This window comes from Gymnodraco acuticeps, unplaced genomic scaffold (assembly GCF_902827175.1).
Source record: "Gymnodraco acuticeps unplaced genomic scaffold, fGymAcu1.1, whole genome shotgun sequence".
Classification (NCBI taxonomy): Eukaryota; Metazoa; Chordata; class Actinopteri; order Perciformes; family Bathydraconidae; genus Gymnodraco; species Gymnodraco acuticeps.
Window position 1 is genome coordinate 72,366 of NW_022990711.1, and position 133,083 is coordinate 205,448.

The 133,083-nt window shown below is 40.7% G+C and overlaps 2 protein-coding genes and 1 pseudogene across 5 annotated transcripts; all 3 read left to right on the forward strand.

Annotated features, from left to right (window-relative positions):
• Positions 1–39,001: 39,001 nt before the first annotated feature.
• LOC117556317 lies at positions 39,002–54,618 on the forward strand (annotated as a pseudogene).
• Positions 54,619–55,052: 434 nt separating this feature from the next.
• On the forward strand, positions 55,053–115,518 carry brip1 (BRCA1 interacting protein C-terminal helicase 1). Of its 4 annotated transcripts, none has more exons than XM_034231627.1 (20): positions 55,053–55,335; positions 55,536–55,664; positions 57,895–58,006; positions 58,190–58,411; positions 59,469–59,614; positions 60,575–60,724; positions 71,504–71,776; positions 74,489–74,710; positions 74,842–75,041; positions 75,123–75,255; positions 75,484–75,644; positions 75,738–75,915; positions 78,345–78,485; positions 79,040–79,201; positions 100,839–100,998; positions 101,172–101,293; positions 111,702–111,814; positions 111,907–111,989; positions 112,129–112,446; positions 114,157–115,518. In XM_034231627.1, the coding sequence occupies exons 2-20, from the start codon at positions 55,572–55,574 to the stop codon at positions 114,873–114,875; spliced, it is 3,708 nt and encodes a 1,235-aa protein (XP_034087518.1). In that variant the 5' UTR covers positions 55,053–55,335; positions 55,536–55,571; the 3' UTR covers positions 114,876–115,518. The 4 variants fall into 4 exon arrangements, with proteins under 4 accessions (XP_034087518.1, XP_034087520.1, XP_034087521.1 ...); XM_034231629.1 differs by having other exon boundaries at positions 55,559–55,664; XM_034231630.1 differs by having other exon boundaries at positions 55,054–55,335; positions 60,575–60,712.
• Positions 115,519–117,790: 2,272 nt separating this feature from the next.
• On the forward strand, positions 117,791–120,654 carry LOC117556316. The gene is made up of 4 exons (XM_034231626.1): positions 117,791–117,797; positions 118,240–118,683; positions 118,995–119,062; positions 120,535–120,654. Exons 1-4 carry the CDS (start codon positions 117,791–117,793, stop codon positions 120,622–120,624), a joined length of 609 nt encoding a protein of 202 aa, XP_034087517.1. The 3' UTR covers positions 120,625–120,654.
• The last annotated feature ends 12,429 nt before the right edge of the window (positions 120,655–133,083 follow it).

A 133,083-nucleotide genomic window follows, 5' to 3' on the forward strand; every position in this document is an offset into this window, starting at 1 on the left:
AAAACCTGACATGATTGTAACGCGATTATTTTTGAAAAACATAAATCTCTGAGCCGCAGCGACACGGAGTGATTCAGAGCGGGTCCTTCTGCTGTTGGTTCTGGACTGGTGGTGTTGTGTTGGTGGATAAAGCAGACTGCTCCGTGTTTGGTGTTGCTATGCCGCTGTCACGTCTGTTCCCTGATCTCTATGTCACCAACCGATTTGATATTAAAGTGACAGAAAAAAAAAACGTTATAGTAAAGCCGCGGCCGGAAAATCAGGAAGCAACGTTACTACGCTATAACCGATTATCTTCCGTCACTGCATCGAGACCGAATCGTCCACGTCCGCATCGCAATGCATCGTAGAAACGATTATTTTCAACACCCCTAGCGTCCAGGCAGCTCCGGTTCGAGCATATGCCTTGAGTTGCACATAGCTCCAACGTTTACTGTCCTGGCTTCACGGCCGCACACCATTTACGTCACAGCCAGGCATGAGTTAGGGAGCGCTGGATTTGTGAAGAACTCTTCCTAAACCACTAATACCACAGTACTGGCAAAACGGGAGCCTAGTGAAAAACAAGCGCCCCTCATCCCAATCCACCCACACCGCAGTATTTTTTTCCTTTTTTTTACCCCAAAAATATATTGTATATTATCGGGACTATTAATACTGGTATCGGGTTTATCGGGATAACGTCCTAATTCCTAATATCGGACCGATAATTATCGGCCCGATAATTATCGTGCATCCCTAGTTACGTTACTAACGAGCTAGCAAGCCAGCCAGGGACAAGGGAGGCTGGCAATCAATTATATTTTGAATAGAAATTATTCGGGGTGAGCCCGCCCTGGTAAATCAAATGCCCGCCCAGAGACGTATGTCTGCCGCAGGGTCTGAGCTGTGGCCTGTGCCCGATACTGGCAGAACGACATCTGAGATTGCTACGGACTCAAAGAAGACTTATTTCTTAAAGGGCCGCCCATAAGGGGGTGTGGCACATAAGAAAGAGAGATTAATGATAAATTAAGGTTTGGCTTCATCTGCTGGACATATTGTATATTATTTCAGTCAGAACTACACTGAACAAAAATATAAATGCAACACTTTTGTTTTTGCTCCCCTTTTTCATGAGATGAACTCAAAGATCTAAAACATTTTCTATATACACAAAATAACCATTTCTCTCAAATATTGTTCACAAATCAGAAAAAATCTGTGATAGTGAGCACTTCTCCTTTGCCGAGATAATCCATCCCACCTCACAGGTGTGGCATATCAAGATGCTGATTAGACAGCATGATTATTGCACAGGTGTGCCTTAGGCTGGCCACAATAAAAGGCCACCCTGAAACGTGCAGTTTTGCTTTATTGGGGGGGTCCGAAAACCAGTCAGTATCTGGTGTGACCACCATTTGCCTCACGCAGTGCAACACATCTCCTTCGCATAGAGTTGATCAGGTTGTTGATTGTGGCCTGTGGAATGTTGGTCCACTCCTCTTCAATGGCTGTGCGAAGTTGCTGGATATTGGCAGGAACTGGAACATGCTGTCGTATACGCCGATCCAGAGCATCCCAAACATGCTCAATGGGTGACATGTCCGGTGAGTATGCTGGCCATGCAAGAACTGGGATGTTTTCAGCCTCCAGGAATTGTGTACAGATCCTTGCAACATGGGGCCGTGCATTATCATGCTGCAACATGAGGTGATGGTCGTGGATGAATGGCACAACAATGGGCCTAAGGATCTCGTCACAGTATCTCTGTGCATTCACAATGCCATCAATAAAATGCACCTGTGTTCGTCGTCCATAACATATGCCTGCCCATACCATAACCCCACCACATGATAACCCCACCACCACCATGGGCCACTCGATTCACAACATTGACATCAGAAAACCGCTCACCAGTGACGTGCGGTGAGGTTCATGGCTGGTGAGGCACTGACTCTTTCAGAGTCAGATTTACAAATATTATATTCTGATCTTAATAGAAATATTCTGTTATTTTCAAAAGCTTTTTTGGTCTGATGTTTCGATTCATTTTAAACAGACCGTTCAACAAAAGGATACCCACAATCTAAATATTGGATTGTTCTTTCTTAGTAAGATCCAATTTTCATTACCAATGTGGTCTTACCTAACGCCCACATAAAATCAATTTCAAGGACCGCCTACTTCCATCTACGTAACATTGCAAAAATCAGGCATATCTTGCCTCAAAACGATGCAGAGAAACTAGTCCATGCATTTGTTACTTCAAGGCTGGATTATTGTAACTCTTTATTATCAGGGTGTACCAAGAAGTCAGTCAAGTCGCTTCAGCTGATTCAAAATGCTGCAGCTCGTGTACTAACCAGAGTTAGGAAAAGGGACCACATTACTCCTGTTCTGGCTGCCTTACACTGGCTCCCTATAGAACACAGGATAGAATTTAAAATTCTTCTTCTCGCCTACAAAGCCCTTAATGGGCAGGCGCCATCTTACCTTAAAGAACTCATTATACCCTACTGTCCTACTAGGGCATTGCGTTCCAAGAATGCAGGGTTGTTGGTTGTTCCTAGAGTCTCTAAAAGTACAATGGGAGCCAGAGTCTTTTCTTATCAAGCTCCACATTTGTGGAATCAGCTTCCAGTTTGTGTTCGGGCGGCAGACACCCTATCCGTTTTTAAGAGTGCGCTTAAGACCTTCCTTTTTGATAAAGCTTATAGTTAGGGCTGATTAGATTCAGCCCCTAGTTTTGCTGATATAGGCTTAGTTTGTCGGGGGACATCTTACTTCTTCCTTCTCTCTGTCTATACCTGTGTACTCTCATGTTCCGATTAACCCAGCTTCCCCAAATGTCTTTCTTTTGGTGTCTGTATACGCCGGGATCCGGAGTCATGGATGATCCTGCGCTCCTCTGTCCTGGATCTTGAGTCGTGGCTGTGGTCCTGGATCATAGGTCCTAGATGGATATCCTCGTGGATTCATCTTCCTATTATACACACATGCATTTCCAAACATTTGGACTACCTATGTTGCAAATGTATTATCTTTTCAATTTACACACGGCATCTATTGCACGTCTGTCCGTCCTGGGAGAGGGATCCCTCCTCTGTTGCTCTCCCTGAGGTTTCTCCCATTTTTCCCTTTAAACTGTGGGTTTTCTTCGGAAGTTTTTCCTTGTACGATGTGAGGGTCTAAGGACAGAGGGTGTCGTATTGTCATACTGATATTTTGTACAAACTGTAAAGTCCACTGAGACAAATGTAACATTTGTGATATTGGGCTATATAAATAAAAATAAACATTGATTGATTACCTTGACTTGAAGATGAAGTCCATGCTATCCTTCTGGACAACAATCTCTATTACTTTTTTGGAAAAGTCCTCCTTATCTTCCTCTAGTTTCAAAAGTCTAGTTTGTTGTTTGCGTCTACGGTCTACCGTCTCTGCGTAGAATAACAGTAGCAACAAGGACCTGTGGGCTCACGTGCGCCCCCTTCAGTGCGGCAGAGGTTATGGCTGCTTCCCCTGGTGCTTTTTTCATTGCCGTTGTACGGCGAGCCTAAATATCATATATAGGCTACGTGAAATAAGTTATTTAGAGACTATGGATGGCGAGGATAAATGTAATAAAGGGATCTACAAACATTACATTGGTGACCTACAGTGAGATGGTAACAGGCATGCGCTTAGTGCCCGCTTTCCAGACAGTTTCTGTGAGGTGACGCATTTTGAGGTGAGGCAGAGCTCATCTGTGCCTCACTTTACCACACAGTAACTGGCTTGAGCGCAAAATAAGTGCCCGCGCTAAATTAGTGCCCGCGCTCCAGCAAGTTACTGTGGGCTTACGTGAGGCAGAGCTCGTCCCTACCTCACTTCTCATCGCTACCCGTAGTTGTAGCGGAGCTCGGCAAATTTGATGATTTTGACTATAAAAAGCGATTGGAATCATACATAAATCACATTTGTGACCTGCTCCATCGAAATCAGTCACATTGACCCGAAGACACATTTTGAGTTGTATACACTGTTGGAAAGAGGATATTCCTAGCTTTCTAATGATATCAGGATTGTTGTTCTACTCCAAATATTAAGCGAAATATGTCACATTATATGATGACTGTCACAGAGTCATCATTTTGAGAAAAAGGCCTTCAAAGTTTTCTCTTCTCTGGAATCATCGATCTGATTGATTATTAGTGGAGCAAATGATCAAAATACTACGGAGGGAAGATATTTTCGTTTGATGGGGAAGCTCGCGAGTGTGTGTGTATACCATAAGTGTATACGTGTGTGTGTGTGTGTGTGTGTGTGTTTGTTTGTGTAATTTTGCATTTGTTAAGTTACTCCGTTCTCCGCTTGTAATTATGCCGTTATAAGCTTCAAAGTTGTATTTATCATCTGAATTTGCCGAAACAAGTTTAATATTCTGAAAGCCAAGACTTTGTTTGATTGAAATCAGATGAAAACAAACTGTAACGGACCCTGCCGTGTTATCTATGATTACTATACTCTTACATTCATAATTTCAGCCGGAGGGAGGGGGGGCGGCGCTGCGGAAGAGCAGATTGCGAGTGAGAGGTGCCTGTCTTCGTCCCTTTACAAGATTCAAAAATGTATTTATTGTGGGATTTTGGAAATAAAAGTTTCATATTCTGAAAGCCAAGACTTTGTTTGTTTGAAATCAAACAAAACACCCAAACCCCGAAAAAATTGTTTTTTTACGTAAATCCACGTTTATTTTGAAATGAGCCGTTGCGACTTCCGACTGATTTCGATAGAGCGGGTCACATTTACAACACAGATCAGTGGAGACATTTTATTATTATTACTATTTAGTTTTTCTTTAGTTGTTTTTCTGTTACATTGTAGTATGGCCAGTCTATCATGAAAGTACTCTGTTTTATTAGATTTCGTCAAGCATCTGACTCTTAATGGCAGTTTGTGATTTGGAGGATATTTCAGTGAAACAAGGCTGTTTTGAACATTTGACAGATTTATGCTTAATTCTCTCAAAAAGTTACCGAAAGATACACTTTTCTTTTTAAAAGCTGACCACTACCATGAAAGTACTCTGTTTTATTAGATTTCGTAAAGCATCTGACTCTTAATGGCAGTTTGTGATTTTGAGGCTATTTCAGTGAAACAAGGCTGTTTTGAACATTTGACAAATGTATGCTTAATTCTCTCAAAAATATACTGAAAGATACACTTTTGTGTTTAAAAGCTGACCACTACCATGAAAGTACTTTGTGTCAGTAGAGTTCGTGACTCTTAATGGCAGTTTGTGATTTTGAGGCTATTTCAGTGAAACAAGGCTGTTTTGAACATTTGACAGATTTATGCTTAATTCTCTCAGAAAGTTACCGAAAGATACACTTTTGTGTTTAAAAGCTGCCCACTACCATGAAAGTACTTTGTGTCAGTAGATCTCGTCAAGCATCTGACTCTTAATGGCAGTTTGTGATTTTGAGGCTATTTCAGTGAAACAAAGGCTGTTTTGAACATTTGACAGATTTATGCTTAATTCTCTCAAAAAGTTACCGAAAGATACACTTTTCTTTTTCAAAGCTGACCACTACCATGAAAGTACTCTGTTTTAGTAGATTTAATTAGGATTCTGACTCTTAATGGCAGTTTGCGATTTTGAGGCTATTTCAGTGAAACAAGGCTGTTTTGAACATTTGACAGATTTATGCTCAATTCTCTCAGAAAGTTACTGAAAGATACACTTTTGTGTTTAAAAGCTGACCACTACCATTAAGTACTTTGTTTTAGTAGATTTCGTCAAGCATCTGACTCTTAATGGTCCTCTCTAAATTTGATTCAGGGTTTGTTTTAAATGATTTGTGCTTTGTGTATACAGACACACAGAAAACACTGAAAACACAAAAACCATACTAGTGTTTTCTGTGTTTCTGCGTTTCTGTGTTTCTGTGGGTGTATAATACGCACGCTTCAATACACATTTATCCTACATCTTCCCTGTTATCCTCCCCCTTGTTATAATGAAGACAACAGTGCATGTGAAGGACTGTAATACACATGTATCAGACACGCTCCCCTTGCTATAATGAAGACAACAGTTTTTAAATGTAAAAAAACCCACTTTATTATTTTTTTTAAATGTCCTATTTACATTTTTATTTTTTCACACACAAAATCAATAGTTATACTGATTGTACCATCCCCAGGACCGTCTCCAGCTTAGAATTCCCCATATTACTGGAAATATCATGATGGAGTTTTTTCACTTCAGTCAAAATATTCATGTGTATGCTGCTTTCTACACAAAGATGCATTACATCTACAAACAGAGCATACAATGAGAGCACATGATACACTTTTGATGTTTGTTTCATTTCTGCGGTAATGTTACAGAATGTTTTGGAAAATTAAGATTCCAGGACCACTTTAAATGTTTCGTTTACTATCGTTTCCCAATGACCCGGAATAGTACTGCCAGAACGAACGATATCCAAAATGTCTTCCAGTTTACAAACTTCAGCCATTCTTTTTACACAGGGGTCACTACTCGTTCTGTTTTCAATCGTCCTCATCACCACACTTATTAAAAGGGTATTGACTACATTATGATCAATATATACAGAGCATTTTGCATAGTAGTTTCCCATTTTTATTTTACTTTAAAGAAAAAAAGTCAATGTATCGAACAAGTCCCTGGCTTCAGTCAACTGCTGGTTATTAGTCTTCTTCTTCTCCATCCAACTCGGCATGGATCTTTTCAAGTCTCTCCTTGAGGCGTCTGCAATTTTTGAGATTGTGAAGAAAAGCCTCAGAAGCGCCTTGGATCCTCCAATCATCCGTGAAAATGTTTTATCATTAAGAGTCTGGTCGATCTCAGTAATGAAGTCGGTGAGCCAGAGTCTTTTCATTAACGCGTTGTAATTGTTTCTGAAGAAAAAATCGGGCATGTCATTCAGACAATCGTGTTGCCTCTGGCTGGGGTGACAGACTCGGCACCCTTTGCAGATTTCTTCTCTGTACCGATGTATCACCCTCTCCACAATATCAACCAACACCGATTTCACTGTGTCCATAAACAGAGACGTCTTGGCCCAAGGAGCAAAATCAGCAGCAGTAGTATTGCAAGATTCGGGTGTCCAAAATGGTGGTGATGATGGTAGTTCAGGAGTCTGTTCCTGGCTGCAACTCGCGGGGGGAGTCTTGGTTTTTCTCAGATCCATGTCTAGTTTACAACGGTCGTCTTAGTGGGGTCCTTCGTTTTAGATGATTTGCTGAGTGGAGGGTGGGACTTATTGCGTTGAATGGGGGGAGTCATTTATAGAATTGAGAGTTTTAAAAAAAGTTCTTTAAGCGTTGTAGCTTTTTCATCTATAATTTCCAACCAAGCAGCAATAGGTCAAATTTAAGAATAAGTAATAGTTTGTCAAGATTTTACGGAAAAAGTCAAAAAGTAGTATGTCAGAAATATGGAAAAGTCATTGTGTACAAATAGTATGTTGAAAATCAAAAGAAAGAAAACTCAATTCATTACAAATTAATGAATATTTTACCCAGTTCTAAAGTTTTGCACCCCTTAAAGAAAACCCCATTCCTTACCAAGTACTTCATATTATACCCTTTGTTAAGTGTGGCGTACATCAAGGTGTATCTTAAAGTATCTTGGTAGCAGAAAAATAACTAAAATATGTAAGGTTATCAGAAAAGAAAAAACCTTGTTTAACTGAACAAGTGTTTTTAAAAAATAAAATAAAACCCTGCCATTAAAAGAAAACAAATTCCTTACAAAGTGCTTCATATTCTACCAGTTGTTAAGTGTTGCATACGCCAAAGTGTGTCTAAAAGTATCTTCGTAACACAAGAAAAGAGAAAAAAGCATTGATGTTAACAAAAACTGGATTGTTCCACTGAAATAATAAATAAATAATTTCAAAAAGTGCGTTTAAAAGAAAATGTATTCAGATAAAGTATTTTGTTAGAATATTAAGTCCAAGATGGTTACATTTTACCCCCTCAACCATTTGTATTACATTTTTGTTTTCCTAATAAAGACAGAGTCACCTGAATGAATTTTGTCTCCATACCTTTTTATTTTTATTTTTTTACATTTTGTAACAATCTTTAAACATTTGTAGAGAACAAACACTGTGGTTAAAATGAGTGTCTTTATGACGTCTCTCATACCGTTGGTATTTTTCACAAAATTCATTTTTAAACACATAATCTTGATACAGAGATAACACATTTTCGTAAGACCTTTTACATAGGTAGAAAACACAATGCTTTTCTTTGAGGGGTCCTTAGTTTTAAATGATCTGGTGAGGAGGGTGTGACTTGTTATGTTGAGTGGGAGGCGGAGTCCTCTGTAAAAGTGAGAGTCTTTTTCACCAGTATAATGTCCATCGATGTCTGACTCTGTTTAAAAAGTTCTTTAAGCTTTGTAGCTTTTCCATCAATCATTTTCAGCCAAGCAGTCAGAGGCACCCGCAAGGATGTCTGAAAACCCCTGCATGTAGAGTTGAAATACTCCAAAACAAAATCATCAGAGGGGTCCTTCCCCAGCGTCACCAAACGGCTTGCGCGGTAATACCATCGCCTCGATGGCCCGTTTTTAGTTTCCCAGAAGGTGCTTGTCAGGACTCTTCTCACTTCTGGCGGCGGGGGGATATCTCCTTCTTCTTCCTCCACATTGAGGGGCCGCGGTGAAAACTCTTCTTTGATCTCGCTTTTCTGCGTTCCTTTGCTTTTCTTTGCAAATATCTTGTACACCGCTGGTTCCACTATGGTTTCTTGATGCACTACTTCTTCCGATACAGTGGTTGCGTGGAGATCTCTGGAAGACACCAGAGTTAACACAGCCCAATCTGTTGAGGTCAGTGTGGCTATAACACTACGGGGTCCATACGTTTCTCCATTCTTCAGATTGTAGAAATGCAGTTCATTCGCTATATAGTTGAACTGTTGAATACATAACCCCAAACATCGCCATTTTTCAGAGTCCATTCTTCATGAAGTTCTTCGGCTGGAGGCGTCTGAACCCGGCACAGATACTGCATTCGTTTCTTGATTGGCGCTCCGGACGGATGGTGGTAAGTTGTCACAGGCGTCTCGCTGATTAAACCCCTATCGATGCGTCTCTTGGCCATTTTTCTTTTTTGAAAGATGACTTGGTAAGTGGAAATGACTGGCTTTTTATTTAGTTTGAGCGTATTTCTTTTTTCACCTAATTCCACCCCCCACTATCTGCTGGCCTCATATCGTGTGACAGGAAGGGGTATAACTAAAGAGAATATCCTTAGGTATCACTATTAAAAAACCTAAATAAGATCTTTTTAAATGAATATGAATACCCTCTTTGCAAACAGATACTTCCTTGTAGTTAACAGTTTCACAAAAACTTAAAAAGAAACATGAGGAGCCCTCTGTAAAAAGTGAGAGTCTTTTGCAGTCAAACCTTTTTTTTGTTGTTGCATACAACAAATTATAATATTACACCCATACAACCTCACATAACTTCATATTGGGTTTCCTTATAGTTGTGTGAAGTAATTATAAAAAAGACAAAGATCATGGGGGCAATAGGATATTTTATTATTTCCCTCTTTATGTATTTGAAAAGTACACAACCGGGGGAAAATCTGCCACTTCCTCACAGAGCCCCTCCTCCAGCACACATGAACGCGCTCACATGACCAAAAGAGGGCACGAGATAAGTTTGTGCACAGATCTTCGGCTGTAGGCGTCTGAACCCCGCGCAGATGCTGCATTCGTTTCTTGACTGGCGCTCCGGACGGATGGCGGTAAGTTGTCACAGGCGTCTCGCTGATTAAACCCATATCGAGGCGTCTCTTGGCCATTTTTCTTTTTTGAAAAGTGACTTGGTAAGTGGAAATGACTGTCTTTTTATTTAGTTTGAGCGTATTTCTATTTTCACCTAATTCCACCCCCCACTATCTGCTGGCCTCATAGCCAAAGGAAGGGGTGGAGCAAGGGGGAGAGGCCTGGGCTGTGAGGGGGCAGGGGCTATACAGTCTCACGCATAACTTCAAAGAGACACCTAGATTAACATCAGAGGCTTATAACACACCGGTGTGAAATCACACCTGCCTGTTATAACACCTCACATCAAAGGGCAAACATCAAAGGCTAATTAGATTATACAACTCTGAGGGGACAGGGGCCAGATAGTATCACTCATAACTTCAAAGAGACTGCCTTACTCAACACCTAAATTAACATCAGAGACTTATATCACACCTACCTGTTATAACACCTCACATCAAAGGATTAGACTACAAAGGGGTGTGAGGGGGCAGGGGCCCAGACAACATAATTTCAAAGAGACTGCCTTAATCAACACATCAAAGGATTAGACAACAAAGGCACTACACAGGGGGGCTTTTCACACCTACCTGTTATAACACCTCACCCCTCACATCAAAGGATCTCGAACAAAGGGAGGCGGGACTTAGGTCATTAACATAATTGTACCCACTCACATCAAAGGATCTCGAACAATGGGAGGTGGGACTTAGCTCATTTGCATAATTCGGGGCGTGTCACCTGTCACTTTTCATGCATACTAATGTGATTGAAAGGGGATTGGTAATACTACTAAAGTGAAAGAGGAGCTCAAAAAAATGGAGGACATTGGGGTCATCTCCAGAGTTGAAAAGCCGACCGACTGGTGTTCGGGCATGGTTCCGGTGCCTACAAAGACTGGCTCAGTGCGCATCTGCGTCGACCTCACCCGCCTCAACGAAGCAGTTCGCAGAGAGAAATACATATCGCCTTCAGTTGAACAGACAATTGGATCTCTGGCAGGAGCCCAGATCTTCAGCAAGTTAGATGCCAACAGAGGATTTTGGCAGATTCCATTAACTCCCTTTGGGCACTTTTACTTTAACAGACTGCCCTTCGGCATAGCGTCAGCCCCAGAACATTTTCAGCGGCGCATGTCAATGATTATCGACGGGCTGCAGGGGGTTGTATGTCATATGGATGATGTCCTCATCTGGGGGAGAGATCAACAGCAGCACGACATCAGACTACACACTGTCCTCAACAAGCTCCAAGACGCCGGGGTCACACTAAACATGGAGAAGTGTGAGCTAAGCAAATGTGACAGTCTGTTCTGTTTTCTTAAGAAAGGAAGATGTGGTGTTAGCTGTTATGCTTTTATTGTGATAGAGCTAACAGGATGGAGAGACCGGATGTGGACACGACTGGTCATGCTACTACGAAATGACATGGAGAATACAAGCCTGAATAAAGTAACCTAAACCGTCTGTATTACTTTACGCTTACCACGACAACGACGACGAACCGGAGTCAGGTCGAGACCCCAATGAGGACGACGAGCATGCAGATGAGCTTCCCTGAGACGGTTTCTGACAGTTTGTGCAGAAATTCTTTGGTTATGCAAACCGATTGTTGCAGCAGCTGTCCGAGTGGCTGGTCTCAGACGATCTTGGAGGTGAACATGCTGGATGTGGAGGTCCTGGGCTGGTGTGGTTACACGTGGTCTGCGGTTGTGAGGCCGGTTGGATGTACTGCCAAAAGACGGCTTATGGTAGAGAAATGAACATTCAATTCACGGGCAACAGCTCTGGTGGACATTCCTGCTGTCAGCATGCCAATTGCACGCTCCCTCAAAACTTGCGACATCTGTGGCATTGTGCTGTGTGATAAAACTGAACATTTTAGAGTGGCCTTTTATTGTGGCCAGCCTAAGGCACACCTGTGCAATAATCATGCTGTCTAATCAGCATCAATTTGCATGTCTGGATTATGGACAGGGCATTTAGATAATACGAATGATACCTCATTCACACCAACGCAACTCCGGTTCAAGCTCCGTGCTAGAGCTTTTCAGGTTCAGAACCGGCTCTTCGGTTTAGCTCCAGCTCTTTTCACACCGCCCAGAGTCCGACTGGTGCTGCGTCATTGCGTCATCGTTTGCGTCATGACGTAACCGTTCGCGTGCCTGCTTCATAAAGCCAAACCGATAATATTAATAATTATAATAAACAAAATAAAATAAAATACATTGTAGCTAAAAGCAACTACAGAGATCATTCAACAGAGTCAGTGGCTACCATAGCCAGTAGCTTCATAGCTCAGGAAGTTAATGCACTCCCGACTGTCAACACTAGCGAACCAGCAGCTGTTCTAAAGTCAGTGTCTGAGACAGAGGTTGCGGAAGTAATTACCAATCTGAAATCCTCAAGGGGATATCTACAGTATGGACACATTCATGCTGAAAGACATTAACTCCTCAATTGTTAAGCCACTAACGCATATCATTAATATTGCAATCAATCAAGGGAGTTTTCCCAATCAATGGAAGCCTGCTGTTGTGGTCCCGTTATTCAAAGGTGGGGACCCTCTCATGACATCCAACTATAGGCCCATCCAGGGCCGCCCCTGGCCAACTTGGGGCCCCAAGCGACATTGTGAGATGAGCCCCCCCCCCCCCCCCCCCCAACCGACAGGAGTGAAAAATGTTTTTTGGGAAACAAAGTAGGCTACTTTGCAAATATAATTCCTGTTTATTATTATTATTATCAACAGTTACTTTTTTATACAGTGAGGTAAATGGTAAATGTGCATGTATGTCGTTCAGTATGCGTTTAAAGTTGAATACGTCTGCATTTCCTGCCCAATACTAGCCTCAAACAGATTAAAATATAATGAATGCAAATAAACTACTTCTACTAATAATAATAATAATCATAATCAATTCAGTAATATAAATACTATATTATTTTATTATAATATAGTTGTAATATAGTCGAGACAAAACATGCTTGTGACATGCTCAAAAACTGATACTTCTTAAATCTGTATTCAAATGTAGTTCCCTCTGTCAGCAATGTATCAACAACTACACAAACATTTCTATCAGTATTTCTCTGTGTTGTTGTTGACATGATGATGACTGTTAGGAGTTAAGGGGAGAGGCTGAGCGTCACCATGAAATGTGCAAATTGACATAAAAATGAATAAAAGGGGGAAAAATGCTCCACGTAAGCCAACTAGACAGACAGTGTATCACTCTTCCTCCTGTACATCAGCAGATAAAAGGCATAACATACTTGAATGAATGTTAAATAAAGAATGCTGGAAATAACTGCATCTCCATTAGCCTGTATGCTCTGCAGAGACTGTCTTCTTCATGTCGTGAATTGCGGCTGATGTTTTAATATGGCAATTGGCAATTTGACTTATACAACATTCGCAAGTTGTACATTTGACTCATACAATAACCCACCTTCGAGTGATGCTCTTGTTTCTTCATGTTTTGTTTTTTTCCCTCTTGCTTGTGCCGGACTGAAACTGTCTTTTCGCCGACATCTCTTCACCTGCACTAGTGGCCGTATCAAAGCCGTGATTGGTCAGATGTCGATTCATTGCAACGGTGTCGGGTTACAAACGTGCTCCCCTTGTCACCTCTCACTGTCGCGGGGGGTGCGCGGAGAACTGAGCGGAGAACTGCGCACAGCAGCTGAGGCCCTCTGGGCGGGGCCCCCTGCGCAAGGCGAGGCCCCATGCAGCCTGCGTGATTGGCCTGTAGCGAGGGGCGGCCCTGGGCCCATCAGTATCTTACCCATAGTATCCAAGGTATTTGAGAAATAGATTGCCAAACAAATCATCAATCATCTCAACAACAGCTCCTTTCCACTGCATCCAATGCAATTTGGATTCAGGGCTAATCACTCAACAGAAACAGCGACATGCTTCTTCGTGGAGAAAGTTAAGGCATCAATGGACAGGGGTGGGGTTGTGGGGGCCATGTTCCTTGACTTACAGAAAGCTTTTGACACTGTTAATCACAACATCTTATTGCAAAAAATACTCAATTTAAAATTTTCTATAGAATTCACCAACCTCTTTAATTTGTATATTTGATCCCGCTCCCAATGTGTTCAAATTGAGAACCATAAGTCTAGTGCACTATGTTTGTCAACTGGAGTACCGCAGGGCTCTATATTGGGCCCAATCCTGTTTACTATGTACATAAATGATCTACCTTCTGTGTGTGGAGATTGTGATGTATTAATGTATGCTGATGATACAGTTGTTTTTACTCATGGCAAAACCGCAGAAGAGGCTGCTACCAAGGTCACTGATGTGTTGGAGAATATTACATCCTGGCTTAACAATAATTGTTTTCAACCAAATATCTCAAAGACAGTGTGTATGTTCTTCTCCAAGGGCCAAAGCATTATAACAAAACAAGATGTTTTCTTTTCTGGAAGGAGACTTCAGATTGTCTCGGAGTACAAGTACTTAGGAGTACATATTGACGCAAACCTCAATTTCAAAACCCATATCAAAAAGGTCTGCAATAAAGTAAAGTTCAATCTGTCAAATTACAGATACATTAGAAACTTCCTATCATCTGCAGCAGCTAAGCTATACCTTCACTCAATGGTCCTCTCCCACATCAACTACTGTCTGATAAGCTGGTCTAATGCACACTCTACAGCTCTAAAACCACTGGAATCACTGTATAAACAAGCACTCAAAACACTAGACAAAAAGCCATTCCGGTATCATCATTGTCACATTGTTAAAAAGTATAATCTGTTCAGCTGGGAAAATCTCATAGTTTACAAAACATCTATAGTTTATACACTGAACAAAAATATAAATGCAACACTTTTGTTTTTGCTCCCATTTTTCATGAGATGAACTCAAAGATCTAAAACATTTTCTATATACACAAAATAACCATTTCTCTCAAATATTGTTCACAAATCTGAAAAAATCTGTGATAGTGAGCAATTCTCCTTTGCCGAGATAATCCATCCCACCTCACAGGTGTGGCATATCAAGATGCTGATTAGACAGCATGATTATTGCACAGGTGTGCCTTAGGCTGGCCACAATAAAAGGCCACTCTAAAATGTTCAGTTTTATCACACAGCACAATGCCACAGATGTCGCAAGTTTTGAGGGAGCGTGCAATTGGCATGCTGACAGCAGGAATGTCCACCAGAGCTGTTACCCGTGAATTGAATATTCATTTCTCTACCATTAGCCGTCTCCAAAGGTGTTTCAGAGAATTTGGCAGTACATCCAACCGGCCTCACAACCGCAGACCACGTGTAACCACACCAGCCCAGGACCTCCACATCCAGCATGTTCACCTCCAAGATCGTCTGAGACCAGCCACTCGGACAGCTGCTGCAACAATCGGTTTGCATAACCAAAGAATTTCTGCACAAACTGTCAGAAACCGTCTCAGGGAAGCTCATCTGCATGCTCGTCGTCCTCATCGGGGTCTCGACCTGACTCCGGTTCGTCGTTGTAATCGACTTGAGTGGGCAAATGCTCACATTCGATGGCGTCTGGCACGTTGGAGAGGTGTTCTCTTCACGGATGAATCCCGGTTTTCACTGTTCCATGGTGGGGTTATGGTATGGGCAGGCGTATGTAATGTACGACGAACACAGGTGCATTTTATTGATAGCATTGTGAATGCACAGAGATACCGTGACGAGATCCTGAGGCCCATTGTTGTGCCATTCATCCACGACCATCACCTCATGTTGCAGCATGATAATGCACGGCCCCATGTTGCAAGGATCTGTACACAATTCATGGAGGCTGAAAACATCCCAGTTCTTGCATGGCCAGCATACTCACCGGACATGTCACCCATTGAGCATGTTTGGGATGCTCTGGATCGGCGTATACGATAGCGTGTTCCAGTTCCTGCCAATATCCAGCAACTTGGCACAGCCATTGAAGAGGAGTGGACCAACATTCCACAGGCCACAATCAACAACCTGATCAACTCTAAGCGAAGGAGATGTGTTGCACTGCGTGAGGCAAATGGTGGTCACACCAGATACTGACTGGTTTTCGGTACCCCCCCAGACCCCCCCAATAAAGCAAAACTGCACGTTTCAGAGTGGCCTTTTATTGTGGCCAGCCTAAGGCACACCTGTGCAATAATCATGCTGTCTAATCAGCATCTTGATATGCCACACCTGTGAGGTGGGATGGATTATCTCGGCAAAGGAGAAGTGCTCACTATCACAGATTTTTTCAGATTTGTGAACAATATTTGAGAGAAATGGTTATTTTGTGTATATAGAAAATGTTTTAGATCTTTGAGTTCATCTCATGAAAAATGGGAGCAAAAACAAAAGTGTTGCATTTATATTTTTGTTCAGTGTAAGTTCACTCGTGGGTTGGCTCCTCCTCCTCTGGCTGGCTTCATCAGCCTAAAGTCCACCTCAACCAGGGTTACTAGAGGTGCGGCTAGGGGACCATCCCATTTAGGAAAAGCGCATTCAGCCAGGCTGTCTTTTCATTCCACGCATCCCATCAATGGAATTCAATACCACAACCAATAAGAGAATCCTCATCCTACTACACATTCAAGCACAGTATTAAAAAGTGGCTCATTGAAAACCAACAGTGTCAGCACTGATGTGTGGGTGTAGGTGTGTGTATGAGTGTGTATTGTAAATGTTTTATTTATTTATTGATTTATTATCATGACTTGCTCTTATCTGTATTCAGTGATGTCATCTATTGTAAATATGTACAATGGTATAACAATGTTGTGGTATTTTTATTATTGCTTTTAGGATGTCTATCACCATCTGGCAAAGGGACTATCGATGAAAACCTTAAATAGCCTTTTGGCTAATTCGAGTACTTTTACATGTTTTTAATATGTTGATTAATGTACACTGTCCCTTGTTTTAAATAAATCAATTCAATTAAATTCAACAAATAAAATATTCAGCTTTTCCAGCTAAATTCAGCAACAAATGTACACAGTTTACAGCATTCACACGCATTTTCAGCAGGAAATGCATTTTCTAGTATTTATTTTGCGATGCAGATATACCAACATAACCAATCAACATAAACTCCCTACATTCAAAAGGAGTGTTTGGTGTAATCCAATACAAGAAAAAGACGTGTCCCATTGACCAGCAATATATAGACATGCATGTCATGTCCTCCTTCATGGTGTATATTTATTGACAGCAAAGTGAGACTTAAATTAACTTATTAATTGACTAAATTAAAACATTTTAAAACCAAGATTATTCACAAAAAATAATAGTTAAGTAAATATAATCTAATGCATTTAAATATATTCAAACAATAATAATATGAATAAAGTAAAAGTTGTCTTTGCTGGCTACCCTTTACTGTCAGTGATCTTGCCAAACAGAAATGAAATGAATAAAAAAAGCTATGACAATTTTATAGATGTTCATATTTAAATGTAAACATAATTAATATTTCGATGTGCATGACTGATGAGGGCATCCAATAAAACACAATTAATAAACCAATTAGGTTATAATAATTTGTAACATTATATCTATATATATATTACATAAGAGAGATGTTATCAGTGTATTAGCATTAAAACATTATCCAATCAGTGTTATCTGAAAATATATGGATCCTATTTTAAACTCTTAAGTATAGAGTTGAAATATAAATCAGGTATTACCTGTGTGTCTGATTAAATGATGAAGAAACTGCAACAATGTAATATAAACTTAAATAATAATTTTATAAATTGAATTCCCTGATATCTATAAAAATCTCACTTATCATTTAATGTTGCTCTATATCATTAGGAGACATTCATTTTGTTGTTAAGATGGCATTTAACAACCAAGACAGATAGTATGATTAGAAAAAGACAGAGTGGAAAGGGTTGGATTTATTTAACCTCAGTGTGCTAGAATTTCTATAGGTAATGCGTCCCGAGACCTGGACTGTCCCTCTGCCTGTCAGACGGCTAAGACCCCGATCCACCTGAGCAAACAAAGACCTAACCCAAGCAGGAGACTCCTCCTTCTCCATCGAACAGACAGAGAACCAGAGCTGAACCAACAACAACAACAAGACTGCATCCAGAACAATCTCCACCTGTGGCAGCCAGAACCAAAGCTCCATAAAGCAGCAGAGAGACTGTAAAGGAGGAGATGAAATGCAAAGCAGTACAAGAACAGTGGCATGATGGGGGCTGCATATGTAACTGGACAGATGGCTGCCTTAAAGAGTTACAGCGAATGGATTCAAGAGCTGATGGACAAAGGTGGAGGAGTCAGAATCAGAGGAGTTGGTCGAGCAGAATGTGAGGAGGCCGGGGTCATGGCTCGAGATAAACCAGAGGAGACGGGAAGGGAATCAATCGGAATGAGTGAGTTTGCACATAAACGCACATAAAAAGAACCAAATTTAAAGAAATTGAATTGACTTGATAAATAAGTAAAGATAAAAAGATTTATTACCCATTAATTAATCAATTGGTAAATTAAAAATAGCAGTAAAGAGGAAACTATTAAAGTAAAATGAGGAAATAATCCTAAAACACACTGAGGGTACTGTGGGATAAAGGGAGAGACATGATGGAAATATTCACTACACTTTAAGCAGTGGGTGTTTTGGACTTAGAACCACAGAGTAGAACATATTCTTCAATCTTTCCATCATGTTTACAAATGATTCTTTTAGAGTTTTTATTCATGTGTGAATTTGGTAGTGTTTTAAGTTGTTACAGTATCGATCTACAGTTTAAAGGGAGAGTTTTAGTAACCACTCTATAAAATCAGACAAAATATTTATTTATATAGGTCATGTTGAAGGGAAAGCTAGTTCTAAACAAAATATAGTAGAAGAATTACTGGGAAATAAAGAACTTTTTATGGGGAAATAACTGTTTGTAGTCCAAAATGTAGAGTTTAAAATAAAACAAATAAGAAAAACAGCACATTTAACTTTGAAAAAGCAATATCATTGGAAAACATGTGGGGCCTTGGATCACCCATTGTAAAGGTGCATATTATTGACAACTAATTAGATTATATTAGATTACTTTATTGTCATTACAAAAATGCAAGCACAGTGTAACGAAATTAAGGAGGGTCTAACCAGAGTGAAAAACAGTCAGTTATATACACAATTATCAGAAGTATGTACAAAATAAATGATACAAAAATAAAGGTAAATAGATGGGAAATGTATAAATAAGAATAAATACACAGATAATAATAAATACAGTGAATACAGAATTGCGCTTCAGCACAGCACACGACAACAACTAGGCAGTATGGGACAGCGTGGGGTTCATTGTAAGCAGTCTGACTGCTGAAGGGAAGAAGCTGTGCTTAGTCCTGTTTGTTCTACCCGGGAGGGTAAGGAGAATGGGTCACTCAACCCACCCTCCAGCTTCACAGGGAGTGCACGGCACCAGATTATGAGTTTAAAAGAGAAGCGTCACCAACTTCCAATGGACATACATTTAATTAGTAATGACCTGAAATTTAGAGAAGTTATTTATAAAAATATACCTGCCATAGTGAAAACTCCTATATTCAACTACAACCATTGATGAAATTACTTCTGTTTTTAAATCCTTGATTAAGGAAGGAGTGTTCGAACACACATGGTTCCACGCACTGCCAGGGAGGTTAACATTGTTCTTTAAGTGGACCAGAATTGAAGATAAATGAATATAATGAGTTATGAAATACATGGCAGAGCTTCACAGATCCTAATAATGTTTTGACTCAAGAAAATAATTATGTGCACAAGTTTCTGAAATAGATCTATTAGACATTTTAATATAGATTAGGTGTTATAAACTGCAGTAGTAGTACTATAAGGAAGTTACATTTTTGGCTAACAAATTTCAGGAAATGTGGGAAACAGCTGTCCCAATGAAAAGTTAGATATCTTGAAAGTTATAGTAATCGTGAATTAATAAATGATGGCGCTCCATGACAGATTTTTGTAGACAAAGGATACTGGCCTACATCTATGCTGAAATATCAAAGTCTCTGCAGAGCACGACACATGGCCAAAAAGACTGAGACCAAATGACCTTTGACCCTGACTGACAGTGTTACTTGAGAAAAGCACTGTCAATGACTGACTCTGGGGTGTACCTGACCGAACTTGACTTTACAACCAGACAGTGTGAGTGTGAATGTATGTCTGCATGTGATCAGTGTAACTGCATGATTCTAAAACAATAACTAACCAAGCATGTTTTTGGACTAACACATTATTCTGGGGCTCCAAGGGAAACGAGAGGTTTCCTAAAATTCCACAAAATTGGAAAACCGCACTTGTGACCCGTTTCTAATCTACTTGATGCTATTTTACTCCCACAGGCAGTGGTGGTTTGCAAAATGTGAAGCTCAAACTAAAATGTGAAGATTTAGTTTATTTTAGGACTGAACGATGGAGAGAAACACTTCTTTTCACTGGAGTGTTTACTGTGGAAAATAATGGATGTAAATTTGTGAATAATGTTTGGTATGTTCTTATAATCACTGATCACCTGAAGGTTTTCTTCCCCATTACAGGATTGTGTTACACATTGTTACGACTGGAGCACACAAAAACTGATAGGACCCAAATGCACGACTCCAGACAAAAGATGATTCAAAAAAGGTTTTTACTGTGGTGATAAGCAAGGTAATCCATTCTCAAGGTTCAAAAACGATCTGGCACTGAGCACAGGGAACACACAGAATATATACACAAACAAGGGACTCTACAGATGCAAACAATAAGGGCGGGGCAGGTAATCAGGTCTGTGAGCATAGTGACAAGGTAGGAGTCGAACTACCTGAAAATGAGAAAGGAAATGGCAAAGTAAAACAGGAAATGGCAGACAACAAACAGGGTAGCAGACACGGACTTAAACTAAACAGAGAAATAATATTAACAGATCTGCCGAGACACAACACACATGAGTTCAAGTGTAAAAAGGGGGAGTGTGTGTGTATAATGTATTATGTCAACATGGCTGTAAAATTCACAATCTACATTTTTCATTTAGGGATTGAAAGAAACCTGCCGCCCCAACTCGGATGTTCAATCTGACCGTTGATTGACAGTTTTAGAATGAACCTGCTCCATGTCCATAAGATACTATTTGATGAATGTTGACATGTTTCTAAATATTGATTGAATTATAACAGGTAACGCAGATGCAGAATCAGTGGCCAAGGGGCTACTGTGAGAGATGTGATTCTAGAATGGGAATACCAAAGAAGCTGACCTGTGATAATGAAACCATTTTGTATTACATTACATTGCATTTAGCTGACGCTTTTATCCAAAGCGACTTACAATAAGTGCGTTCGACCAACAAAATACAAACTTGAAGAAAACAGAATCATATAAGTACATCAGGTTTCATAGAGCAAAAACATTTCAAGTGCTACTCAACTGGCTTTAGATAAGCCAGTCCTTTATTAGTATATAAGTGCTTTGTTAATAGTTCTATCGCTCGAAGTGGAGTCGAAAGAGATGAGTTTTCAGTCTGCGCCGGAAGGTGTGTAAGCTTTCTGCTGTCCTGATGTCAATGGGGAGCTCATTCCACCATTTTAGAGCCAGGATAGCAAACCCACGTGTTTTTACTGATGGGAACTTGGGTCCCCCTCGCAGCGAGGGTGCAGCGAGCTGTTTGGCTGATGCAGAGCGGAGTGCATGTGCTGGGGTGTACGGTTTAACCATGTCCTGGATGTAGGAAGGGTCAGATCCATTCGCAGCATGGTACGCAAGTGTCTTGAAGTGGATTCTAGCAGTTACCGGAAGCCAGTGAAGGGAGCGGAGGAGCGGCATGGTGTGGGAGAATTTAGGAAGGTTGAAGACCAGACGAGCAGCTGCATTCTGGATGAGCTGCAGAGGTCGGATGGCACATGCAGGTAGACCAGCCAGGAGGGAGTTGCAGTAGTCTAGGCGTGAGGTGACGAGAACCTGGACCAGAACCTGCGTCGCTTTCTGGGTCAGCTGGGGACGTATCCTCCTGATGTTGTAAAGCGTGTATCTGCAGCAGCGGGTTGTAGCAGCTATGTTTGCAGTGAAGGACAGTTTGTTATCTAGGGTCACACCCAGATTCCTTGCAGTCTGAGTCGGGGAAACAACAGAGGTGCCGATGTTGATTGTTAGGTCAAGAGTGGGACAATCTTTTCCCGGAAGAAAAAGCAGTTCAGTCTAACTGAATGTTGTAATGTGGATATGTTAACAGATATTAGAGTAAGTGGGGTTTGAAATGTAGAAAGAACATCCATCCATCCATCTTCTCCCGCTTATCCGTGGTCGGGTCACGGGGGTAGCAGTTCCAGCAGAGAGCCCCAAACTTTCTTTTCCCTGACCACATCAACCAGCTCTGACTGGGGGATCCCAAAGCGCTCCCAAGGCGCTCCCAGGCCAGCGAAGAGATATAATCCCTCTACCTGGTCCTAGGTCTACCCCTTGGTCTCTTCCCAGCTGGACGTGCCTGGAACACCTCCCTAGGGAGGCGCCCAGGTGGCATCCTAACTAGGTGCCCGAACCACCTCAACTGGCTCCTTTCGACGCGAAGGAGGAGCGGTTCCACTCTGAGTCCCTCCCGGATGACTGAACTTCTCACCTTATCCCTAAGGGAGACACCAGCCACCTTGTGGAGAAAACCCATCTCGGCCGCTTGTATCCGCAATCTCGTTCTTTCGGTCATGACTAGGGTTGGGAACCAAAATTCGGTTCCAGATGAGAACCAATAAGAAAATGCCGGGTACCGGGTACCCATACAAAATACACAATTTTGGTTCTGCTTAACGGTTCCTAAGCGCGGTAGACCCTGTATTCCAGCGGGTCCGTCTGCACCGTGGCGCTGTACTATAGTGTTTTTTTGTAAGGGAATGTACATGGATACATTTGAATGGTGTGACAATGTCCTATTTGATTGGATTAAAATGTACATATTCTTCCTGTTATGTTTGCCTGCTTTATTTTACCTAATGCAATATATGAGCCTCTGTCGCTGCATGCAGGGCCGTATCCAGGATTTCCTAAATACCGAGGTCCAAACATGTTAGGGGGGTTCGGGGGATACCCCCCGAGATTTTTGGGATTTTCATGATCTAGTTAGGTGCTTTTTCAGTCCTGTGGGGGGTCACAAATTGGATAATATATTGATTTCAAATCATGTCAGTGGGCTGACAATATCAGCATAAATTATTTTTGAAAGTGTAATACATAAGAATCAGTTGATTGTTACGATCTGGACATGCAGAAGAGGCTAAAATGATCACAACACATTGTCAACATTCACTTTCCATGTCTCTCTCCTTTCCATAAACTGCACCCTCTCTTCCATCTTCTTTAGTCTCTCTGTCCTCTACCCTTTCTCTTTGTTCAACCTCTCCCTCGTTTTTAACTTTTTGCTCCTCCTCACTTGTCGCTCCTGCCAGTGAATTAAAAGCAATTCAGCCATTTAGTTCATTTCACTTGTTTGTTTGCATTTTTTTTAAATTTAAATCTGTTTTGTTTGATTCTCAAAAGAGAGCAAAGATGTAAGCAAACAGTGTTTTATACAATTATATGTTATTATGACATAACTGCAATAGATGTATGTTGTTTTAAAATTATGCCTATTGTTATAGATAAACAGATAGATAAATAGATGGGGTTATTAAGCCTACATTATTTTGTGTTCCTCCCTGACTTCCATCACTTTCTCTCTCTCTCTTTCTCTCTGCCTGTCCTGTCTCTTCCTTACCAAAGCTGAGCTTCAACTGACGTAGTCTTTTCATTATATCTGAGTCAGTGTAAAAAGAAAACAATACAATGTTATATCTTCAATGTTTTACTCAAATTGAAATTAAAGAAAAGCATTACAAGGTGTGTTTAAAGGTAATCCTTCTGACATTGGATGAATGTAATTAACTTTAGCTCTCTAGCTAGTTTATTCACGCAATTTAAACCAAAGTATAGCCTATAGCTGCAATATAAGTTAGTGTGCATGTTGTCGGACGTCCACTGACTAACGTAGAGCGTTCACACTGGATCTGCTGGTCATATGATGTCCTGATGAACAGAAACACAAGCAGCCGGCTGGACTCAGATCTCTAGATACTTCATCACTCCTTCGCTGATCCGGTTCAAGTCCGGGCTGCGGTGGTTTGTTGATACATGTCGTCTTCTTCTGTTTGCTTTAACAGAGGCTACGTAGTTATGCGGCGCCCCCGTCGTCAGTAAATGGAAGTACTACAAAGAACCCCGTTTAGTGCAATTATTTCACACGTTTTGTTATAGACACAGCTCGGAAAAAATTACCGAGGTCCGGACCTCGGTGACCTCAATGGTGGATACGGCCATGGCTGCCTGTAGCTAATGAAATTGTTTTATCATCTGCTCAATTTGCAAAAATAACAAAATATACACAGCTAGATCGCGTTCTTTTTAGATGCGACTTTAGAGTAGAGGGGAATTATTGAAATGGGATGTACAGTGTTCCGCGGCATCCGCCGCTGCGAAAATGTGGGGCAGGGCTGTAAAGTGGGGGGGCCAATGGCCCCTTGGCCCCCCTGCTTCCGGCGCCCCTGCCCCTGGTTTGTCCCCTACTCTAACTGCCACATGAGAACAACTCAAAATCAATTTAAACATATTTAAAAACAGGGACATTTCCGGGGACAGATTGACCCGGGCATTTGGTATGATCACCATAGCCATATTATGAGGCCAGAGGGCTGTCCTTTGCTTTCAGTTGTCAGATTGTAAACAAAGTCACGTGACTGGGGGCAGATGACAGCACTGACAAGGGGTGTTTCTTAATGTCAAGGAAGGATGCTCCAGAGCCACTATTTCAAGGATGCTACGTCATCGAGTCTCGCCGAAGGACTGTTCCAATGTCCAGGCTCCTTGGAATTCTACCGAGCCCGGCGTCCTTCATAGCGAGACATTTCGAGGCTGCACATGTGTATCCACCGCGGTCTTAAAATCCCCACAATGCTTTGCGCACGGACCAATTTCCAAATATTTGGCGGAAATCGCGCTCCATTTAAGGCGGGGCCTCGCATATGATGCACACCTGCACACCTGCACACCTGGTAGCCTGTTCCACCATTCTTCGTTTTCTGAGGCTAGGAAGGATTCTTGCATCGCTTCTGAAGGAAGTGACTCGGAAGACATGTCCTACCAAGGAAACGTCCTCGACATTGAGAAACACCCAGGGTGTGTTTTATCGCAGCGAGACGCTACAATACTAATTGTAGGCTTATCATGTTGATTCGGCCAGAACAGGAAAAAAAAAACCTCTTGCTCTCTCCAGAGGGGCAGGTTAGCCAAAAAGGACAAAAGGGCTGTTGCCCTTGCCTGGGCAACATTAGCCCGTACCTGTGCACGTCCCTGAGAGTTAGTGTTTTTGTGTATACATCTGCTGCTTCAGTATGTCAGTGATATCATGAATGAACCCTGTTTAACAGTGCTTTCTTTGCAAACATGGCCCTTTTTTATTATTATTCTTGATGCTTACCAGGGGCTGCATGTAGTGTTATACTGTATATGCTGTAGAGGCAATCTCTTTTTGAAGTCCTTGATACATCAACACTTTATGTTTTTTTCCTTTCTCTTCGTCATTTAGAGTTGATCCACTATAGGTATTCTGCATTGTTCTTATAGTAGCCTCCACCAGCACTTACACTTGTTTGGTCCATATGTTAAGTGATAGTGGTCAAGGAGCAACCTCTTTTTATCTCTCAAAATTGAATTGAAAACAAAGAGGTTTCCGTTTAACAACAAATGGCTTACAAGTCCATAAGCTCTTAGTCTTAAGGGATAAAATGAAACAAAATGTATTTTAAATGACACATTATAGATAAGAAAAATAGTTATGCTTATGAGAGGTTAACTCAGTTGAAAGCACGTCTGGTGTGTTTGTTATACATACTATCCAGGTTAATAACAAATATGCCTGGAGCTATAATTGTGTTAATAGCTGTGAGATTACAATCCTTTAGAACTGAATAGACCCAGTGGGGCCAACCTCTAGAGGGCAACAACTGCATCGGCCCTGCCACGTCCACGTGCTAGAAGAAGAGAGATTGTGACAACGCGTATGAGCCATGGAGGCAAATGGAGGTATGAGCCAAGGGGCCCTTCTCACTTCTCTTATTTTTAATTTCCTCGTTCCTCGGTCTCGGTCTCGGTCTCACTGGAAGTTGATTTGTCTGCGCCATCTTGAGTAGCGTCCCAATGGCCTTATTTTTGCCGGAGGAACGAGGAGTATGGGCTCAGAACAGTCTCATAATACACACATGCGCACAGAAGGATTCACACTTGTATTTCATGATCTGCAAAAGGATTCACACTTGTATTTCCGGATCCACACTTGTGTTTTTCAATGCACACACAAATGTATTCCGTTTCATATACATGTAAATAAAATCCAAATACAGAAAAAAGTTTTACATGTGTATTTTTGATCCTCACATATTTGTTTTCCGTTTAAAACCTCTGAACCTGCAAACATGGCCGTATCTACCATTGAGGTCACCGAGGTCCGGACCTCGGTAATATTTTCCGAGCTGTGTATAACAAAACTTGTGAAATAATTGCACTAAACGGGGTTCTTTGTAGTACTTCCATTTGCTGACCATGGGGGCGCTGCATAACTACGTAGCCTCGATTAAAGCAAACAGAAGAAGACGACATGTATCAACAAACCTCCGCAGCCCGGACTTGTATCAGAGCAGCGGAGGAGTGATGAAGTATCTAGAGATCTGAGTCCAGCGGGCTGCTTGTGTTTCTGCTCATCAGGACATCATAGGACCAGCAGATCCTTTGAGTAAAACATTGAAGATATAACATTGTATTATTTTCTTTTTACACTGACTCATATATAAGGAAAAGACTACGTCAGTCGAAGCTCAGCTTTGGTAAGGAAGAGACAGGACAGGCAGAGAGAAAGAGAGAAAGTGATGGAAGTCAGAGAGGAACTGGAGTCACACAAAATAATGTAGGCTTAATAAGCCCATCTATTTATCTATCTATCTATCTATCTATGTATCTATAACAATAGTCTTCATTTACAATAGGCATAATTTTAAAACATACATCTATTGCAGTCAGGGGCGTTGCCTGGACCTGGAAACATTCGGGGCTTAGCCCACAGTGGCGGCGCTACAGTCGAATTTTCTACTGCAAGACTCCCCACACGCACATACACAATTGCACCATCTGGTGTCACAAACGTGTGTCTGCATTAGCTTTGTTACGGCAATGGACTGTGGGAGATTCTCATAGCACGTGAGGATCTCTTGAGGGTAAGGTGCCTGTATTATCTCGGGGGACAAAATGTATGTTTTTATTTTATAAGGACAATAACGTACTGTTGTGTTTGTTTAGTTTAATGTTAATTGTTTAATGCTCACAGTCACAGCAACATGTTTTTGTGTGATTGGTTTTATATGATTTATCAACGTGATCATCAATAGCTAATCTGAGCACCAGAACCCAGCTCACGTGTCCTTTTATGCTGTCCATTGAAATGCAGGAAAGTAATCACCAGCTCTGAGTGATCTGTTGCCGAGGAGACACTACACCGGAGTTACATAAGCAGAGATAAAGTGCTATTTTGAGGGAACTCACCTCCTCTGGAGTCCAGGGGGAAGAATTTTTTTAAATGTTGAAGTTAAAAGCATCAATCTTGTGCACTTTGAGAGCAACATTAAGAGATATGGATACATCTCTCGACACCCATATGTCAAAAAAAATCAAAGAATCAGAATCAGAAACGGGTTTATTATTTAAAAACACTTCATTTTCCAATTAAATCATAGACTATGTCAAATGATTAGAAGTTGTTAGTAATCAGATTAAACAGAAAAAAGGGATGGAAGGAGGAAATAATAATCCCTCATCACTTGCTGTTTGCGGTTGAAATGATCTCTTTTGCTGGCCAAACATGCTGGATGGAAAGCCGTGATGTCTCACTTGCCTTGGCCCTGTATCTGCAGTCCCTAAATCAGTCATGTTACTCATTGACTCTTGTCTGTTCTGGTGTTCCTGTTCATTGTCGTCTCCATTGTCGTTCTTATCTGTTGTATCTCCTTCTTGTGTGTCCCTTTCTCCTGTTCTCCTTTCTTCATCCTCTACTCTGTTTGGCTCATCTGTGATGACTGTGTATAGGTAAACACAAACAAGTATGTAAGTCAATCAGTTTCCAGCTCTGTCAAATAAATGAATTTCAAGATACACAAATTTGTCTTCATTAAAATGAGTGTCACCACACTGTCACACAATGTAATACTAACCAATTGAAAATAGTTAAATGTACATCTCTTGTAGATATCACTGTTAGAGTAGTTATCTGCCAATAGGACATAATCATTCCTATACAAATGCAGTTTGAGTAATTCACTTAATATATTCACTTCATACTTTAATATATTCATTTCCACTTGATACTCTAATATAGTCATCTTTCTGCATTCAACACTAAGGAAAGCTGTACAATTTGACATGATAATGAGGAAAAAAGGCCTCCAACAATGCAGATCATTTTGTGATCATATCCATTTTAAGATGGGGGTCAAGGCTTAATATTTGGGAGCATAGTGTCCCTTGCCCCCTTTCAGGAGCCCCACTTGATTAGCTTTGATCTGAAAGCTTGTTAGCTGGCTGTCCATCTCATAATGTACACATAGAAACTAGCTGTCAATAGGAATATCAATCAGAAGAATTATAATTTCATGCAAAAATCTGTCACAAAAAGAGGTTGCACATTTAAATTCAGGTGTTGTTATGGCAACGTCAGTGGCCAAACAGCCACATTTACTGCTGCAAATACGTTCAAACATGCTGTTGACACGTAAAGCAGTGGCAACTATGCCACCATTTCAGCTGACTTTTTCTCAGAATTACTGTCACATAACATCCATATATATTTCAGTGCTAGGTTGATGCTTAGCTAAGCTAACTATTAAACACTTTAACTGACAGGACTCCGGATCAACTGTGTAATGTAAGGTAGCTTCTAGCTTCATGTCGAACACTGACAGTAAGTCAACATTTCCCAGAGAGCTTTCTTTGAAATCACCAGGTAACGCTAAAAAACACAACATTTAGATTTGATGACAAAGTGTTTATTTAATATATCTGGCTAGCTATAGCTACTTGCTAACGGTTTAGCTTACCCCCGCGATTCAAAGTAACGTCAACGTAGCTATAATTTATGCTTTGCTTACATGTTGACATAACTTGTAAGTTTACTGACATTTACATACCTTGTTCACCTGGCTCAGGTGGTGGCTCTGGGGTTGTTGTGTGAGCCACCACTTGAGAATTGCTGTCTTTTTTATTTAAAAAATGTCTAATGTCCATCTTCAGAAACTCCGCGTCCGGGCCTGACAGTTTAAAGTTTAAACACTGTCACTGCCTCTGTTGCATTCACTGAACACGGGAAATTACAATTCTGCCATCCTCTAGGTAAAGTACGGTTAATGTATTATATTATTGAGGGAGAATTTGTCCGGGGCTAAAGAAAAAACATCCGGGGCTAAAGCCCCGGATGCCTACCCCAGGCGACGCCCATGGAAATGAGTCTTGGATCAGGGAGAGATTTCGTTTTATTCTTATCTAAACACGGGGCTGATAGCTCATATATGAGATTTCAATATGAGATTTCAAAGGACTTTTATTTTGAAACTCCTTACATTTTACATTTACTCGTGGTAGTTATACGTAGTTTGTTTTAAATAATTATTGATCACATTATATAGTACATATTTCTTAATTTAATATGTTTGGTTTGTTTTTATAGGTGCTTTTGTTATTGACTGAGTAAGCGCTGGGATTTTACCGTAATGCTTCTAATATTCGCGCACCCCAATATCACGTGCGGGCTGGCTTGACTGTGTTTTCCCAAGTGGAGGCTGGCTTGACCGCAGTGTCTTTTTACACACACGGAATTTTGAGACATATTTTCCGCCGGTCTCGGCTAAAATCTACTCGTGTCACTCGGTTATTTTCGGAAACCACGTGATGGCCCGCTGATGGCGACATTTCCGCATGATTTCAAAGTAAGAGCATGATGGTTTGTTTAATGCTCTGTTTTTGTATTATAATGAACAGCGGAACGTTGGATGTATTCTCCATCACCATAACCCTGACCTAAATACGGTGCTTTTCTACAGATTACTTTATTACTGCACTGGTAAGGTAAAAATTAGGCCGATTAATAAGATGTGAAGTGCTTTGTACTTCGACCCGCTTGACTGAATACTCAACAAACAATGAAGAAAGAGTTTTATCTGGGCTGTTTCACTGCCAGCTGCTCCCCCGGGACCCGAAAGTGGCGTAGGCTATAGCCTGCACTTCAACATCAACGAAAGTGCTCGATATATGCTATATTGAACCAATAACACAAACTAACTGTATCACTATAACATGATGATGATGATGATGATGGTGATGAAGAATGCATCTAACGTTCCACTGTTCATTATAATACAAAAACAGAGCATTAAACAAACCATCATGCTTACTTTGAAATCATGCAGAAATGTCGTCAACAGCGGGTCATCACGTGGTTTCCGAAAAATAACCGAGTGACACGAGTAGATTTTAGCCGAGACCGGCGGAAAATATGTCTCAAAATTCCGTGTGTGTAAAAAGACGATCCGCGAACAGAGATTTGAGATCCGTGAACAGAGATTTGAGACCCGCAAGCGCATTTTTGGTCCACAAATACAAAATGGATTTACAAATGCCTGATCGAAAGGTGTAAATGTTAAAGAGATATTCACAGATCTTTTTTTTATTTGTGAACATATTTAGCGTATTTGCAGATCCGTTTTACACTTGCAAATGTATTTGTGAGTTTGCACATCTTTTAAATGCATTTGTGGATGTTGTTTTACATTTACAAATCACATATTTACACACAAATTATTTTTATGTTCACACAAATAATTATGAGACATATCTATGCCCATAATTATGCAACCCAGTAGACATTCGCTGCCAAGTTCCTACCTTGTAAGTTGTCTGTATGGCCGTACCAATAAGTTAGCGCAGCATGCTTGGTCTTGAAATGTTCGTAAGAATCCATAGATGTAGAATATCTACATTGTTCATCTTGATGTGTTTTTAAATTCTTACAAACCAACTGAATTGATCTGCTTAAAGAAATAACAACATTTGATACATGTAGACTCTGATTTGAATGTATTCCATTTTGTGTTCTTCCGCAGACACCATACCATTCTTACTGAGGGAGAAGAACCTGTGCCCCGACAGTCCGCCGATTCACCTTTTTATCAGTGCCCATTCTGCTCTTATAAGACTGCAAAAAGGCATTTGGTGATTAACCACATAACAAATCATGCAACGGTGAAACATAAAGGTAAAAGCCAATGTTAAGGCATAACTTGAACAACAAACAAAATGCATGTGAACAGACAACATACATATGTATATATAGGTTGGTACTTTATTTATCCCAAAGGAAAGTGATGCACAAGCAAGGTAGAAAGATAGATATTTAAAATACTAGTAAAGGGTAAAAGTAAACAAGTAGAAAACTGAGGTATTACCTTTATACTGGTGTACAGCAGAAATAGCCTTAAATATGCACTGTAAATATACTGCATCTATAAGCATATAAGCACTACATTACATGTTAGATTACATGTTACTTGTTAGACGCTTTTATCCAAAGCGACTTACATACTCAATACTGTGGACAATCCCCACAGGAGCACTTTGGGGTGAAGTGTCTTGCCCAGGGACACAACGACATGCTGACTGCAGTGGGGTTTGAACCTGTGACCCCCTGATCCCAACACCAAGGCTCTATCCACTGCGCCATATGCCTCCCTACAATACATACATGTATTGCTACCAAAAAGAGCTGCAAACTATTGTTAACTGTCAGCCACTGTCAGTTGCAGCACACAAAGGTTAAAGGTAGCATATCATAATGTTAAAATGTGCAACAAAAAAGAGGAGTAAAAGTAGCTATTTTTTTCGTTTTAGTTTTTGAAAGTAGCTCTCATCCTAAAAAAGGTTGGAGACTGTTATAGAACGATACATTTGACAATTTTAAGCTTGACAAATTAAGCTTAAGAGGAACAGGTGGGGCTTGAAAAGGCCCACCTGTTCAAAGTGGGGAATGACAGAAAAAGTTTGAGAACCACTGCTGTAGGAGAAGCACCCCTTTATAAGTAGTGCTATGGCGGCATCTCAGTGGTGCTCTGCAAAGAATATGGGAGATAAAGTCATCCTGCCACAAATTCTTTCCATGGCCCCACTGGACAGAGAAGCAGCTCTCCATAACCTTGGTGAAGCCAGCAACCTGCAGGACGAAGACAGCTGGGTAGACAGGATGGACCCATTTATGTTCAGGTTCAAATTTGAGTCGGACTATTTAATGTTTTTTGAGCAGTGCATTGACAAAGAAAACCTTAAGGTTCATGCCTGTTTTGAAGAGCGCGGTTGAATGTTTGCATCAGCAAAGCCTTTCACTGTTGTATAGATTTTTTTTTGTATACTTGGTTTGGTTTTTATATTTACTGTATTTGCTTTTTTCGGTTCTGTTATCTTAATGATTGTTCTGTTATATGATAAATGTTGTAAATAATAAATGCTTTTTCTATCATTCTATGAAATGCAGTGCAATGTATCATTAGAAATATATGGACTAGATATGAGTATGCACAGAACTAACTAAATGAATAATCAATTAAAACAAATATTAAATAATATACTTAAATACACTAATATATCAATTAAAACAAATATTAAATAATGAACTTAAATACACTAATAGAAAATATGACTTTTTATACCACATATTTAAATACATTCATGCATTTAATTAGTATGAAGTTTTTTAAATTATATTTAGTCGAGTGCAGATTTGTATTTGTACTTGTGTTTGTGTCATTAGGATATCCATACACCCCGCCCATCGGACGTCCAGCCCCGCCCACATCCGACCCCGCCCCATTCCGCGTTCCGCAGCCAGGGCCTATAGGATCGTGGAGCCTCTCATTCGTTCACCGGAAGTTAGCGCCAAGGCTAGCAGAGCGGTAGAGTTGCAGCATAATAACCGTTCGTGACGGACTTTTAAAGGTAAGAAGAAGTTTAAAGATTTATATTGCGGATATTATCAGTACATCTGATTCAAATTAACATGTGTATTAAAGGATGTCAGTGGATTATCCCTAAATCAGTAGATTTAGGGAACGTTTACAGATAACAGATCAAGCTAGGATACCGAAGCAAGTTAGCAACAGACGTTGAACAACCTTTTAATTGTAAATTCCGTTCTCTTAATGTCATTTGGTCCAACGTTGTTGAATTAGAGAAGAGGGGCTTCTAAACGGGATTGTATGCGGGGGTGGAGGGAGTTAAATATTAGATAAATATAACTTTGGTGCGTGTAAGAGTGAGTGTTTTTAGCAGAGCCATATTGTGTCCTTGTGATTATGTTGATTATTACCTGCCTGTATAATGTTGCAGCTCAGCTGATTTTGGATTGATGGCAAAGGGAGAGGGACTTAAGTGAGAGTGAACACACAAGGTAAGTTTAATACTACTGTTTTATATAAGTAAGCATACTAAACATGTATTATATCACTGTATTATATAAGTAATCTTGTTAGTAACCTACTGTATGGCAGGTGGAGGGGCAGTGATGTTACAGGTGGAGGAGCAAGACTGCAAACTCACAAGACAGATAAATCAAAGTTTGTTCTCCAGAGAACAAACTTCAATTTTTTATTTCATATTTTCTAAAGATGTGGAAATGGCAAAAAAAAAACACGTGAGAGCTGTAACCAAGACAACTGTAACAACATGAGTAGAGAGCCACCAAGGTTTTTCAAGTCCCTCTCTTACTCCATTTTGCCAACCCAAACTTCCAGGTACATGACAGGACACCTTGCTGGTTTTTGTTGTTTGCTCTCCTCTGGCTGGGTGCTGGCAGGTGGAGGGCAGTGATGTTGGCAGGTGGAGGGCAGTGATGTTGGCAGGTGGAGGGGCAGTGATGTTACGGGTGGAGGGGCAGTGATGTTACGGGTGGTGGGGCAGTGATGTTAGCTGGGTGCTGGCAGGTGGAAGAGCAATGTTTAGTCCAAATATTTCCATTGCAACGGCTAATGGAAATGATTGCAGCTGTGGATCTGTTTGGGGGTTGCTGGATGTGGTAGCTTGGCTGCTGTTGTTCCTTTTCACCTTTTTGGATTGGCTCTTGCTTCCAAAATGGCCATCTTTTAATTTTATTTTTTTTCTGTCATTTCTGATTTGTTTTGCCTCAATTCTCAGCCTCAGCCGTATAAATCTTTTTACGAGTTTTTGTTGTACTCCACAGCATGACTGAAGCCTGCTGGAGAGGGCCTGAGCTTCTTTCTCCAAGACACCCACTGCGTTGGGGAGCTGCATGAGGGAGGAACCAGTCTTGGTCCTAAATAGTTCCTCAATTTGGTGAATGAAGTCAAAAGCTTCTTGGGAGGGACGACAAAGAGCACCTGCCTTGAAGTCTTTCAAGTCCACTAACAAGCTGTTGTCACCAGAAGGACTCTCATCATGGTGCTCTGTTGCAATTTTGCATTTTTCACAGATGCTGGCAAACTTGATGATTTTGTGGACGATGTAGCCTGCAAGATGGAAGAGAATACATTTCTCAGTTTTTGTGAGGTCAGGTGCTGCTGCTCTGTTCACCGCCATCAGCTGTTCCACTCTGACTGATGGAGTGATTTTTGGCTCCCCTGTGTCCAGGAAGTCTGCCAAAAAGCTACTGTGGTCTTCCTGGTAGCTCCCAGAGCTGATGGTGGTGAGGAACTGCCCCACAGATATGATTCTCAGTGCATGATGGAATTCCACTGGAGTTGGGACAGGATTTTTAGACCTCACACAGCTGAATGTATTTTCAAGGCAGTCTTGTGTGAACCTTGATGTTAACACAAACCTGTGTCCTTGTGTAAGCATCTCCTCTTGTATGGCCAAAATTGATGTTGTTGCCATTATCACCCCTGTTTGAACAGGCTTCCAACCTCCCTTTTGACATATCTTTATCCCACGAAACAGATGGACGATGTTCTGGAGGAAGGTGATGGCCTTTTGGTACTCCTCCATCTTGAGCCTGCTCAGGGCTGTAATTGGATGGCGAGATGACATCAGATCAAACCAACGATCAACCTGCTCCAGGAACCACGCTGTCATCAGGTAGGACAGAGGGCGGTTTTCTTGCTGCACCATGTATTTCAGCCCAGCACTTGTAGCCTTACTGAACACATTTAGAGCAAGACCAACCTTCATCTTATCAAAGTGACTTGGCTCGATGGCTGCAGCTGAAAGATGGGGAGCTATTTTTAAGGCCAGCCCTTCCTGAAAGGTCAATAAGTCCTTAATGGGGACCACAGAAACCTCGTTAGAGGGGAGGTTCTCTCTGTTAACAACATCCTCAGGAATTATGAAGACCTGCCCACGGACAAGGGCACTTTTTAAATTTTTTACCAGATGTGGGACATCGGGCATGAAATAGAGCTGCCTGTCTGGTTTTGCTGGATGTGGCACCGATGTTTTATTTTGGTCCACCCCAAAGGATTTCCACATGGCTCGGTTAGGGCTACCCATGTCGGTGGTGACATCAAGCACATGTAGCCCTATGGATGCTGCCCTCTGTATTATCTCAATAATGATTGGCCTGTACTCTGCTCCATTGGTAGAATTGCCAGTGTAATGATATGCCACTACTTGCTTCCACCGTGTTGTGTTTCCAGCCAACATAAACACACAAGCATGTGTTGCCACCCCTGTGTGACCTGGTAAAGTCACATCACCGTACAGTTTGCCTGTAATCATGTCTAACTCCACACTTGGTGTGATTGCCATTTCATCCAAGGTCAACACACACTCCCTTTCAAGGTCTGTCAATTTATCTGCCTTCAATTTTAGGAAATCAAAGACCTCTGTCAACACACCAGGCTCAAACTTAACACATTGCATCCTTCTTTGCAGTGTCCTTATTCCTGGAAGGGGAATCTTCAATTCCTGCAGAGTTTTGTAACCCGTTGGTCCGCTCGCAAAGCGAATTTTTAAAGCCTTCTTAATTGTCTCATTGCTCCATTTCATCCCCTTTGTGGTGAGTCTGCCTAATGCCTTCAGTTGGTCTTTTGAAAACGTTTTCTTATATTTCTTGTCCCTAATTTTCATTGTTTTCTTGAGAGCTGCATTTCCTTCCTGATTTTTCTTAGTGCAGCCTTTGCTTTTTTGGTGATTCCTTCTTGGCTCTTTAATTTTCTCTTTAATTGTTGTAATAGATCTGTTTGAATGGCTGCTGGTTCCCTCGTATGCTGACTGGCTGCTGGTTCCCTCGTATGCTGACTGGCTGCTGGCTGAGTGGGTGGTGTCCGCCCTCCCTGTCTCTCCTCACTAGCCATGTCCTCTCTTTCTTCACCCTCACTTTCCTTTCTCTCAGTCTCCTCATCCCTTCTTCCCTCAATCTTTGAGACTAATGTAAGTAGAAGACATGGCACTGTAAATGTTTGAACATTTAAAATATTATACCACTTAAAAATAAGAAATATTACTTTTGTTACTAAGAGTTCATACTTATTATACCTGTGTCACCTTTCACACTATCGCTGTGATCATGAGCTATGGGCTTTGTAGATACAGGTCCCGGGGTGAATCGTGGTGCAGGGGCCCTTCTCTTTTTGACCACAGGGCGATGCACGAAGATGGTGGGTATAGCCTCTGCTCTCAGCCTAGTCTTGCCCTTTTTTGTCTTGACAAACTGGTCTGCATCAAAATGTGCCTGCGGAGTGACTTGAGGTTATTTCACACACAGAACAACTCAGTTTTGTCTGCCCACATACATATTCCATAGTGGTTGAATACACAGTATTAGGAAACACTTTATACTTACTGGACATGTTATACTCATTACGTACTGTATATACAATATGACCAAGAATGTGAGACCACTTTATAGAAATTCATATCACATCTGTTACTGATGCCATTTGTCATACTTTGTTAAACTCACAAATAATAAAGTTCCATAACTTCAGTTGGGAACAAAGACCACACCTTATCTCCCCAAGGCAATTTCCCATCCAATAGGTGTGCTATATAGGTGTGTATAACCCTTTCTCCTGTCTGTTTATCCCTCTTTCAGCACAAGAACCAGAGGGGGATTCAATGGAGCCTGAATACCTGCACTGAGACCCTCACCCTGCACCCTGAGTCTCAACTCTCAGTGTTTTTCAAGCCTTTCCCTGTTTTTTGTATTAAACAAAACATTAAGCTTTCCCAATGGTGTGGTTTTCGTTTTGTGAAAAAGTGCAAATGCAGTGTTTGTATATAAATCACATATTTTATTGCTGTTGGTCGTGAAATTGCTCCTGCTTCCTCCGCTCTGTGTCAGTGGGGAAGCCGTACATTCGTACTCCTTTCTCTGAGCGATTGGAGCATCCCCAGGCAGCACAGCAAACCATGGTGGCGACTGGGAGGCAGCACAGCAAACCAGGACAACACGGAGGAAAAGGCACAGACAAACTGCATGATATGCTATTCAATGTTTATTGAATTCCATGTATTTGCAATGGATGTTCCTAAAACAACACATTTAACATCATCATCATCATGCTGCTGCTGCTAGTCCTTTGATAGTCACCTGTCGGTGTCCTGTCCTTTCTGAAAGCCATAAAGATGACATTAGTCATTTAGATAACTTGTGTCCTCAATTACCATGGGATTACTGAAACTACCATGAGTTTAAGAAAATGGTAGACATTAATCTAATCTGAGTTTTAAAGCATTACTTTAGATCCCCTCCCTCTAAATATATCAATAAACATTAGAAAGTGATGCTCCTGACTACCATACAAGTTTAAGAAGATAATATTGGTTTTAAAGAATTCAAAGCTATAAATAAACAGCAATAGGCTCTTTAACCAAGGCACTGTTAGCCTAACATGTAAACTAGTTGTTCACACTAATCCTAATATTATCACTTAATATTAGCAAATTCTATTTGATTTTTTAAAACATATTGATGTAAATACATACACATATCGATTTGTTGTATACATATTGCAAATCAAAACCTTTATTCACTAATAATTACCAAAAATCGTAGTTCTATCTCCTGTTATCAATGCATTCACATTGCCCGCCATGAACTTCCGGGGAACGATCCTCGTCTACATGAACCACGTGACGATAACCGTTTTTGGACTTCCGTTGTCGTAACTCTTCTATTATATGGCTCTGCACCAGACCATCCTCCGATTAAATCCTCAGACACTCGCGCCGCCCCCTTACTGTGTATCGCTCACTGATTGGACGATGCAGCGCATGCACTGATCTGATGCTTCTTGACATGAGAGCAGTTTCCCAGCTGAGTGAAGAAAATACATGAACCTCACGGGAGTCACTTCTCAGTCTATACCATGTTTTGTTTAAATTAATGTATCATTTAGTTACAAATATGTGATATATCTGAACAACAAAGTGGTAAAAAATCTTTTTATTCATTTTTTGGAAACATTTTCATGATCGCTTTTTTCGTTTTACATTTTCATTTATTGTCATTTCCATTCAGTCAGTCATACAAATGTTTGTGTCAGTAAATGTGTAGGCTACTAACAGAGGCGGGGGTGTGTGTGGAAATAACGGGGACAGAGCTGCTGTCAGACGATCAGCTGTGCAGCGTCATCACAAACGGACGTCGCTTCACGTGACGCTCCGGAGGAAAGGACGTCCCATTGCTCTTAAAACTCATTTCCCTGCTTCTCGTGGTTTCCTTGCGCCTCTCCATGCTTCCCTGGTGGGAGGGACTAGTCACAGGGAAACGACGCAAGTGAGGGAAACAAGGATTCCATTTAACCGAAGTGAGAAGGGCCCAGGGACGGGACAGAGCTGGCTGCTGTCAGACGATCAGCTGTGCAGCGTCATCACAAACGGACGTCGCTTCACGTGACGCTCCGGAGGAAAGGACGTCCCATTGCTCTTAAAACTCATTTCCCTGCTTCTCGTGGTTTCCTTGCGCCTCTCCATGCTTCCCTGGTGGGAGGGACTAGTCACAGGGAAACGACGCAAGTGAGGGAAACAAGGATTCCATTTAACCGAAGTGAGAAGGGCCCAGGGACGGGACAGAGCTGGCTGCTGTCAGACGATCAGCTGTGCAGCGTCATCACAAACGGACGTCGCTTCACGTGACGCTCCGGAGGAAAGGACGTCCCATTGCTCTTAAAACTAATTTCCCTGCTTCTCGTGGTTTCCTTGCATCTCTCCATACTTCCCTGGTGGGAGGGACTAGTCGCAGGGAAACGACGCAAGTGAGGGACGCAAGGAATCCATTTAACCGAAGTGAGAAGGGCCCTATGAGCATGCCTACTACTCTCGGATATAAACAAAGGCAGGACGCATAGCTGCAATAAACTACACTCTCTTAGTATTTTACATGTAAACAGTACCGGGAAATTGGAAACCGACTTATCTAAAGATGGAAAACGGGTTATTGATGCGAGTGAGTGTTTTTACCGACCAAGGAGGCAGGAAATACATGGAAGATGTGACCGAGGTCATAGTAGAGCCCAAGCCGGGAGAAGACGAACAGAGCCCGGGAGAGGCAGAAGACATCAATGGGGGAGACTTTATGGTCAGTTCTCCGGCTAAGGACACGCATCAGCACCGGACTGATGAACCAGACACCCCCCCCATCGGTTTCAGATGCAACGTGTGAAACTGTGCATACGACAGACCAATGTGTGTTATTGGAAACATCTTTACCAGGAGGTCAAAGCCCGCCGCGGGCTGAGCAGAGCCCCTCTGGTCCGTCCCGCCGCTCCGTGGCATTCTTCGCGGTGTTCGATGGGCATGGAGGCCGCGAGGCAGCGCAGTTTGCACGGGACTATCTTTGGGAGTCCCTGAAGAGACAGCGGGGCTTCTGGTCCGACTGTGACCAGGAGGTCTGCTCTGCATTACGCAAAGGATTCGTAGCTTGTCACCATGCTATGTGGAAAAAACTACGTAAGTGTAATAACACTGTACTGTGTAGTCAAATAACGTTATCAACTTTCAATACCGTCCATTGTTATGTTCCTCTCCCTCTGTTTGAGTAGCATGCACATCACAAACCTCACAACAGGACTGTGGCCTAACGTTAGCACATCAGAAAGTTTTATGGCTACTTCTTCGTTGAGCTTGCCCCTACGAAAGCCGAACAAGGAGACTCAATGGGCTCAGTCAAGTCTTTGATTGTCTTTAAAAAATAAATAAAATAGGCTGACCTAGACCAATTGCAACTACGTTTAGCCTTAGTTTATTTTGCTTTTTAAATAAATATTATTAATTGGTTTAACAGTTGAGCCAGCGCTGTATACGGCACTGAGTTGAGCAACCAAAAGCACAACAGCTAACAAAGTTAGCATTGGCCACCGGGTTCAGAGACAAAACCTGCCCCATGTACGAATCTTTATACAGTCTATGGTACGAATTCAGAAGTCTGTTCACAAGTTAGTAAAGTAGTCAAGCAATATTCTATTGTTTTTTAGGATTGAAAAACGTGTGCTGTTATAGCTATATTTTGTTACGGTTAAATGTTTCATTATTACCTATTACATAACTTATTGAATCGTAAATTAGCCAGTGTGTGCTATAACATAGAGACACAGGCTGTCTCCCTGGATATGCCTGGGCATGTCAGCTGTTCAACAGCTGGTCAAATAAGGTGTGCTTGTCAGTAACACTGATTACATCGGAAATACTTGCTCCACGACATACTTCAATGTTGTCATCAGGCCAATTAATCAAACACTCAATGATAGAGATTAGCAGTAGATAAATACAAAAAATGCTGTGCTGTTATTTGTGGTGCAGTGTAACCCAGGGAAATAAGAAGTGAGCCGTTTATTTGCAGTAAAGGTCACAATTAACAACAATGTTCTACATTTAATCTTCCCAGCTGAATGGCCAAAGACGCTCACAGGCCTTCCCAGCACATCGGGCACCACAGCCAGCGTCGTGGTCATCCGAGGGAACCGCATGTATGTGGCCCATGTTGGGGATTCAGCAGTGGTTTTAGGGGTCCAGGATGACCCCTCAGTCCCATTCATCAGAGCTGTGGAAGTCACACAAGACCACAAACCTGAACTACCAAGAGAGAGGGAGCGTATTGAAGGTCTGGGAGGAAGGTAAGACTTAACCCACAACACATCCTGTCTCTTCATTATTTTAAAACTAGCGCAGTGCCTGCTCTGTATGTACTTGCATTGCTGCTTTTTGGGTTTGGGTTTTTGGGTTTCAAAACAAGTCTATTTGTGCTGCACAAACTTATGTTAGAAGCACTACAGTCAAATCGTTATGCGTGCAAAAGCTCCTATAGTCATTTTAGAGCTCCAATAAAGGCAAAGCCCTGTTACATGTGTAATGATAAAGTCACATATAACAGCACTTATGCTGTTATGGATGGTCATGCAACATGTCCAACACACACACACACACACACACACACACACACACACACACATACATACATACATACATACATACATACATACATACATACATACATACCAGGGTTTCCGCTAGGATTTTTTCTCGCCGGTCAAATGTCCGGGCAGAATTAATTTTATCGGACAAATTTGAAACTTACCGATCATATTTCAATAATAATAATAAGAGTTGTGTAGCAGAGTTTCCGTTAGCAGGTAATTACCGGACTATGAGCGGATATGCTGATGTTTAAAACTCAGTTAATGGGGCTCGTTTTTATATTGCTTCAGTTTATAATCGTTACAGATCGAAAAATTCAGATTCATTTTCCAATAAATGATTCCACAAACAACAAACAACATAATTATTACATTCAAACAAACTACTTGTAGTAGATGAAGTACATTATTCAAAAGTTTACATTAACTTTGAATAATAACACGGGAGAAACGGATGCTCTCTTTTCCCCCTCTCCCTCCCTCTCTCTCCTGACAGCCCGTCAGTTTCTCCTGCAACTCGCTAAACAGAGGGCGGGGCTTCAGGTGATCATGCAGAGCTGCTTGTCTCTGTCTGACTCAGCAGCTGATCTGATCTCTCTCGCGTGTCCGGTTATACTTCACTCGCGTTTATGTCCATATCGATCAGATCCAGCTCTCCTGATCGGCCTTTATAGAGAGCACCGATCAAACTATTAAGAGTGAATATCGGCCGATAATGACCGGCGGCCGATCTATCGGAGCCTCCCTAATTATTACCAGACATTTTGACCGGCAGGTTTTGAATTTACCGGTTTTTAATAAATGTTACCAGCTAAAAACCGGTAATTACCGGCTAACGGAAACCCTGATACATACATACATACATACATACATACATACATACATACACACACACACACACACACACACACCACACACACACACACACACACACACACACACACACACACACACACCCACACACACATTTTTCTACAATGTGTGATGACACTCAGGATTTTGATGTGTATCTATTTGAAACCTTATGGCTGAGAGCTGACCAGACCTAAATATGGACTGTGGACTGCTACTGGGAGAGGTCCCATTTCACCTCCTGCCCTGCCGTGGTGCCCTTGAGCAAGGCACCGGACACCCCCCCTCACTCCCATTGCTCCCCGGGTGCTGTACAATAGCTGCCCACTGCTCCTAGTACTAGACTCCTGGTACTAGGATGGGTTTAAAGCAGAGGACACATTTCACTCTGTGAGGTGTGTGGTGCAGTGGGTTGTGAGTTGGTATTCGGATTAGGAGGTCACAGGTTCAAACCCCACTGCAGTCAGCATGTCGTTGTGTCCCTGGGCAAGACACTTCACCCCAAATTGGGGATTGCCCACAGTATTGAGTATGTAAGTCGCTTTGGATAAAAGCGTCTAACAAGTGACATGTAATGTAATGTAATGCTGTGTGCTCTGCGTGTGTGACCATTAAAGAGGGTTTTATCCCTCCAATTCTTCTTCTTCTAACCAAAGTCCTGATACACACAAATACACACGCACACAAACGTCTGTTGTAATGGTATATATATATATATATAGTGTCTCTTATGTAGTGTACTTCTTGCATTCGTAAACTTATTTTCAAGCATGTAATTGCACAGAACACAAAACAATAACATTCTTAAAATCTTGTTGCTAATTGGCTGTAAAGTTAATACACAACATAGCATATGGTTGAAATTCTGAGTAAATGTAACTATATTTCTTTGACCAGACACACGCTTGTCTAGTAACAGTTTGTTTATTCTCACAACCCCCACCAACCCTGTCCAATCCACAACAAAGAGGCGAAAGAAAGCTTATTTTTTGCACAATAGCAGATAAAATCATGTTATCTGTCTCAAGAAATAAGGTCCTTTATACTGTCTGTGACATGTCTACTGATAAGATGTTTTTGTATGATAGGTCCCTGGATGGCTTTATAACAAAAATGTTTTGCTTACATTTAATGCAAAATATCAGGGCTATCAGGGTTGAGCTTTTCTTTTCTTTGACTTGCTCGGTAGGTAGGAAGGACATATTTATATACATTATAATTCATTATATTTATCTCTGTGTGCCTTATTTGATGTTAGCTTAGTCTAATCCATGTAATTGCAGCTTTGCAATAATGTCTAAAGATGCTTTCTGAAATGTTTGAATACCTCAAATGTGGCAGCTTACCTCTTCTTCTCCTCCCTCCTCCATCTGCTTTCAGTGTTATCAAGAAATCTGGAGTGAACCGGGTTGTCTGGAAAAGGCCGAGGCTGAGCCACAACGGCCCAGTGCGTAGGAGCACCGTCATCGACAATATCCCATTCTTGGCAGTAGCCCGTGCTTTAGGTAGGAAAATAACAAGCCCCTATTTCGGTGGCCTGAATGAATGCATTTTTTGGGTCATGTTATAGAAAAGTTACAAACTATCAGCACTATAAGTCGTGTTTATAATAATGAGCTAGAGAGCTAGAGGTTTTGAACCCCCAATGGACAATAACAGTTGATCTTTAATGTATTTAAAAGGAAGAATTCAATGAGGAAATTGGGGACTGATAACTTGTGCCAGAGAAAAAAAATGCTATTTTATTAATGATTTCTCATTTATTTGCATTCTTACAAAATGTTTTAAAGCTTTCCATCATACAGTTGTTGAAATGCTCTACAATTTGACACCGACACTTGCTCTTTTCAATAAGACGTTTATAGAGGATGTATAGATAAGCAAGCCAGTCCCCATGGACTGAGGGTTAGGTCCAGTGGTGCTTTCAGCTAAGTTTCCTTTTCTGTAACAGGTGATCTGTGGAGCTATGACTTCTACAGCGGGGAATTTGTGGTTTCACCAGAGCCGGACACTAGTGTGATGATCCTTGACCCCAAAAAACACCGCTACATCATCCTGGGCAGCGACGGTCTGTGGAACATGGTGCCACCTCAAGACGCCATCTCCATGTGTCAGAACAACGAGGCAACGGTGAGTGGAGAGCTACAATAGCAAGGTTCAAGGTTCTTTATTTAGTCATACGAACACAGCTACAATGTAGTTATGCCGATGAAAATCTTAGGTCACAGGCTTCTCCAACATTGCAACACAAAACACATATAAACAGCAAAATATAGTGCAAGTAAATAGTAAATACAAAAAGAAATAAAAAAAAAGAAAGTGAAATAAGAGTCTGTATGCAAGTTATTGGAATATGATATATTAGGTAAATAGATAAATAATTTCTAAGTAGCAGCCAGATGAATATTATGGATGTTGTTTCAATAGTTCAGGTGTTTAGCAGTCTTATTGTCTGTGGTATGAAACTGTCCCTGAATCTGATGGTTTTAGTCCGGATGCTGCGGTACCGTCTGCCAGACGGCAGCAGACAGAACAGTTTGTGGCTGGCGTGATTGGGGTCTTTTATAATCCTGAGGGATTTCTTCCTGAGCCGCTGGGAGTAAAGGTCCTCCATGGATGGCAGCTCCGTCCTGGTGATGTTCTGTGCAGTTTTCACCACCCTTTGTAAAGCCTTACGATTGAGGGCGGTGCAGCTGCCGTACCAGGCCGTGATGCAGCCAGTCAGGATGCTCTCTATGGTGCACCTGTAGAAGTTGCAGAGTATCCTGGAGTCCATGTTGAACCTCCTCAGCCTGCGGAGGAAGAAGAGCCGCTGTCGAGCTTTTTTGGTGATGGTGGTGGTGTGAAGAGTCCATGTCAGGTCCTCAGTGATGTGGACACCGAGGAACCTGAAGCTGCTGACTCTCTCCACCGTAGTCCCATTGATGGCGATGTGTCCCTCTCTCTGCTGCTTCCTGTAATCCACAATCAGCTTCTTGGTTTTGCTGACGTTGAGATGGAGGTTGTTATCTTGGCACCAAGATGTCAGGTCTTCGACCTCCTCTCTGTACGCCGTCTCGTCGCCGTCGGTGATCTGGCCGATGACGGTTGTGTCGTCAGCAAACATCACAATGGTGTTGGAGCTGTGTATGACCACGCAGTCGTGAGTGAACAGGGAGTAGAGGAGAGGGCTGAGCACGCAGCCTTGAGGGGCTCCGGTGTTGAGGATCAGGATGGAGGATGTATGGAGTATTGAAGGCTGAGCTGTAATCAATGAACAACATTCTCACATATGTGTTCCTCTGGTCCAGGTGTGAGAGGGCAGTGTGGATGGTGAGGGCTATGGCGTCGTCTGTGGACCTGTTTAGGCAAACTGCAGGGGGTCCAGAGAGTCAGGGAGGGAGGAGGTGATGAAGGTTTTGACTAACCGCTCAAAGCACTTCATCATGATGGAGGTGAGTGCCACTGGGCGGTAGTCATTGAGGCTGGTGATTATTGTTTTTTTGGGGACAGGAACGATGGTGGAGTGTTTGAAGCATGTGGGGACTACAGACTGCAGCAGGGACCTGTTGAAGATGTCTGTGAACACCACTGCCAGCTGAACTGCACACACCCTGAGAACACGGATGCCATGGGATGCCATCAGGTCCAGGAGCCTTGTGTGGGTTGACCCTTTTAAAGGATTTACACACATCTGCCTTGTTTAAAACAAAAGGGCAGGGCTCCTGATCCTTCTCTGCACCCCCCGTCTGGCTGCTCTCGAAGCGAGCAAAAAAACTGTTCAGCTCATCTGGGAGAGATGCGCATGCAGACACTCCCGCTGCACCCCCCGCTGCTCCTCTATAGTTTGTTATTGTTCTTAGTCCCGCCCACATGTTCCGGGTGTTACAGCCTTTTCAAGTCAGATTCCACCTTCTCTTTGTGCTGTCTTTTTGCACTCAAATCAAATCAAGTTTTATTTATATAGCACATTTTTAAACGATTTTTGGTCGAGCCAAAGTGCTGTACATGTAATAATAATAAATACCCTACAGTAAAGACACTTTACAGCAAATACAACAGCACAGTTTGTGCAGAATATCAGTATGAGAAAACGACACCCTCTGTCCTTAGACCCTCACATCGTACAAGGAAAAACTTCCGGAGAAAAACCCACAGTTTAAGGGGAACATGGGAGAAACCTCAGGGAGAGCAACAGAGGAGGGATCCCTCTCCCAGGACAGTCAGACGTGCAATAGATGCCGTGTGTAAATCGAAGAGATAATACATTGTACAGCGTAGGTAGACCGAATGTTTGGAAATGCATGTGTCTATAATAAGAAGATGAATCCACGAAGATGTCAAAAACAATCCTGTGGAAGCCATCAGGGAAGCAGCATGACGAGACCCAGGCAGGACCGCAGAGACAGGCCCAGCCACGACCCGAAGTCCACGACTTAATCCAGAACTCAGGATAGAGGATCCAGGGCACAGGACCACAGCAAGAGGATCAGCCTCGACTCCGGATCCCGGCGTAGATATAGACACAAAACAAGAACATTTGTTTAATTGAACTATTCATATCTTAGACTGCACTGTAACTTTTATCCATGTATTTTTTCTTTTAATGTTTCTTTTATTAGCTTTTCTTTTTAATGACTGATTTTAAATGCCATTTTCTTAATGTCTTTCATTTTTTGTAAAGCACTTTGAATGGCCTTGTATTGAAAAGTGCTATATAAATAAACTTGCCTTGCCTTGCTGGGTTAATCGGAATATGAGAATACACAGACACAGACAGACGGAAGAACAAGCACTCCCTCAGGATAGGTTGAGGGAAAAGGGTAGCAAGTAAGAGAGTAAGAAACATAGGTGGAGAGGCACACGCAGGGAGCAAGGTCCCCGCTGGAGCCTTAGTTGGAATTGATGAGAGGTAAGGAGGTAAGCTGTGAATACGGTCATAACACTCCCCGGCTGGAATAAGCCACTATGCAAACCTGTCACCCTCTAATAAAACCTTGAGAGGTCAGAGAGGGAAAAGGTTTTGGATAAAGAGAAAATAGAAAAAATTGATTACAGGAGTAGAGAGTATGAGAAGTAGAGAGAGAAAAGATTTAGAAGAATGAGTAGTAGTAATAACCTTAGTTTTAAATATAAGTTCCAAGTTTTTAGGATTTAAGTGAAAGCGCAAGAACCAAAATGTAGGTGAAGAGGCACAGTGTGTCTACGTCAATGCACTCTTATTAGATTATTTTATCAACTATACGTTTTGTCAAAAAGGAAGGTCGTAAGCGTACTCTTAAAACGGATAGGCTGTCGGCCGCCCGAACACAAACTGGAAGCTGATTCCACAAAAGTGGAGCTTGATAAGAAAAGTCTAGAAGGCCAGAGAGAAGAAGTGAGTCTTTAGTGTTGATTTAAAAAACCCTAAGGTCTGGGCCGACCTCACATAAGGCGCGTTCACACCGCAGTACTTTTCCCACTTTAGTTCCGATATAGTTCCGAAATGTTGCGTTCACACCAAAAAGAGCCGGAACAAAAATTAGTTCATGAGAACCTTTTCACCCCCTTTTCCGTCCCTGCTAGAGAGCAGGGACTTTGGTGGGAGAAAAAGGTTCCTATGTCTGATTGGCTGGGCGGATTGCAAACCACGCCCCGTAAAACTCCCAAAAAGTTTTGTGAAGCCGCCATTTTATTATCCTCGCATTAGCATTATTAGCATTAGCATTAGCCCAGCGCAGAAACGCAGAGAGACTAACTTATGGCAACACAAAATAAAACATGGGAGCGGTGGAGATGAGGAGGTGTCGGCGTTCTGGCGATTTACTCGGAAGCCTTCCCCAAATCCGGGGACTTTTTGGCGGCAGTATACGCTGTGAAGTGGTTTGCGGCCTGCCAGTAAACCCAAAGCAGAAGAAGAAGAAGTGACGTCAGCGGCTTCATTTGCCTAATCCACCCCCAGGGACTTATTCCGGTGTGAACGCGATCTGTACTTAGTTCATGAGAACTAAAGAGTTCTCATGAACCTTTGTGGGAAAAGTACTGCGGTGTGAATGCGCCTATGGAGGGGCCGAGTGTTCCAGAGCCTAGGGCCCGCTGCTGCGAATGCTCGGTGCCCTCAGGTTTTGAGCCTGGTCTTGGGCACTATCAACAGCAACTGATCAGCCGACCTTAAGGCCGACCAGTGCAATGAGGCCAGAATTGGGGTGATGTGGTCACGCTTTTTATGGCCAGTGAGAAGACGTGCTGCTGCGTTCTGAACTAGCTGCAGGCGTCTAATTGAGGCCTGGTCCATACCCACATACAGAGCGTTGCAGTAATCCAGTCTCGAGGTAACAAAGGCATTAATAACCCTATGGTCCACCGTGTCAAAGGCAGCTGTCAGGTCTAACAGCACCAGGACAGCTGGGCTACCGGAGTTGGCGGCTAGGAGCAGATCATTAAAAACTCTTAAAAGGGCTGTTTCAGTGCTGTGCATAGGTTTGAAGCCAGGCTGAAACTTTTCGTGGATCCCATGCGTGGTTAAGAATGACTGTAGCTGGACATAGACTACTCGCTCCAGGGCTTTAGATAAAAAAGGTAGCTGGGAGATGGGCCTAAAATTTGCGAGAATGGAGGGGTCGAGATTTTTCTTAAGTAGTGGCTGCACCACGGCATGTTTGAAGGCAGCTGGGACACATCCTGAGCTAATAGAGGTGTTTACAAGCAATAAAACACTTGCTCCAACTGATTCGAAAACATCTCTGAGAAGGCGAGAGGGAATGCTGTCTGAGGTGCAGTTTGTCAGCCGCAGGTGCTTGACTACATCCGAGAGAGAAGAGAGGGATACAGGCTCAAAATGCTGATAGCTCTCCGGAGTTCATACCTAGCTTTCCTGAACTCCTCCAAATCTCCAGCTCTGTGCGCGATAGTGCGCACTTTCAGTTTGCCACGCACCTTGCCGTTTATCCAGGGCTTTTGATTCGGGAATGCTCGTACAAAAACCTTCGGTACCACGTCATCGATGCATTTCCCAATGTAGCAGATGACCGTGTGTGTGTTGATGTTGTTGTCCTCAAACACACTCCACTCCGTAGATGCAAAGCAATCCTGCAGTGCTGAATCTGACTCCTCACTCCATCGCTGTAGTGTCCTTGTTACCGGTCTGTCCCTTTTAAGTTTCTGCTTGTAAGCAGGCAGCAGCAGCAGTGAGATGTGGTCTGATTTGCTGAAGGGAGGGCGAGGGAGAGCTTTATATCCATGTTGAGAAGGGGAATAAACACGGTCCAGTATGTTTCCCCGCGCGTCGGGCAGCTGAAGTGTTGGTAGTACTTCGGCAGGACCTTCTTCATGTTAGCGGTGTTGAAATCCACAACGAACGCCGCCCCTGGCCGTGAAGTCTCGGTCTTGTCGATAAACCCAAACAGCTGATCGAGTGCTGTGTTGTTGTCGACTAGCGGCGGAATATACTGCTGTAATCACAACAGATGTAAATTCTCTCGGCAGGTGAAAAGCCCGGCATGTGATCATGAGGTGCTCTAAATGAGCGGAACAGTCCGAAAGAAATAATCCTCACATCTGAGCACCAGTTATTATTAATCATGACGCACACACCACCTCCTTTACTTTTCCCAGTGTTAACTGTCCGGTCCTGGTGAAAAATAGGACTTGTTTGTGTAAAGATTAGGATGCTCTTAATCTGATATAATTTTGCAACATCATTGATGGATGGCTTCCTAGACTAACTTCCTAAAATGTTGTAGCCAATGGAAAGAGAACATAATCAGAAGGCCATTTAATGATGTTTGAGTAATGTTTATCTCATAGAAGACTGTATGTGTAACAACATCTTCCATGCGGCAGGCACCGTGTGGTGTATCCAGTGCCCGGCAGCTGGTCAGCCATGCTCTGCTGCGATGGCGTCAACGCATGCTGCGTGCTGACAACACCAGCGCAATCGTGATCACCCTGCAGGACCCCGGGAGCTCCCAAGACACGCTGCACCATGAGGAGGTGCTGCTTGACCTGGCCAAGGTATCCCAGTGTCCTCCCACCTCCATGTCCCGCGCTGGCACTCCTCTCCTTCAAGTAAGCAGGGTTTTACATTTTTGTGATAAATAAATTATCCCGAATTAAAACATTGATGACAAAGAACCCGAAACGTTTTCATAGCACAGTGTGTGATATTGAGACATTATAGAGTGGAACAAGGATCATTTTTATTTTTTGAGCAAAACGTAAACATATTTTAAGCTTGTTTAAACCACAGGCCTTATATATTTTGGCATCAAACCAACCAAGGGAACTGGAATCAATGATTATTCACGGTTTTAGGACTCATTCTTGCACCACTTTATTGGCAAGATAAATCACTGAAACGCTGTCAAAATGTAATTACGAGTTTTAAACACATTATCATGAGTAAGTGTACAAAGGGTCTCGGGTAATAATACACCTCAGTCAGCTCATGTCACTGCAATTTTTTTGTCGGGGATTAATCAAAAGTAAGAAGGTGAATTATCCACATTTATGAGCTATGTAGGTAATCATTACTGTTATTTTTACCCTGCAGCGACCTCTAGAGGAAGACACTCCCTCTGCCATGTGTGAGCTCCTCCCTACTTTGGAGCGACAGGACGGACTCTCAGGAAGCAACAGCCTGTATCTCATGAATGTGTCGGGCCCAAGCACCCTCAATCCACTCTGTCCAAAAAGTAGTTCTGAGGTTCCCAGTCCCACTGACAGGACAGTTGGCGGCAGGACCCTCAACAGAAAAAGATTTCTTCAACGATCATCATCATCAAGCCCGTCGGCTAAGAAGGCCCGGCGCAGGACTGCCAAAAGGCTGCCTTTGGTGCAGCACAATGCAGAGAAAAAACAGAAAGAGTCCAGTAATAGCCGCGTTCACACCGCAGTACTTTTTCCCACTTTAGTTCCGATATAGTTCCGAAATGTCGCGTTCACACCAAAAAGACCTTATTCCAGTGTGAACACGATCTGTGTTCATTAGTGCTGGGGGGAAACGATTATTTTGAAAACGATTAATCGGGCGATTATTTGATCGATTAGTCGACTAATCTAACGATTATTTTTCTGTTGTTCAATTCATAAAAAACGTAATGTAAAACAAATTTTTTTCACGATACTGTGTCTCAGGGGATCTTAATATTTAAGAACCTATTAATGTGTTATACCAGATTAACGGAAATAATCTCAGCTAATTGACGATACAAACCATGTTTACCAAAACAAAACACAAGTCTCTAAATGACCCCTGAGCGAAAAATGCTAACGGACATTGGCACAGAACTCAAGATAAAAGTACCCTTATTACTTATCGTAGCTGCACATACAATATATCCGATTAAAGCTGAGACTCCACAGATTATGTAGGTATATAGTATCATCACTGAGTGATCCGGACTCGCGACAGGGGAAGCAAATACAGTCATCACAACACGTACCTTCACAGAGTTTCTAGGGAGATCGTCTCACCACCGTAGCTGTCAATCTGATCAAAAGACGTGTTCAATGGCATTCAAATGAGAAAAAACGCGGCTGAATCGGTTAATCCATAGGTTTTTAACGTCTATGTATAAAAAAATGATTGAATTTATAATCCATAATTCCATTTTTATGTAAAAATCGGAGAGCAAATGCTAGCTGCTAATGGTAGCCACCACAGCTAGCTGCTGCTTCTGCTAGGCTATGCAGCAGTCTCAGTGAGATATAAATGTCTTTGCGTTTTGGACTAACTTTAAAATATTCCCATGCTTTTGAAGACCTAGGGCGAGATGTTTTCGTTTGGGGGCTTCGTGCGCAATCCTGTGAGGAGGAGGTGGTAGCCGTTTCAGTCTCCATTGTGTTTGAAGTGCGATTGCAAACTGCTTGTTGCTTTGGGTGACCCACGTGTGTGTAGCGACGCGTCGACGCGGAAATATGTCGTCGACAATATTTTGAAGTCGACGCGTCGCGTCGACGCGTCGCTACAGCACTAGTGTTCATGAGAACTAAAGACTTCTCATGAACTAAGTTCTCATGAACCTTTGTGGGAAAAGTACTGCGGTGTGAATGCGCCTCATAGCCGCGTTCACACCGAGTAGTTTTCACCCGTACTTTTCGCGTTTAGTTCCGTTAGTACCCATGATGTCGCGTTCACACCAAAAAAAAAACTAAGTGCCGGGAACTTTTCACCCCATTTTTAGCGCCTGTTGAGAGCTGGTACTTTCCTGGGGAAAAAAAGTAGCACAGTTCTGATTGACTGGGCGATTGAAAACCACGCCCCGTAAAACTCTGAAATGTTTTGTAGAGCCGCCATTTTGTTATCCTTGCATTAGCATTATTAGCATTAGCATTCGCCCGGCGCACAAATGCAGAGAGACTAACTTATGGCAACACAAAAGAAAACATGGGAGCGGAGGAGATGAGGAGGTGTCGGCGTTCTGGCGATTTACTCGGAAGGTTTCAGTAGAAGCTGCTGGGAGTCCCAGCAGCTTCTACTGAAGCCAGTCCCCAACTCCGGGGACTTCGGGTGGCAGTATACATCGTGAAGTGGTTTGCGGCCTGCCAGTAAACCCAAAGCAGAAGAAGACGAAGTGACGTCAGCGGCTCATTTGCGTAATCTTCCCTCAGGGAACTTATTCCGGTGTGAACGCGATCGGCTCTTAGTTCCATAGGGAAACTAAGTGCTGGGAACTAAGTACGGCAAAGTACTTGGTGTGAACGCGGCTATTGTCTCACCAATTCTCCAGCAGCATAACCAGACCACAGCGTGTGTGTGCTAAAACACACCGCAGAATTACACATAAACCTGCTGCCTCTCACTGATAACCTTGTCTCAGTGGCATTTCTGTTTCTAATGTTTCTCAAAGTGCAAACCAAGCCTTGCTATAGAGGTTGTGGTAAGACTTGTTCAGCCCTAGTACAATACCTATTTAAAAGCTTAATGTGAGCGCATTTTCACACGACATTTGGTGTATTTTTATAAAAAAACTCCTTCCTGGAAGAGAAGAAAAAAAGTATGAAGAATAATGATGCTGGTGTGAATATATTGCATGTTATAGTTGAGTGTTGCCTAAGTCAAGCTTTTCATTTAAAGCAAATATATATTTTTTATACGTTCTTTTATCATTGGATGATAAGAGCTAAACCTCATCTTCCAACTCCTTGACACTGTCCAAATGCCATTGTGTGCACACCCTGTGTTAAAACATAATTATGTATGTTACTTCTCATTATTTTATGTAATCACTGGAGATGAATCTTGAATATAAACGGAAGGTGCTTCTACAGTCACAAACCAGTAAGCTACTACATTCTGTATATTGATCTATACATATATGTAATAGGTGTTAGTCGCATTTTTTCTTCTTTGAGTGTATGTATTTGACTCATCTTGCCTTGTGAGGTTTTAAAAAAACTGAAGGTTGTTTTAGGTTATTGATTGCACAATGCATCTTAATGGATCGATCCACACTTAATCATAATAATGAATTTGTTATGAATTATTGCAATTAGTTTTTTTTAATGTCATCACATCCCCTGAGCCAGCTCCAACCGTTCATACATCAAATAGAGATTTTCTATGTTTCCAATAATGCCTATACAGAAGTTGGTGTTTCTGGTTAATTGCTTTCTCATCCTGGTGTCTCCATAACAAATATTTCCTTTGCTACTGAGGGACCAACACAACCAGATGTTTACAATCATAATTCATTATTCATTTGTGCTGCCAGAATTCTATTGACGCAGCAATATGGATGGATGTATGCCCCAATAGTAAGAAATGTTCAATTTTAAGCGTATTTGTCCCTACAGATCACTTTGTCACATGATGTTTTGAAAGAGGCTGACTGAGGTTTCTTTAGCATTCAAGCCATTGTCCCTCTCCCATGTAGCAGCTTCAGTTGTATGGTTACTGACGTATGCACAAGGCTCATTTTTGAGTAAATACACAATGCATGGACTTTCTAATAGAATATTCTTGCACTATTATTGTGACTTGATTTCCTTGAGAAGAGTGTTTTTTTTTCTATCTCTAAAATGGATGGAATAGGAATGGACAAGGATCTAATATTATAACACAGCAAATGTAGTATATTTGATGTAAAATAATCGAACATTCTTGACTTGTTAGAAAGGAATTCTCATTAATGTGAGTTTGCAGACACCGGCAGTGCCCTTGTTTGATTCTAATGGTTTTCTTAAAGAATAAAAAGACTCAGATGAGACATTTTCACTGTGAGAGAAAAATTACTATTACAGAAATAAGACTTACATGATAATGTTTTTTGATTTAGCTTCGTGCAATTTCTTCCAGGAATTTGTAGCACTATGGATTGGTTGAAACATGTTGCATAAAGAATGATGACGTTTCCTCTGCATACAGTCTGTTACTTCTCATCCTTGTATGAATTTTCTATGTTTTTTTTAGATTTCTAATGAATCTAAGTTTACTGATTTACCATGTAGAATAATGACATCCCTAATTTAGATGGTTGTGCTTACAGCCTTAAGTGCATCATGTGTACAGTGTAAATGTGAAAAACACTATGGAAATTAACCTATTTAAATAAAAAACAAGTGAAGTGTGTCCTTCTTGTCAGATTGGAACCCATACCGCTTCAGTAAGGACTCGGAATTCTATATTTTTTTCATACTATATAGACAATGCTAAACATGAATGAAACTATCAATTTATGATAAAGTCTGTGCTAAAAACACTGGACTTGTCCTTTAAGTGCCCGGACCACACGCGGAAGTTTACTGACGAAACTTCCGTTGTGCTCAAACGTCAAGTGACCAGCAAGCCTTCAAACTAAGGCCTTCAAACTAAAAGCATAACAAACACCCCTTATCACAAGTAGATAACATTAACAACATTTTGAAAACATTCTCAATGGAGAATATCTATTACAAAGTTTTATAAGACAGAAAATACAAAAAAGTGCTTCTACTTCCAACACACTTATTCGTGTTTTTTTAATACATACTTTATTTTGAAAGTATCTGTAGGAAGACATCCTGGTTATTGGCTAACTTCCTTTCAACTGAAATGTGATTTCTCAGAGCGGGAAGAATCATGGGGAGGGTTGAGTGGACCTAAACAGGTTGTTTTAGCCAGAATGATTTCTCATACAGTCATGGCATTGTTGACAGCACTAGTTAAGGGTTTAACAATGTTCTATGTATACCAGTAACGCTAATAAATCAAAGTAACGGTGCAAAACTTAGCATTAGCCCTGGCATGGCAGTCAGTAATAGCCATAGACTGCATTAAGCTAACAATTGACTGTTTCTCAAATTTCAGGTAGGTGACAACTTACACAGACAGGAACAAGTGAAAATAAAACTTCAAATTATTAACTTTGAGTTGTTTAAGTGTGTTTGCTGTGCTTCACTGTAACGTAACTTAGCTGGTGAGTTGCTGTAACAGGAGCCCTGTTGTCACAGTTCACACGTGTATGTGTTATATTCAGCTGATATTCTATTTATCAGACATGTTTTTAGTTTCAGATATTCCTGTGACGCAGGAACAGAGAGACCATGGCTCCACCCTCGGTGCAGTATACCATTGGAGGAGTGAAGATCACCTTCCCCTGCAAGGCGTACCCATCCCAGCTGGCTATGATGAATTCAGTGAGTAACACCATCATCATCTAGTGGTGTAAAGTAACTAGGTACATTTACTCAAGTACACTACTTCAGTACAATATTAAGATACTAGTACTTTACTTGAGTATTTTTTGCCATTACAATTCAGAGATCAATAGTGTACTTTGACTCCACTTCAATAATTTGTACCATTAGTTACTTTGCAGATTGGAATTAATGATGTGAAATATAATCAACACTTAAATAAGACATTAGTTACACATGGGCCCTTTCTCATTTCACTAATTCCCCTCCTCGACTCCTATCCTTGTGTCTTAGTCCCGCCCACAGGAGATGCGAGCGGAGGAGTCGAGGAGGAGAACCGAGGAGCAGGCGGTTAGAGAAATGAGAACTCCTCTCCTCTGAGCGGTCATTTTAAAGAGACGTCCATTAATGATGACAGGAGGCACAGCAGCCCTCTGTCTGATGGACAGATGTGTTCATGACCACTTATATATTTACTTTGATTCATTCACAGTGCGGTATAATGAGACAATAACAGACTACAGATGCGGACACACACACACACACACACACACACACATATATATATATATATATACATACAATTTCAGAATCCAGAAACTTGTTTGATTCTGAAATTGTATGTGTGTGTATATATACACACACATACAATTTCAGAATCAAACAAGTATGAGAGCACTCTCATAATAACGTAACACAATCAGAGACTGGATATATCCCCCCCCCTCTCTCTGGTCGCTACAATGAGGAAAATAAATTACTGGCCAAAAGGTTTATTTACAAGTATTAATAGTAAGCAGAGGACACCAAACCAACTGAGACCTGTCTGTCCGCCGCATCTACGCACACACTACCACACACACCTACACACTGTACCACACACACCTACAGCTCCTAAAGCATAATCAGGATACAGCCGTTGTGTATTTTATTATGTGAAGCACTAAATGGTCTTAGAAAAATATCGACTCTTTGTTTGTAGATATCTACTAAACTACAGCAAACAACATTTACAGAGAGTAATGTAGGCCTGTTATACTGAGTGATATATATTATGCATACTGCCCTGCGTTCTGCATAGACCTCACAGCTGTTCTCACTGTAAACATTGCATCACGATGAGAGCAGTTAATAAAATAATATCCAGGGGATGCATGCAGAGCTGTCATTGGCTGAGATAAGTCTGGCCGTGCGTCACGACTCTTTGAAACATCTCTGTTGCCGGAAATTTATCCACGGAGGAGCCGTGGAGGACCCATCAGTGTATCCTCGGTTAGAGCTCCTCCAGAGAGCCTCCTCGATGCTCGGTCCTCGAAGTGCATTTAGAGAAATCAGATGTCCTTCAACATGGCGCGCTGAAATTCATTTCCAGGTCACTACCGGAGGACCGAGGAGTCGAGGAGGGGAAATTAGTGAAATGAGAAAGGGCCCTGGTATAAATCCACAAGCTACCCTGCACTATACAAAGCCATTCAAACTATCTGCACCTTTACCAGCTTTGACAAACACATTAATGCATCAATAATAATCAAAACATATAATAAATATTATTTGAAAATTGGCCAAGCTGCATAATCAGTACTTTTACTTTAGGTATATTTAGAAGCTAATGCTTTTGTACCTTTTACTTGAGTTACATTTGCACAGCAGAACTTTTACTTGTAACAGAGTATTCCTAGACTGTGGTATTTCTAAATCATTTAAGTACAAGATATGAGTACTTCTCCCACCTCTGCCATCACCCCTAATATCATCTAATCAGTTAACTGGACCTGCATAGCAAGTGGTGCTGTTATAAATTATATTTATTTGGTGGTCACGCAAGGAATAATATTGTTGTATCTGCTTTGGTCACGTTTCAGTCATCTTGTACAGTGTATTTGAGAAAATATCCATAAGTTGTCATTCTAACTTTAATCAAACCATTTTTAACCTGCACAGTTGCAGGGAAACATTCGACTCCCCACAGAAAACCCCCAGGTTCCATATTAGATCTAAAATAATGCATCATTTTGTAACGGCACAGGTTGATGCAACAAGTCTAGTTCATTCTAGCAATAGGTAACTATGTGTATGTGATTCTTGGTACATACAGACTGTTATGTGGTGTTATATTTATAATATGCTTTTACAAAATACCAACATCCTCAGAATGAAATAATTAAAATCCTACAATAGTTGGTGTGTGTGGATTTAGAATTTAGCAGTTTTGTCCCTAACTTTTCTGCAGATCATACGAGGGCTGAATAATGGGCAGCACTGCTTGCTGGAAAGTCCGACAGGAAGTGGAAAGAGTTTGGCTTTGCTGTGCTCCACCCTTGGCTGGCAGCAGGCTCAGTATGGTAAGTTTCATTTATCCAAGATGAAACAATGGAAACCAATTGTATAGGCAAGTAGTCCTACTTGTGACCTAAAACAAAATGAAAAAAACGTTGGTACACAGAAGTTTAAGGCCTACTCCATATACAGACTGATAGTCCATTTTACTAATATTAATATCTGCTTGTTTCATTGTGTGATGACAGCTAAATCTCAAGAAGAGGGCAGCCTGGCGAAAGACAAGAGCCAGCCAGAGAAAAACTGTGGAGACTGTAAGAAGTCAGATATTCCCAGTCCCTGTCGGTGTGTGTGCCACAGCAACGCCTGCAGGAGCACAGCTGTAACGCCACCTAAAGCTGATGTGGTGGACCTCACCTTGTCACCCTGCAAAGACAAGGTAGAGCTGCAGACTCCAGCACCTGAACATGGTTAGTATTTGTATTTATTGTTGCATCATTCTGAAACATGCATAACTCTTCTTATTGACTTTTACAGTCTCCCCAGAGGACAATGGTAATGCTACCGGAGATATATGTGGTTTTGCTGGATTCACACAAGGTTTACTGGAAAAAGAAATGTAGTTGGTTCTCAAAAAATCTGTTACTTTGTGTTCCATCTTTTTAGATGAGTTTGATAAATTTTTAGAGATTTCTTAATGCAAAAAAAAAAAAGTCCTGTTCACACAGCTGCGATCAGGGATGTGACATCAGTCCAGTCACAATGTTAGCAAGCATATCAATGGTTTTCATCTGTTTTGGTGTCAAATCCTCTTGCAGTGGATTGAGATAGCCTTCTGTGCACTGTCAGCTTTAGTCAACTATTTTCACTCAAAAAATTAGGAACATTTAGAACACTTCTGTATGAACAACACTTTTTTCAAATGGCAACAGGTCAAAATAGGTTATAAAACTGACAATCATCTCTTTGATAGGAAATATGCATAATGTATAGAAATAAAACTTTGTTAAAATATTATTGATTTAAAATATAATGTATACATTTATGTAGTGGGCATTTTTTTAGGTGATCCACAGAAGTACTTTTTCATCTTGTGCCTCAAGGATGATATTCCTGCTGGTTGTTCAATCTTAACATCAAATTAGGAATTTAAAGGAAGTGTTAATGCGCACCTAATACAGAATCAATGATGTTAGGCCTCTAAGCAGCCATTCATTTCATTCCTTAAAATAGTATCCAGAATTGCTGGTTTCTTACTTTTGTTGTTGCAGAAAACGAGTTGAAAAACGATTAAAATCATTAGAGATTCATGAAATACCAGACAAATTGATGCACCACTTCTGTAAATCACTATTCTAATAGAACTATTGCCTGTTCAGAGTTGTATTCTGTCTTTAGAGCTAGACATACACATTGTCCTACCGGACCCTTTTTACACTGAAAGGACTTAACCAAAGGTTAGTCTGCTCTAAGACAAATCTATATATTAACTACAAATATGTATCTATTTAATTTGCTGTGTTTCAGTTCCATTGCCAGAGGAGTCGCAGCCCAGTAAAAAGTCTCTAGCCTCTCGACTGTCTGAGAAGTTCCAGTCTTTCCTCGGCTCGGACCAGCAGAAGGACGACGACTTCCAGCCAGACAGGAAACGCCTTCGCACTGCCGAACACACGGTAATTGTAGATGCAGCTTGTGAATTATAGCTTTGTATATACTGCTGTACATATTGTATGTACATTTATACTGAAATGACTGCTGAAAAGGTTAAAGATGAATATATTTTGGCTTATAAAATAATATCGATATCTGCAGTGGCTTCAATAAATTGTAATGTTGTAAGTACCATCAATTAGAGTGTGATTGTACTGAGTGTGCTCTCATGTAAAAATGAATCAATATGCAATGCTCAAAAACCGCCTGACAATCAAATACAACATGGGTGGAAATGAAAGAACAGAAGAAAATAAGACCTGGTGCCAATTTCTTTGCAATGTTTCTTATGACAACACATAGTTTATTGCAAAACAGATACTTTTTTCTACACGGAGGTTAAAGATACAAGATCTGTTTTTTCTAAAACATCTTAACCCTTAACCTTTAAGAGAGATCCTAAGGTGAAGACATGTTGGGATGTTAACTATCGGCATGGAAAAAGACTGCATAATTAGGCTTTCAAACTGTTTTCGGCTACTTTTAAAGTATGACTCAATTTATTCAACAGAGACTTTCATTAAATCAAATAGTTTACAAAATGACACAATGCCTTGATGGAGATTACACTTAATGTATACATTTAACACGGTTTAATGCCTTGATTCATTGAATTATTCTTTAGGATTAATGTTTTTTTAAATGAATAATATAATGATTCTTATTGGAAAAACATTTAAAAGGCAATTCAAATATAATATAATATGCAAAATACGGTCTAGGTTCATATTCCTGAGAGAAATCTAGAACGAAAATGACAAACATCCGTCTGCTGTGTTGTTTCAGCCAAGATTAAGTGTACTGATAATAAACAAGCTGTGTAATGTGTGAAGTATTTTTTTGTCAAAAGTATCTATTATTGGTTTAGATGAATTATTTAGATTATTGTGCAGCTCAATGGAGTTTCTGTGTTTGATCGTCAGAGCCGTAAAAAGCAGCGTCTGGAGCAGGGAGTGGTGTTCATAGATGACGACGAGCTGGAGCATGGAGACGAGCATTCAGGCCCTCCCAGCTGGACTGTGAAGCCAAGCAGCCAATCAGCTGCTCTGTCCTCATGCTGCGTGAGTACGCATGTAAGATATGCAACACTAAGCTGTCTGTGGCTCTTTCCTGCTGTAAGGCTGCACATTTCCCCTCTGTGGGACTAATAAAGGTATTCTGATTCTGATACACTCCACACATGGAGGCAATATACCAATAATATGACTTTACTGATACATGGGGAAATATATTGTCCATGCATTTGGATAGGTGTATTTTTAAGGACAGATGTTGATAAGAAACAGTAGAAAAAAGTACAATTAACAATGGAATTAGATCAACTGAGCTGTTTAATTTAAGGGTGCTGGTATCGTGCATGCCGGTTCACTATAACACATGACTCCCAACGACACCCTTACAGAGCCATTTCAAATTGTAATTATCATAATTGTATTTATTTAATGATATGTTTTATCAGTGCAGTTTTAATGATTACCTGTTTGGTGTAGAGCTGATAATTGCTACACTGGGTATTTTTCGAGAGTGAGTGCTCTACTTAGACAATCTGATCGACAACATAGTACAATTATTAGGGATGCTCCGATCGATCGGCGGCCGATCGATATTGGCCGATACTCACTCTCTGCCGATCGATCGGTGCTCTCTAAAAATGACGATCGTGAGAGCCGATCGCATGACGTAAGATACATGACACTTTTCTCTGCGCGGCAAAACAATCTCTCCAAAATGGCTTCACCGGTCTGGCAGTATTTGAAGGTGTCCGAAAATGACAATAAAATAGCGGTATGCAACGTGTGTGAAGCAGAAATCCTGCAGCTCGGCAGACCGGTGAGCGGAGCAACACACACTAATGGCGCATTTCCACTACAGCGCGGAGCTCGGTTTAAGCCCGGCCCGTTTTTGGTTGCGTTTCCACTTGGCGTAGTACCGGCTAGCGGGTACTATTTCAGTTTTTCTGGCCCCATAAAATCGAGGTTCTTTCCGGGCCAACAACCAGGCTGAGTCGTGCTGAGTATGCTAAACTAGAGAGAGAATCGCTGGCAAGGGGGCTACAACTACAACAAGATGAACATATTTGACCGTGATTTAATTGTAATACACGTTTCGAAATTATGTCGAAGTAACAACATACTGATACCGGTTAGTACCATGAATTAATGCTTTGACAAGTCTGCAGACAGACGGCAGGCGAAAAACCTTTTTAAAATCTGTGTTTTCTGAATGGAGATCGGCTAAGCTAAGGCAGAATATGCTCCGACCGTCCACACTCACAACAATGGCCTACAGACATGCTTGTGCTGAGACATCAGTGAAACAATGTCAGGATCCAAACTGGAGAGTTGTAGTCTCATATCACAGTCCACATTGATCCTGTTACGCTGCTTTGTTTTCAGACCAACAAGTGCAGAAAAATCAGCTTCACAGTTGTAGGTGGTTGGAAACGGCATCAACTGTTTCAGAGCAGCGTCAGCCAGCTCTGGGTGCTCAGGCTGGACGTGGACCCAAAAGTCTGTCAAGCTTTTCTCTCCGAAAGTCGTCCTCAGTGGCCCATCAGATGCGATGTCCACAAGGCTGTCAACCTGTCTCGGTGGGAGCTTGGAACTGACGTGTTCAATGTGTGTTTTGTCCCCAAATGGATTCCTGATCCACTCAAAGCCTGCATCTAGTTCTGGGAAATATCTTCCAAGGCCAAACATCTGCAAGGCCTTGCAGATGTTCCTTGAAGGCTGCAACTGTGCCACCGTCCAGCTCTTCATCTGCAGCGAGGAGAAAATCCGCCAGCGTCGGAAAACAGTCAAACTCCTGGCGATCCAGACGGACACACCACAATTCCATCTTGAGGCGTGCAGCTTTAATTTTGTCCTGCACATTGAAAACAGTAACAGCTTTCCCCTGCAGCGCTAAGTTCAGAGCATTGAGAACGCTAAAGACATCGGCCAGGTATGCCAATTGTGAGAGCCACTGGAAATCATGCAATCTGTCATACAGTTCATCAGTATGATGCAAGAATAACATCACCTCATCGTGCAGTTCAAATAGACTAAATTCTCACCTATCGAAAGAGGTTTTCCTGCTTTTGCAATTAGAAGGGATACCCTGTATGATGCTTCTGTAGCCTTCGCATTGTCCCCCGGTACAAAAAACTGTGAGGGCGCTTTCGTCATGTGTTTCTTAAATTCATCAAGTTTTCTCTCAAAAACTCCCAAAGGTTTCCCAATGTAATCCTTGCGTTTACTTTCAAAATGTCGCTTGAACTTGGCAGGTTTCATAACCTCGTTCGCCAACGACTCGTAGCACAAAACACATTGTGGATTGGGATCCTCTTCATCTCCAGTCCAAAAAAAGCCAAATTTGATGTAGTCGCTGTGATATTTTCTCTTCACTTTAGCGCTGGACTTTCTGCATTCAAGCCGAGTTTCACAGCTTTCAGCCGGGTGGTTGTTAGACAGCGAACCACTCTCCTGGGACTCAGTAACGCACACAAAAGCACTTGTTGCTGCTGAATCACCTGCATCAGGACGATGCACCTTGACTGTCGCATCAGATTTTTCATTTAATTTTCTTTTAACTGACCCTGTCTTTAGCCATCGATCCATCTTGTCAGTTGACCGGTCTTTTGTTTATTTTTTTTTAGTTGACCGCTCAAATTGACGGCGCAGATCATTTATGACAGGGGTGCCCACACTTTTTTGGCTGGTGAGCTACTTTTGAAATGACCAGCTCACCGAGGTCTACCAACCAAAAATAAAATCCCAAATTGCAAGGGTTGCTGAATAACACGTTTTATTTATACATGGGATAATAGGGCTGCAACAAACGACTCATTTGATAATCGATTAATCTATCGATTAATGAAACGACTAATCGACTATTCGGACTATTACTGTATGCCTTGCACAATTTCTCAAGCGCTCTTATTTAGCCATCAACTTTTAGATTTAGCTTGAGGTTGTTTTAGGCATGTGGAAACTAACAATGAAGACAATAAAGATGAATACTTGATTCAAAAATACAATTAACTTAACAAATTGTGAACAAAATTAACAACATTTTTATTCAAAAGAAACAACAATGTTTTAACAAATCGTATTAAATAATCTGATGACAGAACTGTAAACAGAATAGCTGAAACTTTAACAAAATAAAGAGTAATTCAGTTACCTCTCATCATTAACCCATGTTTGTATAATTGAGTTAACTCTGTGTGTTGCTGCTAGCATACATAACACCTGACGTGGAAACGTTAATCGTGGATGGGGCTACAGCGCTATTAGAAAGACAGTCCAACCCGGTGCATTCCTCCGTCTGGATGTGGTGCACTTTTTGTCCACCTCAAGACGGGTAACATGTAACCACACCTTGGAGCGCTTCTCTCCGCCATCCCCGCCGTATGTTGCTGCTTGTAGCAGCCGCGTGTGTGTAAACTGCCCCGCCCCCTCGCACACAGACGGGGGAGAGAGATCTCGCCTGGATCGGAAAGATCAAAAAACACCGACCATAGATGCATTTTTTTGTCTTTTTGCATGTTAGAAACGAGTTGGCGACACTAAGACTGCGAGATAATATTTGTGTAGCAATAATACATGACCTTTCTCAACTCGCTACTCGGAGGGAAGTCACCGTCATATGCCTTGTGAACACTCCGATAATGCCTCTCCACGTTACCTTTCTTTGGCAGAGCGACGCTTGCTTTACAAATAAGCAAATAACCTTTGAATGTGACATCACAAACAAATATTCTTCCTCCCATTCTGGGTGGAAGTGGTTTGTCTTTAGCTTCTTGCTCGGTCCGCACTCATTTTGTTGTTCGTCTCTTGTTTGTCTCTTTAACTTAATTTGAGTTTTCCCGGCACTTGACTGATTTTGTATCGCTTTGCATTCTGGGTCAACAGACTGGAATGCGATAGGTCGCTTTTTCTGTCAATCAAGTAAACTCCTGAATTAAGTGGCAGGGAGGCCAAGGGAGGCGGGATCAAAACCTGTTTTGTCTATTTTAACGGAGCTGGATTTTTTTTTTTATGAATGACTCGTGATCTACCAGCATTGCCCCCGACGTACTGGGCACCTCTGATTTATGACATAAGACGTAAAACAAACGTACGTACGTACCTACGTACATACGCTACATCTATGATACACTCTATACTAGTAATTTTTTAACACTTTAAACTATAATATATATAAATTTCAAATGTGGCATTTTACTAATATACTCGCGGACCACTCTTTGAGAAAGACTGCTTTAAATGGAAGATCCCCATAGGCCCCGCCCACTCGATCGGATTGGCGATTGGTATCGGCCGATACTGATTCCGGCGATCGGCCCCAAAATTGGCGATCGGAGCATTCCTAACAATTATCTTGCTTTTGTTGTCATACTTTATTAATAGAAAGTGCATATTTTTAATTTAACTTCTGTAGAACTGTCACCAAACCCAAATGTACCCAAGGATAAATAAAATATACTGATTCTGAGTGAATAACAGTAGCTGAATCTGAAGTTGCATGAGCAGCAGTCCTACATTTTGACATATCTTCTTCAACCTCTTCATCAGATATCAACAGAGAAACTGAAATGTAAAACAAAGGTCTGTTGCACGCTATCAGTGTCATAAACAGCCCACAAAAGCACACTGGAGTAGATTATGGCTCGGTTTTGGACCACATACTTTTCAGTTTCACTGTCGGCTATTGGGTGAAAATGACCGTACACTTACACCACTGGATGGAGACATACTCCACTAAATTGACCAAGGCTGTGTTAAAACTACATGTATATAGACATGACATATAACATTTGTAGGCTTCAATAGGTCGCATTTGAACATTACAGATCATCCATGTTTTTACAAACGGGTATGTTTGTTTTAGTAAATCTAGTATCTAAATGCAATTATCCAAGGTGATAAGAGACAGTATACTATTAGTGTTGTGTGTGTGTGTGTCATAATCACTTGAATATCATGAAATTAAATGATCTGCAAATCATACATTTGTTTACCACAAAATAGTAAAAGTATGAAACTCAAATAATATTTAAATTCATATGCACCATGGACTTTTACCCACAATTTACATGAACTTATATCAATCTCTTCCAGACTTAAAGGTTGTAGCCTTTGGTTCAAATAATAACCTCTGCTCGTTGGGGATACTAGTCATGGAGCTTTAAAATAATCAAACCTTTAGAATTTCTGCAATAAATACAGATAGTGTTACATCTACAACATTGGGTTGAAACCACATTAAAATCTGCGTAGGATAATTGTCGATACATGATCTGATTGCCAATCAGGCTTTTGTGCAACCATTAACATAGTGATATATTAGACTTCTGACAAAATGTCCTCTTCATCAGCTTGACATCATTTCGTTTTTGCCTACCCTACAGTCGAGACAGTTTGTCTGTCTGTCAATCTACCCGTCACCTACTTTGGCTCAAAGATGAACTGATACAATTGTTTTGGGTCCGAGGTCAGGATCAGTATGACCTCAAGTCAGTCCCATTCTTGTGCATCTAATATCTCAGGTGAAAACGGGTCATTAGTATTTTGTAATGATGATGACACTTCTTGACTCTATCCTACCATCAGTTTAGAACAAAAAGATAATCAGTTTACTATCATGTATGACAATGAAAAGCTGGTAATGTTCGGCAGAAACAACTGAAAGATTATGAATGATCAGAACAGTTGCTGTTTTTCTTCTGTGGATTTTCAATCACTTATGTGTAAGACAATTTGTTTCAACTCTAGAGGTTTCACAGCTCGGTTTACTGGACTGCATTAGTTTTAATCAGCCTGAGCTTATAAAAGGAAAACTGAGAGCATTTTTAAGCCAAATAGCTGCAATCAGCTGCAATCCATGTTCCTGAGTTCTCTGCACATCCTAAATGCCAGCATGTGAGCCCTAAATTAGCCATGCTCAGCTATAGAAAGCTGTTCAGAAAGGATTCTGAAGCTGCGTTTTAACTTGCCACAGGTGTGTAGCTTGGATTTAGAGGTGGTTGGAGGTGGAAAAAGAGGAGGAGGGAAAGTGAAGTCAAAAAAGCGCGTCTGTCTCTGGTTTCCCTGAAGCTACATGACCCTGGCTCTTTTGTCCCGCGAGCGCTGACTGACGTCCTGAATGGGGCCCTTTGAAGCAAGCTCCAGTTTTAATTAAGAGGGTTTGCCTCGCCTGGACCACTGATCTGTGAAAGCCACGGGGATAAATATTGAATGGGGTTCACCCGCTGGTTACTGTGCCCGAGGGATAAACAGGTGCTTTGGAGGGCAGGTATTTGCCAGGGCCCCCTACCTGCACGGTGTGGTCATATTGGAAGGAGAGGGTGTTTGGTGTCATGTCTTCCAAGGTATTGACTATATGAATTCCAAGCCCTCGAAAGCTGTGGAATGAGGAGCAAATTGGCGTCCAGTGAGAGGCGCCAGTGATACCTAAGTGATCCGCTGCCTGCGGCCCCTCAGTGCCCTCTATCTGGCCCTCTGGAGTGTGAGATTTCCATCTCTCAGGTGTTGGCAGGGAGCCACGCAACAGAAGCCTACCTGTGAATATTCTGAAGTGTTCAGTGACACCACTGACCTCTGTTCTGTCAATTCAAGTAAGCTTTAGCCGGTGCATACACTTGCACCTGGTAGTGTAGGTATACCATGGAAACTCAGTAAACCTGTAATAAGTAAGCTGAGAACACCTGATGAAACGTTGTAAACCACATGAAAGGTAGTAAACCTATCCTTTACAATGTACCTTTACATGTTGCGTTAAAAAGGAAGCCTCATTTTATATGTAACTTGAAAGACAAAGTGAGGATATTTTCATTGCAAGTGGCACCAAAGGAGCAACTCCAGTGGAATTGCTAAGCAGCGTGTCGTTGTTGCGTGCGGAGCTGGCGTCCCGTTTGCCCTTTTTGCCAGTTATCTGCATTCCTTTCTAGCGGGTGTCTGCTCTGGGCTGTGGGGCCAGGCTTGAAACCTTGTTGTCCTGGCATCTCGGGAGGCAGGCGCGTAAAAGGATACTCTTGTGTCAGCTGTTTCCTGCTGCAGCTTTTGACAAGGGCCTCTATTCATCACCAAGCCCTTCTACACCACACCAACCCACCCCTTCCTCCCCCCACCTGCCAATGAATAAGTAATTATTGGCCATCTTGGTGCAGGATATTTGGATGGCTCTATTTAATGTGGCAGCAGAAGGTAAGGTGATCGGGCTCAGGGCCCAGGCTACGGAGCGTAACTGTTCCAGAGGAGAAAGGTAACTTGAACTGGTGTTGGGGCCCTGCAGCACCTCTGTTTATTTTTCACATGGACTCAGGGCTCGTTATCCCTCTTAAGTCTGAGAGACAGCTCTCTAAGGGCTCTCTTTGGCCTGCTCTCCATCACACATTGTAATATTTGATGGGCAAACATGCTTGAAAAATCTGAGAGGCCGGGTAACTCAAGCTACTCATCTGTCATCAGAAGTGCTGCTTTCTAAACCCCATCATAGGTTGCCATACGTGACAACACATACCATTCATTCTTGCGTGAAATCATTCAGTCAAGTTGTTGGAGATGTAGGAATAAACTTCTTTGCCAGCTTGTTCAATATTCAGAAAAATATGGTAATCTCTGAAAAATCTCTTTCCAGATAATCTGACCGGCATAAAAAATAAACAGTGGCTTCTTTCGTCCCTTCCTCTCTGTTTTACAGCCTGTCAAGTGCATTAGCTTGACCCTGTAAAGATGGAGTAGGTTCTCTGTATAGATGTAGGGACAACCATTTCTGAAATTGCCTCGTTGGCCTGTTTAAGAAGGTCAAAGTATATTTTATCAACAGGCCAACACATCAACGTCGTGATTGTCTCGAGTGTCCCAGCACTTCTTTATCCGTTGATGATTGTACTTCTGTCCTAGGCCATACATACTCAAACAATAACGACAAAAAGAACAGTTCATCACAAATGTTGTAAAGTTCATTTGAGCCATTGTCCGCCATCTTTATCTGCCACCGTCGCCCCAGAAATTGAAAGTGTCAAAATATCAGATTTCATCTTAGTTCAGCAACCGTTTTTTTACATTCTTTTTTTTTTATCAAACGACAATGATGTCCTTTACCACTTCTGCATATGGTATGATTTTAGAGGGACAGACAAAAGACAGAATTTTCTTCTGTGAAGTCATTTCAATCAGTAGACTGTCACTGCTAAAAAAGTGGGTAAGGTTGTAGATATCCTCTTTCGTCGTACATGCATTTGAAATGTATCAAATAGAAATATATGCTATTATTGATTCCTACTCTTGTTTGTCCTTTTCATAATAAATGGACATTCATTGATATGAAACAATGACAGAGGTTGAGCTCTACTAAATATGTGGCTTTTTTATTTATCTTTTTATAAATCATCTTTTATATAAGTGCCACATTGCTACATACATACAAAGATACACTACTGTTCATGTTAATGGTAGCATTTATAATGTTTATATTGATAATGAGGTATTTTACCAAAGAATCTCAAAATGGTTTCCAATACTGGTTTTGAGACGCCTGTGATTTGATGCTGTCTGTGAGCCACTGAATGTCCAAAGTTTACACCACTTAAAAGAGCTCAAAACACAAGTAGGATCGGTTTCATAAGCGTCACTGGCTACACTTCACCTGTGAGGGATGGGGTGGGCATCCGCAACATCACTGGACGGCCAATTATGAAGCAGCTAGATTTTCTCAGCCGCCACAATGGTGGCCGATCCTCTTTCATACTCAAAAGGTCATCTGGTGCAGAGTGACAGGACACCTAATGTATGGATGCAGATTCTTTATGCTTCTCAATGTCTTTTTCAATAGAGTATACAAGACAGTCTGTCAAAGCCCTTTCAGGCTGCAGATAATGGTGATGAGTCACTGATGAGCTTTTTGTTTCACAATACAGTGAAGAGCTAAATGTAGATAAGCAATTACAATAGTAAGAAAATACCAATTTAGAAGAACATTTTGAGATCTTAAAGTGAGATTTGAGATTTAAGTAATTTATTAATTCATGTATTATTATTTATTGCCTAAATAAACAAGTAACACTGTTGGTTGGACCTCAGAAATAGGAGGCCAGCTAACCTTATCAATAATTAAACAATGCACCATGTATGTGTTGTTGCCACCATAATGTGGATCAGTAGGGTGGTTGCTATTGGATGCATGCCCATTTATTTATTGGCACAATACGGCAGGTCTTGAGTGCACAAACTGTGTGAAACCTCGAAATGTATCTGGTATGTTTCGATCATGCATAAAGGTTGGGTCAAGTGGAATATCATTTGTATTGGAATGTAGGGAGGTGTGTGGTGCAGTGGGTTGTGCGTTGGTGTTGGGATCAGGGGGTCACAGGTTCAAACCCCACTGCAGTCAGCATGTCGTTGTGTCCCTGAGACACTTCACCCCAAATTGCTCCTGTGGGGATTGCCCACAGTATTGAGTATGTAAGTCGCTTTGGATAAAAGCGTCTAACAAGTGATATGTAATGTAATGTGAATTGATCTTATCACTCGTCCCAACCCTGCAACCTATACCAATCACTGTGAAGCAGGACAAGCAGGTGCCATGTGTGTGTTTTAGTGGGATCTTTCAAAAATAAAGAGACATTTTAGGGTAACGTTTTTTGTTTTAAAACTACATTGCATGTTTAAACATATTTAGTGACATTACCAAAATGAACCCAGCGCACCTGATTGATCCTTGGTAAATCAAGCCACATTATCCGTGACTTAATTATGATAAAGAAAAAAAGCAGGGAGTAAGCAACGGCCCCTTCAACACATATGTGACCCGCTCTATCGAAATCAGTCGGAAGTCGCAACGGCTCATTTCAAAATAAACGTGGATTTGCGTAAAAAAAATAGTTTTTCGGGGTTCGGGTGTTTTGTTTGATTTTAAACAAACAAAGTCTTGGCTTTCAGAATATGACACTTTTATTTCCAAAATCACACGATAAATACATTTTTGAAGCGTGTAAAGGGAAGATGACAGCTCTCACTCGCCACTCTGCTGTCCCTCGGCACAGCTCCTCCTCCCTCCGCTGAAATTATGAATGTAAGGCGTATAGTAATCATAAATAACACGGCAGGGCCCGTTACAGTTTGTTTTGATCTGATTTCAATTAAACAAAGTCTTGGCTTTCAGAATATTAAACTTGTTTCGGCAAATTCAGATGATAAATACAGCTTTGAAGCTTCGGCAGCGGAGAACGGAGTAACTTGACGTCACAGCAGGCATAACAACAGCCGGTGTTTCTCCTGAGAGTTTTCCCCGGGACACAAGCACACACACACACACACTCGCGAGCTTCCCCCAGACCAGTAATCCAAACGAAAATATCTTCCCTCCGTAGTATTTTGATCATTTGCTCCGCTAATAATCAATCAGATCGATCCAGAGAAGAGGAAACTTTAAAGGCCTTTTTCTCAAAATGATGACAGTCATTATATAATGTGACATATTTTGCTTAATATTTTGCTTACAACAAAATCCTGATATCATTAGAAAGCTAGGAATCTCCTCTTTCCAACAGTGTATACAACTCAAAATGTGTCTTTGGGTCGATGCGACTGATTTCGATAGAGCAGGTCACATATGATTTATCACCTTATCTGCCCTCAGATGGTTGCAGGGGTTTAATGAATTAAAGGTGTTGATTAGTATATGATAAAAAATAAAGAATTTGGAAGGGAAAGAGTTTGCCTAATAAGAAATTAACATTTCATCAGCAAAATTGACAGTCCCTGGTATTGTTCGAACAAGCTCATGGATTAAGATTAATTAGTGAGATGTTTAAAACTAGCTGCGTACTACCTCTCACTATTTGCTCCTCTTTTTTCTCTTTCCAGTCCCCTGAACCCTGCATCCTGTGCCCGTGTGCGTCAACCAAAGAAGCTGTGAAGGACAAAGCCAAAGATGGCAAAAAGAAGGTTCCTAAGATCTTCTTTGGGACTCGCACTCATAAGCAGATAACTCAGATCGCCCATGAGCTGAAGCGCACGGTTTACTCCGGCGTGCCCATGACCATCTTATCCAGCAGAAATCAGACATGTGTCCATCCAGAAGTGGCGCCTCACTCCAACCGGAATGAACGCTGCAGGGATCTACTGAAGGCTAAAGATGTGAGCATAAACACTTGCATACACACAAACATTCACATGACCGTATCTCTATTACATCGTTTTTTATCTGTTAAATGTGCCCCTTACTACTTAGCTAATATCAAACCTCATGTTTATTTGATATGCTTATGTGAAAAGAGAAACATCTCAAATGCTGGTATCGGCCCCCCCAAAAAAGTTCAGGCCATAGTTTTGTCATGTGACATTTATCCCATAACGGTCACAACCTGTATGCCTTTCATAGTAAGGCCATTTCAACCCCCCGTTTTTTTTTGCACCCTTTTGCCTCACAAAAAACCTGTTCTTGACCTGAATTGGACTCTATTGAACTACAATTAACCTGCATTCAGCTGGTTATGACACACACTTTCTACAAGGAATGAAACATTAATCCACTGGTGAACATTACAAAAACTCAACATTGTATTCCAACTCTTTGATCCCAGCTGATTTCTCAAAAAATGACTGAACACCTGTAACATAAACCCACAGGTTACTACCACTACCAGAAAAAACTCCTTCAACAATGTAGCCTCTGAGCAGCAATTATGCTGCTACAATATTCACAATTGTCCCAACCATTTTTTTTTTTAAACACAAAAATGTCAGGAAGCATTGATTGAGCTTTTTTAGAGACATGAGACAGTTGTTGTCCCCTTACTGACCTCTAGTTGAGGCTCCTACTGCAGTAAGGACAATTATGCTGTCATTGGAGGTGTTTGCCTCCTATGGCAATTGTCTCACTTTGTCATATGAAATAGCTGGCCCGAGTCATAACCCCTAACTGGAGTGGGTGTCACTGATGCTCTGTGTCTTCATAACCTCAGTCTGGTCAGCATCGGGTTACCTTTGTATAGACACACAGTGATTCAAACACAGAAAACCACATCGTTCAGATAACGGCGACTTCAGTCAAAACACCTGCACTCTGTTTTAACTGTAACCTGTCCCCACTTTTCTAAATGTGGCTGCCTGGCTGTTAATCTCCCCAACTCCGCTTTCACTGAGCTGACAGGTTTCAGCCTCAGCAAAGTATCCAGGCTAAGCATACCATTGTGAGAGCATTTAATCCAGAGATAATTATTGTGTCTGGAGGTTAACGGGTCCACGGATGTACAGTATTTGTGTTGACATTGTCACCTCGAGCTGTTAAATCATAAAAGAACAGGGTGGGACATATGAAGCGGACACCTCACTGTTGACAGTGTAATTGGGGCTTGGTACATGAGAAGCCTCTTCTTCACACTAATTCTACTTCACTATATGAGTGTCAGGGCATGTAATGCACTACAATGGTTGAAACACCTGATCACAGCTAGTTAGGCCTTGGCTTGTCAGTTCTTCTATGCAAAAACTCAAATGGAAGACTTTTCACACATCAAGGGGATGAAAGATTGTTCTCCCTGCAGTGACAGCAGCAGCATATAAAACTCTGTGGCCATTGTGCCTTAACAGGTTCATTTGAACAATGCAATTTACTCAACTTTACTTTACTCAAGAGCGTTTTAGTTTTGTTCTGTTGGCTGAACCTGTGGCGCTCCTCTGCAACACTGGAGACTCATTTACCCGTTTTACTTCAACCAAAGTTGATTATAAGTTGGCACGACTATATGTAGGGTTGCATTCCCCATTCCTGAAAAACACTTGCTTCGTGGGAAGGAGCTCCTGTAACAAGTTCCTCCTTCTGCATCAGCAATACTGCTGGAGGAGGGGGACAGTATTTGGTTAATGCGACCTCTGTTCTTACGATCTGAATACGTTAATGGTAAGATCAAGTCAGAAATATGACTTGCATCACAGCAGCTCCATTTGCAACATATTTCTTTTTAAAAAATCGTGAGTAGGTTCTTATGACCTACTCACCAAATTCTAAGAAGTCTGCTGTTGCTCGACCGACAGTTGGCACAAAATGATAACTTCAGCTGATGTAAAGAAGTGCATAGCATATAACATAAATATACATACATCTATACAAAGATTATAAAAAAAGAAAATATATAAAAAATGTTCCAAATGAAGCTTTAAGGACAAAAAAAATAATCCCATTATTGGCACGTTTTATTTATTTTTAAGCAAAAGTATTAACATTTTGGAAAACCCAGAGGTCAGACAGTCATCCTTATTGTGATGTGATGATACATCTTCTTGACAATTTACTATTCACTTTGATGCAGTGTTTCCGCCAGACCAGGGCTGAGGGCATCCACCCCGAGAGCGGGGGGCTCATCGCGTCCAAATCGCGCACGTTCCGTGTTGTCCTGTAGCAGGCACCTTCGATGTCGGGGAAACAATCTTCAATACTCCGAAAAATAATCCCACCAGACTCCTTTGCCCCTTCAACAGAGGGATGTCCTTGTCCTTTTTCCTTTTCGTCATTTCAAGCGATGAAAACTCTCGATCTTCTCTCGAATTATTAATAGTTTTGGACGCCCTCGGCTCGAGTTCAGGGCTGAATAAGGGAGTCAAATGACGGCAAGACGCCCCCCTGGCGGAAAAGTGCCTGGAGGTGGCATTCAGTGTCACTTCTTGAGTAGACTCTAACTTTAGTTCCAGGAACTCATTCCTAAAGCCGAGATCCATGGATTTGTGGACCAGTGACAATACCTTTGTTGCGTAATGTTATGTTAAAGTAAAAAAATAAATAGTATGTAGTATGTGTCCCGTCAAACTACATGTTTTCTGACCCATGGCATGCTGCAATGTAAATTACAGGGTAAATCATGCCGCTACTACCACGGTGTCCAAAGGATGCGGGATCAGTGCTCACTGCAGCGGGTCCACGGACTCTCTGAAGCCTGGGACATTGAGGACATAGTGGCACTGGGTAAACGCCTTCGCTCATGCCCCTACTACGCTGCACGAGAACTCATGCAGGAGGCCTCCATTGTCTTCTGTCCATATAACTACCTGCTGGACCCAATGATCAGAGAGAGTGTAAGTAGAGTGTGGAAGACAGGGTGATAATTATGTAGGACCATTGGGGGGAAAAAGGTGCAAAGTAAGGGAACAACAGGAAGTTTACTTCTTTCTTCTTCCTCTCTTGCTTTGAATCTTAATTTTTCCAGATGGAGATTGACCTGACTGGTCAGATTGTGATTCTGGACGAGGCCCACAACATCGAGGACTGTGCAAGGGAGAGTTCCAGCTTTAATCTCGACCACAGCAGTCTGCTGGCATGTAGGGACGAGCTTGACGGCATGGTCAACATCAACATCAGACGATCCCAGCACGAGCCACTCAGGAACTTCTGTTATAGCTTGATCAAGTTAGAATCTTCATTTTGCTTATGTCTGCTTTTATATTTTGACAAGACATTTGCTGAATATGTCTTTTGTCCATGCTGTAGCTGGATCCAGGAGAGCCAAGGCTTGATGTCTGAACGAGGATATGAGACTTCCAGTAAAGTCTGGAATGGGAAGGATGTACTGAGCATCTTTCACAACCTTGGCATCACTGCTGACACCTTCGGCCTTCTGAAGGTGCACCAAAATATCTTTGCTTTATCTGTTGTTGGGATGTCATGAGGACCAAAACTGAACAACTGAAAATCTCGTTTTATGACATCCATAATCTCTTCATGTTTCTCCACAACCTTACATTGCTATTATTCGATTCAGTTCAAATGCTCACACTAAGCCTCAAGCACTGTCAAACACTCCAGAATATCTAAAACCAAATATCTCTTCCACTGTCTTTCCTTGTGACAGAAAAACCTGGCAGCAGTTTTAGAGAAGGAGGAGCGTGTTGGTGTGGTCAATGGAAAAGAGGATATGGTTCAGCTCCCAACAATCAGCTCAGCATCCTCCATTGTCCTCAAAAACCTCTTCATGGTGCTGGGCTTCATGTTCTCTTCTGAGGACAACTGCAGGTCAGAAGCAAACCAAAGAAATCCAAAATCATGCCTCACATTAACAGTTGTACAGGGTATAGAATGACCACTCAGTTTTCTTTGTGTCTGTAGCTTTGCTGAAGACTACCGGGTAGCTCTGCAGAAGAGCTATGCTTGGACGAACCAGGTCCCACCTGATGTCCCTGATGCCCATGGCTTTTTTGTTCGGCCTCGCCAAAGACAACGCCTGAGTGCCAGAGTCAAGGCAGAAGTCCTAACACTCAGCTTCTGGTGCCTCAACCCTGCTGTGGTGAGAGCTTTGAAATTGCACACTGATTTATTACTGAAATAGGTTGTGTAGTAATGAGACATTTTTCTACGCCGACACCAAAGTTAGCATTGCAAGGGCTCTTGACTAAAAGCCAATCGAAATGTGAACAAATGAACACCTCTTTTATAATAGTTGAAGCCCAAATGGATTTGTAAGAACTAGGGCTGTCAAGTTAACGCGTTAATGGAAAAAAAAATTACCGCCACTAATTATTTTAGTTTCAGAGCGCATCGAGTTTAAAATACCATCTACAAGCTGATGCTGACAGCCCCGCTCCTGCTGCCAGCTTGCAGCAGACCACACTTCCTCGCTCACCGGCAGGCACTGACTGGCCATCTGGAGGACCAGGAGGGTGTGTGTATGTGTGGCCCGAGAGAGAGAGAGAGAGAGACCTTACGTGTATTGTTGTTGTTAGCATCTGGTGCTAGCTAGCTGTGCTAACGGATATAAGGAGCTGTTTAAATGAAAACAGAGGAGCGACATTTCGCCACAACTGCGCCGAGCACTTGACTTTATGCAGGAAGCCAGACAGTGGGACATTGTAGAAAAGTCAGCACACTCAGCACGGATAGTGCGCGCAACATGATTGCAGCGTCCAGGCAGCTCCCGTTCGAGCATATGCCTTGAGTTGCACATAGCTCCAACGATCCATCACACACACACACACACACACACACACACACACACACACACACACACACACACACACACACACACACACACACACACACACACATACACACACTAGTGCTGGGGGGAAATGATTATTTTGAAAACGATTAATCGGGCGATTATTTGATCGATTAGTCGACTAATCTAACGATTATTTTTCTGTTGTTCAATTTTCGTAATGTAAAAAAAACGTAATGTAAAAATAATTTTTTTCACGATACTGTGTCTCAGGGGATCTTAATATTTAAGAACCTATTAATGTGTTATACCAGATTAACGGAAATAATCTCAGGTAACTGACGATACAAACCATGTTTACCAAAACAAAACACAAGTCTCACAAGAAGCATCTAAATGACCCCTGAGCGAAAAATGCTAACGGACATTGGCACAAAACTCAAGATAAAAGTACCCTTATTACTTATCGTAGCTGCACATACAATATATCCGATTAAAGCTGAGACTCCATAGATTATGTAGGTATATAGTATCATCACTGAGTGATCCGGACTCGCGACAGGGGAAGCAAATACAGTCATCACAACACGTACCTTTACAGAGCTTCTAGGGAGATCGTCTCACCACCGTAGCTGTCAATCTGATCAAAAGATGTGTTCAATGGCATTAAAATGAGAAAAAACGCGGCTGAATCGGTGAATCCATAGGTTTTTAACGTCTATGTATAAAAAAATGATTGAATTTATAATCCATAATTCCATTTTTATGTAAAAATCGGAGAGCAAATGCTAGCTGCTAATGGTAGCCACCACCGTTTTGGACTAACTTTAAAAATATTCCCATGCTTTTGAAGACCTAGGGCGAGATGTTTTCGTTTTGGGGCTTCGTGCGCAATCCTGTGAGGAGGAGGTGGTAGCCGTTTCAGTCTCCATTGTGTTTGAAGTGCGATTGCGAACTGCTTGTTGCTTTGGGTGACCCACGTGTGTGTAGCGACGCGGAAATATGTCGTTGACGATATTTTGAAGTCGACGCGTCGCTACAGCATTAACACACACACACACACACACACACACACACACACACACACACACACACACACACACACACACACACACACACACACACACACACACACACACACACACACACACCATTTGTATTGTATTATTGTATGAGAGAGGTTCCAGGTTGAATTGAGGCAAATATTTGTAATGTTCAGAGGTTGTTGTGTTTAATATTCATGAGAATATTTGTCATTGTTCAAATGATAATAAACATTAGCATAAAGCATATTTGTCCACTCATATGTTGATAAGAGTATTAAAAACTTGAAAAATATTCCTCTAAGGTACATTTAGAACAGATGAAAAATGTGCGATTAACTATGGACAATCATGCGATTAATCGCGATTAAATATTTTAATCGACTGACCGCCCTAGTAAGAACTAAAGCTATGCTAATGTACAAACTACATAACAGTCGCATGACTTAACGTCAATACCGCTAAGCTAAAGGCTTTCAGACAAGACAATGGAGCCCCAAAGTCCTAAAATGAAACTCTTTCACGGGTTTAGGAATCATTCCTGCACCACCCTGTCAAACCTGCAAAATGCTAGTTAAATATGTAATTAAAACAAATGTTAAAGCCTTTATATTTTCTAGCTCTTCAATTCCTACCTATCCTCTATTATTGTATGTTTTGATATGTTTATGGCATACTTGTCAGCAGAACCACCTCTTGGAGATTTACAGTATTGTCTCTATCTGCGTCTCCCAGGCTTTCTCTGACTTGAGAAAGTCTGTGCACAGCATTGTGCTGACATCAGGAACCCTGTCACCAATGGGCTCGTTCTCCTCTGAACTTGGAGTGAAGTTCACCATCCAGCTGGAGGCCAACCATGTTATCAACAAGTCCCAGGTCAGTAGGTTTACCGATGACACTGAGCCACTTGCCACCTTGCAGTGGATATGTTTTGTGACTGTTCCAAAACAAAATGTAGCTGCTTGATTCATGGATGTCTAGCTTAATCATATAACTCTCTGATATCATAAACCTCCATCCTCATAAGTCATTGATATCCCTAAGCATCCCTAAAGCTCCATCTCAGAAAACGCTGTATGATTATCTCCACTTGTCTCAGTAATCTTGATATCCAGGTCTTAAAGGGGTCCTATGCTTTTTTGGATTTTCCCTTTCCTGTATTGTTATATAGGTTTCTGTGCATGTTGATAGTCTGGAAATCCCAATGTTTCTGGCAAACAGACACTTTTACAATTGATGCTGCACATCTGTCACAGTGCCAGTTTTGTCCAGCAGATGTCACAGTTTAACCATTGTATTGCAATATGTTAATGTACTGTATCTAATTCCTGGAGATATTGTTGTTTTGTCCCTTAATAATCCCTGGATGTATGTATTATGTGAATTATATTGGTGATATGACATTTACACTGCTAAAACTCTCTATTCAGGTTTGGGTGGGCACTATTGGTTCAGGACCCCAAGGCAGAAAGCTCCTCGCCACCTTCCAACACACTGAAACGTACGCCTTCCAGGACGAGGTGGGGGCGCTGCTGCTCAATGTGTGCCAGGTCGTGGCCAAGGGTGTACTCTGCTTTCTGCCATCTTACAAGGTAAATATGTAAATACACCACTAAGACATACTCTACTAAAACAGGAAACATATGCTATATAGGCACTCAGTACAGATCGCGTTCACACCGGAATAAGTACCTGAGGGAGGATTAGGCAAATGAAGCCGCTGACGTCACTTCTTCTTCTGCTTTGGGTTTACTGGCAGGCCGCAAACAACTTCACGGCGTATACTGCCACCCGAAGTCCCCCAGCCAATCAGAAATAGGAACCTTATTCTCCCACGAAGGTACCTGCTCTCTAGCAGGGACGGAAAAGGGGGTAAAAAGGTTCTCATGAACTAATTTTAGTTCCGGATTTTTTTGGTGTGAACGCAACATTTCGGAACTATATCGGAACTAAAGTGGGAAAAGTACTGCGGTGTGAACGCGCCTTATGAAATAACTGGTCCGATAGGAATCAATGTGTCACATGGGCCACTTTTATGCCCCGGCCACACGAGGACGAAAACGGTCATTTGCGTTACTGTTTAGTGTCATATAGACCGTTCGGCCACACGAGGACGACCGAATACGGCACTAAAGGACTGCGGAAACGATAACGGGTCCCAAGGTGGATAGAACGGCATACGCAACGCTCTGGGGGGTCAAACCGCTCCGTGTGTACGCCCTATACGATCATTTTCTGATAATGATGAGGCAATAGCCCCGCCTCTCCCCACCTCTGCTGCTCACCCCCGCGTCAAAGTAAACTGCACACTGAATTTAGATTATTTATCTTTCTCTCGATATGGACATAAACGCGAGTGAAGTCTAATCTGACAGGACGGAGACACCTCTCAAACTACCTAAACTAGTTATAAATATATTTATTTTTACTGTCGGCCGGGTCACTCATTACTGGATCAGCTGCTGCATGAGACAGACACTGACGCTGTCCAAAGAGAGGGAGGAAAAAGAGAGGCTCCGTGTATTTTTATTATTATATTATATAGAGTCGTATTTCATTTGTTTTAAAGCTCAATAAATAACAAAGAAGACCTTTGACCGGCACTTTTATAATTTTGTCGGTAGATTTAAACTTTAATTCACGTTGACTGGCGAAAAACTCTGCCCGGTTCCCTCGGCCCCCACCGCGGGGAATAAACAGAAGGGCAACCATGACAACCATGCTTCTTCACTGCTTTTGTGGAGGAAGTTACAGCGCCACGTACAGGCTCCTGCATATGTACTGCAGCTTCTCCAGCGGTTGGAGCTAAACGGAGCTGTCTCGTGTGGGCAGACACTATCCGGATAACTATTGCGTGTGGACGGAAGCTTGTTTGCGTTTGAGTTAATCCTATGCGTTTAGCCGTTTTCGTCCTCGTGTGGCTGGGGCATTAGATAGTGTTAATACATCTCACCACTACATGTTCTGGCATTGCATTGGTTAGCTATTTTTGGTGTGCAGCACATGTATAGAAAGTGTAAATATTATTATAAAATATTTTGTAATTCGCAGTTCCAAGCTGTTTGAGAACCTGTGTGAAACAATTGTTTTATTAGGAGTTAATAAAACAAACAATCCAACAAAAGGGATTTGTATAAAACACTTCAATTAAAAAATAAATGATTGTGCCAGGTTATTTAGACTAGCTTATGATTCTGTCTCTATCTAACAACCTCATCATATTCCTTTTGGTTTGGTTTTTCGTCTTTGTTTTGCAGAAATAGAGACAAAGTGTTTCTCACATAGCGAAAGCGCATATTCATTAATATGAATGAGGTGTAAATGTGTCGGACCTTGGTATCGTGGTGTTCCACATTAAAAGCAAACATTTAAAAAGCAAGAAAGATACATTTAGGATATACTGTGTAGATAAATGAGATGAAAAATGTGTAATAAAGCCATTATAACGCATCAATACAGAATGCAATACAAAACAGTACTAAGTACCCTAAAAATCAGCATTCTTAGCAATGTGTTTGCTATTGTACGGCATTGCATTCATATGACAGAAGATACTTTAAGCATTTTTTTCTGATCAGAGTACACAAGCATTTTTCAGAATATGGTTTCATGCTAAGTTAGTGATTAGGTTTGTTTTAGAAATGTGCTTTGTTGTATAACGATCCATAAATGAACATTATTAAAGGTTGTAAAAAAGGAGCAAATAAATAACTTTTAAAACTATTTCAAAAATAATAATGAAAAAATAAGAGAAATGTTTAAAAAATAAGCAAAAAAATGAATACGATAAGAGACGGACACATTTCTCTAAAAGCCAAACATATGTGTGGTACATCAGAATGTATGGTGGTTGAGCTTTACAGTTATTAAATAGACTGTGATGAATAGACAAATATACAGAAGTGTGCAAGATTTACAGTATTGAAAATTAGAAATGGATCACAGGATGATTGTGATCTTTAAAGATGATTGGTGATTTCATAATTTATACAAAATATCTACTGCTGCCATTTTCTTGATTGAGGTGTCACTGCCCCTCATGCTACCTACATCCTTATACTGTGGTTGTGTATGTTTGCAGTTAAAACCTACATTTCCACATCCTACCACTGGGAGGAGCTAAAGACCATAACTTTGAGTCATGTCCTGTGTTTTTGTTGTTTGAAGGTATTTCTATTAACTCGGCTTACACAACATTAACCCTTGTTAAAAAGCCTAAACTAGATTCCGATAGATCGCACTGCTCAGAAGCAGCTGTTGTTGGTGTCCTATGGTACAATAGATCACCATTACTAATCAATGGAGGTACTTGTCAAGTACTTGTTCAATGCTGTCATCCTCTTGGAAGTGTATCCTCTTACAGTTAATGAGGGTGCTTCTTAGAGCGCACTCATAGACACTTTGTCCCCCTTTGTTTGTTATGCGTTTTTCTTCATGAATAATGAATATCCACTGTGGCTCAGTTGTCACATTAGCTTACTCAGGGACAAGTGGATTTCATTTTTCATTGTGTTTGTCCACATTGCACATGTGACCGGTAACTTTGATCAATTAGCAATGTCTGTCAAGGAGCATACATACTGCTGAAAATATTTTACAATTGAGTGAAAAGTCATTACGAAAATACTTTTTGTGCCAGAAGGCGCCTTTATTTGAGATGCAGTGTTGAAAGAGGAAGACATTGCCTAAAATGTTCGGCCGGCTCTGGAGTCTAACCCACTTACTTGGCAACTGACAGTGCATATGGGCCGCCGGCTCTATCCACTGAACTATCTGGCGGCCTAATAACCCATTTTTTAACCCATTGTCAGCAAATGGATTATGCATCGGATTATAAAACTATATTTAAACTAAAAATGCCTCTCCTCTCCCAATTTGCATTTGAATCAAGGTTAGAGGTTCCTTTTTAAACAAGCCTTAAAAGTTTTGTATAGCCAAGCATTTAATCACCACCATTATAACATATTGTCCAGATACAAGTCTTTACGTTTTGAAAATCTTAGGTTTTTGAAAGTCGTGTATAATGTGATATAGAATATGTAAAGTTGTGGAAATTAGCCAATAGCTAAATCTGGTTTAAATCATCTCTTCTGTCTTTGAGATAAATGTTTATGCATGGTCCTTGTTCAATAAAGACATCATAAAAATGGTTGCTTTCTCCAGTAATTCACAGAAAAATAAAGAAAGAGTATAGAAATCTGAAAAATCTAATATTTTGAATGAGCCACACATTTTGTTGTGCTTTCCAATATATGAATATGGTTAATATACATTTAACATCTTACTATTTCTAAATGGATTGGTTAAGTAACATTTTTGTCAGCAGTGTACAGAAGTCCCCTTTTCCTAACGCTCTGTCAATGCCTCATTACTTTATTTTTAAGGATTTTGAACTTCTGAAGTGAACTTCTCTCTTGCTGTTACAACTGGAAGTACTGTCATAGAGACCAGGCATCAATAACAAACTGTTTTGCTGTGATGAATGAATCTCATGTAAACAGGACACATTTTCCATAAAACTGGACCTTTAGTCGTGTTTTGCCCTTGGCACGTATAGTTTTTGCCTTTGGCATATTTGTGGGGTTTGTGTTCAACTTGTATTTCCACGCGTCACATTCAGTGATCATTGGTTTGATTCCATTTCGCTCTATTCCTCTGGCCTTGTTTCCCTGCTATCCAGTTGCATTTCTGATGAATCCAAACAGTGAGGGAAAGCTAAGACTCGAGTTGTTTTCTCATTTTACCTTCCTTTTTGTCAGCCTGTGCTGCGAGCCGAGGAGCGACTATGAGCTGCGGGATGTTTTTTTATTATTGATAGCCATGTAGGAGTCTCCTATCTCTCTCTCTCTCTATGCTGATGCATAAATATTTAATCTGCAGTCAGCTCTTAAAGATGAGGAGATATGAAGGGCTGGGGTATTAATTGGAGCCCGTGGAGGCCTTGTTGGTGCCGCTGAGTCCCGTCTTCCCTCTGGTGTGTGTGTGTGTGTGTGTGTGTGTGTGTGTGTGTGTGTGTGTGTGTGTGTGTGTGTGTGTGTGTGTGTGTTTGTGTGAGCAACACAGAGTACAGGTCATCTTCAGACATCTCTGTTCAGTTTGTCGTCTAAGTGATGACTATCAGTAGTAGTGTAGCGGACCGCAGTTGATCTGTGATCCATGCAGATCTCCCCCACGGTTTAATTACACAGCAAGGCTCAACGCTAACTTTTAAAAGTGGTTGCCAGGCTGGCAACCAGGCATCAGCTTTTGGTTTCCAAAACTGAAAATACGGTTGCCATTTTTAGTCACCTTATATTTTAAATAATTAAGATACTATAGTTATACATCAACTTAATAATGAACATGTGACACAAAAGAATGTTCAAATGCTTTACAATAAGTAATTAAAATAATTATTTGAAACCTAAGTGGTAGTAAACTTGTCCACCCTCAATTGCTGGTATACAAAATACCAGTAGTGCAGCTGTTGTCCTGTTCTTCACAGATCCCTCACAAATGAATTGAGCAAGTCACTAGTTTCTTGGTCATCCATTGTCTCCCTTTCAAATGTGGGTTTTCTTGACCTTTGTGCTGACCCCCACCATAGATCCATTGGCCCTTCAGCATTGAAGTCTTGATTGTGGTTCTGTCATTGGCCAGACTAATACATTTCTAATGTTAAATGAATGAAAACCATTCACAGTTAAGAATTAGATAATAATTATTAATGCTGTAAATTACCTTTAATATGTCTAACTATATTTAAAATGTGTTACCTTTTTATAGAAGTGATTATATTTGTAAGCCAATATTTTCCTATGGTAAAGTTTCGTTTAGCACTTTTATTTGGGTAGTAATAAGATCGGGACTCTTATTTTGAAGGAACTTTTACCGGAAGTGAATGCACAACGGAGCAGAATGTACATATATATTTCGCCTCCCAAGACTTTACACATTTCCTCTTTGCTTTTCATTCGGGTTCATCTTGCGCTTTATCAGTTGAATCACTTTGAACATCCGTTTGAGATGTTGAAGGGTTGGCCGAACTTTTTACCCCACAGTCAAACAACTTAATTTGCTTCGCCATTTTTTGTAAATCAAACACGGCGCACCGCCCACGCGAGTAAACGTGCATCGCTTTCTGGCTCCGTAATCACATCAATGCACGTGTAACTTAAGTATCAGGTTCCGACAATAATTAAATATCACTCTTAATACAACAAATATTTATCTATTTTGGGGTGCACATTTAGCTGTTTGCTGTCCTTATTTCTTTATGTTAAAAACTGGTTGCCACTGATGGCAACCAAAGGCCAAGAAGTGGTTGACATTTTTTCGGAATGGTTGCCAATGGCAACCTGGCAACCGTTACTGTCGAGCCCTGCACAGCTATCATCATTGTGTGAAGTAAAGTTCTGCTGCCGATCGAAGGCGCAGGTACATTATAGTCCAAATGATTCTGAATAAAGTATTTTGGTGCTGCATAGATATCCCGGGCTACAAATCGTATTCTACATACTTAATAAAATATCTTTGTTTGTTACAGATCCTTTTAAAAATCACAACATGATCATTTTAAATGATAATGAGAATAATGAATCATCGATCCCTCCAACAATGTGAATCATATTGCAATAGCAATATTCATCAAGGTTATCACAATTCATTATTTTTTCCTAATTTTGCAGCCCTGAAATGAAAGTTTAAAGGTGAAAACATGTATGTGTATGTACAAGATGGGGAATAACGACCGGTTTAACTAGCTCATACTAGCTTAAAATACACAACTAAAACAATTAAGGAAACGATTAAAAAAATGTCTAAGCACATTTAAAAAAATAAATATGCCAAAATGTGTTTCCCAACCTTTGAGTTGTATATTTTTATGCAAATAACCACTATAGATGTAATAATATGAAGGTAAAATAATAACATCAAGAATTTTTTCAAAGATTTTCTTTTGTCGGCCGTCAGTTTCTTTATTTCAAATACAGTTAAAAGAGAGAGATAGAGGAGAGGACATGCGTAACAGGTCGAATTGAAAACCCTTACATACCCGTACATTGGCCACCAACTCTTCAGCTGATCTTTCCAGTGGGCCTATGTTAAGCATTTCTCATTGGTTTAACCTGACTTTGATGCTTGGGAAATTATTTTTAGTATCAGTGGTGCGCCTTCAATAGCACATTTTAGTTTGTTTTTGCGAAAAATAATCCTGGCCGTGACTCCAAAACGAAATACGATTTGAACCCTGAGTTTGAGATGTGTTGCACTCCTTACTATCAGCCTCTTACACACAGCTGTATCAGGGATAGACAGAGAGAGCTCGGCCGCACAGGCCTGCAGGGTCAAAGGGTTTTACCCCTCTGCCTTCACACACACATACATAAACACATAAAGTCAAAAGAACCCCCTTCTAAGATGCATTGGCACTAATAAGTGCAATGTATCTTTTTAATAGCAGGTAGAATGACAACACAAGTAGTAATAAAATGAATCTTAATTGTTGTCAACAATGCCTTTTCGGGACGGTGTTCGGGAAATTAGCTTTAACTAATGTTGTCTTTTCACAGCAATAGTGTTGGCACACTGCAGTCAAAATAGTTCAAAGAAAACTCGAGAGAATGTTGCGCATTAGCACACAGCTCAATAAATGTATTTTTTAAGAAACACAGACACAAAGTATATGCTTGTAATCACAGTCACAGTCACAGTCACACACTTTCCTACAGAGCCTGCACCAGTGCTGTGGTTTTGTAGCACTTTAGCCTCAACAGCCCCCCAGTTAATGCCCATTAAAACCACAGCGGGCCCTGCCGTCTGGTCCCAGCCGCCAAAAGAAAGGGCCCGGTGCTCCACTGGATAAGGGGACAGATGGTTTATTAAAAAAAAAAGGAAAAAAAAGCATGGTTTTGCAGAGGTGAAAAGAAGTCGGGGAATACAAGATGCTTTTAAAAGAGATTGAGACAAGGGCCATTAGGTGATGTCGCCTCGCTGTCTGTGTGAAGACGCACCCAGCGCTGGCGCCTGGGCTCCGCTGCGCGTGTGTCAAGTCAAAGTCAAATCAGACTGCAGAGCGAACACCCGCCAGCACACACTCCGCTCTTAGGGATCCGGAGCACCAATCACACAGCTCCTTAAGTACTGAGGCTGTTTCTGTCTCTGTTTGGGAGCATATTAGATTCATGGGTCAATTTGCCCAGTGTAGCATTCCCTACTGATTATTTTTAGAGCTGAGGTGATGTTTTATTTGAGTTTTTACAGTGGAAACTTCAGGATTACTGCTGTGTGACTAAGAGGGAGCTTTTTATTTTTAGGTTTAGAGTTTCAGGCTTAACAGGTCAAATGTAGCCTAAGACATCTCCCTTCTTTGATACCTCTTTTAACCAGACTTCAGAGCGTTACACGTATAATTAAACGTAATGTGGAAACTTTAGAGATGAGAGCATTTGTATTAGAAGGAATTTATGGCTGCCCCCATTGATCAGTTGGTTATTAGTCACTTAACTATTTATTTTCTTAGTTTTAATAATACAAAAAGAAACCTTATCTCCGCTACCTAGGTCAAAGATGTGCTTGGGAAATGCTTGTTTTTCCGACCAAAAACATGTAATTACCATCCAAAATCAACAGAAAAAGGAGAAAAATGGCAAATGCTCAAATTTGGGCCACTGCAACCAACCTTTGATGTTTATTTGATGCAGAACCTAAATTATTTATCTGTTTTTAATATAAAAGAAGCAACTATTTGAGTCTTTTTGGAGCGAGTGGTGAAAATACACAGTTGAAAAACTCTTTGGAGGATGTCATACTGATCCAATGAAAATTATACAACGGCTGTTGGTGATATGTTGTCAGAAAAAAACTGATTTTCTTGTATCATTTTTGCAGGTCACCCTTGAAAAAGAGATATTTTGATCTCAAGGGGCTTCACCTGGTTAAATAAAGGCTACAAACAAACAATAGTAATAACATTTTTAATTTTCAATTAATTTGATTGACACCCTATTACATTTTGCCAAGTTATCTCACTGTTATCTAGGGGTGTAACGATTCACAGAATTCACGGTTCGGTATGTACCTCGGTTTGGGGGTCACAGTTCGGTACAACAAGAAAAAACTAAAAAAAGTCCCAAATGCATAATTCCAGGTTTGTTGTTATTTATTTTTGAACAGTAGTGCAAGTTTCAATATAAAAATTACATTTTGAATAATTAACTGTATTACACAGTTAAAAACAAACCACAAACAGTACCACACACACTTAGATGGCCATATTATCTATAATGGCTGATGTCAAACAAAAAGGTTTCATCAAGCTGTAAAACTAAAAAGAATGTCTTGAAAATATTACAAAATAAATAATAAGAAAGTGTTTCCAGGGCGCATAGCCGTTGAAATATATATGCCAATAGCTTCCGTTATTTAGTGGGAATATTGATACAGCATTCCAACTACTTCTTCTACGCATGAAATTCTTTATTATTCCGCAGGGTTATTTTGGTCGTCTTCTTCTCCCACATTCCACATCGCAGAAACTCTGTTTAAACATCAAAACGTTCAGCTCTGTCGGGAATCGATTGCTATTACTTTTCTCATTCATAACTTTCATAATTCCAGAGATATATCCCATAATTCATCACATTTTTAACATGGAAGTCAATGGAGAAACTCTTCAGACTTGAAGAATCTTCATGCAACTTCAACTGCTAACTGCTCCTTCATACTTTCACTCAGAAACCTCATTCCAACTTTAAAATGTTACACATCTTTCTGACATTATTCGTGTTACACAACTTTTAAATCTGATTCGTACTTTTAGAGATATTAAACATTGTTCAGACCTTGGTAAAGAGGCTTTCTTCAGATTTGGAGTGGAGGACAGATTGAAATTCGCCTTCATATTTATTTTTAAACCTGCCATAATTCCCAAACCCTACATTCCTGAGACATAATTTTACATGAGAAACGTAGGAAAACATCTCGTAGCTTGAAAAATAAAAAATAATGCTCTTGAGGGCATGAAGTGACAACAACTTTCAACATGTCTCCATTAAACCCCATTGTAAGTTCAGCCTCATCTTTCCCCACCACAGCAACCTCCTCTCACTGATTACTGAACATCACCATGGAAACCTTTGATCTCTGGATACTTCGTTAGCTCAAATATAAACACCTGTGTCATGGAACACGATGATGTCATAACTCCAACTGACATGCTCAGAGCACCAAACTTCAGATAATGGTCAACACAGCGCTACATCAAATCTGGTGTTACGTAATGTGGTGTTACTATGGCAACGCATCCCTCGCCATAAAACAGCAGCAAACTTCAGATAATGGTTAATGGTCCTGTCCTCAACAGCTCTATGTAAATTATGGGGTGTCATCATATGCCATTTCCGTGGAAACGCATCCCTCGCCATAAAACACGATGTCGCTGTAACTCCAATGGACACGGTCCGATTGTCCCCCAAACTTCACTTGTATATCACCGGTCCATGCCTCAACAGCTCTACGCCAAATCTGAGATCTCACCATATGCTGTTTCCATGTTCGCCAAAAAACACGATGTTGTCGTAACTGATATGAAAATGGTCAAAACACCACCAGACTTCAGATGACAGTTAATGGTCCAGCCCTCAACATGTCTGTGCCATTAGTGAGTTTTCCTCAAAAGCTGTTACCATGGCAACAATTCCTTGCAATAAAACACGATATTGCTATAACTCCTATGAAAATTCTCAAAGTGCCACAACTTCACGTGTGCTAACAGTCCAGCCTTTTAAGACATCTACGGGACAGTTTTGAGATTTCTTCAAATGCCGTTGCCATGGCAACACAATACCATGAAACACGGTTTTCTTATAACTTCAGTGAAAATGCTCAAAACAGACCAAAAACTTCACAGGTTTGGTAACGATGCAGCCATCAACATATCTAAGCGTATTATGGGGTGTCATCAAATACCGTTAACATGGCGCCAGATCATTCGCCATCAAGTTCAAATATTCTGCTGCTTTTCCAAGCTTTTTTTACTTTATTTTCTTCTCTCATCACACATTCAAGCCCCCAGTGTCCATGTATCATTTCAATCTAAATTCTTCACTTTCTTCTTACACATTACATTTCAGCATAGCAATTCAGCGTCAGCTTTTCAGCATAAAGCATTCCCACTAGCAATTTATTCAGGAAATGCATTCTCTAGTTTCTTTTGGTATCTCGGCTTTCATGTCTATTGGCTTCTTAAAAGCAGCGGGGATCAGCTGTTGAACTGCTGTTGTCTTTTGCCGGGCTCCAGTGATTGGCAAATCTGGCTGATGCCTTCTGATATGATTTAGCATGTTTGGCATGTGTTACCATTAGCATACTGCACCGCTGTCGAACAACGCCGACATACCCTCCTTGTCCGATCCACCACTCGCTCTCCATCGTTATTGTAGTCCACAAGGAACCCGATATTTTTCCACACAGCTGATTTAAAAGAAGCAGGTGGGTCTTCTAGCTCCTGTGTGTTATCTGAAATTGCCATACTAACTTGTCTTCTTCTTGTATTTTGATAGTTTTGTTGTGTTTTCTTCTTGTTCTTCATTTGTTCTTTAAGGGCGGCTGGCAAACAGCTTTTAGGCGCAATACTGCCCCCTAGATTATATATAGTGTAATGGATACTGCCCTGAGTGACAGACTTTTTTCCCACTGATAAAAAAAGGCGTATTCGTCGTGTGACTGCATGTGCCGAACCGTGACGGTTCGGGATGAATACGGATACCGTTACACCCCTACATTCTACACAATGTTTTATTAAGGAAAGATCATTTTATACACAAATAATAACACTGTATTTATATACTTGATATATTATCAAATAGGGATGAGACAAATGTCCAAAAAATACACCTTATAACCCAATCAGTTTAGTTTTAGGGAATAGGAAGGCCTATAACAGTGTCTTCTTCTGTAGGCAGTAGGTGGAGTTACTGCTGGGTTGTGCTCCCACCTGTGTGGCGGGGATGTGAGCAGCAGACGACAGGAGGAGAGTGGCAGGCCAGAGGTGGCAGGTGGCTTTTTGCCACTAGTCTTGGCGTGATGGTTACTGTGATATTTTGGGGCTAAATAATTTAAGGTGCAACAACACGTCTCCCCTCGCCACCACGAAATGTGGCTCCTGGCTGCATGTTTCATTAATGCCGTCGCCTCCAAAGCTCTCCATAATTCAGCAGGCACTAGAGGAGCTGCGATGTGTCGCCACACAGCTCACTGACACCGGGGACACGGGGAAGGAGAGGCCGGATGCAGAGGAGGTGAAAGATGGGGAGATAGTTACCAGGGATTAGAGGGGATGTGTAAAAGTGCAAAGTGAAGACTACAGTTCACTGCTTCTCTCTAGTTGTTTCGCCACATTGTCTCAATTGGCAGAAAGATCTTCCCCACTTAACCGTGTCACTGGCAAGGGCTGAGCATAGCACCTACCATGCCTGGAAAAGGCGATGAATTATTCAAACCTTGTTGTGGCTTCTTATGTGCTAAATACTGCTCATTCCCATTTATGTTGCCTAGCTGTGCTTCTTTTTAAGAACTGGAGAGTATAGAATACATTCCCTTTTTTAAATGACCACTTCAATATCTTTTGAGACAATCAGAACAATAGATGATGTTTTCTGAAAAAGGCAATGTCTATTAATCTTGGTAAGTAAAGGTTGTCCTAAGTTGGTAAAACCTTCCTATGCACTAAAATGATCTCAAACCCTGTATCTACATAACCAAAGTCAGTATACTTTATTTATCTTGGGGCAAATTGGGTTTTAATGACGGCTTTTTGTTATTCAATACAGAAAATAGAATTAATAAATGTATAGTTATAACACTGTTATTTCTCGCTTAAACAAACTTATTTTGTGTGACTTTGTTGTTTTAGAGCGATTTTGTATTCATCAAAGCTGCACAATAACACAAACCAGCGAACGTTGAACTTGCACCTGAGTGTAGATTGAGATTATTTTTGTGCTTTCCGACGACAAGGTAAGGTGGTGACATTTTTTTAATAATAATAGTTATTTTTTTCGGTAGCTAAAAAACGTTTTTACTTGCTCTCCCAACCACACCAGTAAATTGGCTTGCTCCCATGCTGCCCCGTAATACACCGACTAAGGATACAAACCTCATACAACCCCAGTTCAAAAAAAGCCCTTCCGTTTGAATACCAGCTTCCTTTGTTTTTTTTGTCTTGAAGTTATACAAAGAGGTGTGTAGTTGAGCCTGCATATTGACATTTCATAGCCCAGCCTGTCAGCTAAACACCCGGTCTGTGTCAGATGTTGTCCCTAAAATATTGATGAAGGTGCTCATGTCTATAATTTTGGTGTCTGTAATTTCTGTGTTGAGTGTCTAACACTTGCATGGCTGAAAGCCTTTGCTGAAGGTGCTGAAAATGCGTATGACTGCACAGTAAAACGCTCTAGTTCACACCCATGCAGTTCGAGTTATCAGACCAGTCTCGTGATGTACAGTACATGGCCTATATTAATGCTGACTGGGGCGGTAAAGTAACACCTTGGTTGAACATAGTCTAATATGAATGGGTGAATGGTTTAAACCCACTTGGAACCAGCTTTTGTACATATATTTCCTTTATGAATTTAAAATGAGAATTAGATTTGGAACATTCCCTGTTCCAAGGACTTGACTCCAGGGTGTAAATTACTTTTATGTGTGATTTTTTTAAATTCGTTTATCTGTATATTATTTTTGTTTTCCTTTTTAAAAGCATTCTCTGAATAAATTATACCTTTATTTATTTGGATATTTCCATGTTCTTTAGATATTCAATTTAATTTTGGACCAAGTTTTGTGGCTTCATAAATTGGTAGAATACTGTGAGGTTGACATACGATGTTATTTAAAGTCACTCAAAGGGCTCCTCCATGATGGCATTTACTCATCCGCAATGACCTTAGAATGTCTATTTTCATTATTTAGAGGTTCACTGTTTATCTTTTGGGGGTTTCCCTTTCCTGTAGTGTGTTCTATAGGTTTTTGTGAAATGTAAATGGTCAAAGGCTAAACTCCCAAGGATCTCTTCAGAGGGAGTTTCTCTCTCCTTTTTGGACTCCTTTTTACTTCTGTAACATAATGACATCACTATGTTACATGTGCGCTTCTATTGGCTAGCTCTCCAAGACATTGTACGTGATAGGCTAAAGGGGGGGGTCATCTATCTCTAAGCGGTTGACCAATCTGGGCTCTGGTTTCAGACAGAGGGTGAAAAGAGGGGCTGCAGCACAGGCAGTATGAGAAAAATAAAGACCTTTTCAAACATTAGAGCATGGAAACATGTCACAGTAGAGGCACAAAATAGAAATATGAACCTGAAAATGAGTTTAATAGTGCCCCTTTAAAGAGCCTGTGACAGCCTCCCAACAACTGTTGTGCAATGAAATATTGGGCTACTAGTCATCTCGAACCGTCAGTTTAAAAAAGAAGTTGCGATACCGTTCCAATAAATATCAATAATTTCGAACATCGCGGGAAATTCCTTCGACTCATTTTGAAGTTTTGGGGGAAGCCGGAAGTGACGTCAATGCGGGAACGCTTCACTGTGCGGCGAGAGAGCCAAACACGGACAAAGTGTGTTGTCATGCGTAGAAATGTTGAATTACTGAGTTTAGGCACGTTAATAACGTTGTAATGAAGTTGACTACAGTATATTCATATTTGTCAGTGCTTTCATGTCAATTCGGCAAACATAAACATAAATGATCGTGGTGAAGATGAGGATTAAATTAGGATTGAAAATCGGTAGTGAGAGCTACTGAATTTCCTCCCGTCGGATGTGATATAAAAACAAATCGATTATTTTTGTAGTTGTAAACTCAAGTGGATGAAACTACATTTATTAGTGCTTTCATGTCAATTCGGCGAACATATGATAGATTAAATGATCGTGAGAATGATGATTAAAAATCGTTTGTTTGAGCCGGTCTGCATTTCCTGATGAGAAAACAAACCGATGCTTTTTGTAGTTGTAGTACACCAACATGGATTAAACGTGTGGTTTTTTACCACAATGTTGGGGAAATTAATGGATAAAATGCACGGATTATTATTATTATTATTCCCACTCCGATCGGGACACTAGGTCCACCGTTTCCCCGCAGCGAGGCTCCCCCCGTTGACAGTTTACGTGGGCTGGGTGTAGTGGCAGACTGGCCATCGGGACGAATCCCGATGGGCCGGTACCGAAGTGGGCCGGTCGGATAAGTCACTAGCACATCCCCCACTCCCCCCGTTCACAACTTACTAGCGGTACCGAAGTGGGCCGTTCGAGAGTCCCGGGATGATTTTAGTCCCAGTCCACCACTGGCTACATGACCGTATTATCGCCCATATTGACGCACCTAATTCCTAAACTTCTAACAGATACAACATAAACCGATCCTTCAGCCTCATATGAGCTCTCAGACACGTTCAAAATTAAACTGTCATCGCTGTCTGAGCTTGCTGCTGTGTGCACCATCGTGCGTTTACATGCAGATGCTGGGATCCTGAACGGTGCAGCTGGAGCGCTGTGCCCGCAATGACGTCACACATCATTTGGCGGGATTTGAAGAATCCCCGAGCAGATCCAGAAAATGGTCAACATTGAAGGGCAGATTAATGGTTATCAAAGTACAAATATCCAAAATCAGTTCAGTAACGATTTTCAAAGGGACAATATTTACTAAAATTGATGGGTTTGGATGATGGGGGAAACTCGTGTCACAGGCTCTTTAATGTAAAAAATCCAAGAAGTAACCTTTAGCTTCACTTTTAAAAAGAATAAACGAGTGGAAACATGATATGGGTAGTACAGTCAAATAGAGTAGAGATTAGGGCTGTGCATCTTCACTGGTCTCACGATTCGATTACGATTATCCTGTCAACGATTCCCGATGCATCACGATTCATACCAATGCGTTGCATCCTCAATTTTCTATATTACTGCACATGGCTTATTTTTCATCAATGCATACATGCAGTAAATACATATGAACTCTCTTTTTATTATTTAGAAAGTGCTTCAGAAATCAATAACATAAATGTCTTGACATTCATTTATAAACCAAAATAAATGAATTGTATAGGTCTAGCCTCCCTATATCTGTGTGTGAAGTTGTTCCATCCTCAAAAACTTCTAGCAACGGTCTTCTGTTAAAAAAAGGACACTGAATGTCCTGAATGTGGCATCACACACAGGACTTGAGTCTGAACACAGCAGACAACAGGAGTATTTACAACAGCATATAACAACTAAAATACTGCATGTGGGTGCACACTTACATTCTCTGTCTTACTGTTACATAAATCCCATGAATGTATGAGACTAAGTTAGCTTCATTATATCTCAGTGATTAAGTGAATAATAAAGTTTCTATCGGGTCACTATCAGCCTGTCACTCATTATTTTCAGGGAGGGGGCGGGGCTTGGAGGAACGGAGAGGAGACGGTGATCGCGGAAGCTTTTTTCCTCCTATCTTCACAAACTTTACACACGTATATATCGTCTGAAAATTGCTAGAGGACATTCATACTCTGCAATCCAAGACTTAATTAAATCCACCAAAAACCTGACATGATTGTAACGCGATTATTTTTGAAAAACATAAATCTCTGAGCCGCAGCGACACGGAGTGATTCAGAGCGGGTCCTTCTGCTGTTGGTTCTGGACTGGTGTTCTTGTGTTGGTGGATAAAGCAGACTGCTCCGTGTTTGGTGTTGCTGTGCCGCTGTCACGTCTGTTCCCTGATCTCTGCGTCACCGACCGATTTGATATTAAAGTGACAGAAAAAAAAAACGTTATAGTAAAGCCGCGGCCGGAAAATCAGGAAGCAACGTTACTACGCTATAACCGATTATCTTCCGTCACTGCATCGTCCACGTCCGCATCGCAATGCATCGTAGAAACGATTATTTTCAACACCCCTAGTAGAGATATGATAATCTTGGCTGCAGGACACTTCCCTTTATTCTGTCTTTACCAACCCTGTTGCATTTTATCAGCAAGAGCATTTTTCCTTTATACTCTTCGCCTCCTGGAATCGGCTCCTTTTCAAGTGCAGCCTGGCAGATAATGGCTGTTTTGTTTAGTAGTAGATCTGCCTAAAGTACATAAGATAAATTATTCATCTGCTGCTCAAGATTGCACTGGAAAGCTATTCGAGTACAAACAGTTTACTGAGTTGAAGACGCACGTAAGGGGGGTCCTTGTCGATGTAACACTGCATATTTAGTGAATGTGCCATGTTTTATTGATGGAAACGTCCCGGGCTCACTTGCTTTAGGAGGCACCAACCTGACGAAATCTTCCCCATGCTTCATTTCACCACTATGAGGCAATCACACTGGCATGCAATAAATGATCAATGCTCTCATACGGTCTCATTTCCCTGGCCGCCATTCTTGTTGTCCTCTGTACCGCACACAAGCAGCAGAGTAAAGGCCGGTTCTGCTTTGTGCGGTGTTTTTAAGGAACACTGGAGTTGGCTGATGCAGGTAAACAGAATCAGTGTTCTGTTGGGGACAAAACCTCAGTGAATACTCTCCACCTTCCTCCCATCTGTTGACTGCATTAGGCTCAGGCTTTACAGCTTGACACTATTTGCTTGTTGAGAAGTTTTCTGCTGACGACAAGAAGAACTTCTCCTTGACCCTTCTAACACATTTCCGAGCCAGTGAAGCTGCTCTTTGATTATGAAGCCATGCTTATTCAAGGATATGATCTGCGCAGCACAGACATGAGTGGGGCCAGGCTAGGATGAGGGCTTTTAGATCAATGTGCCTCCCTCGAGAGCGGCTGACTTTTTGCACTAACAATAGTACGGGAACAGTGATTTTATTACTAAGGGGGTCTAAAAGCTGTGTGGGGACACGGGAGCAAACATGGGTAGCTAAATGCTTCCTGTTCTTTGCTACAAGTTTTCAGACTTAGTGTCATGATGTATATGATGGAACAGAAATGCTCTTATTCGAACAACCTGGTATCTATTGAGGGTACGTTACAGCATTATTATGGGGGGAACAATGGAGATTGTTTGTTGGGCTGTTTTAAGTGCTGATAAAATACGGGTGACCTACACTTATACACTTGATGCGGTGCCTTAGTGCATCCTGTGTAGTAGAAGACATAGTTAATTAATCACTCAAGGGAAGTTTTCACTTTTAGTATAAACAGTACATGCATTAGCATGCAAACAGGACCTATACACATAGGCTCCAAATACACATGCTCAAATGCATGCTATTTATGGAGAGCTGTCAGTTGGTTTGTTAGTGCCTTGCTCAGGGACACATTGGTAGGACCCAGGAGAACCAAAAAAAGTATATACAGTATGTATGTGTATATCAGGGTTTCCGTTAGCCGGTAATTACCGTTTTTTAGCTGGTAACATTTATTAAAAACCGGTAAATTAAAAACCTGCCGGTCAAAATGTCCGGTAATAATTAGGGATGTTCCGATCGATCGGCCGCCGGTCATTATCGGCCGATATTCACTGTTAACACTAGAGCCGCCAACGGGTCAATTTTACCCGCAGCTGTTTTTTGATTGTATGTAACTTTTTTTCAATAGAATATTAAGGTCTACTAGTCCGTGACTTTTCCTGAAAGTGTGTTATGTAGCACCCTCTGTTGTTAAAAAATTTCAATATGAAGTCGGATTGAAAAAATCACCCATAAAATTGCCATTTATACTAGGGATGGGAATTTGAAAGCAAATGTATATTCGAATATTCGACCCCCCAAAAAACGGTTAACCGGTTAACCGAAATGTACATATCCTATAAAAAAAAAATTCCCAAAAAAAATTCCAAAACGTTTTTTCCCAAAAATTGTTTTCAATAACTTTTGGAAAAAAATAAATACATGTTCAAATAAGTATAGAAACCAAGTCAAATTAGTCAAAAGTATTGAACTGGTGATCACAGCACTCTACACCGCACTCACTAACCTGGTCGAAATATTTCCACACTCCTTTTTCACTATTTTTTTTGTCTGTTGTGTAGGACTCTTCTTAGAGTGTAAATAATTACCGGACTATGACTGGTAAAATATGTTGAATAGCGGCAAAACTAAATCTCTCCTGTCAAAATGTCTATGTACTTTTCCGCCACACACGGTTGCCAAGCAGCGCTTATTGTTGTTTAGGCTGGCCTTGTGTCGCGAGTGTTGACAGGGGGCGGGGGAGCACCAGGGGAGCACGCTCATTAACTGTTAGCGCCGGAACCTCGCAACGGCTGCGGAGCGCATTTGGGCATAAGATGAGGTTTGAGACTGCGTGATCTGCGTGTAGGGAGGGGCAGCAGCCATATCATTAGCTAGAACTAGCTAGATCTGATGGATTTGGACATAAACGCAAGTGAAGTATAACCGGACGCGAGAGAGAGAGAGATCAGCACCTGCAGCTCTGCCCGCTGTGAGGGATCGGTGAGCGGAGCAAAACACACCTTTAGACGTCACCGAACACATTTAGCTATGGCACTGTCGTACACATTGAATTATTCAATTTTATAATATGTAATCAACTTAGGCATTCCTCCCAAAAAAAATAAAACAATAATACAAAAATTAATAACTCATATTCGAATACCTGAATAATTATTCGAATACCTGAATAATTATTCGAATACCTGAATAATTTTGAATATTCGATTAATCGTTCCAATCCCTAATTTATACCTATATCCGCCAGCGGGTAATATTTACCTCATAGAAAATGCAGCGTAAACATGACATGTTGCTATAGCAACGCCTTTTGTCTACTGCGGTTCCTTATAGATAGAGAGATAGATAGAGAGAGATAGATAGATAGTTATAGAGAGAGAGAGAGATTTGTACCTAAATAAAACACAAGTCTAACACCAAGCGTTTAAATCAGCACTGGTAGCGATATTTTATGCTTCATGCTATCTGCACAAACTATATCATATGAAAAGCTGAGAGTCCACAGATTCTATTGGTATAAGTTTCATCCCTGTGCGATCAAAACTCACTGTTCTACATGATAAATAAAAGAACATTGTACCTTGAAAATTAATAGCGGGTACATTTGACCCGTTGGTGGTTTTAGGTACACAGCGACCTCTGGTGGTTCTAGTGTTAATAGTTTGATCGGTGCTCTCTATAAAGGCCGATCAGGAGAACTGGATCTGATCGATATGGATAAACGCGAGTGAAGTATAACCGGACGCGAGAGAGAGATCAGATCAGCTGCTGAGTCTGACGGAGACATGCAGCTCTGCATGATCACCTGAAGCCCCGCCCACTGTTTAGCGAGCTGCTTGAGAAACTGACGGGCTGTCAGGAGAGAGAGGGAGGGAGAGGGGAAAAGAGATGATCCGTTTCTCCCTTGTTATTATTCAAAGTTAATGTAAACTTTTGAATAATGTACTTTATCTACTACAAGTAGTTTGTTTGAATGTAATAATTATGTTGTATGTTGTTTGTGGAATAATTTATTGAAAAATTCATCAGAATTTTTCGATCTGTAACGATTATAAACTAAAGCAATATAAAAATGACTCCCATTAACTGAGTTTTAAACATCAGCATATCCGGTCATAGTCCGGTGATTACCTGCTAATGGAAACTCTGCTACACAATTCTTATTATTATTATTGAAACATGATCGGTAAGTTTCAAATTTGTCCGGTAAAAGGAATTCTGTCCAGACATTTGAGAGCCAGCCACTCGGACAGCTGCTGCAACAATCGGTTTGCATAACCAAAGAATTTCTGCACAAACTGTCAGAAACCGTCTCAGGGAAGCTCATCTGCATGCTCGTCGTCCTCATCGGGGTCTCGACCTGACTCCGGTTCGTCGTCGTAACCGACTTGAGTGGGCAAATGCTCACATTCGATGGCGTCTGGCACGTTGGAGAGGTGTTCTCTTCACGGATGAATCCCGGTTTTCACTGTTCAGGGCAGATGGCAGACAGCGGGTGTGGCGTCGTGTGGGTGAGCGGTTTTCTGATGTCAATGTTGTGAATCGAGTGGCCCATGGTGGTGGTGGGGTTATGGTATGGGCAGGCGTATGTTATGGACGACAAACACAGGTGCATTTTATTGATGGCATTGTGAATGCACAGAGATACCGTGACGAGATCCTGAGGCCCATTGTTGTGCCATTCATCCACGACCATCACCTCATGTTGCAGCATGATAATGCACGGCCCCATGTTGCAAGGATCTGTACACAATTCCTGGAGGCTGAAAACATCCCAGTTCTTGCATGGCCAGCATACTCACCGGACATGTCACCCATTGAGCATGTTTGGGATGCTCTGGATCAGCGTATATGACAGCGTGTTCCAGTTCCTGCCAATATCCAGCAACTTGGCACAGCCATTGAAGAGGAGTGGACCAACATTACACAGGCCACAATCAACAACCTGATCAACTCTATGAGAAGGAGATGTGTTGCACTGCGTGAGGCAAATGGTGGTCACACCAGATACTAACTGGTTTTCGGACCCCCCCCAGACCCCCCCAATAAAGCAAAACTGCACGTTTCAGAGTGGCCTTTTATTGTGGCCAGCCTAAGGCACACCTGTGCAATAATCATGCTCTCTAATCAGCATCTTGATATGCCACACCTGTGAGGTGGGATGGATTATCTCGGCAAAGGAGAAGTGCTCACTATCACAGATTTTTTCTGATTTGTGAACAATATTTGAGAGAAATGGTTATTTTGTGTATATAGAAAATGTTTTAGATCTTTGAGTTCATCTCATGAAAAATGGGAGCAAAAACAAAAGTGTTGCGTTTATATTTTTGTTCAGTGTATATATAATATACCAATGCTGCCCCAGACACAGATGAAGGTCTCGTACTGCTGCTGCTGTGCTAACTTGATGTTTGCACTACAGCTTCAGTTTAGCGGCACAAAGCTGCTAGCCATGCTAGGTCCCTTGAATATGTGTTCACTATTTCAAGGCAATCCATCCAGTAGGATATATTACAGGAGGATCAAAGTGATGGACCAACTGACATTACCTAACACGCTTACTCTGATTAATTGAAGATATGCACTATAATACATAGGCAACTGCTTCACTATATTATCATTGATTACCCCTTTTCACTAATTAGAGTTCTGTTCTAGTTTAGTGCTGGTTCTAGTCTGGTTTACAGTTGGTTGAACTTGAAAATCAAAAAATGTTTGGGGCTGAAGTCTAATCCAGCATCTATATTTACACGATACCTCCTGTGATTTGTTCAGATGCTCGACAAGCTGCGAGACCGATGGATCAACACAGGTCTTTGGGAGAAGCTCGAACAGTGTAAAGCTGTGATCACAGAGCCCCGCGGCAGTGGCAAGGGGGATTTTGATGAACTGCTGCAGACGTACTACGATGCCATCAAGTACTGCGTGGAAAGAGGTGAGACCATTAAACATCATACTGACTTTTAGACCTGCTCATGGTGATGATCTATTTTAGTGCATACATAGTAAATCTGATCATAATTTAAAAATAGAATAGTCATTTCACAGTTCAACTCTATATAACTTGTCATTTATAGTGTTTTATATACTGTGGTTTCTTTGTAATAGATGGTGCACTACTAATCGCAGTCTGTAGAGGTAAAGTGAGTGAAGGACTAGACTTCACTGATGACAATGCCAGGGCTGTGGTCACCATTGGAATTCCCTTCCCAAACATCAAAGATCTCCAAGTAAGTAAAATCACAGCAGGATGCAGATATTCTGCACAGGGGGGAAACAGGTGAAACAGTGGTCTTTGGTCCAAGCAAAGATAAAACAGCATTCCTGCAGTTCCTTTGAAAAAGTATTGAATTAAGAAATCTAAGAATAAGGCCTTAATTGGTTATAAAAGACCTAAACCAATGATGCAAAAGTCAGAAATGTGCAAAGATGTGAGTAGCAAGATTTTATGAATGCATTTGTTAATGATGCATTGTAAAATCTAATTAAAAAAAAGGTTGGGGAAAATGGCAAAAGTCTACGGTTGGGAGAATTGTAAATTGTAAACAAATAATTGCTCCATATGACATAAAGGTCATTTTACGAGGTCATTCTACACTTAAATACTTGTGTAAGTGTAAGAGTGCTTTAATCAGGACAAAGCCTCAGCTCAACAATGTCTGCATCAGTTTATATACATGATTCACAGTTGATCAACTACTCTCGACCAATGTGGTGAAGACCACTCATGTTTGGTCTCTAACCAATGCAATAGCTGTACAAAAGCATCATTAAATAGTACTGAGTTTGGAAAAGAAATTGCAGTCCGCTACTTCACTTTTTTGGTGATCGCTATCAAACATTTTGAATACCATGAACACAATAATATATCTCACAGACATCGATGCACACACACAAAACCACACCAAATAAGAGCATCGCCTTTTGGTGATCCGTAAAATAAAATCCCAAAGTGATGCTGCTGTGTGTGCCCTGTCCTTAGCAGATAAAGTTGACCTTTAAGTTTCCCTGTCTCCCCGCCTCCCACCTCTCCTCCCCTTTACTCCTCCACATCCTGCTGTCAGGGCACGACGAAGCTTTCACTAACCTGTTCTGTCAGTGTGGCCAGACGTGGGGGTGATTGAAGCTTCCCGGACCCCTTCACCTTAGCCAAAGCTGTCAGTCTCACCACTGTCAGTTCTCAAGGCATTTCGTCTTCTTTTATGAGATTTTTTTTAAACGTTGTATTTTGTCATAGTACTGGTGTTTAGGTACATAGATGGTCATATAAGAGTTATTACCCCGTATAGTTTGACCATAAGAAATGTATTTATTAGGATCCCAATTAGCATTAGCATGAGCATTCGCTACTCTTCCACAAACATAAGCACTCACACACACATTTACACACTTCATCCACGTAAAAACTCAAATATAAAAGACAAAATAACTCATCTCATGTAGTTAACAATAGAGGAGAGAAGTGAAAGAAAAATGATCAACCAACCTTGTCTGAAATGTATCTATTTTGTGCATTCAGACAGATCTAGGTGCTATTTTGCGCTTGATGGTGGCACTAAATGAGAATTGTATAATTAAACAATTTATATATGTTCGTTTTATTGCTTCACCGTGCAAAGTCCTTATAAAAATCGTTACCCAATCAATATCCACTTAGGGGACAATTGAAGGCAAAGCAACATCCTATCTCATGAACACATCAGACCTTTAAATGAAAGCAAAATTATCCTTTTAAAATAAATCTTGATGACTTGATAAGGGTGAAACTCAATATTTATTGTAACTCTATGGTATTCACCCAAGTGTGTCATTGTCAGATATCAACATCATTTTGGGATTTTTGTGTGCCATATATATTTGTTTGAGGAAAAGTTTCTTAGAACTAAGTTGTCCTGTTTTGTTTAGTTTAAGTAAATCATGAGCATTCAAAAAAATATTTGTTACCCTGTTTGAATATTTAAATGTTTAATAGGAACCAACGGTAATGTTCCTAAACGAGTTAAAAACTGGATATACATGGGTGGAGCAGATGACCAGGATTGACAAAACATTGCTTCATAGGGCCAAGGTGGAACTGACCAAGCTTGAGCAGACTTTGCATTTCTAATGACGTAATCTGTGCTCCACATCAACAACCTTTGTGTATGTGCTCAGCTCCTTGGAGAGTTTGATAACTCCTGCCACATCTTGTCATAATGTTGGCGGCTGTAAGATCGGGTAGGCAAGGCTGATTATGGTTACTGCTGACACTTTGACTTCTTACTGCATTTTTTAGTCACAACAAATTTTGACATTTTATTTTTGTCTTGCTCAATCCTTGATCACCCTTAACATACTGCATTGTTTATAGATTGTAAACAATAATAACCACAACAAGCCCAACCTAACCAGGGAAACACTCAAATGTATAAAATGTCATGATGTTTAAAAAAGTGACAGGCACTGGGCAACATAAAGAGTGCAGGCATGAGAGAGAGATCTTTAGTGCTTTCATTTCATTTGTACTCAAGGAAATCATTATAGTCCTCGAATGCTTTTTAATTATTTTGACTTGGTGATGTGTGTTGAGCTACTGCTTGAGATTGCACCTTTTATGTTGACACTTTATATACGTTTATAAATCCTTCAACCACAGATTGACAATGCGTCATCTAGGGGTCGACCTGGTCGATTATCGAGGCCGATATTCCGCATTTTACAGATTATCGGTATCTGTCTTTTTTTAATCAAATTGCCGATACAACTTTGGCTCTGATGCGGACGTTTCTCTGGCTGCAGTCACCACTGTTCACAAGCAATGTCCCGCCCACAGCGCTATCTGATAGGCTATTACTGAAGTGTCAATCAACACTGAAGATTTTCAGGGCTGCAGCCAGCCAGAGAGGCGGGACCTTCTCAGATTACGGGCAGGTACGAAGAACGCAGACACCGACAGAGGCAAGCAGCAGCAGTGAGCGGTGTTTCGAAAGTAAATCAGTTGAAAGCCGAAGTTCAATAAACATCCCAATCCCCTATGCTGAAGTTGCAAAAACACCACAATTCTATCAGTTTCCCAGTTACAAAGGGATGGGGGGGTAGCGTCTCGCCTCGCAGCGGAGAAACTGTGACGCGCTGGGACGACTGTGACGGCTGCTAGTGGAGCCTCGCAGCAACTTTGCTTTCTGCACCACAATCTGGTGCTGCTGAGTTGGGACTACTAAATGAGTGAGACTCAAATATCAGAAGTTCAGAACAAGTTTTAGTAGTTTTTATTTTATTTGTACTTCATTTACTTTACTCAGGGTCACAGAGAGGAATCCAGTTTTAAGATGTTGAAAAGTTCATTAAACATAAAAAGGCATTTCATAGAAGTTGTGTTTTTCTACATTTTGACACCAAGATTTTCAGATTTTACTGCAAATGTATATCGGTTCCAAATATCGGTTATCGGTCTCCTTGATTACTAATAATCGGTATCGGCCTTGAAAAAGCCATATCGGTCGACCCCTAGTGTCATCTCTACGACGTAGAATCAGTAACCCAGAGCAAGGCATACATTTTACATCTGCAGTATTACTCTATGTTTTTATATTTGTCTTTACATATAAGAAGCAGTTATTGACGACAACTGTTGTCTATACTGTATCTTATGATGATCAGCCCTCGAGTCTTTAAAACTTCTAAAAGAGTTGATTGATTTGTCTTGAATTTTGATGTTGTTTTTTTGTTAAAATCAATTAAGCCGGACGCATATAGCTTATTTGGCAGCGCTGGCAGACTTACCATGTCCTCTGGTCTGTCTGCCCCGTTTAACTGTGTCTTTCCAATAAAGGCACTGGTAATAATAATTTTTAAAAAAAAGAGCAATCAAGCCAATGAGTGTTGGAGGGGAGCCAATAATAAGCCAATTGAAGGAATGGGCAGGACTAACACCTTTGTCAAGCTGTGAGCCATAGCCAACTGTATCGCTCAACATTTTCTGTATTCAGCTCTTCCCCCGAAGATGGAAATGGAGAGACAAGTTGACAGTTGTGTGTAAAATCAGGCAAGGTTTGTCTGGCTTTCAGTGGAGATTCAGTCATTATGCCTTTTTTAAGGCACGGTGTTGAATTGTATTATTTAAGAGGTATACTATATATGTTATTGTGTCATCTCTGATGAGAACCAAGAGACCATGCTTGTAACATTCTAGATCGTAGAGTCTTTCTTTGCATCTTTAGCCTCAGCTTTGCTCAGTTCTCCTTTGTCTTCTCTCTAGTTGTCTTTTCCTCCTCCTGTTATCTCCTCTTCCAGTGGCAGAGGCAGTGTGGCCCCTTGGGAAGCCCTGAAGGGGCTGTAAAGGTCTTTGAGCTAACCCCATTACACCGCTGAGAGGATGGGGACACTGACACTAATGACTTTCAATGCCATGCAGCTAGCCCTCGTAGCCCTCATGTTAAAGGAGCAAGATTACTGCTGCAGCACTCTGTCTGAGAGATAATAGGCCCTATAAGGACACACATACAGACAAACCTACACACACAGACATTGGATAGTCGATACTATTACATGTTATGTTCAATTCCACGGGAGGAGAGATTCAGTGTACTCTGAGCAATGATGCTTGGTTGTATATAGAAACGTGGTGATCGATACTCATGTTGTTCCAAGCAAGTGTTGCCAAATAGCTGAAGTTCAACCTTTTTTACCACAATGCAGCTCTGTTCATTTTGCTTTCTGAAATACACTGTTATATTGTTGCTTAAACAGCTTGTAAGTTATAGCCAGTATGTTGAAGCACCTCTGCTATTTTGCAGGACTACTAAGTGTATATTTTTTTATTTGGCTTTAACAGCGGCAGTCTTAATTCGGATAAGGCGGTGGGCCTCTGCTTCATGATGCATCCCAAGTTTTTTTTCTTCAAAAATACAAGTAGCTTAGCATATTATTAGCTTATTATTCAAACTGAGTTATTGGGTTGTCTTTAAACAAATGTTCACCTTCATGAATGCGTTGTATTAACACACTATCATATTTACACCATATGTTTCGCACTAGAAGTTCCCTTAGTACACACAAACACATGCGTGACATGTTCTTACATTGTCACTTCATGCACTAGTGGTAACATGTGCACATTCTCGTTAGAGCACACATGGACCCAGACATATTAATTCATTCATTCAATGCCACACTCACACGGCAGCACCCCATTGCTAGGATAAGAGGTGTAAGCCCAGCTTCTCTTCATTTAAACTACTGCAGCACTTTAGATGCCTGCATGGCCTGCATTCCCAGACAGGCATAACTCTTAGAAGCTTCAGCCGAAGCACATAGCATGGCATTTTACTGGCCTGTTGTGTTATTGTCACAAAGATCAAAGGTTGAACTTGAAAAGTCCTCTGCAGAGAAAGCCCTGCCAAAGGTGGTATTACATTTATGTTGAGTTTTTCCAATGGCATGTTTTACAGTGAACAGTCACGTCGTGCGTGAGTGAGTCAAACAATAAGTGGCTTTAACAAGCAATAAAAAGACACTTACAACTGATAAGGCATCTCTTTTATTTTAATGAAGGGCTCAGTCAACCTTTTGCCATTGCCCTTTATTAAAGACAGACATAGGAGCGTTTTAATTTTAAAGCCTGCAACCATGTCAAACGGATGGATAAAGGAGATTTTGGAGGAATGTTGAAGAGTTCATGGAAATCATCCAGCGGACGGAATGATGGATGCTCCAGGCGCACTCAAGACTCTACATGTGGTTTTATCATCAGCAACTGAAGAAAAGCTATATAATACACAATCAGCCCTTGTGCTGTCCTTGTCAGCACTAAAGGCCGATTATTTTTAGTTTGTTCAACCCATTTTTTACCATTAACAAAATGCAGACCTATTTCTACACAACGTTTTTTGTTAAAGAGCATTTCAATTCCAATACAATAACAATTGAAATACTAATAACAAAACGTACCTTAGTTTAACAAATATAAACAATGTTAAACACTGCTCAAGCACAAGGCAAGGCAAGTTTATTTATATAGCACTTTTCAACACAAGGCAATTCAAAGTGCTTTACAAAAAATGAAAGACATTAAGAAAATGGCATTTAAAATCAGTCATTAAAAAGAAAAGCTAATAAAATAAACATTAAAAGAAAAAATACATGGATAAAAGTTACAGTGCAGTTTAAGATATGAATAGTTCAATTAAACATTAAAAGAAAAAGTACATGGATAAAAGTTACAGTGCATCACAAGAAACCTTACCTACAAATAAGTCAAACCTTTTTCACTTGCTCTGTATATAAGTTGGTTGGTGCAACAAAAATGTTAAGATTCCCAGTCTGTAGACCACTTAAGATGAATCCAAGCAAAAGGAGGGGTTGGATAAGAACAAAGACAGTCAAAACCATTCCATTCAATGTGGATACAAATGTATTTTCCATGTGAGATTATTTTTTGTTTATTTTTGTTCAAATCAAGTACTATGTATGCTTATTGCTTAGTAAACTGGACTTGGTGGAGGAAGACAATATGAGAGACCGCTGGGCAGGCTTGGATTTTCGTCATTTTAGGGGCAAGGCCATTTGGCCTTTGGTGTCACACATTTTTTCAGGCCGCAAAGGCCACATGCCAGGGCACAAAGGCCATTTAGGGAAACATTTGGATTTGGAGCTTACGAATAAATAACGTCACTTTCTGATAAGAAAAACACACGAATGACATGGAAAACAAATCACTTTTTTAATATCAATAATGTCAAACATGATATCATCATATAGGCCAATGCCTCCTTAGTATTTCCGTATATACAATGAAATACTCTACTTTGAATAATTAGTGTTTGGTCTTTTTTCCATCTTCTACTTCTCCCATTCACAAATCCAAAATCAAATCAAAAATTCTATTAATATGTAACAAATATATTCAATATCAGAGCAGAAGAAACAGCCTTCAAGGTCAAACTCTGCACATATCATTCAGCAGTGCACAGTGAAGCTCCAACATTCAACTGTATAAACAAGCAATACTTTGAAATGCAAAAGTGTGTGTGTGTGTGAGATCAACTCCTCACAGCTCTTCATATCTGTTCAGAAACTAGACAAAAGTTAAACATGTACAAACCATAGACTGTGTCATGGCGAATACAGTCGCTGCTTTAATTCTGTCTTTAGGACGTTGTTGTGAGTTTGGACGGAGCAGCTACAGGTTAGTTTAGCCTGATCTGATCGAATGGAGATCGCTCCATTCAGAGAACACGCATTTTAAAGGTTTTTCGCCTGCCTTCTTGTCTGCACACTTGCAAAGCATGGTTTTTACTAACCGTTATCAGTATGTAGTTACTTCGGCATCATTTTGAAACGTGTATTACAATTAAATCACGGTAAAATAGGTTAATGTCGTCGTAGTTGGTTTCCACCACAGTATTTACATGGACATAAGCCCCGCCCCCTCTCCAGCGCGTCCTGTTTGAATGACAGGAGTAAACACAGCTGAAAGCCGTGTGAAACTCCAGCGGTTAGAGCGATGAGAATATTCGCATCGCGTCCGTTGTGAACGCAGCATAATGCAGTTCAGAAACCACTGTTCTGACGCTTTTAAAGCAACTTCGAGATTTTAAAAGTATCAGGGGCACACAGGCCATGGTGGCCGTAGGACGTACAATTATTTTCGGGGCTTCACGGCCAGACCAAGGGACAATGACGGCAATCCTACCCTGCCGCTGGGTGAGGCCTAGAAAGGTTTGAATAAAAAAAAAATACGGATTAGACACCAGTCAGAGCAGCCATAAGATTGACACTTTGTTTTAATAGGCTGTTTGTTTGACTAAAGCTAAAGTGGCAGAAACGATAATACAACCTCAACAAAAAACCAAGCCCCATCAGCGTCCAAGTATAAACTCTGTTGCCAATAATTGGGCTGAAGGAGCATTGTATTTAACCTGTTTAACGGCAGAAACGGAAAGTCGGGTCATATTCTTGGTGCTTGTGTTTTTCAGGATGAATTTAAGCTAACTACTAACTTGGTATCGTTTCCCAGAGCCCCTCACACTCTACTCAAGGCAAAGTAGCTCCCTCGGACGGGGTGGATGAGGCCTGGATGGGGTCGTTTTCTTGGTTCTGCCACTAACAAACAATCATATCGGTATATCATTCATTAGTCTTGGGGGCAGCAACTTTTTTGTAATCTCATGTTGGACTGTGGGCAGAGTGCGGCAACATGTGAACATGTTTCACAACAGTGAAACATAATTTCAAAGTTGTTTTATCTCAAATAAAAAACAAAATTAATTTACACAACCCATGAATCCTTGTGCAATGAAATTACGTAGGTCACGCCAAACTGAGTCGCTGTTGCAAATATCCATAACTATGAACAAGTGACAACAAATTATTTTCAACGTTGCTCTAAAAGTCAACTTTTTAGTGGAACAAGAATAAAACAATCAAATAATAGGTAGGATTTTGTGTATAGCCTTACTGTGAGCGGATCCATGAGCTTGTTGGCAAAGAGTGTGATAGTTTGTTGCTCTTGTGAGCGTGTGCACACACACACATGGACACTGTCTTCAAGATGAGCCACTCAGCTGTCAGTTCAGCCTTATGTGGCAGATGAGGCGCTCAGCAATCTCAGTGACAAGCACAAGATGTCCTGGACTGCCAGAGGCATGCACACTAACGCGCACATACACACACCCCGCGTAAAATATAGCTCAAACAGATGCGCTCAGCTGCGAATCATGCCTAGTGGTCAAATATATGTTTTTAGGGATGAACAGGTTGCTGTAGAGGACAAGGCCAAAGCAAGCGAGTGATCCCTTGACATTTTAACTAATCCCTTCCAGCTTGTGGTTTCTTGCACATTTGCGAGACTTGCTAGCAGCCAGAATTGGCTTTTTCACATATGCAACCTGTCATGTTAGATTGGACGGTGACATGGTAGAGACCAGGGATGTGATGGCTCGAACGCTGAAGTGGACTGTGATTGGATTTAGATGACACTTCCGGCTTGAGGCTAATGGCCTTTCTGTTCCAGCGTGGGTTTAGAAGTGGATTCTTTAACTGCTCCGGTGTCTCATACATTCTCACCATGAAGCCAGCAGCATTAACTCCTTCGACATGCCTATATGAGTTGTTGAGTCTCCTCTTGCTGACACTACTGTTTTCATTCAAATACATATATGATTTTTAATCTCTTAAAGACAATACACATTTTCCAATTCAGGTTTTCCATGGTGGCAGGTGTTGCTCAGTTGTGACAATGCTTCTGAGGTGAGGTGTTATTAGTCATGGTCCAACTTTAGGGGCGACATTTAGGAAATCCTGTGACTCTTCTTGTTTGTTTACCTAACGAAGCCCTGACAGGCCACAGTGGCATTGCGTGATGTGCGCCAGGGAACAAGCTGTACCTGGCATGACCCCGTGTTTGGGGGCTCAGGGCGAACACACGGTACCTGTCAAAAGCAGTTAAAGCCCTGTTCAGCAGCCTGCCCCGCATGGCATACCGTCAGACGCCAACTGAACTTTTCACTTGTCAATTCTGAAAGGTTAGCGCTAAAATCAGCAGCGACAGATGCAAATGGATGGATGCTTTCCTGGCATTTTTGTGCAGGGATGCTTCATGTCACCTAGGCCACCTTGTCTGCCTTCACTCCACTCTGTCTTGACCTCTCTTTAGCCCCTTTGTTCCCCTTTCAGAACAAATCTGTAGTAGGTGAGACACAATCCCTTCAGGATCTTAGTATGGTGTTTAGCTTGCCCTGAATCAAATGCCAAATTGGTTTCCCCTTAATTAATTAATTAATTAATTAATCTGATTATTTCTCATTTGACATAAATGGAACTCGCAATTGTTTTTGAGAGCATATTTGTTGTTATACATGTCAGCATTCGTTAGGTAGCCAGCAACTTTTCTTCAAAATCTTTTTGGGCATTTCACCTTCATATAGCAAGCGATAGAAACGGACTGAATAGAAGGAGAGTAATGACAACTGCATGTCTCAACTGAAATTGCACCAGGATGCTCTGTGATGAATGTTGATACCTCAAACCCCTTCTTTATGGAACCTGAAAGTTTTTAATGACTTTAGATCTGATAATGTTATCTGCAGATCAGCCACGAAACCTCACCATATAGTAAGTTGCTGAAACAGATTTCTAACTGCTGCTCTCATCCTTTGTGTGCCACACCTTCTGTACACAAACACACCTTCCATCACCACAAACAACACAATAGCTCTGATGATGATGTAGGCCTGTATTTAGTAGTGTTGGATTACTATTTCTAATTGCATGGAACATTTGGGATCTATACATAATTATTATTACATAGTGTTTCCCCTCAAAAGAAGAAACAAAATGTTGTAATAGCTTAATTTCACAAGCACATTTTTGTTGTTTTCTTTTACTGTCGTGCCAGTGTTTCTCACACACACACACACACACACACACACACACACACACACACACACACACACACACACACACACACACACACACACACACACACACACACACACACACACACACACACGCACACACTCTTTTGGGTGCGCCCAGCAAAGCATGCAACATTGATTTGCGTTTCCATTACTAGTTCAGGGTGCTGTGGCAACGGTAGAAGCACTTCAGTCTTCCCTATTTATTTGAATCTGCTTTTAATATCCTGGCCTGTGGTTGCAGGTGGAATTGAAGATGAAGTACAATGACCAACACTGCAAATCAAGAGGTCTTCTCCCAGGCTCTCGCTGGTACGAGATTCAGGCCTACAGAGCTTTGAACCAGGCCCTGGGAAGGTAAATCCACCCTCTACAGATAGAGTGGTATTAAAGATTTTCTTTTGTACTCTTAATCTTTTACACTCTAACCCTCAAACTTCTTTTAACAGGTGTATCCGCCACAAGAATGACTGGGGTGCCTTAATTCTAGTGGATGACCGTTTCCGGAATAATCCCAATAAGTACATCACAGGTACTCAATACAGTGTGTGAACAATGGCTGAATGTAATAACTGCACAGCCTCTCAACTTGAACACTAGATGGCAATAGTTATCCACTGTAAAGTTTGTGGTAGTGTTTGTCTTTGATGTGTGTGTTTGTTTAATCTCAGGTCTGTCTAAATGGGTTCGCCAGCTTGTCCAGCATCACGACAACTTCGGCAATGCCATGCAGTCTCTGGTAGCGTTCTCTGAGGTTCAACAGAAAGCGTCGGTGGCTCTGGCAGCCAGTCAGAGTCTCAGCTCTACTGCCTCATCTCCAAAAAGTCTCTTGTCAGTAACTCTTGAGGACGAGAGTCCACCAAAAGCCACAGAACATCAGACACCAAGCTCTTGTGTCAAACCACCTGTACCCAAGCTTGACACAAGCCCAACAAGCGTCCATTTCTTTTCACGTACACAGTTAAAAGCTGAACAACAAGAAAAAGCAGGTGAGCAAAATTGAAAGACAGGTTTCGGTACTGCAAGGTTAATATCTGTCTCAAGTCTTATTCAAAGCCCTTCCCAATATCACAATTCATGATTTGTTTCTGTGAGACTGGTCTCAGTTCTTTTAAGGCCTATCTAATAACTTCACTGTTTAATTAGTGATGAGTGGATGGTGCAGTGTCAGAAAGGTAGAAGGAAAAATTGGGACAGTCTCAGGCTAATTGGAACCTGGATACTTAAACAAGAGATTAAATAAAATACACAATAAAACAAATCCCACAAAAACAATTACAGCGTGTTGTAAAATGTGTACAATTTCACAAGTGCTGCCTTAGCAAGGACAGAAATATGTTACTCTTCACTGCTACTTCTCTACCCCCGTTGGCTCTTAGCTGTAACCCTAGTTGCCTAAAGCCCCTGTATTTGACTGAAGATGTAAATCTAGTCTCAGGTGTATATAGTCATTTTTACCAATTATCTAAACTGGCTGGTCACTGTATATTTGTTGGGGACTATTTTCTGCAGCGGATTGACACACAATTGGTTCAAGTCCTACCCCCTTTGAAAAAAAAAAGTAATGTTTCATCATGGAACCCAAAGTGATACCAAAACGGGCAACACATCCCCCTTAACTGAAAAGCTTGCGTAGAAACAATGTTTCACTCTGCATTGAAACCAAATACATTACCAAGTAATTCAAAAGTTCTGCCTTATTTGTATAAAGGCTTATAATGTAAATATATGTATCTGCTTTCAATCTAATCTAGTCATGATAGGAATACACATAAATGATGACATTTTAAAGTGTGCAGCTTTCGAAAGGCAGCACTCAAAAGGTGCATTTTTTTGTGCCAAAGGGTGTATGACATCACCACAGAAAATATTCTTAGGTGACGTGTTTGCACATCGCCTCGGCTAGCATCCATTGTCTTTGGGGTCATGACAAGGTTGAGCTGTTAGCCCCGTTGAATCCCGTGTGTTGGGAGCAGAGCTGTAGCAGACCCCCACCCCGCCCCTCCCTTTATAATTTGGGGTGGATGTTGGGGGTGGGGGCCATGCTATCAGTTGAGTGGCTCGCCTCATTACTGTAAGGTCTTTTGCGTGCCTGAGTGGCGCTGGAGCGAGCTGATGAGCAGATGTTGGACTGTTGCTTTTAATTAAATCCCCTTGACCTTTGTTTGGATTATATTGAGCGTAAACCCGCATTTATATCTTTCTTTATAAGATAGCCTCGGCAGCCGCGGTGCTCTGTATACCAGTCACACTTTATGGTGAGCCTCAAAAAAGGTCTTATTTTTAAGTGCTTCTTTTGTTATTTGGCTGCACAATATATTCAAATGTTATCCAGATCGCAAGCACAATATGTGAAAATACCATTCTCAATGAGGTATTCTAGAGCTACATATATTCTACAGACTTTGGTTTGTTGCAGATTCCATAGATTTTTCAATATAAGTGATAATGTGATATGATAATTGACAATGGTCAGAGGCGACACATTTCATAGCGAGGAAACCTTCATATATATTGAATCACTGTAAATTCCCATCATAATGATCATTACCTCCAATATTATTTATCAAATCGCAATTGCAATATAAGTTAATATAAAATATGATCAGATATATTTTCCAAGATGTGCAGGTTTAATATGCTGGTATAAGGTCAATAAATATCCACTGTAAATGTTTTGTTTTGTTTCCTTGATGCAGAACTGTTGAATACGATGCACAGTACCCCAGCGGAGCCCTTACATCAAAAAAGAAACACAGGTTCGCCTCTGTACAACATTTTCAGCCCCGCCAGCACCTGCTTCAGGAAGCCAATCTTCAAAGAAAAAGCAGTATGTAATTCCAGCCAGCTCTTTGAAACATCTACGGATTCAGAGCACAAGGAGAAGCAGCCGATCTCGTCTCCACAAAAGCCAACTTGTCTTAAGCAAGAGAGTGGAGATGGTTCCGGTGGAATCAAATTGGAAGCACACAATCAGCCTTTGGAGCCTTCTCCACCATCTACCTGTAAAAGTGAACTGCCCTCAGTAGACAGTACAGATGAAAAGGAAGAGGACCAAACTGTGTTCTTCACTCCAGAACTTTTCGAGGGTGAAGGCAGCCCACAGGAAGAGGCCAACGGCAAGTCACCTCCCAGGATGGCTGGAGTGGCGGAGAGTCCTGCCCCCCTGTCAGAAGAACTTTTTGGCTCTGAGCAAGCCCGAGGGCAAGGTCGAGCCTCTGCTTTTGATAGACAGAGTTCTATTTCAGTCAGTATGGACAGCACAGAGCTGTCACAGGGACAGGAAGGAGACATTATAGGACAGAACCAAGGTGAAGAAGCAGAGCAGGTGGACACCCAGAGCAGGCAGACAGGAAGTAAGCTTCGCAGGTTGTCCAGGTCCAAGCAGAAAGCTCCCCCCACTACAACAGGTAACTAGCTAGCTGGAACCAAGAGATATTGTGAACGAAGCAGAAAGTCTTATATGAAAATACATCGCAAAAACAATACACACACACTCGATTTTGATTTAAAACACATATTGAAACATTCATGCTATTATATTTCTGCATAGGTTTTACATTCAATCTTACACCATTTTCTAAACGCTATGCTGGAAAGTATCTGCTCATGTTACAGCGGCCTCGGGCAACTCGCCCACACACTCTGCCTGCAGTAGATGATGAGGCTTCTGCTTTCTCATATCAGCTTGTAATGCGGTGTGACAGCACATCTTATTAAGGCCAAAAAGCCCGGTTCTCACTTAAAAAATCACATAACTAACCAACAGCAGTGAAAATTGCAGCGCTGATTGAATGTGCCTTTTAACAAATCATTAAAATACAAAAAGCCTAAACTAATTTGTTTTCCTACAAAGTAGGTAATCATGTCGTTGTGTTTTAATGATGTGTTTCGTAGATTATGGCCGACATGCGTGGAGGCTTTAGACATGCCTGATTTAACCTACAGACCTTTATTTCAGCAATTTAAATTCCATGTGTTATTTACTCACTTTTCAAGCATTTGTATAAACTCTGTTTATTCAAAAATAAAAATGTTAGCGTTACTTTCATTTTCCATCATCCTTTTTCCTGTTTTCTTTTCTGTATCCACATACACATGATTCTGAATTGCCCAACTTTTTTTTTAACAAGTATCCAAAGTAAAGTATTATGCTATTATAGATTATTATTACTGATAAATGAACGCTTAAGGAAGTACTTACAGCTTGGATCAGTTTAGCTAGTTTTATACTGGTTGTAAAATCCTAAAAAAATTCACCATATTTTATAAATTGATCATGTGTTTAATATGTAAATCTGTTATCTGAATTATAAAAACAGATTTATAATAAGTACAATAACAAAAAATTAATATTTTCCTATAAAACACTTTTTCCTGTAAAACATGATATATATATATATATATATATATATATATATATATATATACACGCATATCAATTACATTACCTGAGTATATACACTTGCTAGGTACTTAACCCACTTCCTAATTTGATGACAATATATTGTGTTCTAATATTTTATTTATTTATAGCAATGAGTGTAGACTTAAATAATCATCATAATGATGATACATGTTATTTGTCAAGCACTTTTACATGTGCTCAAAGACGCTTAACAATGAAAACAAGTCAATCAATCTGAATAGAATCGAGCTCGCTAACATTAATCACACATGAAAGCCAGTCTAAAAAGCTGAGTTTTTGCCTATAAGCACCTCTCTGCACAGCAACACAATAACAACAACAACAGGCAACCTTCAGATTCAAAGGAGACCATGAAGTCAAAACAACACTGTAAGAGTCTTAACAAAAATAGACTTAACAAACTGGCAACTTGATGCATATTGTTGCAAAGGAAAGCTCCACCTCGAAAACAGTAATGTTAAAACATGTTTACACAATAAATGAATACAAAATAAACCAGCGAATTTCCCACAAGTCATTTACAGTGATTTTTGTAGTCCTGTATAATTCACTAATAGCTCTTACTTAATGTTAGAATTGTATTTATGGAGTAAAACACGGATTAACGGTGACCTACCTAAAACAGTATGTTTGTGTAATCAGCTATTTAACGACCATATTTGATTGTCTTAGTCTGAGAACCTGAAGTCACAGGCTAAATTGAAGGGAGACAGAAAACCCCCCCGAGATTAAACATGATTACACTGATGTGATTTGTCTCATTACAGCGCAAACTTCACCAATGTGTGATTTGCGCAGACGAGCAGAGTAGACAAGTGTTCCATTAAAGCCTTTCTTCGCTCATCAACTGCCTCCCCAAGACCCTTGTATATGTAATCGTGCATGGCCTCTCGTTAAGATCATCAAAACAGAGCGTGGAGAGGCCAGCGAATGTGTGTTAAAAGCACTTAATAGCAAGCCCCGCATTACTGAAAGACTCAGTAATGGCTGTGAATGACTGTGTTTTCCCCCATTAGTCTAATGCACCAGAAATCACTGAAGGTAAAAGTAAAACAACATTTTTAGTTGAAAATACAGGACATTCAACAGAAAAAGCTCTCCATCCGAACAGATTTGTGCCGTTTGCCCAAATTAAATCCTGCCATTATGAATGGTCAACAGCGTCTACATCATTAAATGTTACCTGCAAACTTCCCCATCTTTGTAGTTGTATTTCTACCTCATTGGTAAACCAATGTAGTGGCTACACTGAGCTACTAGAAGAAAAAAAGAGGAACATTAAAACACAAACAGCATTTCTAATAGTCTGAGGCCAACCTTTAGTATATTTCTTACAATAATAAATAAACTACAATTTACAATGCTAAGATACACCAACACCTACTGGAGTCTGCTATCACCCCCTGCTAGAATTGCGAGTATCTGACAACTATTTAGCAATTCAGCACAGATGTAATTAAATTCATTATTGAAATTGCTGAGTAAATGGTTGCGAAGTCGCGTTTTCGGTCCTTATACTGACTAAAAAAGTTAAAGACGCTGAGACTTAAAATAGTTAATTCCAAGGTCACTATTAAGATAAGAGAAGATGGTACTTTATTGATCCCAATTTGGGAAATAGTTTTTATTGCAGCGGCATAAAAGACAAGGCATTTTACAATAAAACAGAACTAGAACTAAACAAGAATAGAAATAAAATAAAATGGAACATATACATGTAGATATTATATATACACATATATATATATATATACATACATATATGACATGGAATATTAAATATTGAACAGATTATATATGTGTAAAATGCGCAACGTGGTTTTATTACAAGAGAAACTGGAGCAGAGAGTTCTGACGTGTTGAAATAATATACACCTTTCTACAATTGATAGTGTTACAACAAAATGAATCGTAAGTGTTATGATAATATCCAAATGTCAATCCATTCAAACTTCAAGATCATGACAGGTGGTGTTATTTATCATCTCTCACTGCTGTGTATTGCTGCTGATTATGTGATGCTGCGTAATAATTACATATTAACAACAACAATAATAGAAAAACACACATATGTTAACATTAATTTAAAAATCATCTAAAAAAACACTTAAAATATAAAGCAGCTCTGAGTTTTGATTAGTGATTTGAATGTAGACACATTGTTGCAGTAACGGATGTGTTTCGGGAGAGACTAAGAGAGGGAGAGGCAGCTATGGATAAAGCTATGTCCCTCAATGTAGATTTAAAGAATAATGAAAGGTTAATCTTATCTATTTTCGATAATTTCCCAGTCCATAACTACCAGATGTACAGTATCTATTTGCTAAAAATGTGACTTCATGTTAATTGACAGGTGGAGCCAAGAGTGTAGGGAGTGCCAGACTTCGGCAGATTGGGACCAGAAGCAGCCAGAGGAGGACTAACAAGGTCAGGACAGATCAGGAGGTAAAGGTGGTGATTGGGGGTTTGAAGAGCAGACCATCCAGAGCCAAACCCGTCAGAGGGTACCGCTCAAAGAAAGAAAAGGTTAAAGAGAGTGCTTATCAGGATCATTTTTTGCCAGAGGCTCAGGATGATGGCTGCATTTCCGAGTCAGGAAAGTCCTTTTTGGGTGTTAGGGAGAACAAAACTCTCAAAAAAGTACCTATTACACCTGGTAGTTCCACATGGACTGAGTTCGACATTGTGACCCCCAAAAAAGAAGACCTAAAGATTATAAAAGAAGCTCAAGCAGCTGGATGTAGTGCCAGTCGTCCAGCAGAGCAATGCACAGGAAGTGAGCCAACCAAACCAAAAGGTATGGTCCTAATCTCTTTAAATCAAAGGATGTACATTTTGAACAACCTATACATAAACATGTCAATATTGATCAAGAAGGTTGAACACAGTGTGTTACGATGCATTATCAAAATTGTTTACAAAAGGGACCAATTTGGATTTGCAAGGTAGGTCAAATAAAAGCTAAAGAAATGCATAGTGATTTTTAACATGAAAATCTCCTTCATGAAAACATGAACATGTACATTTTCTTTTAAAAGCTACTACTTTATCCACAAACATCACATGGTGTACCAGATACTTATTTTACCTTATTTCTTCTCAACCAAGCTATAAAAGTACAGAGATCTTGCAAGCAGAAGAGCAGGAGATTTACAAAGACCTTTCCAAAAATACATGTAAGTATGGCTTTTTGTTCAGCATTTCATAGTGAATGGATATACTATTTCCTATCAGTGTACAGTGCTGCTGTACATGTCATGTAGTGTTGGATTCTGTTTATCAATATGCTGCACTAAGAAGCATTTGTAGATAACACGGACGATGGTAATGTTCCACAACCTCGGTCAACACAGTAGAGGTTTCTCAATACTCAAATTTCCCCTCCTCGACTCCTATCCTCGAATCCTATCCTCAAGACTTAGTCCCGCCCACAGGAGATGTGAGCGGAGGAGCCGAGGAGGGGAACCGAGGAGAGAGGAGGGGAAGCAGCAGGCGGTTAGAGAAATGAGAACTCCTCTCCTCTGAGCGGTCATTTTAAAGAGACGTCCATTAATGATGACAGGAGGCACAGCAGCCCTCTGTCTGATGGATAGATGTGTTCATGACCACTTGTATATTTACTTTGATTCATTCACAGTGCGGTATAATGAGACAATAACAGACTACAGATGCGGACATATACACACAAATATATTTATATAAATATATACAATTTCAGAATCAAACAAGTATGAGAGCACTCTCATAATAACGTAACACAATCAGAGACTGGATATATCCCCCCCTCTCTCTGGTCGCTGAAATGGGGAATTGAAATGACGGGCCAAAAGTTGTATTTACAAGTAGGCCTATTAAAAGTAAGCAGAGGACACCAAACCAACTGAGACCCGTCTGTCCGCCGCATCTACGCACTGTACAACACACACACCTCACACTGTACAACACACACACCTCACACTGTACAACACACATCTAGCTCCTAAAGCATAATCAGGCTACAGCCGTTGTGTATTTTATTATGTGAGGCCCTAAATGGTCTTAGAAAAATATCGACTCTTTGTTTGTAGATATCTACTAAACTACAGCATACAACATTTACAGAGAGTAATGTAGGCCTGTTATACTGAGTGATATATATTTTACACACTGCTCTGCTTTCTGCACGGACCTCACAGCTGTTCTCACTGTAAACATCGCTTTGCGATGAAAGCAGTTTCTAAAATAATATCCAAGGGATGCATGCAGAGCTGTCATTGGCTGAGATAAGTCCGGCCGTGCGTCACGCCTCCACTGTTCCCGGAAATGCGTCCACGGAGGAGCCGTGGAGGAACCATCAGTGTCTCCTCGGTTAGAGCTCCTCCAGAGAGCCTCCTCGATGCTTGATGCTCGGTCCTCGAAGTGCATTTAGAGAAATGAGATGTCCTTCAAAATGGCGCGCTGAAATTCATTTCCGGGTCACTACCGGAGGACCGAGGAGTCGAGGAGGGGAAATTTGAGTATTGAGAAACCTCTAGTGTCAGAATTAAACGGTTTACCAGAGATACAGATGAAAATGAAAAACAATACAGCATATGAAGTATATTTAGAGGTGTGGACATAATAATTGAAAAAAAGAAGCCCGATAATATATTTTTTGTTCTACTTTCAGAGAGCCAAAGATCACAAGCCCTGCTCTCTGGGACTCTACTGTTCTATATGTGAGAAGGAACTACTTCCTGTGGCACATGGTAGTTCCTGAGAAAACCCTGTAATGTGTTTACTACAGCTAAATCAAGTCAAACTATTTCTCCAATGTTATTTGGCATTGATTTAATCTTCACAGTTATGACTTTATTTTTCAGGTGCACTACGACGTGCTGTTTGTGAATCTGAACATTTAGGTTTTCTGAGAAACGACAGATTTAGTTCTGGAAAAACAACGCGTCTCTGCCAGTGTGCAACAAATCAGCAATCACTTTCAGACAACTCACTGCTGGTAGTCCAAAGTGTCACATCATTGAAGGCCCTAAGGACTGCTCTCCAACCCTACTGTGATAACACTTTAACTGGTGGGTTGACATATGGTGTAATAGACATTATTGAAGAAGTAAATAGGGTTCTACGCAGTATATATCTGAGTATTCATTGCTAAAAGTACATGATGATTACAAATTCTTTCACATTATTTTAGCATGGTTTAAAAAGCTTGATGTCCAATTGACTATTTATAGATTATCAAATATATTGAGAGGAACTCTTGATGAGTTTGTTAGGGACTGGTCCTCAATAGCATTATACATACAAAATGAATTTTTAAATGTTTTTACTATGGGGCTAACTTTGATAAAATAACTAGTACTCACATTTGGTAAATGCACAAGGTTGTGACTGCTCTTTTTCTTTTCTTTTTTAAATGTAGGTCTTTGTATTGTATCATCTCATGCTAAATTATGATTATTTAAATGATTAGCAGTAGATTGGGAAAGATTAATCCCTTTTCCCATCCCAAACAGAATTTAACATTCATATTAACATGTTAACCTTTAACTTTGATCCTTTTATGGCACATTTTCTCTCTCAAGTCAATACAGTGACATGCTTTCGCCCTGCTTCTCATTCCTGCAGCATATAATGCCATCTGGAATACTGAGAAGGGCTCTGTAACCAGATTTCTTCAGTGCAAAGGCTGTTTGTCCCAAAGCCTAGTGCTGTCAGGAACTTTAATCGCAGCAGATATCCACTGCCCTCGTGACATGGCTCAAGATCAGGTACATTTAATGAATGTGAATAAATGTTAAAATGTCCAATGAGCACATAAAAACAACAGAAAAACTATATGTATGCCCAGGAGGATTAATCCTAGCTATGTGTGTTTGCGGACAATTTATTCTGGCAAACAGCCACTAGGCGACAATTAGGTTTACCCTGTGTGAGTGAGTTGTGAACGAAACATTTTAAGAATTACTGAGTATATCAGTAAATTACTGTCTGGGATTATTATAATCCCAATTGTGCTTCATCTCTAAACAATCATTTTTTAATGATTGTAACTACATATTTTATCAACCATATATTTTTGCATTTTAATTCAAACTTGGGAGTGGATTTTAAGACATTAAGACATTGCAACATTAAGACATTGCTCAACACAAAATGTTCAAACAATCACTTTTGGATTTGTTATGTCCGGACGGGTGTGTTTGAGTGTGAAACATAATTTTTTTAACTTTTTTGGACCACCGCTGCCTTTATCGGAAAGACTATACGCTATACTGCGGCCCGCATGTGAATTATTTGACGCATGCATGGAAGACTTTGAGGTGGATATTCGGTCAGACTGTTACAGAGACTTGAGTCTATCTGACGTTCATTAGACATCAACAAACCACATAATTACATCAGATTATTTTTAAATAAAGTTTATTTTGTATTCAGTTTTGCTCTCTCTTGCTCACTTCTGTGTGATTTCTGACCTTGTTTGTCAGGCTTTCTGGAACTCCTAAATCTTAGCTAGTTGGCTAAAATAAATGTTAATCGAGTAAAAGAAAATTCCCACAACCTCCTGGAAACATTTGTTCATTGTTAAACCTTTCACCGTGGCCTGGCTTACATTCATTGACGGTTTGGTGATTTTCAGGACTGTGAGAAAAATATAAAGTATCACCAGCTTTGTTCTTTAAAATGAAAATTCTTACAGTAAGGTTCGATAGTTCAACTTTTCCCAGTTGTAGTTTGCGTAGATTTCTGAAAAGGATTTTAAAATGTCTAAAACGAGGCCCTACTAAGTAAACAAGGTTTTTTCCAAATAAATGACAATTGATACTAAGCAAGTAGTCACAGCAAGACTCACATTTGAATGTGTTGCTAACATGACAGATGATGATTGCTAAGAAATTGCAAAAGCCCAGCCTTGTACAGTATTTTACTGTAACAATATCCTGCAGCAACTTTTATCATGGCAGGATTAGCGCCTGATTTGTTGTTTGTTACTTGTACCTAGAACATGCTGTGCCAGGAGGCATATTTCAATCAATAACCACTCCCACCCCTCCATAATCCGACTTAGTATCAAACAAAGGCAACATGTTACAGCTTCTTTAATTGCCTCTGCAAAGTGTTATTGCTCCATTGATTTGTAGATCTTTAAGCTGCTTTAAAATTGCTTTAAAAGCTTTAAAAGCTTTAAAAGCTGCCTTTATTAGTATTCATAAAGGCACGTGGCAATCGTCAGTCAGTTTTATGAAAGTTTTTGATCTAATCAATATGATTATTGGATTATTATAAAAACATAAATTGAAGTTTGTGTCTGCTTATAAATAAACAGGAGGGATTATGTTCACACTATCAGAGTTAATTTAATAAAATGGTAGTATAGTAGAGGTGCAGTCTGTTATTGATGCTTTTTCACAAAGATTTATATATATTGAAAATCTCTAGTTAATTTTGACATGCTGCTATATATTTTGTATAAATAATTGTTGTTTTTAATTGAGTTTACTTGTTTAATAATTGATTTGCTATTGAATACCTTATCATTGAGGTTGTTGGTTAATTTATTTTCTCTATGACTGTTTAACTGTCACTAATGTCTGCACAAAAGGCAACTGTTACAGTTGCCAGGACTATCCATTAGTAACTATATTGTCATTTTGCTCCAGCAGATGTTTAAATGTCAAAGACTGTTGAGCTTATCACTGTTAACTGTCAGATTAAAAAGATTAACCTCGTTTGACTGATAAAACTGTAACTTTCCAAACTTTATGTACTTTCAAATCTGAGTTCATCTTGGTCTAATCTTTTTGCTTTTGGATGAAAGAAATACGACATTTCCTGGTCGATTTTACGAACTAGATTACCACAAATGCAGTTTGTTGTTATCCATTTGACTAAATGAAGATAGATATACAAAGTGGCTAATTTAAGAACATCCAGAATTGTAGTTATTTTTTATTGGATTTTTCCTCAAATGACCTACAAATAAATCCATATTTGTTTACAACATTATTATAGAACTAATCTTTAAACCAAGATTAGCTTTTTTGTTGATTAGTGGGATTTGCTGTAAAATATATACAAAGAAAACATTTAAAATAATGAAAGTCATTTGTTTTATATAGTTTCAATGTCATTCATTTCCATCCATTTAATTTACAGTAATCTGCAGTGATTGACAGGTACGTGAATTGTTGATAGATTATAGCGTATATATACTGTCATATGTCACACTTTGACAATTATTCAAATTATGTACCCAGCAACTGTGATAAGCATCTGTTACAAATACAAAGCAAAAATATTGCCAATTAAAACGTAAATTAAGGATTGAAGACCATTGGTTTAAAATAAGCAAAATCACTTGAAGACTAGGATAGTGCTCAGATTTAGTGACATGAGTCACAAGAAACATTGAAAAATTAGAGCTACAGAGGTTACAGTCCCAGTCTAATTCATCATTAGGCACTTTAGTCAGATCAAGCATCTTACTTAAACATTGCCCAAGGCCAGATTTTCTGCATTTTGTTGTGTTGCAATTTAAAATGTCAGTAAATCATAATCTGCATAATGTAATTTTCACAGGGGAATAGTTTTTTTTTTAATAAATAAAATAGAGGATACATATTTAAAAAAAAAAAAAAATTCAATAAATATATCTATGAAGCCAAAGTAAAAATGTGCACATCGTTCTACAAAATATAACTTGTATACTACAATATATACAGTGGGGTATTAGTATACCATATTAATGCTGAATTGCCCACTTTAAAAGGGTTTGGCCTCTGATGGTGAAATGTCCAGTACATGTCTATTGACTCAGAGTGCCTGGCAGGAGTTTGTTGGCCACAGGCAGGAATGACTTACTATTAAAGAGCCTGTGACAGCCTCCCAACAACTGTTGTACAATGAAATACTAGTAATCTCGAACCGTCAGTTTAAAAAAGAAGGTGCGATACCATTCCGATAAATAATTTCGAACATCGCGGGGAAATTCCTTCGACTCATTTTGAAGTTTTGGGGGAAGCCGGAAGTGGCGGCAATGCTTCACTGTGCGGCGAGAGAGCCAAACACGGACAAAGTGTGTTGTCATGCGTATAAATGTTGAATTACTGAGTTTAGGCACGTTAATAACGTTGTAATGAAGTTGACTACAGTATATTCATATTTGTCAGTGCTTTCATGTCAATTCGGTGAACATAAACATTAATGATCGTGGTGAAGATGATGATTACATTAGGATTAAAAATCGGTAGTGAGAGCTACTGAATTTCCTCCCGTCGGATGTGATATAAAAACAAATCGATTATTTTTGTAGTTGTAAACTCAAGTGGATTAAACTACATTTATTAGTGCTTTCATGTCAATTCCGCGAACATATTAAATGATCGTGAGGATGATGATTAAAAATCGTTTGTTTGAGCCGGTCTGCATTTCCTGATGAGAAAACAAACCGATGCTTTTTGTAGTTGTAGTACACCAACATGGATTAAACGTGTGTTTTTTTCACCACAATGTTGGGGAAATTAATGGATAAAATGCACGGATTCGACTCCGATCGGGACACTAGGTCCACCGTTTCCCCGCAGCGAGGCTCCCCCCGTTGACAGTTTACGTGGGCTGGGCTGGGTGCAGTAGCGGACTGGCCATCGGGACGAATCCCGATGTGCCGGTAACGAAGTGGGCCGGTCGGATAAGTCACTAGCACATCCCCCACTCCCCCCGTTGACAATTTACTAGCGGTACCGAAGTGGGCCGGTCGAGAGTCCTGGGCTGATTTTTAGTCCCAGTCCACCACTGGCTACAGTACATGATCATATTATCGCCCATATTGACGCACCTAATTCCTAAACTTCTAACAGATAAAACATAAACCGATCCTTCAGCTTCATATGAGCTCTCAGACACGTTCAAAATTAAACTGTCATCGCTGTCATCGCTTGCTACTGTGTGCGCCATCGTGCATTTACATGCAGATGCTGGGATCCTGGACGGTGCAGCTGGAGCGCTTGGCCCGCAATGACGTCACACATAATTTGGCGGGACTTGAAGAATCCCGGAGAAGATTCAGAATATGGTCAACATTGAAGGGCAGATTAATGGTTATCAAAGTATAAATATCCAAAATCAGTTCAGTAACGGTTTTCAAGTGGACAATATTTACTCAAATTGATGGGTTTGGATGATGGGGGAAACTCGTGTCACAGGCTCTTTAAGTACTCCCATCTGACATTAAGTTTAGATGATAGACTTGTTTGTGAAATAGCCCCAACATTTTGGCCATCTGGATCACAGTTTGAATCTGACTAAGCCCACCGTCTCTGCCCCCGCTATGCCGAAAGGGCTTTAGGACTCACTTTGGTCCACCCTTCACAGTTCTTCGGACACTCGCGTGATGCATTTTGAGTTCCTGCTGTTCAACCAAAAAATATGACAGACACCATATTGCATGTAAAGCTTTGGAGTCTGTCTGGGTGCAATCACCAGACACCCAAACTCCAGTCTGCAACACTGCAACACTCTTGCCCTGGGGCATGACACACTCACAACAACTTAACTGGCATTATCGACCACTATCTTTTTGACCTGTTCATCTCAATTTGTCATTGTTGTAACAACAATGGCAAACCAGCCCCCACAACCACTTATTACTTTTGTCATCTGTGCCAAAACATATCACTTCTCATCCCCCTACCACCTGCTTTCAAATTTAAATTACTTTATTGATCTTCATGCCCCAGTGGCCATTAAAGGTAATTATTTTTCATCTGAGTGATTTATTTGTAGCACAAATTGAATACTATTCAGTAGTTAAATTTGAACTGAAACATGTTTATCTTATCCTCTGATGTGAAATTATATTTATATGAATATGCCAGTTTTGTATCAGATAACTTATGAATGTATGAACTTTAACTTTTTTTACATTACAATGCCAACAAATAACATTACAAATGTATACAGTAAAATAAAACAAATGCATATTAAATATACACTATATATCAGAGGTGTGGACTCGAGTCACATAACTTGGACTCGAGTCAGACTCGAGTGACCAATTTGATGACTTGAGACTCGACTTGACAAAATCACAAAACACTTGCGACTCGACTTGGACTTGAACACCAATGACTCGGGACTTGACTTGGACTTGAGCCTTCTGACTTGAGTTGACTTGATACTTTAATAATTAATGGAGGTCTCCAACACACCGATCGCGAGATGCCGCTAGAAGAGCAGACTCCCGTCGGGGAGAGCAGAATCTTCAGCCGCTCCTACTCTTGCTGAGAATCCTTGCAGGCAGGGGCAGGTCTTTATTTAGCTGGGCCACCATGGATCATACCATTATGTGAAAGAAGGCGGCACAGCAGGTGTAGTGGTACAGGCCAGCTGCACAGAGCGACGGGGAGACGGATTTAAATGCAAGCGCGTCGGAAAAAGTCAAGAAATTAGCGAAAACCGAAAAAAGAAGCAGCATCTGGCTGCTTTTCAATGATATTGGAGAAAGCAAAGCTGAGTGCAGGATTTGTAAAATGAAAATAACCTTCAGAGCAGGGTTTTCCTTTTGATAACCACTCAGGATTTATTGTCAGAGGTGGGAGAAGTTCAGATCTTGTACTTGAGTGTAGGAATACTCGGTTACAATAAAAAGTCCTGCATTAAAATATTACAAGTAGAAGTACAAAAGTATTAGCATCAAAATATACTTAAAGTACCACCTGCAGAGGGATCTAGATTTGGGTGTTCTTTTCCCCATAGAGACTGCCTCGCTGCACATTATCCCTTGCATAAAGATATATCGTGGGTCCCTTATAACATGTTGTACACAGTGGAAATAAACATTCTGGTTACCTCAACATCAGGGATCTTATCCATTAAACTCCTTCTGAATCAAACAGTCACGGTAGCCTAACCTTACTGATCCCTCTTAAAATAGAAAAAAACACGTTACTTTACCAGCAGAAAGAAAATGTATTATTAAATTATTAGTGTGACTAATAAAGAGCAGTTTGATTATTAAGTATTATTCTGTTGATCGATGTCATTACATTTGGTGAAAAGCACATAATGACTGGTTTAAGACTCGTTTTGTCAAAGTTTAGGACTTGGACTTGACTTGAACTTGCCTATCCTGATTTGAGACTTGATTTGGACTTGAGCGCAAAGACTTGAGACTTGACTCGGACTTGCAAAACAATGACTTGGTCCCACCTCTGCTATATATACACGTAAACATTTTATCTAATTTACTATCCTTTACTTTCCACATTCTAGTGTTTCTCTCCTTGCCCACTACTTTCTTTAGCCTCTTGTAGTTTATAGATAATAACATATTTAACATGGATCTTTAGTTTGACTGCTAAGTATCAATGCTGAAAAACCATTAGGTGTAAAATGAAGTTAAATACTTGAGGCATTGTTTAAAAAAAGAAGCATGTCTGCTGTATATGGAATTACATATAATGAGACAAGCAAGTGGATGTTGTGTGGAGATGTGTAATTAGATTAGCATTTAAAATGTTCTCAATTCAACTTTTTGTTAAATTAACCATACACTTTTTTGTCTTACATTAGAATGTTCTTTAATGGCAAATCACTATAAGTGGAAATAAACAGATTTGGCCAATGTGGTGCATTTGGTGAATAGCTAATGAAATAGATTTCTTTACGCGTATGTAGCCTGGTAAGGATTGCTTGACCGGATCATCTGGTGGTTGAGGGTCTTTAGCTAAATGTCTGCTTGAGCAGCTGTTAAAACTTGGCTTGAGTCATAGGTTTGGAGGCTCTTTAGGTAATAAACCCAGATTTATTTCAGAGGGTCAGTGGAATTAGACACCTAATCTGCCTATGTGGTTTTATATATTGATTTATCTTGGTATAGACATCCGTTGTTTGGGCTCATCTTAGTGTGCTTACACCATAAGCTGGTTAATGCTATAAGTGTGATTGTGGCAACCATTTGTCAGCCTTTTTAGTTGTGCATGTAGTAGTAAGGTCTCAGCAGGAGATCATTAAGTACTGGCAGTCAGCCATTTATGCAGCCTCACCCTGTGTATGGTCGAACATTGACAGAGATAAGAAACTTTGATCCATTAAACTACTAACTTCTTTGTGTTGTATTCTTTTTAAGTTTTGCAGTAGCCTTTGTCTAGTTGTACATATTTTTGTAGTTTAGTTTAGTTTATTTATTTTTTTCGAGCGTGTAAAACCAAATGAAATACAAATGAAACAAAAGATGATACAGACATGATACAGTACTATACAAATGAATGCAATAACAAAACGAAATATTTAATTAATAATTGAATAATCTGTAGTATCATTGTCTGATATCAATAAACAACAAAGCTTTAGCTAATTACATGTCCGAAAAGGGGTCGGAAGAAGTTTACACTTATTTAATCCGACCCCTTCTCCTCTTTCTTTTTACATCTTAATATATGTTAACATACAATATCAATGTATACTTGAACCTTGAATAATTTATATAATCATTCATATAATATATACAGGCAAGTTAGGAGAATGGTCTCTATATATTTATATATATATATCTATATATTTATATATATATATGTACATACACAAATTCATACAAACACAAATTCATAAATAGAATACAAACAAGAATATAAACAGTTATGGTTTAGCAGTTTCATCCCTGTACCTTGTGAGAATTGTGTCTTTATACCTCTTTTTGAATAATTTGATGTTTGGACATCCCTTTAGCTCCTCACTCAAATTGTTCCAGATCTTCACCCCACAAACAGAAACACAAAAACTTCTCTTTGTTGTGCGCACCCTAACATTAGTGAATATAAATGAACCACGTAAATAATAATTCCCTTGTCTTTCATTGAACAATATCTGAATATTCCCAGGTAATTGAACGTTGTTTGCCTTAAACATGATTTGTGCAATTTGGAATTCAACAAGATCTGACAGTTTTAATAATTTTAGCTCTAAAAATAATGGGTTTGTATGATCCCTATAGCCGACATTTTTAATAAGTCTTATTGCTCTTTTTTGTAGAATAAATAGGGATTGTGTTGTAGTTTTATAATTACTGCCCCAAACCTCTGCACAGTAACTTAAATAAGGTAACACCAATGAACAGTAAAGAATGTAGAGGGAATTTTGATCAAGAATCTGTTTTGCCTTGTTTAATATTGCAATACTTCTTGAGACTTTGGGAATGAATATGTTTGTTGTACATTTATGAGTTGCCTCATATTTTTCTAAGTTAAGTGTTTGTTAGGAGAGTATGCTTTCATGTATGAATCTATGCTTTAGGTTTTTGGCAATTCGTCAATATTTCAATATTTATTTTGCTCGTTTTGATTGGCATAGCATATGGCCTAAAATAGTTATTCAGCTCCCATTTTGTTTTCTGTTACTCCTCATTGATTTTGGAGTAGCTTTTCGCAATCAATACATTTGAACTTCTAATAGGATGTATCTAGCATGTATGTAGTCTTGGGATCGGGAAGGCCTGATAATTTATTCCGGCAAATTACTCAGACCTACTAATTGACCTAACAGAAGTTATTGAGTCTATGTAAGTTTACTGCTTGGCTCAGATCCACCAATGTCAGCAAGATCTCACCTCTATTAACTCCTGAAGAACCAGGTTCAATTAACTGCTGTTTCAATTCAGACGACCCGCTAAATCTGTTTAAGTGATCCTGAAGGATTTTGATATCAGTAATGAGGTGTGGCCCTACCTAAGTGTGAGTGTGGCAGTGTGCATTTCTTACCTTTCAAGCAGGAGAGGATAGCGCAGATGTCTTTTAAATTGTCCCAATCCAAAAGGTGGGATCAGTTTATTTGAAGAAAAATTGGTCCACACTTATACAGGGTTTCTACCTTCTCTCGTTACAACATGACAATAATATAAAACATATAATAATAATAATAATACATTACATTTATAAAGCGCTTTTCCTGGTGCGCAAAGCGCTTACAAGCAAGTAAAACAAAATAACAACAAAAGTAGAAGTGTTTTTTTTTTCATTTGACCAATACTTTGGTTTATGGCCCCTCCAAAAATTATAATATTCCCATCAGCTTCAGTTTTGTGTTTACTAGCAATTTTTTACATACTGACATGTGAAATTAGGATTAGGGGTCGACCGATTATCGGCCTGGCCGATTATCCAGGCCGATATTCCGCATTTTACAGATTATCGGTATCGGCCTTTTTTTTAATCAAATTGCTGATACAACTTTGGCTCTGATGCGGCCGTTTCTCTGGCTGCAGTCACCACTGTTCACGAGCAATGTCCCGCCCACAGCGCTATCTGATAGGCTATTACTGAAGTGTCAATCAACACTGAAGATTTTCCGGGCTGCAGCCAGCCAGAGAGGCGGGACTAGTGATGGGAATTTCGATTCCCTTCGGGGACACGAATCTTTTGATTCAGTTCACTTTAAAGATTCGTTCACTGATTCGTTCACCGGTTCGCGAACGACTTCTGGTGATTTGCACGTTCGCGAACGATTCGTCTTTGTACTTAATTCGTTCAGTGAGTCTTCACTACTGCCGAAGTCCGTACAAGAAGTTTGCTGGCGTAACATTTATGGTATTAAAACACATTTTACACCTCACCTTGTTGCCCCATGAATTATGCTCTGGGAATAGGCTACATATTATTTAAGAAATATAATTGGCCATTGTCAAATCTCATAAATGTGTGCCTGACTATACGATGTATTACAGCAGGCTAGCACGTTATACTTTCAAACCCATGCACGTACTATGTGGCCTAACTTAAATCCCAAAGCATTAAACTTCATTTGGCCGAGTTCAAAGTGAATACAAAAATATATCTTCTACATCGGTGACGATTTATTCATATTCTATGTACCCATCTATGTTTACCTTTAGCTAGCGGCTAAACTAGTGGGACGCTACGGAGCCCAGCTATCCGCCCTCTGAAGCTTTTAGGGCCGACAGGGGGAGGAGAATGTCCCGCTAACGCTGTGTGTGTGTTTCACATTAGCGGGACGCTATGGAGCTCAGGTATCCGCCCTCTGAAGCTTTTAGGGCCGACAGGGGGAGGAGAATACAACGCTGTGTGTATTTATCGCTAAGCTAGCTGGACACTACGGTTCAGGTATCCGTCCTCTGAGGCATTTATGGAGGAAAGGTTGAGGTGTGTGTGTGTGTGTGTGTGTGTGTGTGTGTGTGTGTGTGTGTGTGTGTGTGTGTGTGTGTGTGTGTGTGTGTGTGTGTGTGTGTGTGTGTGTGTGTGTGTGTGTGTGTGTGTGTGTGTGTGTGTGTGTGTGTGTGTGTGTGTGTGTGTGTGTGTGTGTGTGGTGTGTGTGTGTGTGTGTGTGTGTGTGTGTGTGTGTGTGTGTGTGTGTGTGTGTGTGTGTGTGTGTGTGTGTGTGTGTGTGTGTGTGTGTGTGGGTGTGTGTGTGTGTGTGTGTGTGTGTGTGTGTGTGTGTGTGTGTGTGTGTGTGTGTGTGTGTGTGTGTGTGTGTGTGTGTGTGTGTGTGTGTGTGTGTGGTGTGTGTGTGTGTGTGTGTGTGTAATGAAGCTCAGATGAGAGGGCTCTGATTACAGTTTTAATCCTCTGTCAAACTGCATGTTTTCTGCTATATTTGATGAGAGATAAAATGATTTTCTGCCACCGGAGTTTGACAGAGAATAACTGAAAAAGTACACAGTAAAATAGCTTCATAGTAGCCTACTTGTGGTAGAAGTCCAACTAGTACTGAGTCCAACAGTAAAGTACTTCATTGTATTTGTGGTAGTTGTCTAATGGCACATTTCCACTGCAGCGGGGTAGCCCCGTTTAAGCGTCCCTAAGCGTCCTCGCTCAGGCCTCGGGCTGCCTCGCTGGCCATCTGAGGCCGTGGTGCATTTCCATTACAGTTTAGGACCTGGGGTAGCAACGCAGTGTAGGCGGGGCATCTGTGCAGAGACATCCTGGAACACTTTCACATTTCGAGTTGTTCCGTCGAGCTCCCGCTGGATTTTATCATCCCCAATGAGATGTAGGAACGTCAAAAAATGCTGTGTATAAAAATGCTGCAAGCTTGCTTCTAGATATATATGCGACGCTAGGGATGATCTCGCGCGCGATCTTGTGACGATTCTCTCTGACCAATCAGCAGTCGAGAGTGTTGACGTCACTAGTTCAGCCCTGGCCCTGGCCTGATAGAACCACGATTTGATGGGGCTGGAAAAAGAGGGAAAAAGTACCCGCTAGCCGGTGCT

What these genes read in the sequence shown, in the direction of transcription:
- brip1 (XM_034231627.1), top strand. Translation starts at nt 55,572, where the DNA reads ATGGCTCCACCCTCGGTGCAGTATACCATTGGAGGAGTGAAGATCACC. An exon ending in GACTCCAGCACCTGAACATG is followed by an intron (nt 58,412 to 59,468) that starts GTTAGTATTTGT and finishes GCTGTGTTTCAG; the next exon opens with TTCCATTGCCAGAGGAGTCG. An exon ending in CAAGTACTGCGTGGAAAGAG is followed by an intron (nt 100,999 to 101,171) that starts GTGAGACCATTA and finishes TCTTTGTAATAG; the next exon opens with ATGGTGCACTACTAATCGCA.
- LOC117556316 (XM_034231626.1), top strand. An exon ending in TGAGCCAACCAAACCAAAAG is followed by an intron (nt 118,684 to 118,994) that starts GTATGGTCCTAA and finishes TTCTCAACCAAG; the next exon opens with CTATAAAAGTACAGAGATCT. An exon ending in AGACCTTTCCAAAAATACAT is followed by an intron (nt 119,063 to 120,534) that starts GTAAGTATGGCT and finishes TTCTACTTTCAG; the next exon opens with AGAGCCAAAGATCACAAGCC.